This window comes from Grampus griseus (assembly GCF_964374135.1).
Source record: "Grampus griseus genome assembly, chromosome: 5".
In the NCBI taxonomy this organism is placed as follows: domain Eukaryota; kingdom Metazoa; phylum Chordata; class Mammalia; order Artiodactyla; family Delphinidae; genus Grampus; species Grampus griseus.
In genome coordinates, this window is record NC_138998.1 from 48,125,492 (window position 1) to 48,269,670 (window position 144,179).

General features: G+C 41.9%; 2 protein-coding genes across 2 annotated transcripts in view; one reads left to right on the forward strand and one right to left on the reverse strand.

The window, feature by feature from the left end:
- CLDN11 (claudin 11) overlaps window positions 1–4,283 on the forward strand; it is a gene marked incomplete at its 5' end in the record, with an annotated part of 13,603 nt that extends 9,320 nt beyond the window's left edge. Inside the window, one exon of the mRNA XM_082655541.1 lies at window positions 3,829–4,283. Within this exon, the coding sequence (XP_082511667.1) occupies window positions 3,829–4,061 (233 nt within the window). The 3' untranslated portion in view covers window positions 4,062–4,283. The remainder of the gene's footprint in view (window positions 1–3,828) is intronic.
- A 25,710-nt stretch (window positions 4,284–29,993) lies between these two features.
- On the reverse strand, window positions 29,994–97,196 carry SLC7A14 (solute carrier family 7 member 14; the record flags this gene model as incomplete). The annotated part of the gene is made up of 7 exons (XM_082654173.1): window positions 29,994–30,316; window positions 52,477–53,354; window positions 55,539–55,747; window positions 58,270–58,416; window positions 66,996–67,213; window positions 68,896–69,132; window positions 96,893–97,196. The coding sequence occupies 7 exons, from the start codon at window positions 97,194–97,196 to the stop codon at window positions 29,994–29,996; spliced, it is 2,316 nt and encodes a 771-aa protein (XP_082510299.1).
- Between the last annotated feature and the right edge of the window lie 46,983 nt (window positions 97,197–144,179).

Consider the following 144,179-nt stretch of genomic DNA (forward strand, 5'->3'; position numbering starts at 1 on the left):
TTTCACTTTCTAGTCCCCCACAAGTGGCAGAATTTTTTTCCTCTTGTGCAGTTAATTATTGCATCTTCTGAAGTTAGAAGAGGAGGAACAAATTGAAAAATCTAAGTGTTAAAATTCCCCGTCCTGGGCTTCCCTGGTGGTGCAGTGGTTGAGAGTCCTCCTGCCGATGCAGGGGACGCGGGCTCGTGCCTGGTCCGGGAGGATCCCACATGCCACGGAGCTGCTGGGCCCGTGAGCCATGGCCGCTGAGCCTGCGCGTCCGGCGCCTGTGCTCCGCAGCGGGAGAGGCCACGGCAGTGAGAGGCCCGCGTACCGCAAATTAAAAAAAAGAAAAAAAAAAAATTCCCCCTGTCCTATTTTTAGAGACTTAATTTAAAAATAAATTCTGATGACATAAAAAGAAATGAAAATTCCCTTTACCTTCCTTCAATGTTCTTTACCTTATGGGTAACTGTGACTTTTTAAGAAAAACATTTTCTTTATTTTCCCCAAATATGGAGAGAATCATTACAAACTCTTTGTATGTGTGTGTGTGTCTGCAAATAGCAATAATTCTAGCAGGCCTCCTATGTCTTTAAGAAAGCCAAAAATTACTGCCAGTTCTATTAATGTGTCACATCTTTCAGCTGAGTATGATATGACTTGCATTTTTAACTTTACTGATTAAAACTAGTAAATCAGTAAATCTCCTTTCCCTTCAAACCATGCTGAAATTGAGTAAACTCCTTTTTTAGTTTTTAAACATTCTTCGTTGTGAGTTCAGTTGAAGGTCACAGTGAACTTCTCATTCCCTTTATGTTGTGTGGCAGTCTGTCATCTTCTAGTGGTTTTTGATGTGGTCCATCTTTGAGAGCCACAGGAATTCCACCTAGGGTTCAATTATCTACTAGGAAATAAAGAGCCTGCTGGTGCTCATTTGCTTTGTTTTGCATGGACTGTAAAAGAAGGACATCTTTAATGAGGTGAATCATGAGCTTGTAGCTTTGAGTGTGTTAAAGTCACATTCAAGTTTTATAATTTTGGAAGTCAGTTTTGGTGTGGATGAGGTGGAGAATAGACTGGAAATGAATCTACCTCTCATCTCTCCATCTGTCTGTCCATCCATCCACTCATTCACTCACCCAGTCCTATAAGTTCATTATTTAAATGTTCAGACATTTTAATGATTTTTTCCTTTTTCTGGTGAATTATATAGGAATGAAATCTAACAAAATCTCTAAAACATTCAAAATCAAGAGTGATAATTACTTTTGAATAGCGAGCCTGATTCTTTCCCTACGTGAAGATAACCTTTGCCTAGGAAAAGGGAAAGAATTCAGTGAAATTAGAGGCAAACTTTAAATCTTATTCTATAAAATCTAAACCAACCTGCAAGTTAAGTGAGGTTTAAATGAAATGTGGAGAATGCTTTTGTTTGTGTGTGTGTGTGTGTGTGTGTGTGTGTGTGTGTGTGTGTGGTATATATAAATACAAAGTAATTGAAAAACATAAAACTTAATTTGAACCATAACCTGTTTTGAATCCAGTTAATAGTTTATAGGAAAGATCAATTGGATTGAACCAAATCAACTGGGAATCAAATCTTTTTTTTTCCCCTATGGAATTCGGCTTTTCCCTCCCCACCTTTCCCTCTAATCAAGCTTGGGTGTTTGGAAGCCCTTGCTAGGTTGCTGTTTTTGCCCGTATCAGAACGTATGCCCCTTTTGGGCATCTAGGGGTGTGTAGCTGGATTGTATCTTGATATGAAGAATCTAGAGCAATTCTTTCTGGCTCAAACACTCTAGAAAAAGGTTGTGCCCCTTTCATGATAGAGAAAAGGCTTTTCTCTGTGCCTCACTGAGAGTATAACTATGACAATAGCCAAGCAGTTCTCCAAGAGTGCCAGATTTGGAATCTGTGGCCAGAGGAAGAGAAAGAAAAAAATTGTATCTTAAGTATTCAAAGCCCTGCATTGGAAAGGGAAGGTTCCATCAACCAGATCAACTGGTGTTCTTGAGAATACTCTATTCACAGAAGGAAAATACATCTTCTTATGGTATCGCATATAAAACTATTACAGAAGCTGGCATGATGGTGCTTTACTCTTTAAGTGAAGCTATTAACATATGGACAGATTTTAGCTTCTTAGATAATCTATCAATATATAAACTGCTTAAATATATGAATAGTTCACAGTTAACGGAATGAATTTAGGCTGTTAGAAAGCCAGTTGGAGCAATTCAAAGCCCCCAAGTTCACTTTCTTACTTCTGACTTCCACTTGGGATCTATACTTTTTTAGGACAGGAATCACATCTATTTATATATATATATACACACCTTGTGGGGATGGGCTTACAGCGTTGTCAACAAAACCCTATGTTACAACCTACACAAGTGCAATGAGATAGTCTAAAAGGTCTTTCAAAATGCGTAAGACTTAAATCTTTTCTTCAGTTTAGAACTAATGTACAGGGCTGTTAGATTTGAGTGCTATGTTAAAGAAAAATTACATTGTTTTCTCTGTGGGCATAGAAGTAAGTTAGAAAATTACTCTGTATAAGCAGAAAAAAGCTTGCTGAGTTGAAAGTGACAAGGGTACCCCTTGTAGCAAACAGTGCAATGCCCTGCCGTGAACGTATCAAAGGCTTTATGACTAACAATTAGAAACATTATTATTATTGTTACTCTTTGGTCTGTCAACTTTCATGTGCCATCCCAACCTACATCTTTAACTAAAATTTCTGTCCTGCTGTAGTTGTGAGAGATCAGATGACACCAAAAGAAGAATGGAGTTACTTTGCCTAGAGCGTTGGGTAGTACATTAGCCACTAGCTACATGTGTTCATTTAAACTAATTAAAATTCAAAATTTGGTTTTCAGTCTCACTACCCTCATAAGAAATGTTCAATAGCCCATGTAGCTTGTAGCTACCCTATTTGACTTGCTAGTGTAGAGGTTTAAAATGTTTCTTCAAGTCTTTATAGGCTCCCGCCTGCCCTGTTTTGTTACTTTGCTTGGGAGGAGGGGAAGCACTAAATGATGTAGAGGCTATTTCTTATGGTGATGACATTTGTTGTGATGGGTCACAACCCTTGAATGGGTAACTTCTTTTACTCTGAGAACTGTTCATGTGTGTATGGAGATTTTGTGACTGTGAAACAGCACAATACAAACTCAGACTCTTAGCCGATACTCCACTGAGGTCTGGCAGTATTCACCACAGCAAGAGAATTTTCATAGCTTCTTCTGGTCTTTGTACTATGAATTGACCAAACTGAAAGAATAGAGTGGAAATTGGAGTGGGCACTGTCTTGTTTCTCATTTTTGAATAGCTCAGGTCATCCAGTCATTCACTGAGCACATACTCTGTGCTTTGTACTGAGCTAAACTCTGACTTTACAAACATAAGACATGGGCCCTGCCTTCAAGGAACTCAGAACTTGGAATGGGAAGTAGACATGTAAAGAGATAATTATAATGCAATTAGGTAAGTGTAAGAGTAGAATTATAATTATAGGTATATAAAGTCAAGATATATAAATAAATACAAATACATATTTTTTGGACTTAAATGATTTATTTCTAGGTTTTTACATCAGAGTTCTTTTGTCTCCACCACCTGTTGAAAAAATTAGGACCTAGCAGTTTGGTACAAGCTTTTGATCAGCTTATTCCATAGATTCAAACCTTTAAGTTCTGATTGCCCCTGCGGGAGCAGAGCTGAGTGTATTGAGTTTTTGGAGTTGGTTGGAAGCCAGGGGGGTGTGTATGTGGAGTGAAGGGGAGCCTGCCCGCTGCTGGTGTGTGATGGGGATGCCCAGTCACAGCCCTCTCCATGTCTCCCCAGCTCTCTGTGCCATGGTCGCCACCATCTGGTTTCCTGTGTGCGCCCACCGTGAGACCACCATCGTGAGCTTTGGCTACTCCCTGTACGCGGGCTGGATCGGTGCTGTGCTGTGCCTTGTGGGTGGCTGTGTCATCATCTGCTGCGCCGGAGATGCCCAGTCGTTTGGTGAAAACCGTTTCTACTACTCTTCGGGCTCCAGTTCCCCCACTCATGCCAAGAGCGCCCATGTATAAGAGAGCTACCAGCCTGCCCATGGAGGTGCTATAGATGCTGGGCCCATGGCCCTAGGTTTGCTTGCCACAGTGAGGGGGTGGGAAGCCCACTCCTCTGCCAGGCTCCAAAGCCAACGGTCTAGAAAAGCATCCTGTCTGGCATTTTGTAGTCTTAACACCTCCTCTCCTTTTGTTGCCTTAAGAGAAATCTTTAGCTCAGATGCCACACATTTTTTCCATGGTTTTGCCCACTATTAGCTCTTTTCTGGGCATTCCTTTGTCACATATATATATATATATATATATGTATATATATATATATATATATATATATATATATACACACACACACACACATATATATGGGAAAAAAATTTCCCCCTCTCTTTAACTTTTAAATATCTTGCAAACATTGCTGAGTTGGGTGTGGGGAGAGAAATAAAAGACACTTTCAAACTGTTACAGATGACAATGGGAGCCTCATAAACATGCCTCTCTGTTCCCTCCCTCCTCTCTCAGCTCCAAGGTCACTTAGTTATAACCAATAGAAAAAGATAGAATTGGGAACATGGGGTGGGGAAGGGAGGGGAATTGTGGCACTTTCCCTCCATGGGAAAGTTTCCCTTTTGTAAGTTGAGGGCAAGGGGTGGAGATATTTTTTAGTTTGTGATTTTACATTTATCTGTACATACTTTTTCAAGATTGCTCATTTTTATAACCATGGTTTTCCTGAAATTCTCAATTCATCAGTATGAAGGAAATGAACCAGGTAGACTTTAATGATACTATAAATAACAGTACAAGTGAGTATAACTCGAACTGACATTCCACAAAACGTTTTTGATTTCCAGGTTTGTATGATGTAGTTTTGAATCCTACACCTGCATGTGCTTCCATTTAACACATTTTAGAAGCTTTTCCCCATTTCTCTCTATTTTCATTCTGTTAGCTGCCTTGAAGCAATATTGTTTAACATAAATTGTACTGTTGAATTTGGCTTTATGGGTGCAAATACTGATGGTGTATCAGTATCTGGACCCCAAACTCTCCAAACATTGATGGTGCATTTTATTCTTTAAATGAAATCTGTGCAATAAAATAACGGACTGTCTGCAAAACTGGCCTTTAATATTCTGTTGTATCCAGAGGTATTCATCCATCAATTGAAAAATTTTTCATTAATCTCTGCTAGTAGTTTATAGGGAACCTGGTCAGGGATTCAAGAACCAGTCATTCTGCACTGCCATGAATAATTGAAAAGTTATATTTTATTCACTGTATCGTGGTGGTAATGTGTGGTAGTAAAAATGTAACCTAGATGATCTCTAGGTCTCTTAAGTGGGGATGTTATGGCTTCTTTAAGTCATATATAAATAGGCAGCCATCAGATATCAAGTGCCAAGTATCACACAGTTAAACTCCTTTATCTACGTTGAGTGCTTAGTAAAGGAATTGGCTAGGTATAAAGGGAACTATAAAACAATCCCATTTTATTGGATCTCTAGGTCATAATATCTAAATGTATTTCATTCAAACATATGAATGTATATATTTGGTAATTTTGAACAAAGACAAATACATTGAATTGATTTATGTGTGTTTTCTATACCAGAAACTCTGTCAAGTTACAAGTCTGCTCTAAAAAAACAGATTACAGTCTATTTTGGCCGTATTTTTCCAAAAGTATTAATTTCATTAGCTGATAGTATAATGATTGGCAAACATTTCCTCTTTGGAAATATCCACTTGGGCTATTCATTTTTGTAGAGATCTGTGTACATCAGATTATAACCTGGTGGAAACTATTTCTAAATTACCTATGGAGAAAAGATTATCTTCTTGTTGACCAAAATATTTGCTTAGTTATGACACAGTCTTTTTTGTTTTTGTGGTACGCGGGCCTCTCACTGTTGTGGCCTCTCCCGTTGCGGAGCACAGGCTCCGGATGAGCAGGCTCAGTGGCCATGGCTCACGGGCCCAGACGCTCTGCGGCATGTGGGATCTTCCCGGACCGGGGCACGAACCCGTGTCCCCTGCATCGGCAGACGGACTCTCAACCACTGCGCCACCAGGGAAGCCCTATGATACAGTCTCGTAAGGACACAAGTGGTGTGATTGTATTGGAGGATGCTCCCTACCTCATGAAAACTTGCCAGGGAGTAATGATTGGGAACATGGATAAAGCAGGATGCTCTCAGGGGGCGTGGACAAGGAAGGCCCTTGTCCCCCTCGTCACAACCACCGGCTTGAATCAGAAGTGTCCTCTTATGGATGCATGCGCTCACTGACCCACACCCCTCCCTGAGACTGCTGCTTGCTTTCTCTCGTGAGGGGGTATGCTTTAGGAGCCCCCCTTTTCCCTACAGCAGGAGAAGAGATACCCCAGTCTCTCCAAGGTGATCGTTGCCCGCCTAGTTAGGGAATCCCATATTGTAGGTCATAACTCCGGTGCTGGGTTTTATTATCAGTGTGAGGGAGGGAGGGGGGGGGGTATAGCTGTTCCTCCAGAACAACACTGTCCAGTAGAAATGTAATATGAGCCACGTGTGTAATTTAAAATTTTCTAGGGGCCACATTAAAAAGCTAAAAGTAAACAAGCAAAATTAATTTTAATATATTCTATTTTAATCCAATGCCTCAAAAATATTATCATTTCATTATGTAATCCATTATTATTATTATTATCTGTGGCTGTGCCACACGGCTGGTGGGATCTTAGTTCCCCGACAAGGGATTGAACCCGGGCCCTTGGCAGTGTGAGAGCCGGAGTCCTAACTACTGGACCACCAGGGGATTCCCTGTAACCAATTATTAATGGGATATCTCATGCTCTTCTTTTTGTATTAAGTCTTGGATTCCAGTGTGGCTTTTATACTTACAGCACCTCTCCATTTGTCCCGGCCATACTGCAAGTGCTAATTATGGCTAATGGCTATTGGATTGGACAGCACAGCTAGAGAACAGCAGTTCTCTCTTAGCAACAAAAGGGGATTCAGTCTTGATGATTTTAGCTGCCTTCATTAGAGCTCTGTTAAAACCTGGCACATATAGTAATTGTCACTCAGGGGAAGACAGTGACCCCTGTTCACAGGTAAAAAGGCAGAACCAAAGAGCTCTACCTGAATAACAGGGAAAAGGGAAGTCCTGCTCCTGAGACCTGTTTGTGCCAGGAACTTCACACACTCAATCCTTCCCTGTTGTATAGATGAGGAAAAGAACATGTAGAGAGTTTAGAACATGACCTTGACAAAAGAACATTTGTCAAGGTCAGATCGCCCCTGTAGAGCACTAAAATTGGATTCAAGTCTAGCTCTAAAGCACTTGTTCTCCAAGATAAGGATCACTACAGGAGGTCAGGTAAATTGCACTCACCTTGGACACTGACTCAATAGATATGGGTTGTTTCCCAAGAAGCTGCATTTTTATTGTACATCCCCAGTGATTCTGAAGAGGTGGTTCCCACGCCACACTTTGTTAAACAGTGAAGGGAAGGACCTGTTCCTCATGCCTTTTTGTAGTGCAGCTAATCCCATCCTTCATCCCTCTTAGATGGTCCTCGGAGGCAAGATTACTCTAACAGTTATATGCAGCTTCCCTCCAACTCTTTGGCCTGTTCTGAAGGGACCACATGCAGGGGACCTTTGGTTTGAAATGAACCAGTTCTGCTCAAGCTTTCCAAGAATTTGATAGAAACCACATTAGAGAAAGAATGTTTCAAGGAAATCTCTGAATCTACAGATGCTAGTTACAATGACAGAAAAAAAAAAGAAAAGAGAGAGAGAGAGAGAGAAGATTGTCTACTTTAAGAATACAAGTTACATATTTGTGCTGAACTGGTGGTTAGGGATAACAATAGAACAAGGTTTGGTTGTATCTTGCCCTGTAGTTTTGTTTTTGTTTAATTTCAAATCTGCGTTTCAGTGTTTCTCTATACAATGTACACAATGTGAACTACAACATCTTAAATGTTTGGCAGGACATTCATGCTCATGACATCACATGCTGGGAGGACAGGGAGGCCACTGTAGGGCTGGCTTTGGGCAAAGGCAGCATCAGTGCTGCCATTGAGATGTCCCCACAAAAGAGTGTGTGACAGCCAGATGTGCAGCTTAAAGGAGACTAAACCAGAATTGTGGGTGGAACATTGGCACATGCTGCTTATGGCTTGAATAGCAGCTCTTGAGGAATCTATATTTCTTTACCTCACGCAGAATCTCAGAGCTCAGGCTTTGTGGCCCTGGGGCTGGGGGAGGGTGTGGAGATGGAGGGACTTGTCACTGCTCCATGCCACATTGTTGAAATGAAAAACATGGAAACCGTAAGCCATTTCTAGAGGATTGTAGAAGGGAAGAATTGCTTCTGCTTTATAGCAAAATTACCTTCCAAATGGCAAAGAGCACCTAGTTGTCACAGTCTGGGGCTTTCTGTAATTAAAATGTTATGTCAAGTTACGTTCAACTTTGCTTTTCAAACTGTGGTGTTCACACCTATCACCTTGGGGTCTGGTTAAAATGCAGCTTCTGATTCATCAGGTCTGGGGTGGGGCCTGGGACTCTGCATCTCTAACCAGCTCTCAGGGGATGCTGATGCTTTTGGTCTAGACTCATACCTGGAGTCGTATACACTCATTAAAGAAAATTTGAACACTAGAAAAAGGCAAGTCACAAGCTCTTAGAACTTCAGTCATCCTAAAATGGATTTTAAGAGCATCTGTTAAAAGTATTTATTGATTCATTAATTGATTCATTTGTTAATTAATTAAGCAAACATTTGATGAGTACTTGTTATGTGCCAGCCATGCATTAGCCACCAGATATGAAAAAGAATCTCAAAGTCAATCCCAGCCCTCAGTTAACTCACAGCCTAGTGGTGTAGTCAGGAACGTCATGATGCCATTGGCTTCTTATCATTGCCATCTTTGATCTACTTTGGAAATTTACACCCTGACTGAGAGGAGAAAATAAAATACCAGCAGAAGCACATTAGTGCACAGATTAAAGATAAGAGTTTACAGAATATTTGATATATAAAGGCATATTGACTAGATCTTCTCCCAACTTTGCACCTTTTTTATGGGTGTTGAAAGTCAGCCAATCCCCAAACTCTGTTGATTTAATTACGCACAGAAGACTGAGGAATGGGCAGAGAAGGCCTTCTCCAGGTTTCTGCGCCGTGTCCTGCTGAGACCTTCCACAGAGGAGCATGCTGTTTTTTAGGGGTGGAATTTAGTTGAAGGTGTCAATCTTTTCTTGTTTGAATGATATAAGAACTTCCTCTCCAGGTGCCAGAGCTCAGCTTTTATTACGATAGGTGCAACAAGAACAGTGAAGTCAGCTGCCACTGACTTGTCGTAGAAGGCTCGGCCAGGTACAGTGAGCAAAGTGGAAACTTGAAGCAGTGACCCCATGCTGGGGATTGTAGATGATCCAAGGGTGCTGAACTGTTTCCAAGAAAAATATGAAGAATAATATTTCTTTTTTTAGCTGACTAAAAAACAAACAATAAAAATAAAAATCTAGGCATTCACTTAGTGACTAATACAGGCACACACTATTACCAAGTCATTTCATGAAATCCATTCTACACACGGTAAAAGTTGAGCAATTCACAGTCTTGGCGTATTAGATGGTTCTTCTTCACAAAGCCCTCAGGGACCCTGGCTCCTTCCAACTCACCGCTTTGCTAGCCCCAGGGGGTGACTCTTGAACTCATGGTGCAAGATGGCAGCATCTACACTGCAGCTGGAGAAAGGATCAAAGAAAAGGGCCAAAGGCTCATGCCCACCATCTCCTAAGATAGTTCCCTGAAGCTGCTGCAGGAATCTGCTTGCAGTAAGTCACATGGCCACATGTAGCTGCAAGAGAGGCTGGGAAGTATGGTCTTTATCAAGATTGGCTACATAATCTGCAGTGCCCAGGATAAAATGGAAATATGTAGCTCCTTTTACAAAAAGCAGGGAAAAAGTGTGGTTAAAAATACTTAAAACATAAAGCTTTTTCCTTTTTTTTGTGGTCTCTCTCTTGAGTTGTCATGGTGGATTTTTTTTTTTTTTTTTTTTTTTTTTTTTTGCTATTTAATGTTGTTCTAAGTAAAGAAAAATTAAAATTTTAAATTAAAAGCCTGAATTTTACCATTCTTATTTCTGTTGTGCAACGTCTGTTTTAAATGCAAATAAAAGAACAGTTCACTTTTACACGGAAACACTAAAATTCCACAATTTCTATTTGGTAGCATGTACACATATTAGTATTTCTTATTAGAACGGTGGAAACATTGCACAGAAGTAACTCATTTTTAATTTTACTTCTTGATATGCACACATTCTGCCAACATGCTCTACCTTCAGCTTTCTGATGAGTAAGGAAGGATTGAAATGAATACGACCCATAAGTTGCCCTATCTTTCCCTTTCCTTCTTTTATTTTTTTTTTCCCTTTCCTTTTATGTCATCATTTTCAGTGTAAAGTGGTTGGTGAATACAGGGAATTAATACAAAGATAATGTTCCTTGGTCATTCATGTTTCTTAGAATTTCATTGTCTTCTTTCTCTATTTGAAGAAAGTTGTTGTTTGAATGGTAAGTGTGGCCTCTGGGGACTGTCTGTGTACCTGTTTACCTAGTTTTAGTCTGTTCAGGCTGCTATAATAAAATACCACAGACCGGAAGCTTATAAACAACAGAAATTTATTTCTCACAGTTCTGGGAAGTCCAAGATCAAGACACCGGCATGGTCACCTAATGAGGACCCTCTTCCTGCTTCATAGCTAGCACCCTCTCCCTGTGTCCTCACATGGTAGAAGGGGTGAGGGTGCTCTGTGGGGCCTCCTTTATAAAATCACTAATCCCATTCATGAGTGCTCCACTCTCATGACCTAAGTACCTCCCAAAGGCCCCACCTCCTAATACCATCATTTGTGGGTGTTGGGATTTCAACATATGAATTTTGGGAGGATACAAACATTCAAACCATGGCACTCAGTCATAGGCATAACAAACACTTACCTCTGAACTTGCTTTGAGTCCTGCTGAGCTCCCATACATCATGGGTCCATCAGAAATCTGTGCTCGTGGGAATCACGAACACAGATAAGGTGGCAAGAAGTGATGCACACATGCATTGCACATATTTTCTCAGCTCACACGCATGCTCCATAGTCCCATTAGACTTCACTTACAAAACACAAGTTCAATGATAAAATTATTAAGAATCCGAGATGCCAACAGCAGAGAATTAAGCCAGGGTTTAATTGTCCTTCTGCTTGTGGGGCTTGTGAGACTATACAGGTGGCATGTCCGTGAAGCTGGACGTGGCCTTTGTTCTATCTGGCTGTGTGCCTGGCTAATTGTTTAAGTCTGTAAGAAGAAAAGAGTGGATTTTTAGGGAAACTTGTAGCCTATGTCATACCTTCTGACATTCTATGAAGAGGGCATCTGTTTTAGTCAGTTCAGACTGCTATAACAAAATACCATAGATTGGGTGGCTTAAACAGTCAACATTTATTTCTCATGGTTCTGGAGGCTGGGAAGTCCAAGATCAAGGTGTCGGCAGAGCTGGTGTCTGGGGAGGACTCTTCCTGGTTTGCAGATAGCTGCCTTCTTGTGTCCTCACTTGGTGGGGAGAGAAAGAGCGGGGGGGGAGCTCTAGTCTTTCTTCTTCCTCTTACAAGGAACCAAATTCCATCACAGGGGCTCCCACCCTCATGACCTCATCTAAACTTATTACTTCCTAAAGGGCCCACCTCCAAATATCATCACATTGAGGATTAGGGCTTCAGCATATGAATTTTGGGGAGCACACAAGCATTCAGTCCATTCAGCCATCAGTATCATCCCTTTTATCTATGTGAAGAAACTGGGGCTCAGGGAGGTGAAGTAATGAGTCTAGGCCACAAGCTAGTAAGTATCAGGTCAAGATTTGAACCCATGTCTTCCAATGCTAAGGCCAGTTCTCATACTGCTACAGCATATTTGCAATTTATGAAATGAAACTAAATTACGTTTAACAAAATACAGTAGAATAAAAATGTCAGAAGTATGCCTCTTTCTCATAGGCTATTAAAGATAAGCATAAATTTTACTTGAAATGTCGATAGTAGCATAGAGTGCACCATACATGTATTTGTTCATTTAATTCTTACAACAATTTCATGAGTTAATGGCTATCGAATACCCATCTTACAGATGAGAAAACAGAGACATGGAGAGGTTAAGTAGATTGCCTAAGGTTCCACAGCCTTGCAAGCCTGACTGTAAAGCCTGAAGTACTGACCACTGCTCTAGCCTTCAAGTGGAATTTATTCCCTAAGAAAGGGGAATGGGACTTCCCTGGCGGTGCAGTGGTTAAGAATCTGGCTGCCACTGCAGGGGACACGGGTTCGAGCCCCGGTCCAGGAAGATCCCACATGCCACAGAGCAACTAAGCCATGCGCCCCAACTACTGAAGCCTGTGTGCCTAAAGGCCATGCTCCGCAACAAGAGAAGCCACTGCAATGAGCCCATGCACTGCAATGAAGAGTAGCCCCCGCTTGCCGCAGCTAGATAAAGCCCGCGCTCAGCAACGAAAACCCAATGCAGCCAAAAACAAATAAAAATAAGTAAAAAAAAAAAGAAAGGGGAATGAATTACTACAGAAAGCCATTTAATGAAAGGACAGATTCAAAATTAGCTTAAGATTCTTTAACATAAATATTCTCCCAATTGAAAATGTTAGTTTAGGGGTAGGTTTAAATTCTGGACCTGTTAGTCTTCAAAACAAATGTTCTTAGAAATGGATCATTTATCTGTGGTCACCTGGAAAGTAGAGGAAGCTCAAACTTCTCTATAGTATAAGGGCTAGTGAATATTTTTATCTGTGAAAGAGGAAATGTAGACTTATATTCTCCACAAACAGATTTTCAGGAAATAAGGGGAATTAGCTATTGAAGGGAGTATAGTCTCTCATAGGCTTTGAAGTTCCAATGAAGGACAGAGATTATAATCTGTATGTAAAAAGCAAAGTCACAGGGGAGCACCTTTTGCTAGGCATGGGCCACTGTGATCACTACTTGTTAGCAACTCCAGTGTTGGGGGTTGATAAACAGAGTTCAGACTGTGGGTTTTGTTTGCAAACAAATGCCAAGATGAGTCAGTACATGCTGTTTTTAGCAAAGAGATCATTGGGCTGGAAAACCCTAAAAATATCAATCATTCAATAAGGCCTCCTTAGGAAAACAATGCTGTGATTTTTGCACAGAGCCTCTTTGAAGTTAACCAATTTTGGCTTAAAATTTGAAAATAAAATAAAAAAAAGAGCACTGTTGGTCAGGAGGTCTTTCTGAGCTACTTTCAATTCCAAAAGGCCCCTTGAAGGGAAGTAGGGCCTTGATTTTGCTTAAAAAGTGTATTTGGCTTCAGGATGGGAAAGAGAGAGCAACAGTTCTGATTTCTTAGTCACGTACTTTCCTCCCCAGCCCAAGGAGGGTGGGCAGTGCCAAGACCTGGGAGGCTATCAAAGACGCCCTCTGTGTAATAGGATCTGGAATTTATTTCTGATGTCATGGTAAGAACAAAAGAACTTTGCTCTGTGTCAGGCCGGAGTAGCCGCAGTGCTTTTGATGGACAGAGGAGCGGGATTCATGTTCTCCTGGAGGTCCATCTCCAGAGCATGGAGTTCTCCCCGAACAAACTTAATTTTCATTTAATAACCCTTTAGAGAGTTATTCGCTCAGAATGCATCTGAACCCTCCTTGAACCCATTTATGCTTGAGTTAGCACTGTCACTTGGAGTTAACAAGTTCCATATGTTTACCACCCATGGTGAAAGTAGTTATTCCTTTTATTTGTCCTCAAATTGTCTCCAGTAAGCTGGCTGCTTTTGTCTCAACAAGAGTTCATTTGGTTGCCACTAAGTTTGCTCACCTCCTTTCATAGATCAATAAGCTGATCTCAGCAACTGAGCAGCTTTTGAGATGCAACTTTGGGGAGGAAGTGGGGGTAAATATTCTGTAGCGATTGAAGATCTGGGCACAGCAATAAGTGAATTAGCTTCAAATGCAGGCATCTTCTAATCTGTTAAATGGAACCAAAACTCCACAGAGTTTAAGAAAAGAAAACAAAACATGCTTGAATCTCATTTTCAAAGCACTATATTGCTATATAATGATAAGTGATAAAAATGCCTCTTATTTCCCTCTGGGCATTTTCTGGAAACAGACTTTCATTATATTCATGAATTCAAATTAGTGTGCTCTGAGGAAAGATACTAGAATGTGTCTTTGTTTGGTCAAGTGAATTTATTTAATGATGAGATCTTGAGAGTTTGTCAGAAAATGCCACTAAACTTCAATATTTAATTCCTCTCTGATACATTTTCTTAGCTGAATATACGGTTTCACATTTTTGTACACAGTGCTGTAGTTTACATTCTAATCTTTTACTCAGTGCTATAGTTTAAATTCTAGGACACCCAAATTTTTAGAGAGGATTTCTCTCCTCTTGATTATTACAAAGTAAATAGACCATGGCCTACCTAAAAGTATTCCCCCCCCCATTTTATGTTTTTTTCACATTTTATGCACAGGCTCCATGGGCACTTTTTATGTCTCTGCTATTAAATCTTAGAAGATTTGCACTCTGCAAACTTTTATTAACTATCTCTTCTGTCTCTAGATATACCTATGTATGTTTATTTACTTATCTCTATAGATGAACAACTGTATTAATATATTATGTACAGTACAAAATGTACAAAAAGTTGAAAGAATGGGAAAAATGAAACATTTGATTTCACATTATTTATTAATTTATTAATGATACAAACTCTTTTTCTTTTTACTAGTAATAATATTTTAATGAGAGCCATGAGTTTGAACCTACTTCATTATTTAATACTGGGATAAAAATATTCAGAAGTCTGATTCTTAGTTCAGTTAATTATACTACTTGGTTTTAATAGCTGCTTTGGCTGAAAAAAGATACTTCATATGAATACATAGAACCATATAGAAGAAGTACATCATTGACTGTCTTCCTCAATCACTATACTCTCGTGTCAACCTCCTCCACAAAGTTTGCAAAGATTTGTATTAAAATTCAGCTGTTCTCCATCTTCCTTGATGCCTTTCAGTTGTTTTTTCAAACTAATCAGGTAGGTTGCATGTTTTTATTTCTAAAAAATTGTTTGAAAACCCATAGAGACTCTCCGTAAAATTTCTTAATCAGATTTTAAAATTAAAAATTTTCTGTACATACAGTAGACCTGTTTTTATATTTGTTACATATTATTTTCAGTAAGAAAATCACACACATGTCCAAACATCTTTTTTCAAAATGACTTCTCCATTGCACTCATTTCCTTCAAAAAGAAATTGCTTTCTCATGAATTGTATAAGATCATAGATTAACAATGTCTATTTTGTTTTAAATCCTTGTCAGATAGCAAACTTTTGTACTTTTTAGCTTCACTGTTTTTGCTGCAAAGGCTGTTTTATGGTTTCTTGGCAGGAGTCTTTTTAGATGACTAGCTCTTTTTGTGAGGTTAGTTTGGTAAAAACAGATAATGCAATCTATAAATCCACTTAAATAGGTATTTGTATTATACAAACTATAATAACTTGAATGAAATAGTGAGGCTGGTGCTGTCTACCCGCCCTCTTTTATTTATTTTTTTGCTGTACGCGGGCCTCTCACTGTTGTGGCCTCTCCCGTTGCGGAGCACAGGCTGAAGACGCGCAGGCTCAGCGGCCATGGCTCACGGGCCCAGCCGCTGCGTGGCATGTGGGATCTTCCCGGACTGGGGCACGAACCCACGTGCCCTGCATCGGCAGGCGGACTCTCAACCACTGCGCCACCAGGGAAGCCCTACCCTCCCTCACTGAAGAGTGTCCTCTGGCCTCAGGAGCTCTTGAAGACCCAGATGATCATTAGACCCTCAGAGGAATGGTCTGATGAATATGTGGCTCAATGGATCCATAATAAGCTCCGTAATACAATACAAATCAAATTATGCATTGTACTTAGCACTGAAAATATTATTATAACAATGTTAATATATTTTAATGAACATATTATATTAATACTTTAATATATACTATAATCAATACATTATACTATATATTAATATTATATAATATACTGAATATAAGGCTTAATTTTGTTCTTAATTTTTAGACTAAAAATATTTTAGAAAAATAGTTCTAATATTTTTTTTTCGTATTTTTTGGAGGCTTCTGATCTATAGCAGGAGAGAGACATCTAAACAAATAACTGTATTCAACACGTAAATGAAAAAATAAAAATGCTATGGGATCATGTGGTTGGGGCGGAGAGGGTAGGGCAGAGGTTAAATTCCAGAAACTCAGAGAGGAGATACATTTGAGAGGAACTTGAAGGATGAATGGGAGATTGCTGAGTGGACAAGGGGGTAAAGGACATTCAAGAAGATACACGAAGACAGGAGAGTGTGCCCAGGAAACCCCGAGGAGTCTGCTGTGGTCTGAATATCGGACGTGGGGGAGAGTTAGACATGCGACTGGAGAGATGGACGGGGTTCAGGCAGTGAAGGGTTTCACTCTGTTGGCGAGTGGGAGCCACTGGAGATTTGAAGTAGAGGAATGACCTCAGTGAAGGATGTGTTTCATTTATAAATCATGAACAATATGCACATTTTGAAAATAATTACACTTTTGGCAGATGTGGGTGAAATTCTGTTCAATCTAATTTAACAAATACTTATTGACCATATTCTGTGTGACAGGCAGTATCCCCAAGGCAACACAAAGGTATAATGGTCCATAGTTTACTTGGTAGAAGGATTAAACTGAATATTTACAACTAAATACACACGTATCTGCATTTATCCTTTAGCATGGTGATGTCTCTTTGATACCCTTGACCTTCGGAACAAATTAACACTGGTATTTAAAACTTAACAATACATATATGAGCCAAGTTTCCAAGCTTATGAGCTCCACTTGAGTATGGATTCCTTCTGCTGAAGAAATGTAAGCATCCTACATTTACACGTGCCAATGTAGAGAGAGAAATCTGTCTACGGTATGGCTTTGAGATTCTATTATTTGTGTCGTTGGTTGGGAAGACATGCCAAGGTGCCTTGTTGGTTTGCCATTTAGGATGTGGAAAATATTTAAAAGGCCCTTATGTCATAAGGAATAAACATTAATTACATTGTATCTTTGAAAATAAAAGTAAAATATATTGTGAAGAACATTTGCAAAAAACAGAAAATCATAAAGAAGAATATGCAAAGCCACCCCAAGTCAGACTTCTCAGAGGTAACAATGGTTAATACTTTATATAATCTCCTAAATATTTTTTCTATGCATATATAAAATATATACATTCTCAAAACGAAAGACATTGTATGTAATCTTTGCATCTTATTTTAAAAATTTAATGTAATTAGTGAATATTTTCATGGCATGAAACATTCTTTGAAGACATTTTTATATGACTGCGCAGTACTGAGTTCTAAAGTTACACTATAATTTATTTAAACAACTTGCAGTTTGAGACATGAGGTTGATTCCAATTTTTTGTTATTTTTTCTTGTAATTACAGAGGTATTCTTTGGCATAGATCTTTGACCGTATCTCTGATTATTTATTTTTGTGGGCTCAATTTCTGAAAAGATCTGAAATCTGTCAGAGAAGTGAACTGTCGAATATTTAAACAGGGTGATTGAAATTGTTCTCTACTTTGGCAAAATCATAGGGAGGGCCTCTGAATGATGAGAGAATACTTCTATTCATCCATTCCTTCAACAAGTATTCATTGAATGCCTCCTAATCCCAGGCTCTGCACTAGGTGCCAAGGTGCAGCAGGAAGCAAGAAAGATGTGTTCACTGTGCTCATGGCAGCGATCTGGAAAGTTAGAAATCGCGGGTCAACTTCTTGTTTTACAGATGAGGAAACAGGGGAAGCAGCTTGCCCAGTTTTACCTAGCCGGCTGTGGAGAGCCAGGATTGGAATATAGGTTTCTCTCTTGAAGTTCAAGCCTCTTTGCCCCACACCAGCCATCTCTCCCCTCAGTGTGATCTTGAGGGCATCAGATCAGGGTTGGTTTATGGTATCTTCTGTATTTAGATCTAACTCTTGGCAAGGTTGTCAAGTGAATGGGGCCATGTGTGCCTTTGGGGCCCTGGCCTCCCCCTTCTGTGCCATTTCCCTTCCAGGAGTCCCCTAGCCCTTTCTCAGGCATCCAGAGACCTCATAATCTTTTCTTATGACTTGTGAAAACCTGCTTTCTGGGAAGGAACGGATATCAGTCACTCATATGTCAATGTGGATGAATTAAGACACTGTGTTTTTTCTTGCAAGGGGCGTTAACTGTGAAGGCATCTGAAGATCTCTTTCTTCTTGAGGAATGCCAGACCTGGTTTCCAGTGGAGCATTTTGGGCAATCAGGGCGCACACAGGGTCCTCCGCTGGTCCTCAAAGCTCACAGCGCACCTTCCTGCACACCATTTCCTCCATAGCTGCTTAGCCCAATCTCCTCCTCCTTAAGTACAAGGTCAACGCGGCTGGGCAAGAAAGCTGAGGACATTGTATCCACACCTTGAATTTATTTCCAGCATATTAGAGGGGCTGCTTCGAACACAGAGCTTCAGAGAACAGGGAAACTCATTGCTAGGAAACCCCCTTCCCCCTCCCCACCTGCCCTGTGAGGAGTGTCTCCTCTAGGAAGGAAATTCAATTACAGTCTTCCAGTCACCAGAATTGAATTTGGATGGACTATTTCCTCTTTGGATTCTGTTCCAAATTGTATTCCTGTTGCTGGGTTTGAAGTTAATTAGTGTCACAAATCATCTGTATTTCCCTTCTCTGGAGGAAAGCCTGCCACAGTGCTTATCCTGTCCAGTTAATTGACTTCCAGAGGGCTCATCCCTTCCTGAAAGCACCCTAAATGGCTCTGATGGGTAAGCATCAGGCTTACACATATATGAAATAAAAGCTTGGAGAATTCAAATTTCTAGGTCATAGAAATGCGGATGTGCGTTTTTTTTTCTCTCTGAGCATCATAGCTTAGAGTTTTTCTCAATTTGATTGAGGCCAATATGAGAATGCAAGGAACTTTTATCCTCAGGTAGATGCATGTGGGCTAAGGGGAGGAAGATACTCTCATTGCCAGTCAGTGAACTGCTAATAGTTGGAAATAACATGTGGAAAATCTGTCAATTTAATGTTTGTCAACTTAATGTTTGGGATATAGGGATTTCTTAAATTTCTAATGGGGTATTTAATTTTTAAAATGGTTTTGAGTTACAGACTAAGGAGAAGATGCCTCTAGAATAACCTTTTAATTTTTTTTTCAATTTTTAGAATTATGGTAAAATATACATAACATAAAATTTACTGTATTAGCCATTTTTAGGAGTACAGTTCAGTGGTATTAAGTACGTTCATATTGTTGTGCAAATATCAACCCCATCCTCTCCCAAATTCAAACAGAAACTCTATATCCATTAAACAATAACTTTGCACTCTCCCCTCCCCCAGCCCCTGGCAACCTCCATTCTTCTTACTGTCTCTATGATTTTGGCTACTCTAGGTACCTCATATAAGTGGAGTCATATAGTATCTGTCTCTTTGTGACCGGTTCACTTCACTTAGCATAATGTCCTCCATGTTGCAGCATGTGTCAGAACTGTATTCCTTTTTAAGGCTGAATAATATTCTATAGTATGTAGAGACCACATTTTCTTTATTCATTCATTCATTGATGGACATTTGGGTTCCCTTCATGTTTTAGCCATGGTGAGTAATGCTGCTATGAACAAATACCTTCGAGAATCTACTTTCATTATTTTTGGATATATGCCTAGAAGTGGAATTGTTGGATCGTATGGTAGTTCTATCTCTAATACTTTGGGGAATTGCCAAGCTGTTTTCCACAGCAGCTGCATCATTTTACTTTCTCACTAACAGTACACAAGTGTTCCGTTTTCCCCACATAGTCGCCAGTAGTTGTTATTAAATAACATTTCAACTTTAAGACCCATGTAATGAGGTTGTATTTTGGTATATCAACTCAATTATTTTTTTTTTTTGCGGTACGCGGGCCTCTCGCTGTCGTGGCCTCTCCCGTTGCGGAGCACAGGTTCCGGACGCGTAGGCTCAGCGGCCATGGCTCACGGGCCCAGCCGCTCCGCAGCATGTGGGATCTTCCCGGACTGGGACACGAACCCGCGTCCCCTGCATCGGCAGGCGGACTCTCAACCACTGCGCCACCAGGGAAGCCCAACTCAATTATTTTTGATCCTGATAATCCCTAGTTCCGGGTTGCCCTGTGGCTCTTCTTGGATACTATTTGTAAACAGGCAAATGAACAACCCTCCCATGGGTAAGAGTAAATTACAAGGCTTATTCCCCCCAGGAAGGAGGATAATATGTAGGGGAATCCTTGTCAGATGGAAAAAAGAGTGGAAAGCCAGCCCCTGAGGGTCTTGCTGGATGGTGGAGAGAGGAGGAGAAATAGAGAGAAGACGGAGAGGGAAAAATACCTGTGCAGGCTTTCCCCGCTCTGTGTGCAGGGGTGTGATAGGAGTGAGAACACCTGAAAACATCAGAAGGGTTATGGTATACTTAGCTGGAAAGGATATAAGCCATGGTGTGCTTATAAATGTTTAACAGCTCTCTGGAAAAACAAAAACAAAAACAAAACCAACCCTGATTTTGCAGCATGTGCCAATTTGCACAGTGTAAGTACTTCCACCGTGGCTGATTTCAATCTATCAATGTGAACTCATTGAACATGGAGCTGGGAAGAAATGTGTAATAGCATATCATTATATAGTCTTTCCCCCATACACATGTAACAGTTGTAAATAACCTCAACAGCATAGATAACGGTTACATGTAATAAAATAATTAGTTTTGAGTATTTATCACATTTATTTTTAATATAACTAATTGTAAGTTTGTAGAAGTTAAGTGTTAATAATGGTTGTTTCAGAGAGGAAAACATAGGAAGAACACTTTTTGACATAAATCACAGCAAGATCTTTTTTGACCCACTTCCTAGAGTAATGGAAATAAAAACAAAAATAAACAAATGGGACATAATGAAACTTAAAAGCTTTTGCACAGCAAAGGAAACTACAAACAAGATGAAAAGACAACCCACAGAACGGGAGAAAATATTTGCAAACGAATCAACAGACAAAGGATTAATCTCCAAAATATATAAACAGCTCATGCAGCTCAATATTAAAAAAGCAAACAACCCAATCCAAAAATGGGCAGAAGACCTAAATAGACATTTCTCCAAAGAAGACATACAGATGGCCAAGAGGCACATGAAAAGCTGCTCAGCATCACTAATTATTAGAGAAATGCAAATCAAAACTACAGTGAGGTATCACCTCACACCGGTTAGAATGGGCATCATCAAAAAATCTGCAAACAATAAATGCTGGAGAGGGTGTGGAGAAAAGGGAACACTCTTGCACTGCTGGTGGGAATGTAAATTGATACAGCCACTATGGAGACCAGTATGGAGGTTTCTTAAAAAACTAAAAACAGAATTACCATACGACCCAGCAATCCCACTACTGGGCATATACCCAGAGAAAACCATAATTCAAGAAGACACATGCACCCCAATGTTCATTGCAGCACTATTTACAATAGCCAGGACATGGAAGCAACCTAAATGCCCATCAACAGGTGAATGGATAAAGAAGATGTGGCACATATATATACAATGAAATATTACATATATATACAATGGAATATTACTCAGCCATATAAAGGAATGAAATTGAGACATTTGTAGAGACGTGGATGGATCTAGAGACCGTCATACAGAGTGAAGTAAGTCAGAAAGAGAAAAACAAATATCGTATATTAATGCATATACGTGGAACCTAGAAAAATGGTACAGATGAACTGGTTTTCAGGGCAGAAATAGAGACATAGATGTAGAGAACAAACGTATGGACACCAAGGGGGAAAGCGCAGGCGGGGCTGGGGTGGTGGTGGTGGGATGAATTGGGAGATTGGGATTGACATATATACACTAATATGTATAAAATGGATAACTAATAAGAACCTGCTGTATAAAAAAATAAATAAAATAAAATTCAAAATAAAATAATAATGGTTGTTTCAGGAACTGACTCACAAAAGTCACGGAACGTTAATCATTCGTATGTGCAGGCTGCTGCTGTAAGCCTCCGTGAACACAGCCCAGAAATGATAGTGCGTCATTAGTGAAGGGAGTGGCTGCTACTTGAGCCCCAGGTCGTGCTCCTGGTTCCCCAGGCCCAGAGGGTATGTGGGGTGCGATGCAGCGGGTTCTAATGTGGAAATGCTGAGGCTTCAGTGGACCAGCAAAGGCCTGGAGTCCGTATGAAGAGGCATCAATGTGCAGGAACTTTTCTGGAGTTAAACGCCAGGCCTATGGACTTTGGAAATGAATGCCATCATGAACCCCCCCTGGCCAGTCGTTCTTCAGTGGTCATCTGTCCAGGGAGCCATCCTGGTAACCATTCTTCAGCAGCGTCCATTAAGGGTCCAGAACACCCTAGTTCTCATCTGTACCCCAACTCCCCCCCTCTTAGGAGATCTCATAAGCTCTGTTCCCAGATGCCATTTTGGAGAGAATCAAGGGGGAGGAAGGGAGGGAATCCAGAAGATGGAGAATTTATCCCAAAGAGACTAGGTCATCTAAAAAGAGGCCAAACTGGAAGGCAACTGTGATTCCATAAATTAATATATTTAAAGTTTGTTTTTCTCTCCCTTGCCACCCAGGGGGGTGAACCTTTGCAAGGGAGATTAAGGAGTTGTAGGATAAAGACATGGCAGGTTCTTCGCATCTCATGTGGTGTGGGCAATATGTGACCCTGATACGCCCCTCTACCTTTTCTCCAGGTGTCACTACCTGTACCAGCAAAAAGTAAAATAAATGAATGCTACTGTCATGAATTGGGTTTGAGACTATAGGCAGGTAATGTTCCTGCAATTTGTCCAAAAAATGAAGGAGGGCAATGACTCGAATGTTCCATGGTGCTGAGGGTGGAGTGGTGTGCGGCTGTGACTGGGAGTTGGAACTGGGAATGGGGTAACTCATGAGGCAGCGTAGTGAGCAGGGTCCCAGGGAGAGAGCCCTGTACCTTGTTGGAGGAAAACGGTGAGAGGGAGATGGAATCACGTCACGTTCTCCCAAGAGTCTGCTAAAGCGGAATTTTAGTTTCTTCACAGAAGTAAAGTGAACTTTATAAGGTAGGATGGCATTTTCTTCTAATTTAAGTTTTAATAGTCAATTAGCTGTAATTTTTAAAATATTTTTATTCTGAAAACGAATTTTCCACAATAATGCAATTAGTTCCAAAAAATGAGCTCATTTATCTGGCTTTTCTACAAAGGACAATTGAAACATTTAAGGCAAGATTCACTTATTCATCTCCATTTTAGGATGGAAAGAAAGTAGCAGACTTCAGATACTGGTCAAGGTAACAAACTATGGGAAAGCTCCTTTTTCTTTTCTTTTTTCTATTGGTCATCTCCTGTGTAAGAGCTTTACATTATTATGAATATTTTATAGTAAGACACTTGTTTCTGACTTTCTTTATAAACGCATTTTTAAATTTAAAGGCACACAATAAAGCTTTATGCATTTATTAAAATATACACATTTTGGTAAATTTAGAATTTTCCCTTAGTGTCTTGATAAATCAATATATTGTCAACATCACAGTCATTTAAAAATAAAACACACTTCATAACATAGCTGCATATTATTTCTTTCTTCATGACACTACACACCCCATTGTACAGTGCACCAATGGGAATTAGAAACCACAAGACAAACTTTAACAAATACAGCAAGTTCATACCAGAAAAAAAAAAAAAAAAAAAAAAAAAGCAGAGAACAACACCAGAAGTTACCATCTGCAAAAAAGCAAGTTGTAGCTCTCAAGGACCAAACAAAAATGAAACACGTTAGTAAAATTTACAAGCTGTATGTATAACTTTGGATATGAATTAAACAGTAACGTTTCTTTTCCACAGTGAGAAAAGCTAGAATGGGAGTCCTGGTTAGATGGTGTGCCTATATGGGATGAGGACTATAGCTGCTCTTTAAAAGACCTGCAGCCCCTTCTATCAGCCCAGATGGTTGAGGTATTTATGCGCCATCATAGCATTAACTGTGTTTTTGCTTTGGAAGGTGGGTGTTTGATTTCCAGGGTAGAGTCTAGCCTCTGGAAGCGTGAGTGAGTGAGACAAAGTACCTGCAACTGCCACGACCAATTAGTAGGAGACGTACAAGGAGCAGCCTTCTCAGAATGAATACAGTCCTTCATAGTCTGCACTTCCTGGGAAATTCACATGACACACAATTCCCGTTACTCAATGCCACCAATGTCAATGTCAGGAAAACGGGAAAAAAGAGCACAGAGGGAGTCCCTAATGAAAAAATCCAGGCTGCCCCTGTTTCCTAGTTCTAATATCAAGCCATTTTCTTTCCTTATTGTATCAAAATGCACTAAACGTTCTCACAGAATAAGAAATTACAGCTACCTGCCTTCAGAAGACTTCAAGCCCAAAGCTGTCTTTGTGAAGGTCCTATGTGAATTTTGTAACTCCATGCACGTAGCATACTGTTTAATGATTTCTAACACTATTTTAGTTGATGCTACAGAATATATGTTCACTTTTGATGGTCTTCAAAACTTCCACTAATCCTTTTTGGGCGTTAAGTCCTAAAAAACGAAAACATTTTCTCAGCAAAGTAGTTATGGCACAAGGCAAGTGCCTAGGTATTTCAGAACGACGAGTGAGTTACTCAAGCCGGGCAACAAAAGGAAAGCCTTTAAGAAAGAAAGTTGCTCCTGAGGGGGGAAAAATTACAAGAGCCTCTCCTCAAAAGTCTTAGAGACAATAAAAGTAGACACAGGACTAACAAATTTGTACACGAAAGGGGCTTTCTGCTAGCCATCACCACTCCAGTTGAGAAACGCAAACTCCTTTGCGGAAACAGCATCCAAGTTCCCGCTTGGGGCGGGACCTGCGGGTTGGGACGCTGTCCTGCGCTTGCGCGTTGTTTACTTACACATTATTGGCTGTCTCAAGGCGGCGCCATCACTGGTTACCAGTTGGCGCCTGTCTTTGCCAGTAGGCCAGGGGGTCCTCAGCGTGCGGGAGGTGCGTGCATATGGGAGAAACTGAGGCTCCGTGGAACTCTGAGATAGAAAAACCTTCCTGGACAAGTCTTGTTCTAAACACCATGGAGTGCGAATTCGACGTGGCGAATTTGGAGGGCGGCGAATTTGCTCCGCCCTTTCCTCCAGCGTAAGAAATTAAGCTGGCCTTCGGAGTGCGCACTAGCCCGAGGGCTTAAATCCCAGCGTGGACTGTTAACCGCCGCCAGGACTCGGTGAGTTGACCCCAACTGTGGCTTCAGACACATTCTGACATCTCCACCCAGCAAGACATTTTAATCTGAGACACAGAATTAGTAAACGTGCGGCTGACCCTCAGTGGGCTTCCACTGACAACTCGGCCCTCCTAAAATCTAGTGCGAAAGGGGACAGCAATTTCCTCCAGTCTTTTAGACAGATTCTCAAACTCCTGTAGCTTCTCTTTATAATGCGGAGAAGAGGTAGCCCCTTGTAAAGTAGATTCACAAGTGGGATGTAAAGGAGTTCAGGTTCATCAACTCTTTTCCGAATGGGGGAAAGACATTTCTTTGAAGGAGTTTGTGCTTTGTTTCCCCGATATTACTAGGTTTATGTCCTGACCAACCACAGGTTCTAGAGAAAGATGGATCATTAAATTCAACAACCTTTCCCCCCCTTTTTATTAAACAGGCACATCATGACCATTATGTTGACATTTGATTAGCTATTAGTTTGTTACTAAGAAGGAGAACTGGATTCTTGACCTAATTCTGTCATTCCTTTCCTTTCACAAAGTGGCTTTACACTCGAGTAAAATCTTGAGCTGCACTTTTACTGTTCAGGTTAGATAGATATAAAATGTTGTTAGGTTTGGTTGTTTAAATTTACTGTTGAAAATTTTAAAGTGGCTGGGAAATAACTTTGTGTTGTCTGTCCACATGTTAAATGACTATACGTCTCCTAAGTTGATGAAATTAGACAGGATTTCAAAGGAAGAATCATACGTTGTTTTAAGTATGGATATTTTCCCCCTTTAGGTATGTTAAATCAACTTGGAGTGTGTATGTAATTTCTCAGCCCCTTGCTAGGCAGATGAAGCCACTGCCCCAGCTTCTTGAAGTCCAGCCTTCCCTGATTCATACTTTCATCATTTCCTCATTGCCGCCCCACCCAAGGAGAGCCAGCCAGCTCAGTTCAACATTCACATCTATCTGTGCGTGAGCCCTGACTTGCCTTCTCAGCATTATTTTCTACAGTTCTAAATACAAATCATGTGCTCCTGTCAAACTAGCTTCTTGCTTTTCCTTGAAGGAGGCACGGTACAAATGATTAGTCAGGAGACAGCTGTTAGCCACAGTCTACACCTTACTCATGCTGATCCTCCAGCTGGCGAGCATCTCCTTCATTTCTACCTGGCAAAAGTCTCCCCACCCCACAAGCCTCAACACAAGGGCTGCATTCTCTATGATCTTTCCGATGGAGGGAGGTCTTTTCGATATTTGAACCCTTACAGCACATAATAAGCTCTCCACAAAAAATTGTTGAATAAATGATATTTCCTTTTCCCTTCATTCATCCACCCACCCATCCATCTGATCAGATATTTATTGAACATCCACTATATGCCAAGCACATGCAGTTGGTAAAATCTGGCTCTGAAGCTTATTATGGTATTGCAGTTCTCTGCCCTCGTGGGGAAGGATATATTCTTATCATCCAGGAACACTTCTTGTTGTCATTACCAACAATTCCATTATGTCTTAAGTTGCCTCCTCATTGGCAAATCTAGCAGTGCATGTCAAAGTTCTGCATTTGTGCACTAAATACACGTCTAGCCTTGTCTTATCCTTTCTATTTCTATTTTTATTTGCCTCAGTTCCTCACTTAATCTTTCTGTATTGTATGTATTTTTATAGCCACCTGAAGTCCTCTTGAAATGAAGCAGAGTGCTAATAAAGAGCATACAATTAAAAAAAATCAAGTACTTGCCTCCAAATCATAAATCCACATGATGAAATCTCACTGAAAGAGCTCTTGCTACAGAGGAGTCAGTAAAATAGAGGTCTTTCTTGGACTCTGTTCAAGGGGCTAAGTTTCTGAGGTAACTATAGGGTGATCTTACTTACAACGTGGTCCCACAAATATGGTCTTAAGAAAATTAATTAGGAATCGCTACTATAATCATTCTGGTGGCTTCTGGTATTTGAAAACTGCATTGTGAAATCTAGGACTGTTTCACAGAGGCTGGGAAACATGAGGGAAAAACATGTCTATTTATCTTGAAAAACTTTTTCTATCATATTGACTAACTTTTTTTAAAAGCCAAGGTCACTGGTGAAATGACTAATCAACTTTAGAGCAATAAGGAGAGCAAAGCTTAAAAAAATATAGATGCTACTGGTGAGAAATGACTCCTGAAATGAGAATGATTTAGAGAAGGCCTTCAAGAAATCAGTACCAACAGGGTTTACCAAAGCATGCCTTCTCTCTTCTCATGCTGCAGAAACTGCATACATCTGCCACCAGACAATGGTTACGCTAGTACCTACACCTTACTAGCAAAAGGAAGCTCTTTCACTCACGTTAGGATTTTGTTATTTTTGTATTCATATTTCTCTTTGAACGCTTTTAAGGAATACAGCCCCATCCCATCTGTCTGGATGTGTCTCAGGTTTAACAGGTTATATTTAAACTAGGCAGATTTGTTGAGTCCTAAGACCAGTTCGAAACTTTGTTTTCACAAAAATTACTGATAGCGAATTTAATCCCCAAGGATGTATTTCACACACCAGGCACTGTATCTTTATGGTTAATCTTAGGCGAGAGAAAAATGGCATTGCCAAGCCTTAAATTAAAATGAAAAAATGACCTCAGGAAACCAGAGCTCTAAACACTTAATATAGAGGAATGAAAAAGAAGATCTGGAAACAGTAATTATTTGAATTTAAATGGCATACATTGGCTATGGGTGGGATATGCAGTTTATTAAAAAAAAAAAACTAGTGTCAGTTGATCTTTTAAACAATATTATGTTAAAGCCCAGGGCATCAACCAAGAGGACTTGTCAGGTTCGGTTGTTTTATCTACATTTATCAGGCTCTGGTGCTGCTTGTTCCCTGGGCTGTGAGCCTCCAAGGACAGATGTTACATTTCTTTTTATTCGCATTGCTTAAGACTTGATACATTCTTGATCAGTGTTAGTTTTGCATGAAAATGTGCTTTTGCCTCCTGTTTATAATCCTGAAACATGCCAAGGTGGCACAAACCTCAACCTTTAAGAAAGAATAGACTTAAACATTAGTTGATGTTCTGGAAAACTTTTGGCATAACTCTAGATCCAGGAGACAGAGAGAGCAAAGAATTTGCTATTGCGCCTCCCTTTCGGGAAATTCTCACAAAGATTTTAGCTTGATCCAAATTGTGCCTTCACATACATGCGTGCACATCTCAAGGCAGTGTTGGAATCCCTGTAACCCAGGACTAGAATGCATAGACCATGTGTTTTTTTTCTTGTTGCAAATGTTCTCTTCCAGCTTGTTTCAGAGAAAATACCTTTAAGAGCCCCCTCTATGGCCCAGATTTAGACCTTACCAGATTTTTCTCTGGGCCTCAGTGAAACTACTTTGGGAAATAACAGGAAAAATACACATCTAAAAGTGAGCTACTCCAGAGGAATAAGGTTCAGAAGTGAAATGTGACCTCATGGAATGCAGTTACTAAGTAGCTGTGCTTCAATATTTTTGTTTTCAGAGCAGCACCCAACAATCAAGTGGTTGCATATCTCACAAAACTACAGAATTTATAATTTTAGAAATCTGAAGTAGAGTTTGCAATGTGATCTCAGTGGCTGGGTCACTTTGCCTTGGAAAGCTTTTTTATCTGATCGTAAGACAAACAGCCTACTTCTTCAAGGCATACTAGTGCCATGAAATCATGCTCCTACTTTGCCCGCTTTCATCATATCACCAGGAGCTTAGAGTCTGGTATAAGAGAAGGCATGACAGAGAGTTAATTTTTGCCAATGCCCTTCTGGCCTTCACTGCAAGAGATGGTTATTCAGTTTTTTTTTTTTTCCTGGGCATTTAAGTAGAGCTTTGATGGTGCTTCTCACCATATTATTGGGTCTGCATGACTGCTTTATGGTGCGTCTGAAATCTTTGGGGTCATGGTCTCAGAGTCCCTGACCTTTGCTGTGTCCTAAAGTTCTAGTTGGGAGATTGTGAGAACCTTGGCAAAGGACAAGAGGCATGCATCTCCATGAATTTGTTTTTGTGAGATTGCAGGACACAATGTGGCTTGCTGAGGAAGTGCCACGTGCCACCTGGCCTCAGGGAGCAGCTCTCAGCCCAGCACGCTGAAACAGAGCTTTGCCCTTGTGGTCTCAGGTGGCTGACATGCTGCCTTGTGCCCACCCCTGCCTGCTTTGGCACATCTCCAGGAGGAGCTGCAGCCTCAGTGTGGTCCAGGAAGTTTACTCCCTGCTTCTTGGGGCCTTAGAAGCGGAAAGATTCAACCAGCAAAGCGAAGGCCTGGGAAACGTTTGCTGCCATCAGCTCTGATGGTTGCACCTAAGGTAGAACTTCTTGTAGCTTCTTGTTTAGCTTTTTTGTTTTTGTTTCTTACAAGGGGACCAGCTATGGGACCTGGGTTAAGCCCTTCGACAGAACCATCCTGAAGAGCAGAAGTGGCAAATGACAGGCTATGACTGGGGACTGACTTTGGGGAAGGCTGGGTTTTTGCAATGAGAGCCAAAGACGTTTCCACCTTCTAGCCCACAGGTTAAGTTACTGAAAATAAATCACCATCATTTCTACACATTTCTTGCGTGTTTGCTCCTACTCTGGAGAGTAATCTAACTCATCATTGGCAATCAGGGCCTCTGAGTTCTGTTTGTGTTTGCTTTTGCTCTTCGCCTTGCTGCTCGTCTGGGTGTTTGCCTGTGCATCTGACATCTGCTGGTAATAGAAGCCTTTGTCTTCGGCAGGCCCGCCCCAGTTCTCCTGGCTCTCGCCCTCTGTGGCATAGGAGAAACCTTCTTCCACCGAGAAGGGGTCGTCCACGTCGTAACGCTGGTACGTGCTTTGGTGCAGGGCTTCTTCTCGGGCGCTGATTTCCAGGGTGCTGTTCCAGATGCCGTACCCAAAATAAATGAGCATACCTGTAGGTGGGAGGTGGGGGGAAGCACAAGTGGGATAAGCAGTTGCTTTGGGATCTGTGGGTCAAGCAGGGAGCTCACTCTCAATCGTGAAAGCAGAGCTGGTGCTGGTTGTGTTTTCTTTGGTCTATACAGTGTACTGAAAAGACTCGAATTAGATGCTGTTTAAAAATTGGGAGATCTTGCATTAAGCAACCCATATTTACAGCTTCCCCTAAAAAAGTCAGAAGGACTGACAACACTGTACCCACATTCCGATATGGAAACGTTTGGCTGAGGTGAGAACTGGCTGCCTCTTTAGTTAGGATATGGGCTCTTGAGGTCACCTCAGTCCCCCCTCCCCTGTTGACATCTAGCTCACTGTACTCATGTAGGTGCTCGCCAGGAAATGTGCATTTTCTACTCTGGATTAAATAGTTATGGATCACCAGCAGTGTATTCCCAGCCTTCTCATAGCATCTTATTATCCCATACCTGCACTTAGGGACTCCATCTTTTATTTCACCACGTAGCAACATGCATATATGATCCTACGATTTACTTTGCCATTTTTCACTCACCAAAGTCATAATACATTACTGCCACTCAGCTGTCCACTTTCATCTGTGGACTCTCACAGTGTCTAGTGCATGCCACTGTTTCGGCCCTTAGGGTATCTGTTGTGTGCTTATCTGTACAGGGTGGTTCTGTTTTATAGACTGTGCAGAAAACTGGCACTTAATGTTTGTTGAAGGAATGAATGAGAACTCCTGATACGCATGCAGTGTCCAGTGCAACCTTCTCATTCCAAGCGAAGGAAAGAAACCTGCCTTCCTAGTTAATACGTAGCATTAATATGGGCTAATGTTTCATTTCTATTAGAATTTTTAGGAAAAGATATATGAAAATAGTTTGAGAGACCCCATTTTCTACCTTGAAAGGCCCATGAAGGCTCAGGGCCTGGAGCGCTGAGAACTGTAGCCTTGGAGGCCATGGGGCATGATGGTTAAGAGTGCGAGGTCTGGGTTCAAATCATGCCTCTATCACTATTAGCTGTGTAACCCTGGACCAGTTACTGAGCCTCTTTGCGCCTCAGCTTTCTCTTCTAGGAAACCATGAGAGTACTACTGTACCTATACCTTGGGGTTGCTGTGAGGAGGAAACGAGATAAGCAGTGGTTCTCAACCCTGGCTGCACCTGGAGGGTCACCTGGGGAGTTTTTGCATAATCCTGATACCTGAGCCTCATCCTCTATAGAGATTCTGATTTAATTGGTCTGCAGTGTGACCCAAGCATAGGTGTTTTTAAAGCTTCACAGGTGATTCCAGTGGTCAGCCAAGGCTGAGAACCCCTGAGATCAGGAATATTAAAGCTCGTGATGTGGGAATTCCCTGGTGGTCCAGTGGTTAGGACTCGTCACTTTCACTGTCATGGGCCCGGGTTCGATCCCTGGTCAGGGAACTAAGATCCCACAAACTGCGTGGTGTGGCCAGAAAACGAACAAACAAAAAAACAACTCCTGATGCACATGCTTCACTGCCAACTTTGGCCATTTTGTGGCCTGGCCGCTGGGGGCCCCTCGGTTATGCACCCTCCTTCCAGGCCCCAACACCCTCTTCTCGGTGGCACTAGCCTCTTTGACTTTGCTAACCCTGTGGGCATCTGCTGGGCTGTTTGCTTAGAACCACAAGGTGAGGCCTGCTTTCCGCTCTGGTGCTTGAGGTATCCTGCTTCCTTTTGAATTTGCAGTGTGTCTTTTTAAGCTTGGATTTCCCCCCACCATCCCCCAGTGAAATCAACTTTCCAGGAGCCAAAGTAAGCAGAGATTTATAGTCCTAATTGGTAATAAATCCTGGAGTTAATCATTTGCAGACGTAGCTATTCTGAAATAGCGACTTCATTTGTTCTGAGCATGGCTCTTTACTCTTTCTTGTCTGGGGTGGTTGTGGCCATGGGGGATAGTTATTATCCTTGTGTAGAACAAGGCGCCAAACTGAGGCCTCTCTTAAAAGGGCCAGCATGCTGCTTCTTGGAGAATGCCTCTGTTGGAAGCATGTTTGTTTCAGGAGACTAGGTTTATCGTCAGGCACACACCTCCTTATATCCAGTTTTTTTTTCTTGCTATCTTTTCTCTTAGACATACAGGCAGGTGCCAAAGCTTGTCTTCTCCTTCAGCTTGGTATCTATTACATCAATTCTTTCCTCTTTGATCCCCTTCTCGGATTCTATTTATAAGCATGTTATTTCCCTACTAAACTTAATACCATTTTTTCTTTCCCCCTTTGCCCCTAGCTTCTCTCTTCTGTACTATACGGGTCATCATTTGAGCACTGGTTTGACATCTATTCTGACAAACTTTCCCCTGTCCCCACCAAGTATTGGGGTGTCAGGTAGATCGGTTTATGGGAATTCTCTGGGAGCCTTGGCGTGATTGCTCATAGGATCATAGATATTTAGAGCTGGAAAAGAGTCTATGTCATTTACCTATTTGAATACCTTCATTTTACAGACGAAGAAATGGAGGCTGGGAAAGACTGAGTCACAGCAGTAGCATTCCATGAGGATAGAGAGAAGGCTCTAGCTTACTCAGCCCTTCACACCCCCTCCACTGCTGCGTTATAGACTGTGCCTAGCGCAAAAATATTTGGTACAAGTTAGGTTCTATCTGGGGAGTGGCTGGGTCTGGAAGGAACATGAGTGTGTGTGTGTGTGTGTGTGTGTGTGTGTGTGTGTGTGTGTGTGTGTCTGTACGCAAATGTGTCGACTGTGATTACTTTGGGAAAGCAATCCATGGAAACCTACCACATAAATATTTATGGGCCTTCTAATGTTTGCTCTGAGCCCCCTACAGTTTCAAAGGTGTGTCACTCTGTCTTCAAAAATACATTTCAAATATGAGTGCTGTGAACCAAGAATCGACTGTGTGTATCGGCCTGACAGCATGAACAGCCGGCTTGGGCACATGCGTTCTCCTAGGGCTTGGCGTTCTGTCTGCCTTTATCCTTCTCCCTGGCCCTTGAATCAGTTCAGGAAAAGTGGTGTGAGGCAGAGAAGGACTGGAGAAAAGGAAGAATGGAGGAGGACAAAGGAACAGAGGGGAACAAATGAGCGGGGGCGGAGAGAAGAGAGAAACATGTATTACCATCTGTCACACATAAACAAGGGCTTTGTGTTGGAGGAGTAAACAGAGCTGCTAAAAGCCTCCTGTGTAGAAGCAGGGTGTTTTGTTTCTGCTCCTTTTTTCAGTTGGCCTAGAGAGGGAAGCATGAGGTCGTTTCTGAAAAATCTGTGGGGAGCTTCTGGGAATCCTGAATCATCTGAACAAAACTTCACACAACCCCTCTGGGTGCTGAGGTCCTACAGTGATGCATCCTTTATGTCACACCTTTCTCCCAAGGAACACAAAATGTTTTACAAATGTTGTCTTGTTTAGACTCCTCCTGGCCTGTTTCAGAATGGTGTGTGTGTGTGTGGGGGGTTAAGGTTATGTGCGTTTCACAGGCTGGAAACTGCGGCACAAGGCGAAATACAGGACTTTCCACAGCTACACAGTCAGTGTTTAGGTAGTGTTCAGACTGTGGATCCTTCCGGGTCCTCCATGTCATAATCCAGGCTGCTTTCAATTGTTATTTCTCCCACCTACCAGGGGTGGCTGGGAGGTATAGACTAATTGGAAGCAATTTTGCTGAACTTTACTTTTGAAGAATTTAAAACATACAGAAGTGGAGAGAATAGTATAAAAAAACCTATGTATTCATTGCTAGCCCTCCCTCCCCCCTACTACTTTGTCTTTAGATTATTTTGAAACAAATCCCTTTCATCCTGTTTCATCTGTAAATGTTTCAGTATGTATCTGTAAAATAGACTCCTTTAAAAACCTTAACTTAGTATCATTATCACATCTAAAAACTGATAATAATTCCTTAATATGGAGCTTCCCTGGTGGTGCAGTGGTTGAGAATCTGCCTACCAATTCAGGGGACACGGGGCCCTGGTCTGGGAAAATCCCACACGCTGTGGAGCAACTAAGCACGTACGCCACAGCTACTGAGCCTGCGCTCTAGAGCCCGCGAGCCACAGCTACTGAAGCCCTCGCGCCACAACTCCTGAAGCCCGTGTGCCTAGAGCCCATGCTCTGCAGCGAGAAGCCACCGCAGTGTGAAGCCCATGCACCACAGCAAAGAGTAGCCCCCGCTCGCCACAACTAAAAAGAAAGCCCGCGTGCAGCAACGAAGACCCAATGCAGCCAAAAATACATAAAGAAATAAATTTATTAAAAAAAAAGAAATTTATTTTAAAAATTCCTTAATATCATCTGATATCCAGCAGCATTAAAATTTCCCCAAATTATTATGTTTGGATAAACTCTTCACTTATTGAAACTATACACTTACTTCAATGATGCCATCATTGCTTGAAATAGTTTTTGGGTCCTGTCATTTAGGTTGTCACTGGGATTGGGTTTACTCTTTTGTAAACCCTTATAGATGGCAAAGTTTTATCTTTTGAAAGTAGGTTTGCTTTTAGCATAAGCCAGGAGTCATTTGGAACCAAGCCTCAAGAAGAAGATGGCTGATTGATAAATAATATTACTTATTCTATTTGGGTACTTAATTCTCCAGTTCCATAAAAACTTAGATCCACTGCTTTGTAGTTATACATCTGATACCTGAATGAATGAAAGGCAGGCGTGATGTTAAAAATCAGAAGGGAATCAGCTTTTGTGTTGCAGCAGGGTCTTGGAGGCCCCCCTGCTGGGCTGGAGTTATTTTTTTATTTGCTGGATCGTGGAGGGGAGGGACCACTCAAGGCAGTGACTAGTTAGCAGCAGGCACAGACGTGTTTCAGTATTTTAACAGCAGACACGGCTGTACTGGACACCCAGTAATGGCAATGAGTCCCGTGAGAGGCTGTTTGCGCTGAAGGGACATATTCAAAGGGAGGCTCTGGCTTCTTTTCTGGACAGAAGTTCCCGGGTGGAGAATACGCCTGCCATATTGTCTTCATCTTGTCTAGCCTGAGAGGTTCGGGCTAGATAAGATGAAGAATCATGCCTTCAGCAATTGAACGGGCTTTCTTTATGTAACAGTACCTTGTGATCAGAAGGCCCTTTATACAAACACACTTCCTCGTCCATCATCCCAGAGAAGTTAAGAAGTGTGCAATATGCAGGGATTGAAATGGCACCAGAACTCACATCTCTTGAGTCTAAATGGAGGGCCGCTCCCATCCTACCCAGGGGCCTCCAGAGAGCTTTTCGGGGCGTCAGGTTGCCTTCACGAGATCGGGGCACCTCAGTGTCAGCTGGCGAAACACCTACTTACTCCACTTGTCTCAGTCCATCCTGTGCAAATTAAGCAAATGACCTCAAACCTACAAGTGAGAGGGGTAGGGGTAGGGGGTCCTCTGAATCATATGGGAGAAATCCAGAACAAAAGCTCAATGCTGAAAAGAGCCCGGGTGACCTGGGTCTAGACAGATTTCCAATCCTGCAGGAACAAGCTCAGGTTATGAAGAAGGTCCCTGACCTCTGGGGTCCCCCAGGAGCTGCCTGTCCTCTGAACATGGCTCCACGCTCAGGCCAAAAGAGGCGGGCCACCTGACCTCAGGCTGGGTGGAACAGCCTCTTCCTGGGGCACGTTTTCCAGCAGGAAGCCCTGCCCGCTGAAGGTAACGAGGCGCTTTGTTATGCCAGGAGGCTTTTTTATTTTTACTACTCTGGGATCAACTTTCCAAAACAGACACTTGCCAATGCAGAAATGAAGATGGTAATGAGAAGGTGGCCTCCCATCCAGCACAGTCCCCGCCAGCTCCCACTTTGCTGGTTATTTTTTAAATACTCACAAGCCCTGTTGATTGTAATAACAGTAAAGTTTGTTTAACATGGTGTGGCCAGGAAGAGCAGGCTCAGGATGGAATGGGGACCGGGGGAGCTTCTCTTCTGGCCCTGCAGCTGATCTAACGTAAAGTCACATTCTTTATGCCTCAGTTTCCCACCTGCAAAATGGAGCTGGAGACCCTCATGTTATTTGTTGAGTATAATGGCTGTGAGACAGAATGCAATCTTGTCTAAAGACATATTAAGAAGCCCAGTAATCCAAGCCAACAGTTCCACCTCTAACTCAACAGAAGCCCAAGGGAAACGTGTCTGAGTGTCCACTGAAAACATGTACAAGAATGTTCGTAGCAGCTCTGCTCCTAATGGCCCTGACTGGAAACACGCTAAATATCCATGGACACCAGGATGGATAAATACATTGTGGTGTATCAACACAGTGGAATGCTAGACAGCAAGGAGCATGAACAAACTAAAACTAGAAGCACGAGTCGGATGCATCTCACAAATGGAATGCTGAGGGAAAGAAGCCCATCACCACTCTTCACAGCGCTGTCTGTTAAGGGTGCACGGCACACACCCGCTCCAGGGCCTTCCACTGCCATGGTCTCCTCTGCCTTCATTCTCAGCCAGGTGTCTCCCTGTGTATCCCAGCACCTCTGCCAGCAGGCAGCGTCAGCTGCTGAACGATTCACCTCCTCCCTCCCTCCCTCTTGGAATCGCCCTGGCCTTGTGGCCATCCTCACTCTGGCCTCCGTGATTTTTCTTGCTCTTCTGAGCATGATTTTGATGTTGAAGCTGCCAGTTGTTTTCTTGTTTCCTTCAAGGAGAATGTCAAACTTATTTATGGGACATATCATCAGGAATTTGTTTATCTTGGTGCCCTGTCAGGTCGAATTCATGGCCCCCTTCTCTCCCTCCTCTTCCCTTCATCACAGTGGCTGCTTTGGGTCAGTTTCCAATAGGATTTCAGATGAGAGCTCAGGCGAAGACCGTAAAGTATGCCTTCTCTTTGGGATAGTGATGGTTTAGTACAGGATTTATGAGGGCCATTGCGCAAATCACAAGTCCTATCTGTTCTCTAAAGCTATAGACGGTAATTTGTTTTCCTCAGAGGGACTGAAAAAATTCCAGATGAAAACTTGACAGACTCCAGAGTAAGGGCGCCCACAGCTGGTCTAACAGATGATTCATTTACAGTAAAGGCCCACAGGGACCAGTAGACCTGACACATGCCTGGAAAATACCATTGTATAGTGTTCTTACTGGTCCCTCCTAGTTTCATATTCCCTGAGCCCCTGCCCAACCCCTGAGGTATTCCTTTACAAAACTGCATCATCGAAGAGAAAAGATATATGAAGGCCGCTTTGTGGTCATTTTGTTGGGGATTATTAAACATTTGCTATTTGTGTTATTTCTCTTGTCAAAAGGAAAATAAACAAGTGCTGGGTGTCTAGTTAGGACCGTGCCTCGTTTCTCGCTGTGAGTTGTGCTCTCAAAAGCTTAGCAAAATGTTGTTACAAAAATGCTGTAATTAAGATTCATTTAGAGAAATTTGGGTAAAAAAAATGTGTTTAAGAAGATTATCAAGTTATGACTCAGCCTAACCATGTAAATCTTTTAAAAAAGTATCAGAAGTTTCATAAGAAGCTCCATTTAGAAACCTCTCTACTGTTCTCCCCAGGAAACTTATATTATGAATCGAGAGATTAAGAAGAATAATCTGACATTTTGGAGGCTCAGATGTTTAGAGATAGGATATTTATCCTACAAGATAGGATATTTATTCTACAAGATAGTTAAAAAATTTACAAGCCAATTTGGGGTTGTGGTATGGATATATTTTATATATCCCCAAATAGGGAGTTTTGTAATTAAATTATCTGCCCTTCTTGCTAATATCTTCTTATTCTTCTCTCTAGATCAGTGGCTCTCAAATTTGAGCATGCATCAGAATTACCTGGGGGACTTGTTAAAATCTAAATTGCCCTCAGAGATTCTGATTCTATCTGTAGGTCCGGGATGGGCTCTGAAATCGCATTTCTAACTAGTTTCCACATAATATTGATGCTGCTGGTCTGGGACCACACTTTGAGAACCACTGTTCTAGATCATTGTAAACCTGGCTGCACATTAAAATTACCTAAGAGAGTTTTAAAAATACCCAATAGTTGGCCATACCAGACCAATTGAATCAGAACATCTCTGTGAGGGGATCCTGGTCATAGAATGTTTCAGAAGCAACTCTCACGATTCTGTTGTGTAGTCAAGGTTGAGAATCATTGTTCTAGGCGAAACTTACTTATATTCCAGCCTTCAAAGATCATGATACCAAAGCAGTTAATAGCTAGCAGTTGGGTGCTTCTTAAACTGCAGGCTTCATTGCCCTCTGTCTGGCCAGCCCAAGCTGCAGGGTGGCATCCTCCCATGCCAAGGAGTATCAGTTCCTGGAGCTAGTTTGAAGTTTGTGCTATCAGCAAGATTACAGAAGGTTCTCTGGGAGTTTTCTTCTGCCTGATAACTGGGAAGGCAGCCTGAGTCAGAACAGGTTCATGTTGTACTTTGGCATGTGATAGCTAGTCTGGGAGACAATGAATCATTGTAGCTTTTTAAAAGAAAGACAGCAAAACAATATTTCTTACTGCTTTCTCTGATATTTTCTTATTTAAGCCCCAAACAGCAACTAGATCAAGGCTAAAAGAATTATCTGCATTTTTACAGATGAGAAAACTGAGGCCCAAAGGAGTTAAGTGAACTTCCCAAGGTCACAAGGAAGTGGCAGAGCTGTGAGTGAACTTGGGGCTGTCTGACTCCAAAGGCAATATACACAAATCAATAGATGTGATACACCATATTAACAAATTGAAGAATAAAAGCCATAAGATCATCTCAATAGATGCAGAACAAGCTTTTGATAAAATTCAACACCAATTTACGATAAAAACTCTCCAGAAAGTGGGCATAGAGGGAACCTACCTCAACATAATATAGGCCATGTATGACGAACCCACAGCAAACATTACTCTCAATGGTGAAAAACTGAAAGCATTTCCTCTAAAATCAGGAACAAGACAAGGATATCCACTCTCACCACTATTATTCAACATAGTTTTGGAAGTCCTAGCCATGGCAATCAGAGAAGAAAAAGAAATAAAAGGAATCCAAACTGGCAAAGAAGAAGTAAAACTGTCACTGTTTGCAGATGACATGATACTCTACATATATAACCCTAAAGATGCCACCAGAAAACTACTAGAGCTAATCAATGAACTTAGTAAACTCACAGGGTACAGAATTAACACACAAATCTCTTGCACTCCTATACATTAAAAATGAAAATTCAGAAGGAGAAATTAAGGAAACAATCCCATTTACCACTGCAACAAAAGAATAAAATACCTAGGAATAAACCTACCTAAGGAAGCAAAAGACCGGTATGCAGAAAACTATGATACTGATGAAAGAAATCAAAGTTGACACAAACAGATGGAGAGAGATACCATGTTCTAGGATTGGAAGAATCAACATTGTGAAAGTGACTGTAGTACCCAAAGCAATCTACGGATTCAATGCAATTGCTATCAAATTACCAACGGCATTTTTCACAGAACTAGAGCAAAAATTTTTACAATTTGAATGGAAACACAAAAGACCTCAAATAGCAAAAGCAATCTTGAGGAAAAAAAGAAAAAAAACAGAGCTGGAGGAATCAGGCTCCCTGATTTCAGACTCTACTACAGGGCTACAGTAATCAAGACAGTATAGTACTGGCACAAAAACAGAAATATAGATCAATGGAACAAGCTAGAAAGCCCAGAGATAAACCCACACACATATGGTTACCTTATCTTTGACAAAGGAGGCTAGAATATACAATGGAGCAAAGACAGCCTCTTCAATAAGTGGAGCTGGGAAAACTGGGCAGCTACATGTAAAAGAATGAAATTAGAACACTTCCTAACACCATTCACAAAAATAAACTCAAAATGGATTAAAGACCTAACCGTAAGGCCAGACACTAAAACTCTTCGAGGAAAACATAGGCAGAACACTCTTTGACATAAATCGCAGCAAGATCTTTTTTGACCCACCTCCTAGAGTAATGGGAATAAAATCAAAAATAAACAAATGGGACCTAATGAAATTTAAAAGCTTTTGCACAGCAAAGGAAACCCTAAACAAGATGAAAAGACAACCCTCAGAATGGGACAAAATATTTGCAAATGAAGCAATGGACAAAGGATTAATCTCCAAAATATATAAGCAGCTCATGCAGCTTAATATCAAAAAAATAAACAACCCAATCCAAAAATGGGCAGAAGACCTAAATAGACATTTCTCCAAAGAAGACATACAGATTGCCAACAAACACATGAAAAGATGCTCAACGTCACTAATTAGTAGAGAAATGCAAATCAAAACTACAATGAGGCATCACCTCACACCAGTCAGAAAGGCCATCATCACAAAATCTGCAAACAATAAATGATGGAGAGGGTGTGGAGAAAAGGGAACCCTCTTGCACCGCTGGTGGGAATGTAAATTGATACAGCCACTATGGAAAACAGTATGGAGTTTCCTTAAAAAACTAAAAATAGAAGTACCATATGACCCAGCAATCCCACTACTGGGCATATACCCTGAGGCAACTATAATTCAAAAAGATACATGTACCACAATGTTCACTGCAGCACTATTTACAATTTCCAGGACATGGAGGCAACCTAAATGTCCAAAGACAGATGAATGGATAAAGAAGATATTGCACATATATACAATGGAATATTACTCAGCCATAAAAAGGAACGAAATTGGGTCATTTATAGAGATGTGGGTGGACCTAGAGACTGTCATTCAGAGTGAAGTAAGAAGGAAAAACAAGTATGGTATATTAATGCATATGTGTGGAATCTGAAAAAATTGGCATAAATGATCTTATTTACAAAGCAGAAATAGAGACACAGATGTAGAGAGCAAACATGCATACCAAGGGGGAAAGGGGGAGGTGGGATGAATTGTAAGATTGGTATTGACATATATACACTATTGATACTATGTATAAAGTAGATAACTAATGAACCTACTGTATAGTACAGGGAACTCTACTCAATGCTCTGTGGTGACCTAAATGGGAAGGAAATCCAAAAAAGACGGGATATATGTATACATATAGCTGCTTCACTTTGCTGTACAGTAGAAACTAATACAACATTGTAAAGCAACTATGCTCTAATAAAAATTAAAACAAAAACAAAAACTGTAAACCAATTACATATATGAATTTAGATATGCTAACATTAAAAAACTTTTCAAGTAAAATCTAGCTTTGTATCAAAAAACAAAACCATAGGCAGGGGGTTCCTGTCACCTCATCACTTTTGCAAAATTCCTCTGGTTGTCCAGAAACAGATATTATGCAGGACTGGCTACATAATTTGTAGGTCCCAGTGCAAAATGAAACCATGGAGCCTCTTGTTAAAAAATGGTTAAGAATTCAAGAAGACAGCAGCAGAGCATTAAGCCAAGTGCAGAGCCCTGTGTGACTGCACAGATATCCACCCGTGGAGCCACCCCTGATGTTATGTGTTAATCTGCACAGACTACATATCAAACATTCTGAGCAAATAAGGTCTGTTCAGAGGCACCCTGGTGGGGAGGTAGGAGCCCCAGATCCGAGCATGGAGATTCTGGATTGTAGTAATAGCTCTATGAATAACTTCCTGTTATTCCTGTTGACCTCGAGCATGTTATTTAACCTCATGGAGGTTCAGTTTGCTTATCTGTAAGGTCGAGAGAGGGAGAAGTGGGGAAGTGGTGGACCGTGTCAGTGTTTCTCAAACTTTATTTATATGTTATTTATATTCATATACTACATTTTTAGTATAGTGGTTATGATCATGGACTCTGGACCCACACACCTGAGTTCTAATTTGGCTTTGCTGTATTCTAACTGTGTGACCTCAGTCAAGTGCCCCAGTTTCCTCATCTGTGAAATGCAGGTGGCTGTGCAGATTAAATAAGTTAACATAAGTAAAGTCCTTGGAATGATGGCTAATATGTACCAAGAGCTATATAAGTGTTAATTATTACTTTGAATCATATGGCACAGGTACTAGTACTAATTTTTTCTTCAATTTGACTCTTTAAAAAACTTTTATTGCAGTATAATTGCTTTACAAGGTTATGTTAGTTTCTGTTGTACAACAAGTGAATCAGCTATATGTATACATATATCCCCATATCCCCTCCCTCATGAGCCCCCTTCCCATCCTCCCTATCCCACCCCTCTAGGTGGTCACAAAGCATCGAGCTGATCACCCTGTGCTATGCTGCAGCTTCCTACTAGCCATCCATTTTACATTTGGTAGTGTATATATGTCACTGCTACTCTCTCACTTCGTCCCAGCTTCCCCTTCCCTGCCTGTGTCCTCAAGTCTGTTCTCTATGTCTGCGTCTTTATTCCTGCCCTGCCACTAGGTTCACCAGTACCGTTTTTTTTAGATTACATATATGTGCGTTAGTATGGTACTTGTTTTTCTCTTTCTGACTTACTTCACTCTGTATGATAGACTCTAGGTCCATCCACCTCATTATAAATAACTCAATTTTGTTCTTTTTTACGGCTGAGTAATATTCCATTGTATATATGTGCCACATCTTCTTTACCATTCATCTGTCGATGGACATTTAGGTTGCTTCCATGTCCTGGAAATTGTAAATAGTGCTGCAGTGAACATTGTGGTACATGTATCTTTTTGAATTATAGTTGCCTCAGGGTATATGCCCAGTAGTGGGATTGCTGGGTCATATGGTACTTCTATTTTTAGTTTTTTAAGGAACCTCCATACTGTTTTCCATAGTGGCTGTATCAATTTACATTCCCACCAGCGGTGCAAGAGGGTTCCCTTTTCTCCACACCCTCTCCATCATTTATTGTTTGCAGATTTTGTGATGATGGCCATTCTGACCAGTGTGAGGTGATACCTCACTGTGGTTTTGATTTGCATTTCTCTAATGATTAGTGACGTTGAGCATCTTTTCATGTGTTTGTTGGCAATCTGTATGTCTTCCTTGGAGAAATGTCTATTTAGGTCTTCTGCCCATTTTTGGATTGGGTTGTTTGTTTTTTTTGATATTGAGCTACATGAGCTGCTTGTATATTTTGGAGATTAATCCTTTGTCCGTTGCTTCATTTGCAAATATTTTGTCCCATTCTGAGGGTTGTCTTTTCATCTCATTTATGGTTTCCTTTGCTGTGCAAAAGCTTTTAAATTTCATTAGGTCCCATTTGTTTATTTTTGATTTTATTCCCATTACTCTAGGAGGTGGGTCAAAAAAGATCTTGCTGCGATTTATGTCAAAGAGTGTTCTGCCTATGTTTTCCTCTAAGAGTTTTATAGTGTCTGGCCTTACGTTTAGGTCTTTAATCCATTTTGAGTTTATTTTTGTGAATGGTGTTAGGAAGTGTTCTAATTTCATTCTTTTACATGTAGCTGCCCAGTTTTCCCAGCTCCACTTATTGAAGAGGCTGTCTTTGCTCCATTGTATATTCTAGCCTCCTTTGTCAAAGATAAGGTAACCATATGTGTGTGGGTTTATCTCTGGGCTTTCTAGCTTGTTCCATTGATCTATATTTCTGTTTTTGTGCCAGTACTATACTGTCTTGATTACTGTAGCTTTGTAGTATAGTCTGAAGTCACGGAGCCTGATTCCTCCAGCTCTGTTTTTCGTTCTCAAGATTGCTTTGGCTATTCGGGGTCTTCTGTGTTCCATACAAATTGTGAAATTTTTTGTTCTAGTTCTGTGAAAAATGCCATTGGTAGTTTGATAGGGATTGCATTGAATCTGTAGATTGCTTTGGGTAGTATAGTCACTTTCACAATGTTGATTCTTCCAATCCTAGAACATGGTATATCTTTCCATGTGTTTGTATCATCTTTGATTTCTTTTGTAAGTGTCTTATAGTTTTCTGCATACAGGTCTTTTGCCTCCTTAGGTAGGTTTATTCCTAGATATTTTATTCTTTTTGTTGCAGTGGTAAATGGGAGTGTTTCCTTGATTTCTCTTTCTGAGTTTTCATTGTTAGTGTATAGGAATGCAAGAGATTTCTGTGCACGAATTTTGTATCCTGCTACTTTACCAAATTCACTGATTAGCTCTAGTAGTTTTCTGGTGGCATCTTTAGGGTTATATATGTAGAGTATCATGTCATCTCCAAACAGTGACAGTTTTACTTCTTCTTTTCCAATTTGGATTCGTTTTATTTCTTTTTCTTCTCTGATTGCCATGGCTAAAACTTCCAAACTATGTTGAATAATAGTGCTGAGAGTGGGTACCCTTGTCTTGTTCCTGATCTTAGAGGAAATGCTTTCAGTTTTTTACCATTGAGAATGATGTTGGCTGTGGGTTTGTCATATATGGAGTTTATTATGTTGAGGTAGGTTTCCTCTGTGCCCTGTTTCTGGAGAGTTTTTATCATAAATGTGTGTTGAAGTTTATCAAAAGCTTGTTCTGCATCTATTGAGATTATCATATCGTTTTTATTCTTCAGTTTGTTAATATGGTGTGTCACATTGATTGATTTGCATATATTGAAGAATCCTTGCATTCCTGGGATAAATCCCACTTGATCATGGTGTATGATCCTTTTAATGTGCTGTTGGATTCTGTTTGCTAGTATTTGTTGAGGATTTTTTCATCTATGTTCATCAGTGATATTGGCCTGTAATTTTCTTTTTTTGGTGACATCCTCATCTGGTTTTGGTATCGGGGTGATGGTGGCCTTGTAGGATGAGTTTGGGAGTGTTTTTCCTTCTGCTATATTTTGGAAGAGTTTGAGAAGGAAAGATGTTAGCTCTTTTCTAAATGTTTGGTAGAATTCACCTGTGAAGCCATCCGGCCCTGGGCTTTTATTTGTTGGAAGATATTTATTCACAGTTTCAATTTCAGACTTGTGATTGGTCTGTTCATGTTTTCTATTTCCTCCTGGTTCAGTCTTGGAAGGTTGTAGTTTTCTAAGAATTTGTCCATTTCTTCCAGGTTGTCCATTTTATTGGCATAGAGTTGCTTGTAGTAATCTCTCATGACGCTTTGTATTTCTGCGGTGTCAGTTGTTACTTCTCCTTTTTCATTTCTAATTCTGTTGCTTTGAGTCTTCTCCCTTTTTCTCCTGATGAGTCTGGAAAAGTGTTTTATCAATTTTATCTTCCCAGAGAATCAGCTTTTAGTTTTATTGATCTTTGGTATTGTTTCTTTCATTTCTTTTTCATTTATTTCTGATCTGAGCTTTATGATTTCTTTCCTTCTGCTGACTTTGGGGTTTTTTGTTCTTTCTCTAATTGCTTTCGGTGTCAGGTTAGGTTGTTTATTTGAGTTATTTCTTGAGGTAGGATTGTATTGCTATAAACTTCCCTTTTAGAACTGCTTTTGCTGCATCCCATAGGTTTTGGGTCGTCGTGTTTTCATTGTCATTTGTTTCTAGGTATTTTTTGATTTCCTCTGTGATTTTCTCAGTGATCCCTTGGTTGTTTAGTAGCGTATTGTTTAGCCTCCATGTGTTGTAGTTTTTACAGTTTTTTTTTCCTGTAATTGATAGCTAGTCTCATAGTGTTGTGGTTGGAAAAGATGCTTGATACAATTTCAATTTTCTTAAATTTACGGAGGCTTGATTTGTGACCCAAGGTGTGATCTATCCTGGAGAATGTTCCGTGTGCACTTGAGAAGAAAGTGTATTCTGTTGTTTTTGGATGGAATGTCCTAGAAATATCAATTAAGTCCATCTGGTCTAATGTGTCATTTAAAGCTTGTGTTTTCTTATTTATTTTCTGTTTGGATGATCTGTCCATTGGTGTAAGTGGAGTGTTAAAGTCACCTACTATTATTGTGTTACTGTTCATTTCCCTGTTTATGGCTGTTAGCATTTGCCTTATGTATTGAGGTGCTCCTGTGTTGGGTGAATAGATATTTACGATTGTTATATCTTCTTGGATTGATCCCTTGATCATTATATAGTGTCCTTCCTTGTCACTTGTAATAGTCTTTATTTTATTTTTTTTATTTTATTTTTTTTGCGGTACGTGGGCCTCTCACTGTCGTGGCCTCTCCCGTTGCGGAGCACAGGCTCTGGACGCACAAGCTCAGTGGCCATGGCTCACGGGCCCAGCCACTCCACGGCATGTGGGATCCTCCCAGACCGGGGCATGAACCCGTGTCCCCTGCATCAGCAGGCGGACTCTCAACCACTGCGCCACCAGGGAAGCCCTAGTCTTTATTTTAAAGTGTATTTTATCTGATATGCATATTGCTACTCCAGCTTTCTTTTGATTTCCATTTGCATGGAATTTCTTTCTCCATCCCCTCACTTTCAGTCTGTATGTGTCCCTAGGTCTGAAGGTGGTCTCTTGTAGACAACATATATATGGTCTTGTTTTTGTATCCATTCAGCCAGTCTGTGTCTTTTGGCTGGGGCATTTAATCCATTTTCATTTGAGGAAATTATTGATATGTATGTTTCTGTTACTGTTTTCTTAACTGTTTTGGATTTGTTTTTGTAAGTCTTTTCCTTCTCTTGCGTTTCCTGCCTAGAGAAGTTCCTTTAGCATTTTTTGTAAAGCTGGTGTGGTGGTGCTGAATTCTCTTAACTTTTGCTTGTCTGTAAAACTTTCGATTTCTCCATCAAATCTGAATGAGATCCTTGCTGGGTAGAGTATTCTTGGTTGTAGGTTTTTCCCTTTCATCAGTTTAAATATATCTTGCCACTCCCTTCTGGCCTGTAGAGTTTCTGCTGAAAGATCAGCTGTTAACCTTATGGGAATTCCCTTGTATGTTATTTGTTGTTTTTCCCTTGCTGCTTTTAATATTTTTTCATTGTGTTTAATTTCTATTAGTTTGATTAATATGTGTCTCAGCATGTTTCTCCTTGGGTTTATCCTGTATGGGACTCTCTGCATGTCTTGGACTTGATTGACTATTTCCTTTCCCATGTTGGGGAAGTTTTCAACTATAATCTCTTCAAATATTTTCTCCGACCCTTTCTTTTTTCTTCTTCTTCTGGGATGCCTATAATTCATTGTTGGTACGCTTAATGTTGTTCCAGAGGTCTCTGAGACTGTCCTCAATTCTTTTCATTCTTTTTTCTGTATTCTTCTCTCTGGAAGTTATTTCCACCTTTCTATCTTCCAGCTCACTTATCCATTCTTCTGCCTCAGTTTTCCGCTATTTTTTATTTAATTAAAAAAATTAAAGTATTTTTAATTTCAGTTATTGTGTTGTTCATTACTGTTTGTTGGCTCTTTAGTCCTTCTAAGTCCTTGTTAAACGTTTCTTGTATTTTCTCTATTCTCTTTCCAAGATTTTTGATCATCTTTACTGTCATTACTCTGAATTCTTTTTCAGGTAGTTTGCCTATTTCCTCTTCATTTATTTGGCCTTGTGGGTTTTTATCTTGCTCCTTTGCCTATAAGATATTTCTCTGTCTTCTCATTTTGTCTAATTTACAGTATTTGAGGTCTTCTTTCCCTCGGCTGCAGGGTCATAGTTCCTCTTGCTTCTGTTCTCTGCCCCCGGTGGTGGGGTTGGTCCAGTGCCTTGTGTAGGCTTCCTGATGGGAGGGACTGGTGCCTGCGTTCTGGTGGGTGGAACTGAGTATTTTCCCTCTGATGAGCAGGGCCATGTCATGTGGTATGTTTTGGGGTGTCTGTGAGCTTACTATCACTTTAAGTAGTCTGTGTGCTGATGAATGGGTTTTTGTTCTTGTCTTGTTTGTTGTTTAGTGTGAGGCGTCCAGCGTTGTTAGCTGCTGGCAGTTGGGTGGAGCTGGATCTTGGATTCAGATAGAGGCCTCCAAGAGAGCCCTTGGTGATTAATCTTCCCTGGGGCCAGGAATTCTCTAGTGGTCCAGCATCCCGGGCTCAGTGCTCCCACTCCAGAGCCTCAGGCTCGACTTCTGGTTGAGGGACCATGACCCCGCGAGTCGCTCGTCCCAGACAAATGGTAAAAAGTAAAATCATACAAACAGAAACAAGGAAACACGCACACACACAAAGAAACAAAAACAGAACAAAATAAATCAAATAGCAAAACAACCAGACAAACAAAAGAACCCAAGAAGAAAATCAAACAATTAAGAAGAAAGCTGACAAAAACCCCGAACCAAAAAACAAAACCAAAGCAGAGTGCCAGCTGGAGAATGAAGCAAAGAAACAAAGCAAACCAACAAAAATGATGTTAAAAAAAAGAGAAAAAGAGAAAGGGGAAAGAAGACAGAAGAGCAGAAAAGCAACATAGAAACAAATATTTAAAAAAATAGAAAATATATTAAAGAAAAAAAAGACAAACAAAATCCCAGAGAAATGGTGAAAACAAAATCAAACAGAAACAGAAACGAGGAAACACACACACACATAAAAGAAACAAAAACAGAGCCAAATAAAACAAAAAGCCAGAGAACAACAAGACAAATAGAATTCAAAAATGAAATCAAACAATTAGGATTAAAAGTAACAAAAACACATAACCTAAAAACAAAAGCAAAGCAGTGTGCCAACTGAAGAAGAAAGCAAGGAGACAACAAAGTGATAAAAATGATTAGAAAGATAATAAAATAAAATAAAAAGGGAAAAAACACAGGACAACAGAAAAGCAAAGTATAAATAGAAATGTATAAAAAAATTTTAAAAAAGTTATACAACAGAGATCCCAAAAGACTAAATAAACAAAACAAGAAAACCCCCCAAAACAACAAGAAACAAAAAAAGAAAGAAAAGGAAACCAAAAAAAAAGCTAGAACCAACAACAGAATGAATCAAAGCATAATAAAGTCAATAGTAATAATTATGTTTCCATGGGGTGTCTGCTGTAAGTGTCCTTGCACACGCCGTGAGCCACAGCCCCCCTCTGCCTCCCCAGGAGGCTCTCCTCTGCCTCTGGGCTGGTCTCTGGACCTGCTGTGAGCACTGTGGGGACCACTCAGGCTCTGATCTGGCCCAGTTCCTGCATGTGCTGCCTCCAAAGTCCACAGCTGCCAGAGCTAGACTGTTGTTTTTTTTTTTTAAATAAATTTATTTATTTATTTTTGGCTGTGTTGGGTCTTCGTTTCTGTGCGAGGGCTTTCTCTAGTTGCGGCGAGCGGGGACCACTCTTCATCGCGGTGCGCGGGCCTCTCACTGTCGCGGCCTTCTCTTGTTGCGGAGCACAGGCTCCAGACGTGCAGGCTCAGTAGCTGTGGCGCACGGGCTTAGTTGCTCCACGGCATGTGGAATCTTCCCAGACCAGGGCTCGAACCCATGTCCCCTGCATTGGCAGGCAGATTCTCAACTACTGTGCCACCAGGGAAGCCCTAGACTGTTTTCATTTGTGGGAACGCTCAGTGTCTACTCAGATATTCTATAGACGCAGGGTCTATCTAACTGATTGTGGGGATTTAATCTGCAGCTTGTACCGCTGGTAGAAAGATTTTCCATCTTCTTCCTTAGTCACCCCATCCCTGGGGTTCAGCTTTGGTTTTATCCCCACCTCTACATGTGGTCCACCCACAGGAGTCTTGTCCTGAGTCTGCCTTGGAGCTCTTGGGTCTGCCCCCGTGAGGACCAGGCACAGAGGTGGTATGACTGCTTGGATCATGGGAGCCCCAGGGGCGCCAAATGTGCAGGGAAGCCGGCGGCCACGGGTGCAAGAGATATGGCCCTAGCGAGGGCCTTTTCTGCCTCCCGGCATAAGGCACATGAGGGCCAGCCCTGAGGGGGCTTTTTTTATTGTCACTGGCAGGTGCTGGCATGTAGGTAGAGAGAGGCTACAGTAATGGCTTCTCCCCCTGTGTGTGACTGATCAATAGCACCCTGCTTCCATGGCAGTCCAGTCTTCCTCCCTAGGCATTCCCTGCTGCAGATTTCCTCCCTCCCATCCCCTCAGTCCGTCTCCCCACAGCCAACAGCAGTTCTCGCTCTGAGCCTGTTCTCCAGTCCTCATGCACCAGCTCCCAGCCCCTTTGCACACCTGTGAATACATGTCCCAGTCCCGGGCACGTATGTCCACAGTATGGACCGTCTGTGTGTTTCTCACTCGGCCCTGTCTGCCACAGACTGGCCACTTCACCGTCTTCCGACAGCCTCTAATGCTTCCCCTCTGTCCCAGTCTATTTCCCCGTCAGAGAGGGGTTTTCCCCCAATTCAGGTCTCTCTCCTCTGTTTCAGCTTCCTCTCCTTGGGGTGCAGGTCCTGTCCTGCTTCCTCTCCTCCTCCTTCTCCCTTCTTTTTTTCCATCCTACCCAGTTATGCAGGGATCTTTATAGTCCTTTCCAGTGTCCAAGGTCTTCTGCTAGTTTTCAGCTGGTGTTCTGTGAGAATTGTTGCATCTACAGATGTATTCCTGATGCATCCGTGGAGAGAGATGAACTCCATGTCCACCTACTCTCCACCATCTTGAATCTCCTTGACTCACTTTTAGAATTTAAAAATAATCACCAGATTCATGGGAATGTATATATTTTTCTAGTATTTGTGAAAGTGAATCATAATCATATAATATTTTTTAAAGTTCATTCATATACTCTCTAAAATCGGTCCAAATATTAACAATGGAATAGTCACCACACTGTGGGTAACACTGTACTAGATGTTGGAGGCTTCTTCTAGCTTAAATAGTCCAGGAAAAGATGAATAAATTCATGTGTATTTGTGTTTGTGCCTTCATTCACTTGACAAATACATGACTCTAATACTTCTACCCACTGCATTCATTTCTACCCATAATAGCATCTTTCCATTGGTTAGCTTCTTGTTCCAGTGGAAAAATGTTTAAACAGAAAAGAGAGATTGTGAATGAATCATATAAATGCTTAGAATTTTCATGAGTCGGTGGGGTCCTCTCAAGAGATCCCTTAAAGTCTAACAAGGGATGAGGCTTAGGGTAGTGAAAAATTGGTACAAAATGCTTACAGGAAGGCATAGGATGGCCTTCGGATGTGAGGAGTCTTCTGGGAGACATATGTTCTTTCCTTTGAATCCTGTGTTTTCCCCCCACTTCCCTCTACCGAAATCCTATCTTATAGGCCCAGTTCAAATTCTACCTCCTAAGTCCTTTCCAGCTATTCTGACTGGAAGTTTCCTTTTTCTCATCTGAAGAGTGCTTTACAATCATAGGTATTTATTAAGCACGAACTATGTTCCGGCACAGAGGTCACTGGGTTGAACACCCATATCCCTGACCTCAAGGAGTGGATGGGCTACAACTCAATGACTCTCTATGCTGCCTTGCCCAGGCTGGTTGATTCACACATATTTGTCTTGCCTCCCTTAAGGCTGAGTTACTTATTCTTTACTTTCCTATTCCTCAGAGCACCTAAGGACTCTCCTTAGCTAAGTATTTGTTGCCAGAGACCTCAGGGTTACCAAGTTGTATAGGAAATATAAAAATAATAACTAAGGAACTTTAAAATTAGTCTTCACTTAAACATCCCTCTCAAGTTATCATGAGCACCAATCCCCAGCAATTTCGTAAACATCGGTGATGGTCATATAGGATAAACATGTAATGTGAATATAATATAAATTGATCCCAAAGGAAAACTAGAAATCTTAGGAATGATACAGGACTTCCTGAAGGCAGTGAAAGTGAGTTTAGAGAGAGCAATAGTAATTCACTCAAAGCTGTGGACGTTGATGACCCAGCAGAGTCCTATCAGTTATCAGTAGAAGGAGAGAAAGCAACAAGGATGATGGTATGATGGGTACTTCCCAAGAGAATGATCGGAATATCAAAGGATGAAGAAAGATCTTGGGGAAAAAATGAAAAACTTGAATATTTTGCAAAGTCAACAAAAAGTGAGGGCTGTTAAATGGTGCCATGATACAATTTTGTCAAAAAACTGTGCCTAAAACCCCATACTTAATTCATAGTTTGCTCATTTAAAAAACATGGCATGATTGATTGCCATTTTAATTTTGTTGAACATAAGGTAAATAAAATTTTTCATAATTTTTAGTTTCTAAGAATTCCAATCAGCCTTTCCCACCCTCATTTTTATATGTTATTTTTGTCCTTTTTAAAAATGTGGATTCATTTTAAGTGGACTTTCTATGATACTAATTATCCACCAGAAGAACATCCAGTAATAGGATTCAGTGAAGTGATGGATTGATCAGTATCTTTCTTCAAAACTCACAACCAAGATCATAACAGGCAGAAAGGGCACAGCTGGCTTTTTTGACTCTAAAGCAGGAAGTAGGGATCCACAGAACCAGCCAGATTTCTCTGGAATAGTGATGCCCAGCCCAGCTAGGAGGTAATTTTGAGATAAGCCTGATCAAGGTCTTAGAAGGGAACTCTCAAGGCTTCAAAGGAAGTTGCTTACCCACAAAGCACCAGACCGCAAACCGGATCCACGTGATGGTGGAGAGCTTTAGCATGAGATAGATGTTCACCAGCATGGCAAAGGCAGGCACAAAGGGGAGACAGGGAGCCATATAGGGCAGCTTCTTGGGGTTCTCTGGCTGCTGCAGGATCACAAACACCAGGATGCTGATCAGCAGCACCATCAGAATGACCAGAAGGATGGCCCACCAGCTCTGCTTTGAGATGTAGTCGGAACCAAAGATGATGAAGGAGCAGAAGATGAACATGAGGATGAAGAGCAGAAGCACGCAGATGGTCACCGTGTGCCCTGTAGCTGCTGTGGGCCGGTCCATTTTGCCTGGAAGGCCCAGCCGGATCCTCATGGTGTAGTAACGGGGCCCAATCAGCTTCTTTAACTTGATGAGATAAATGTTTTCAGTTTCATCAGCTTCTATGCCTGTGGTCATGTCCACGGTGCCGTAGTTTGGGTGGTTGACGTTGTAGGTCGACTTGTCTGATTTCCCTATGAGCATCTCGTTGTCTCCCAAGGATGGTAAGTTCTTAGCCCCACATGTGTTGGTGGCTGGGCCGGAAAACTCTTCCCCTTCACTCACAGGAGAGCCAACTTCCTTCTCACAGTCAGCCAGAATGCCCTCCTTCTTCTTTGTGTGCTCCTGAGACAAAAACTTGACAAACCCGTCAATGTCACTTTCTGGTTGGTATCGAAGGAGCAAGACGCAGACAGAGACCAAGGTGTAGGCGAGGAGGGTGCCGATGGACATCATCTCAATCAGATCTCTCAGGCTGACTAATAGGGAGAGGAGAGCCGCCAGGAACCCCGACACAATGCAGGCCACCACTGGGGTCTCTGTGTAGGAGCTCACGTGAGCCAGGAACCTGAAGGGAGGGGCAAGCAGAGGGTTCACGGTGAGCTACACGTGGGGATTGATTCAGCATGGTTTAACACCTCCTGGTCCTGTTTCTCCAGCTTACTTCTGGATTCACTGCTTTAAATACAGCTGCTATTCCCTACCCCAGGATTTGGTTCCCGGAGTAGAATTTAAACAGAATTTACTTTAATTCCTTGAGTTTGAGCCGAACTTCTCTATTAAAGTTCCTACTTCATTATGTGATGTGATGGGTTGATTGAATCTAGGGGATTCTCAGAAATCCAAATTGAAGCATAGGCTTTGCTATGAAGAAGGGATACTTGGCAAAGTCATACATCTGCTTGGGGGTCCTCTACACCTGTGTTACCCGAAGTGTGGTCCATGGATCAACAGCATCAGCATCACCTTGGAACTCGTTAGAAATATGTATTCTGAGGTTTTACCTGAGACCTACCATGTCAGACTCTCTGGGAGTGGGGCCCAACAAAGTCTACACTTTAAAAAACCTCCAGAGGATTCGGATTTATGCCAGAGCTTGAGAAGCACTTGCTGTACAACAGAAGTACAGGGATTTGGTTGGCAAAGTAGTACAGTCGTTGAGAACATGTGCTCCTGGATGAAACCTAAATCCGGCCACTTACTAACTGGAGAAGATAGAGAAGACCAACAAGGGTGACTGAGTGGCACCCTTCTTTAGCAGTTCCTGGAGGCTTAGGTAGGTTCCCGCCCTCCTCCTCTCTCATTCTGGCACTCCCTGCTCCCTCCTCTTCCATTCCTCCCTTATTTCCATGTTTCAGTCCATGAAACAGGAATATAAACTGTGCTCGGAGCCCCAGCATCTTTCCTCTCGGTTTTCTTTGACAGCTGAAAAACGTTTTGGGTGTGTGAAGTTGTCACACCTCCACTATGGTCAGCCTTTTCTTTTTTTTTAACATCTTTTTTTACATCTTTATTGGAGCATAATTGCTTTACAATGGTGTGTTAGTTTCTGCTTTAAAACAAAGTGAATCAGTTATACATATACATATATCCCCATATCAACTCCCTCTTGCGGCTCCCTCCCTCCCCCCTACCTATCCCACCGCTCTAGGTGGTCACAAAGCACGGAGCTGATCTCCCTGTGCTATGCGGCTGCGGGGAGGGGAAGGGTAAGCTGGGACGAAGTGAGAGAGTGGCATGGAAATAATGTACACTACCAAATATAAAATAGGTAGCTAGTCAGCATTTTCTTGATCTTTCCAGCTCCCCCAAGGTCACAGCTCGGTGGTGACCTCAGGGGGTATGCGGAGGAAAGGGTGCAGAATGTGACAGCCGATGGCAGAGATAAAGTCCCTGAGCTGGATCCCTCTGCACTCCTGAGAGCTCCTTGGAGGTTTACTCCTTGTTTTGTGCGCTTGAAGAATGCCTTCCCTGCAAGCTCTTCACACAGTAGACACTAGGAACCAAGAGATGGGGCCACATCCCCTTTGTACCATGGGCAGATAGGCTACTTCATAGCCAGCTTAGGGGGCTGGAAGTGTCAGTGTACTGGTGTGGTTAAAAGTCTGGTTGTCGGGATCAGACAGTCCTGGGTTCAAATCCTGACCCTGCCACCCAGCAGCTGGGGGATTTGGGGCAAGTTTTTTTTTTAACCTCTCTGAGTATATTCATCTAGTATACTCTTCTGTAAAACAGAGTTATTGTGCTGACTAAATGGGATACCATATACCTGGTATACACAAATGTTCAATAAATGGTAGCGATTGTTGCTACTGTTATTAGGCTCTGTTCAGAGGGTCTTATCCTCTCTTTGATTGTAACTGTGAACTTTTTCAGCTTCAGAGAGGGCAGTCATCAGGCCTCAATCTGAGGGCAAGCCTCAGATGCCCCTGGGATGGGTTCTTCCTTCTGGAGGCCACCCAGTGTAGCATTTTGGCACTCATCGTCTTTATACAATGTCAAATAAGAGGGGAGGGGGCCATTGGGGGGACATATTAGTTTGTTGCTAGATTGAGGGACCCAGAGTCAAACGGAGGGGCTGTTTTAGGACCTAAACTAATATCACTCAAACCCTTTGCCAAGATATATGACAAGTTCCATTGTCTATGTGACAGGCACTCACATCAGAATTACAGTCAGGCTGACAGTGGGTGACAGTCTCCCTGGGCAGGCCTGGAAGAATAGAATAAATGCCACCGAGCATAGCCCTTACCTGAAAAGGAGCCCATCGCCAGCCATGGCATAAATGATCCTCGGCATTGGGAAGAGGGAGCCCAGCAAGCTGACTGTCAGTCCTGCAACCGACCCGATGGCCACTATGAATTTTGCAGCATAGAACCCACGAGCCACAAACATCTCCATGAGCGGGGATTCCGTGTCAATCGCGTAATATGGCACCATCAGAGTTAAGATCATGCTCACCTGTTAAAACAAGAGGAAACATGGCTGGGGGTAGAGGGGTCTGTCTGAAGCATGGATGGAGGTCCCATAGGAGAGGAAAGAGGCCTGGTCCTGCATGGGAGCTGGGGTCTGCCACTTCGTGGCACGTGCCTTTACTGTAGACCAGTTATTTGGCCTTTGGAACGCTCGGTCTCAGTATTTTCTCCCCACATGTGAATTTAGTGGACTAGACCAAATCATTTGTAATATCTCTCTGTGACCCTTTTGTATCTGAGGGATAAGTCTGCAGGTATTTCAGCTCCATGAGAGCAGAGCTACACTGATAGTTCAATGAAGGGCAGATATTATCCGATGGAAGGAGCTGCAGCCTAAGGCACTAGAGCCAGGGCCTGGCAGTGACCATGAGCACCCTGCCCACATGGACAAGAGTCTCATTTCTTTTATACTTTCAGGGTCCTACAGGATCTTAACTGTACTAGATCTTACCCTAAAGACCAGAGATCAAAACTCTAAAGATAAATACGTAGGAGATCCACAACCGATTAACTGACGGGACTCATGTTTCCATTTCCTCTCTGTAGCTCAGTCCCAGGAACCAGGCAGGCCAAGAAGTAAATTATGGCATCAGGATGGAATCCAGTACTACTGTGGGCTATAAGACCACTAAGGCTATTTCTCCTCACATGTCATAGATCTGCTGTAACATCCCTCCCGTCATAATTGGCCCCAGGTGATGGAGCCGCCAGTCCTAAGACCAGGTGCCCCCTGGCCTGTGAAGGCCAATCCTGGCATCAGTGAGGGAGTCCAGAGCCTGAAAAGGAGAGAGTGGTTCATTTCTAGATCACCTCTTTGCCTGTTTCTCAGGAGCCAGGATCCTCCAGTGAAGCCATGCACCACTAGGGAGGACAGCAGGATGAATGACCACAGCCCAGCAATTTGACTTTTTCCTGGTGGTAGAATGGGTGCCTGCTGACCAACACAAGACCAAACAACCCCTGAGGCATGGTTAGGGCCCACGTATTCTAAAAGGGAATCTTTCCCAGCAACATCGGGGTAGACCTGAGGAGAGAGGGATAGATTCTTACAGCAACTCTCAGAGTGTGTCCTGCCCACATTAGATTAGGATAGGCAAAAGTTGGTAGATGCGTAGACATATTCTGTAGTCTGTAAAGCACTCTTCTAAGGAAGGAGCTGTGATTATTAACTTTACTGCGTGTGCTACAATGGTTGACTACTGGAAGAGGGGAGGTATGAGGGAGGGGGAATGCAGAGCAGAGTGTCTCTGCTGCTACCCCTGCCTGCTTCCCCCACCCCCAGCTGCTCCTGAACATTCTGTCTGCAGGGCTAATCAGAGTTGGATAAGATGAAGCCAGTTGCATGTGTGTGCATGGGGCGGGGGGGGGGGGGGGTGATAACTGACCTATCCATAAAGGTTTGGGTGGGCAAACCACATCCAGTGCTGCTCTCATGTTTTCCTTTGGCTTCCAGGACAGTCCTGTTTTGCAGCTTGCCTTAATGATCCCTTGGCCTGGTTTCTTCAGGTTGTTGCTAAAGGTGTCTTTCCGGTTTTTTTGGTAGGGGTTGTGAAGAGGTTCTTGTCGCATGCCGTGGCAGCAGGAGCAGCAGGGCTGACGCGTGCACCCCGGCTGCTGGCTCCTTCTATGATAATTGTGGTGGCTGAAGTGAGTTGGACCTCCAGGACTTGGGGGGATTTGTGTAACCACACATCTGTAGGCTTACCAGCTGGTCCTCTCCACTGCCAGGGGCTGAGGGGGATGTTGCATGTGGCTGAACTATTTCTGTGATAGAAATTCTGGGATGGGAGCTGAGAGGTGACACATCAGAAGTGTGAGGAGTGTCTGAGGGACGTGATCCTCAGGAGACAGCCTGAAGGCTTCATTCTAAGGACTTCCCTTGGCAGGGAAACCTGAAGAGGCAAACTTGAGCCAGTGTAAAAAGAGGGAGCAACTGGCAGAAAGAAATTACCTCTCCTCCCACTCTGCACCCCCCAACCCACCAGATTTAAGGGAGAAGCATTTCTAGAGGATGATGAGTTCTCTTTCCCCACCCTGGGAGAGCCTTGTCTCTTTGCTGCCGGGAAGCTCCCAGAAGACAGAAGGGCATTGAGGAGGGAGCGCAGAGGCCCACAGTGCCTCTGCTTGCACACCCACCCGTTACTGCCAGCCTGTGATCTGAGCTCCTTGGACGGCAGCCCACTCCCTGCACACTGTCCCGTGGGCAGCAGCGGACACCAAGAGCCTGTGCATAGGACGGAGCAGGGATGGGGGCCATGGCTGAAGTGAGGACCTGGGGCTTCTCGCGTCTCCAGTTTGGAGCCCTGATTTTCTCCTTGTCATTGGTGGGTGGGGTGAGCTTGAGCCAGTGTAAAAAGAGGGAGCAACATGAAACATATGTGTACAAACACCTAGAAGGCACAAGTAAAGGATTACTTCCTGACAGAAGGACACCCAGTCCCAGAGCCACATTTTAAGGTCAAATATGAAAAGGCCATGAGGAGGGTCACATAAGCATTTGGTACTTACGGATACATATGCTGTCAGGCAGATGACCAGGGAGGCAGTGATAGCGTAAGGGATGGATGTGTTGGGATTCTTGGCTTCCTCTCCAGTGGTGGCGATGATGTCAAAGCCAATGAACGCATAGAAACATGTGGCTGCTCCTTGCAGCACCTGTAGGGATGAAGACATTTATCAGACTCAAAGTGTCAGGGCAGCACCAGGGCCTGACGTGGTCCCCAGAATTGCCTGGTGCCCGGCAACCAGTACTGAGTGGTAGAAGGAGTAACGTGGTAGAACTTGTGCTCAACGCTTGAGTTCTGATCTCTACTTTCTAGCTGTGTGACACTGGGAAATTCCCCCATGTGTAAAATGAAGATAAGAAGGATTATATCCAAATAAAAACGAGGTCATTCAACACATTCAAATAATTTTTGGGAGTAAGTGGGGTTACAAATAAATCAGTAAGTTGGCTATCCCTGTGTCTTGGGGAACTCATTAACTTCTTTGTGCTCTGTTTTCGTTCAGTGGCTCTCAATCACAACCAGGGTCCGTATGACTGCCCTTGGGAGATGTTTGGAAATGTAGGGAGGTACTTGTGACCGACGCAGAGACATGGGGTGGGCGCTTCTGGCATTTAGTGTAGGGGCGCAGATGCTTTCGCACAAATTGTCCTGCGCAGATTACCATTAGTGACCCTGGCAGATCATTTCCAGGGCATCGTCCGGATGTGAAACGATATAAAAGATTTTCAGATCTTCAAATCGTGTAGTGTCTTTCATGGGAAGACAGGTAGAGACAGTTTGATTTTACTGTTCCTTTTGGGGGCTTGAGTGGCCTTGTTGGGCTACAAGCCAGGGGCAGGAGGAGGAGTGAGGCAGTGTGAAGCTGAGGAGGTGGTACCCAGTGACATCTGCTGGATGCCTGTCTGACAGGGGCCTGTGTGATCCCAAGGGTGGCTGTGACTTGATGAGTCAAGCAGTGAAAATCTTCCACTGAGGAGTGTGTGACTTTCTTCCAAAGAACCTATCGAAGTTTAAATTATGTTTTCCCACCTTAGCATTCTCATTATCAGCTGAAAGTAAGAAATGTGCCTCTTTGAATGCTTGGGGGTGTCCCATTTGGGGAAGATGAAAGAGATTTTTCTGGGCTTTTGTGTATGGGGTGAGGGCATTTGGCAACCTGCAAGCTCTAGCCAGGGGGCCAGGAGTGAGGCTCATTGTGGACTGACCATTTTTTCCTTTTCTCCATATTCGGTTTATAAATGATGAAATTCTAAACACGTGCCAAGCAGACACCTGTCCCTAAATTTTCACTCTTACCTTTCCTACTGACTTCTCAATAGGTAAAAGACAAAATACTGAGACCTGGAACCCACAAGAAACATCACAAAATAGAAGATTGTCTCAAACTTTCAAAAGCAACCTTTGCTCATCTGTAAAATGAGTTGGTCTCTTCTACAGTCTCTCCTGTCAGGACTTTAATGCTTCAGTTCTCTAACTGGAAGTTCTTATTCTGGGGTCCATGCAATTCGCATGGGGGAGGGTCTGAGAATTTTTCAGAGAAAAAAATACATCTTTCTTTTCACTACCCTTCAACTGAATGTTATCATTTCTTTCAATTATGAGTGTAGGTGACTAACAGTACCTGTCACTTTGTCACCAATAGCAATCAGCTATTTTCCCATCGTATTAGTTGTTGCAGAGATCTTGAAATACCACTTGTGCTCATTGTGACTTCCAATTTCTGTCAGTTATTAGACATAGATATTAATATTTAAAGCACTGATAACAAAGCACATCGTTATATCACAATTTAAAAATATTTTTATAACTATATTTCAATATACAATTGACCCTTGAACAACATGGGGGTTAGGGGTGCCAACCACAGCACAGCTGAAAATTTGAGTATAACTTATACTGGCCCTCTGTATCTGTGGTTCCCCCATGTACTCGGTTCCTTCATATCTGTGGTTCTGTATCTGCAGATTCAACCAACCACTGACCAGTGTAGTACTGTAGTATTTACTTCTGAAAAAAAATCCACCTAAGTGGAACCGCTTGGTTCAAACTCGTGTTGTTCATAGGTTAACTGTAATTGATTTCTTTCGAACTCCTATGTAATTAGGTTATTCATTTATAAACACAATTTATACATAGTATAAACATAATTCAAAAGGGGTCCATCGGCTTCACCAGACTGCCAAGGAGTCCACTGCACACAAAAAAATCCAAGAACTCCTGATCTATTCTAATAGAAAGAACTTCTCAAACAAGCAGTTGTCACCAGAGGGGTACTTTCTGGGAGAGGAGATAACTCCCAATTTCACACCAGCGAAGTCCTCCATTAGAGGACGTGGAAAGTGTCTTTGGCATCCAGACAAGAAGGTCAAACAGATCTCACCTCATCGTACGTGGAGGTTCACAGGTTTGGAAAAGTGCTTGTTTTCATTTGTCTAAAAAATGTCTCTGGTGTTCAGGGATGAATGATTACTGGGACTGTAGGCTCGCTAAGCTGCTCCAATCAAGGAAAGCCTTGCTTTAAGACAGCTTCCAGAAAACAATCCTGTCTTCTCTTCCTTTAACATCTTTCTTCCCGTACACACACACACAGACACACACACGCACACACACACACACACACACCCCTCTTGTAAATCATACAGTGACCTTCTCTGACAATCAGTCTAAAGATGCATTGCTCCCGATTAGGATGTCCCACGGCTACGGTGCCATGCCCACTTGGTGTGATCAGTGCTGGATGGAAAGGTCATAGATACTGCAAGAGCTCCCTGCTGAGGATAGGTGGGTAGGAAGGTCCTAAATAAGAACTATAGGGCCAGTCTACCCTGGAAAAAGGTGAGAGGTCTGTAAACCATGCCATATGAAGATTAACTGAGGACCAGGGGATATCTAACTGAAAAAGAAGACTCAGTGGAAGATACCTCCAGACAGAATTGGAGGGACACCTTCCAATTTTGAAGGCTTCAGAGGGAATCACAGAGCCATGCAAATGGGTGGCATAGGACTTGGTTAGGAGTGCAGATTCTGTAGACTGTCAGACCTAGGTTGGTTCTGCCAGGTACTAGCTTGGTGACCTAGAACAAGTTCCTAACCCCTTGGGGTCTCATTTTCTTTATCGCTTAAATGGAAATAAAAATTGTGTTTAGCTCGTTGGATTGTTGCAGAGATTAAATGAGATAATACAGTCAACCACAGTCATAGAATACAATAGGTACTTAATAAATATTCCTCTTATCAGTAGTATTTTTATTACTTTTATAAGTTTTTCTAGAACAGATGAAACCAAGGGCACAAATTCCTCCTCCTCTTCCTCGTCCTCCTTATTTTTTCTTTTAGAACTTGACACATTTTATTAACTGTTCCCAAGAACCAGGAACTGTGCTTGGTGATGTGGATGCAGTTATGTGCAAAAAGCACTCTGAGCTTGACTTCCTGGGGCTTGGAGTCTAGAGGACGCTGCACGACCCGAAATGCTACCTTGACTGTGGTAACAAACTGAACAAGATTAATAAATATCTATATTGTTTGTAAAACACGGATACTACTATTTCCCAGATGAATGAAAGAATGGATGGCAATTACTGATAATGATTAGATACCAGAAAATTAACTATGATCAAGTTGGGAAGAGAGAGAATAAGTTTGCAAAGAGAATATCTGTTAGCCTGAACTTGCATGTGTAGAACTAGAAAGAAATTATGGTTGAAGAAAGACTAAACAGATCAAAGGTAGGACATCTGGAGGTTCTACTGCGATAGGCAGGACACGGAATTTAACTCAGATGGTTCAAATGAATGATTTCAGTGAAGGCACTCTAGGGGTCAGGGCTGGGAAGAAGTGAGGAAGAAATACCCTGGCCTTGTTCTCTTCTCACCTTCTGATCTGATGATACCTCCCATTGGCTAAACCCAACAGGAAGCAACCAGCAGGGGGTCTTCTGGAGCACAGAACAGAGCATGAGGGGTAGAGAATGGATCTGGGGACTGTGGGCAAATAGGGAAAAATCAGCGCACCTGCCAAGATCAAACAGACTCTGGCCTAACAAGATATAGATTAAATAAACAGATTATGTAAGAAAAGATAACACAATTAGCAAATAGGGTCACCTTTTTACCTGAGTTAGTTTGAATAAGTTCTTCTTCCTTGTAAGCAAATAATTTCTGGTAAATACAAAAGAACCACGAAATGAAACTGTGTATGGGTGTGTCTCTACCCAAATACCCACTAAAAATGCTTTCCACTTCACTCTACCCAGATCTCAGATCCGGCCTCTGGTATTTACGATTAGGATACACTTCCATGCATGAAAGAATGTGTGTGGTACCTAGGGGTGAGCATCTGTGAATTAAATTGGTGGGTGAAGTGTGTGTGTGTGTGTTTCTGGGTTCATCTGTACTTTATCCTAACTTTCCTTTAATGTTTTATATAAATAAAAAAACCAATATTGATTTTTATTTGATGACATTAATGGAAATTGTCTTCCAAAGTCCACCGGGTGTAGCTGCTCAGCCAGGCGATCCAGATGGCTCCTTCCCTCTACAGAGGTTTGTGGGGAAACAGCACGTCCCTCAGTTGCTGGCGGGCCGCTGCTTAATTAGTTGACAAAAGAATGTCATTGCTGGCCTGCTACTCAGCGTCTGGGATCCCTAAACGCTGGCCCTCGTGCCTTGCTGATATTTGAGAGGCATTAGGATGCGGCAGCTCTCTGTATTCTGCCTTGGCGTGTCTGCCAGATGTGCCTAGGAGATAATTAGGCACATTTTTATAATTCACTCTCAAGGTCACAAGACAAAACTCCAACTTTAACAGCATTTCCTTCCACCCTCATGCTCCAGATCTATTAGCAGCCTGTCCACAGCGACAGTGGAATGTGCTAATACGTTCCAACAAGTGGATTCAGATGTGGAGACATGGGAAACAGGTTTTCCTTTGTTTGGAGGCTGTCAGCATTCCCCACAAATACTTGCTCTGAACCATTTTCCTGGGAGCTATTTGTGCTGGTAGAGTGTCTTATTTGGTTAAAGAGAAACCATAAGATAGCATCGAGAACAAATAACATATAGCGAATATGCATCCAACAATGTTCAAGAGCTGAGGAATTGCAGATGGAAGCAGGGGTTCAGCTGAGGGCCAGCAGTTACTTGATATAGGGAAAAAAAGTGTTTGTTGTTCTTAAGCTCTTCAAGACCAAAGAAGCATTTGACCCAGAACCTGTAAGTGAGTAAACCATTCCTTATGCTATTTTCTTTGGAAGGAAGTGGTTGGAGCAGGGAAAGAGTAGGCTTCTGAGGGGTCTATGGCCAGAGGATGGATTGCTCTTTAACTCTTTCAGAGTCCTTGAAAATTGTTTCAAGTCATGTAATGGTATCCTTATAAACCACTCTGCCCACAGTGGTTTCCTTCATCCCGTCCTACCTAAAAGGATTGAAGAAGAAAGTGGACTGGAACTCTGCACTAGTTCCTTTGTCGGGGTGGGTCAGAATTTCCTTAAGGAGTGAAGAAGTTCATGAAGCTGCCAAGTAGGCAACTCGATTTTGTTGACAATTGTCAGATGACAGTAGGGAGTGTGTTTATTCACTTGGTGGATGACATTCTCATGAGAAGGTGTCAGATCTTAAAAAATAGCCTCCATATTCAGACTGGCCTTGCTGGACTGGAAAAGCAACCTGAAACCAAAGTCAAGAAAGAACAGGTCTAGGCAGTCGGCTGTGGAGGAAATGTATAACGCAGAAATCCAAGGCCAGGCAGACAGCAGAGAGGATGAGTCAGCATCATCTTCACACTGGGCTGTCCTTTGTGCTCAGATGATGTTTTTAGGCACAGCCACTAGGACATACATTTGAATTTCTTGCAGGGAATATGGATTTGCAGTGAAAAATCCAAAATCCCAGCCAAGCTTTTTTGGTGACCAATGACAAGCCTACTCCAGGTAGACGTTTGGGTTGGAGTGAGGTCAGTGGCCAAAGGTGCCAAAAAGGACAGTTGGTTTGATGCGTGCAAACCTGGGCGTAATGGAGTAAATAAGGGCTTTGGCTCATCTAGGACTGGGATTGAATTTCAGCTCTATAACAGTCTAGATCTGTGATCTTAACTTTTCTAAACTTCAGTTATTTTGATGTAAACGTGGAGATCATTGTACTTATCTTGCAAGGCTGTGGTGAAGATTAAACGAAAAGTGTGTATGAAAGAGTATGTCATAAGGAAAAAATGGTTAGGGATGGCATCCTTCCTTTCTTTTTTATGCCTTGATTTCCGATTTTCTTTTCTTGCTGTAGAAGCTAGTGAGACCTGGGATTGGGTAAATGGGAAGCCCCTAAGCCTAGCTTGCTTAGCTCCTTCCGTGATGAGGCAGCTCCTGACTGAGGAAGGATGTGGAGCCCCTGAGCAGGGAGAGGAGATGCCCCCAAAGAGAATAAAGACCCCAGAACAAAGCACAAAAGGAAGAGCTAAAAGACTGGTTCATCTTCTTCAGCATGGGCAAAGGGTATTTACACAGAAGATATTGACTATTTCCAGTCTTCACATGGGGCCTAGACTACAGTGTGTGCCGTTTAGATAAGTTCTTAGGGAGATTTTGAAAATTAAACATGATCTGAGTAATTAAGAAGAGTTTTCAGATTGCTTTGATATGATGTAAAATGCACATTTGGCCTGGGCCGGCTTAACTATACCCCCATCTTAATGCTCCTTCTAGCTCCAAGACCCCAAGACTTTGTGAAGGCTTAAAGAAAATGAAAATGTGACATGTCAGATTAATTACATTCTTACTTTTTTTTAAAAGACGGCTCAGAAGGGAGGGGTCATCATACATAAGGCACTCAGTGTAGTGGAAGGGACTTTGGAGCCACACACCTGGGTGGGAATTTCAGTCCTGGCACCGACTAGCTAAATGACTTTAGGCAAGTTACCCAGCTTCTCTGAGCCTTGAATTCTCTATTTGTAAGTTGGGGATAGCAGCACCTGCTTTAAAGTTTTGTTTTAAGAGTGAGATAATATTCATAGAGCAGAATGCTGGGCACCCAGCAGGTAGTGGGTAAATTCTAACTCCATCCTCCTGTCATGATCGCTGTTGCTAACCACACAATGTGCACATAAAAACATCTAAGATTTTATTCTTTTTTTGCAAACATTTGGTTGTCATTAGTTTTACCACTTGATAGATGAGAAAACCTGAAAGCACAGAAGTTAACTGTTGGCCGAAGTCTTGTAGTAGGTCCATGACCCAGTAATTTCTTACATTGTTAAGAAAATGGTGAGAACATTTTCATGTGCTATGATGAAAATGCAGTTGAGTTCTGGGAAAACATTCTTTCTTTTTCATTATTACAATTTGTTGTTTTCTTATTTGATAGGAAGGGAACGATTTGTATCATAAGAAAATATAGGCTTGGGAATCCAGAATGGGGTTAACAGTGTTTCTTTGTCTCTTCTTCTGGTTTTAACCAGTTTTAGGATTTATTCACTTCAAGAGGGAGGGATGAACTCTGCAGAATTCTTACTGATAAGCAGAAGACTAGAAATCTTGGCTTAAATTGCTTCCTTGCTTGTTTCTCTGCATTGAACAGCGTGGCATGGTTTAGAATACACAGAAGTTATTTTGAGCTATTTCTGGTCCCTGGACCTCTTGGAGGAAAACCAGTGTAAGCAAAATCTACAAAAGCAAAACTGGTGGAATCCTGGACTTCCTTCTGTCACTGATTCTGGGTGGGTGTGCCTCTCCCAGCCTCAGTTTATTTACCTGTTAAGTGAGGGGATGGGACCAGGTGACCTCTGTGATCCCTTCTAACTCAAAATTCTCTGATTTATATTCTACTATTTGAAAAAAAGAAGAATGAGCTGGTGAATTTTACCAATAAATCCATAAAGTAAGCATTTTTAGTCGTGCTAGAGAAAGAATCCAGGTGCGACTTAGAACTAGTACTTCTCAGTATAAAGAATTTGCCACTCGGACCTTCCCATCTTTCTTTAGCATAAACCACACCATCAGGTCACAGGAATGAGATCTGAAAATGTGCTTTTGGTCCAGCGCACTCTCTTGTCAACCCACAGACCACACCAGGTGGGCTTCTCTGCTCTCAGACCCCAGCAGAACTCTCCACCTTGGGTCAAATGTTGGGATTAGATTTGAAAACTGTTCTTTTCTTTTTCCATACCCAGGCAACACTCATGCTTTCCTCACCTGCCCACTCTCCTGGCCTCCTTTACTGCCTTGTGTATTTACGGACTGTCTGAATAGACTGTAGAGAGATTCTGTAGGACTGAGCTGTTCATGTACAGGCTATGGAGTCAGACAGTCCTGGCTTTGGGTCCTGACTTGGGCACTTACACTGTGTGCGTAATAGCAAGTCATTTGACCTCTCTGAGTGTGAGTTTTTTTCATCTGTAAGACCAGAATGTAAATATCCTCCTTGCAAGGTTATTAGGAAGGTTAAATGAGATATTATATGCAGAGCATTTAGCGTAATATTAGGTATATTGCAAGTGACCAAAACTTCAAGTCTATTATTGTTTTCCACATAAAATAGGATCTCAAATGTTTGTGAAACAAATAAATAAAAAAGAACCTCTTCTTCAGAGCATTCCAATTAAATTCAGATAAAAGGTGATGAAAAGAGTGCCATGAAGGTTATGAGACAAGCAGCATTTTCTTGAAAGTATGTCTCAGACTGTCACAGGGTGGATGGCAGAGCGTGCAACAGGTACACTGGGATTTAGGAATGAACTCACCCCTGACCAGCCGTGGGGCAAGAACTGGCCCTCAGACCAGTATTTCCCATTGATGAAGAAGCAGCCTGCAATCATGATGAACACCCACACTGCCAGGTTCAGCACATTGAGTACGTTGTTGAAGCCCACAGAATTCTTCACCCCCAGTGCGACAATGATGGTGACGATGACTGCGATCACCAAAGCCAGAAGGTCCGGGTATGATTGTTTTCCTTTCCCTAGAGTGGAAAGACATGAGCTAATATTGTCCAGGGAGAAAAAATCCCAGGCCTACCCCGGTGCATCTGCACTCAGCTCAGAGAAAGGTGGTCAGTTTGTTACGGAGGGAGAAGGAACTCTGTGTGTGTGTGTGTGTGTGTGTGTGTGTGTGTGTGTGTGTGTGTGTGTGTGTGTGTGTGTGTGTGTGTGTGTGTGTGTGTGTGTGTGTGTGTGTGTGTTTGTGTGTGTGTGTTCACGTCCACTGTGGTCCACAGGTGTCTATTTGCAAATGGGAAGGTTTTGGTATATAGGTGAGGCGGCCTAATATCCTGGACCAAAAATTGGGACACATGATACGACAATTACAGCAGTGCCTATGGAACCATCGCATGAAACATCCAAAGTCAGGACTGTCCCAGGACATTCAGATGTATATATGGATCTGACATGTTATTTGAACTGTTTTATCTTCATTGTTGTTTAGTTTATAGTCCATAAATTTCTCTTTGTTAGCAAATTTAGAAATACGTGTCTTTGAAAATTATTGGAAGAAGGGTGTTCTTTCCATTTGAGTGAATGTGGTTGCGCAGAAGATGGCCGGGGAACATGCCCCGCCTTTTTTGGTCTTGTCTGTTGGCCAGTGGACTCCTGCCCTCTATAGAATGGAGACGGCACTGCCTCCGCAGTCACACTCCTGGATTTCAGCTGAACTCTTGCCTGTGACCAGCTGTGTGGCCTTGGGCAAGTGCCTCCTTTCTCCGGACCTCATCTGTAAAGTGAAAGGGCGGGCTACCTGATTTTGGAGGACACTTTCAGACCTAAGATTCTGTGAAATCATTATACCGAGAAAATGTGGTCTTCATATTTTTTATCTTCTCATGGTATCTAGGTGCTCAGCATTTTGGTCAGTTCTTCTGAGATAGGGGCACCAAAGTCAAATGACTTGCATGCAGCCCCTGAATTAGTCCCTGGAAGTTCTGGGGCAAGACCCCAAAGCCTCCTCAACTACTGTTTAGCTTCCCTTGAATGTAAAGGGATAGTCAGACATCAGGATGGAAAGTGGATGGTAAGTGAGGCTCAGAGCCTGAAGTGTCAAGGTGTTTGTTACATGAGCTTCTGATTATTTAGTATTCACTCATTTTGGTTACTCATCCATTCTGTTTCTTTTAGAAATATATTTTCTTATTTAAAAATTAATGCCTGCTTTTTTATGAAAAATTTTTAAAATGTTCTAAGGAAACCACTGGAGAAGTTCCTTATAGTTCTTTTTCCTGTATTAGTTTTATTTTTATATAGTTATTAACATGATGCACGTCCAGTTTGTATCCTTTGTCATACAGCATCGCATCAAAAACATACTCCATGCTATTACAGCAGTCTTCCTGGTCTTCCTTTTAATTGCTAGCTCTATAGTTTATAGATTACATAAACTAGCTGCCCTAGTTTATGTAATCACTGTAGAATGTTTAAGCTGTTTCTAATGTTTTGTTATTATAAATAAGGCTGTGATGAACATCTTTTCATATAAAGCTTTTATGGAAACTAGAATAATTTCCTTAGGATAGATTCAGAGGGGGAATTACTTGGCAAAAGATGTATTAAGGCCCTGGATACATTTTGCCAAATTGCATCCTGAAAGAGGAACCCATTTATTTGGCTCAGCAAGTTTGCATGTTGGGGTTAGAGTCTGTGGCAGTCTCACCCAGGCCGTTGAGGGTCCCCACGCTGTCCGCCATCCGGCGGCTGACCGTGTGGTTGGCCAGTGAGTCAAACATGCTGCTCAGAGCGCTGGCGCCGGCCGCGGTGCCAATCAGGTACTCCAGGATCAGGTTCCAGCCGATGAAAAACGCCACAAACTCCCCGACGGTGACATAGCTGTAGGTGTAGGCCGACCCGGTGGTCTTGGGGACGCGGACTCCAAACTCTGCATAGCAGACACCTGCATGGGACACACACATGGATGATGGATTTCAGAAGGTGAGCTAAACTTCTGGTGGTTAACCATCTTGGGTAGAGAATACTGGAAATCTCTGGGACCTTAGAACAAATAGGCGAAGTTTTATATAAATGAATCAATTCAAAGTTCTAATGTGTTCCAGCTTCACTTCTGGAAAACTTTTTAACCTGAATGAATGCCAGAACTAATTCTAAGGAACTATTAGAAGCTGATCCTTTTCATTAGGAAAACTCCCGGTTATTGTATGTGTCTCTGTCATTGTTCCTTAGGTGTCAGGATATCCCGAGTGAACATGGATCTAACTCATTATGACCCCACAATTGATGGCAGCAGGGTTAGGTTATGCTAGCCTTCTTCTCTTTCATTTTTACCTGTTACAAAAGGTGTTCCTCATTTGAGAGTGATGCCTCAAGCGACCCTCGAAAATCCTGTACTATACTGGCGGGTGGGTGGGTGATAACAATGCAAATATAAATAACTGACTAGTTATTAACTAGGAAATTTAGTGCATACAAAAGATAATTTTATGAACACTTTTAGAGTGCCTACTGTGTGCTTGGAAAGGTGCCAAGTGCTGGGACTAAAAAAAGACAAGTAAGGCAGGGCCCTGCCTTCAAGGGGAGCTATACCAGGAAATCAGCTCACGTCGTAGGCTGTATAAGCTCAATAATCCAGAGACGTACAGGAACAAGGGGAGCAGAGATACATGTGCCTCAGCTGTTCTTGAGGTATACGGAGGAATTAACTGCACTCAGAAGGTGGAACATGAGGCAAAGACATGGTGGGGAGAGACAGTACGAAGCTTTGGGTGGAGTGGGATGTGCCTGGGGGGACTGGGAGGGTCCGAGGCTGGAGAGGCAAGCAGAAGTCATGTGTTTTCCAAAGTGGGTCAGGGCCGCCTTCCACCAGAGTCATCTGTTGAATTGTAGTTTCGGGAGATGGAGACCAGGAATCTGCGTTTTAACAAGCTCCCCACTTACATTTGAGAAACACTGGTATATTGCCTCATTTTTTTGTTTTATAGAATTAGAGATCAAATTAGAAAGAGACAGGGAATACACCAAACTTCTGGAAGTTGGGAGAATATTCTACACTGTACTAGGAATTCTGGATTTGGGGCCAATGGGTGGGGTACCAAGTGGAAGGACAGACATAAGACAGCTTGGAGGAAACACACCAGGAATGGGATATAGGAGGAGGTAGAAGGGAACTCAAAGTAAACTTTACTTTCAGTCCCAAATTTGTTAAGAGCCAACCTTGAGGTTCTCTCATCACAAATCAGGGAAAAGTTGTTCACTCTTTTGTGACTAAAGAGAACAAGTTTCTTCTCCTTTTTTTTTTTTTTTTTGGCGGCACGCGGGCCTCTCACTGCTGTGGCCTCTCCCATTGCAGAGCACAGGCTCCGGACGCGCAGGCTCAGCGGCCATGGCTTACGGGCCCAGCCGCTGCGTGGCATGTGGGATCTTCCCGGACCGGGGCACAAACCCATGTCCCCTGCATCGGCAGGTGGACTCTCAACCACTGCGCCACCAGGGAAGCCCTCTTCTCCTTTTGAAGGGAGTAAAATCAATGCAAGGAAGCAAAAAGAGAGATGTCAAAAACATGGACACAATGAATGATTAAATGTGATGCACTGTCTCTTTTCCTTCCACTCAGTGGCATCAGTGTCAGGGCGTCCATGTGGAAGGAGCACTGGACCAGCTGGGCTGCCCTCTTGTCTTGACTCTACCTTGGACCTGTGTACCCCTGTACGTTGTTTCCTTCCTTGTAAAGTAAAGGAATTAGGCTGGGATGCTGTCTTAAGTGTCTTTCTACTCTGACAATCTAAGATTCTATTGTTATATGGAATTTTGCTACAAAATATATTGAACATAATTTTCTTTTACATTAGTTACTGTATTGTCCTGTATTATGGAGATGCTCTCAAGGCTAGCAAAGCTGTTTGTCCCTACCTTGAATGGCCTAGGCTGCTACTTATTTTGAGTTTCTATGTCATCCCCCTTCCCTCCACTTTGTAAAATTGTTTTCATCCACTTCCTGGAGGTCAGACTGTCAGTTGTTTCTTCTTGTTGCTGTCACAGGGCTTACATGGAGCAGTCTGACCTCCTCCTATTCTAAATTGCTGCCTCCAACACCTGATGTTTAAATTGTTAGGGTGAGTCTAAAATTAAGAGGAAGTGGTGTCAGAAGGAAGGCCTGGGGAACTCTATAAGGAAAGTATAGAGTGTGTAAGTGCTGAGTGTGAGACCTGGTGATATTTTCTTGGATGCTTGGTGGACTTGTGTAACTTAAGTGTTCTTTTCTCCTGAAGGGAGTTGAGTTTGCACATAGAGTAGGTTTCTTTTTAAGTGCAGTGTAAGGAAGGGCTTAGGAGGTAACTAAGTTATTCTCTGTAGTGCAGGATCCACATCTTTACCCAATAATTCTTTTTCTTATGTTTATTTATTTTTTTCTTATTAGTCATCCATTTTATACACATCAGTGTATACATGTCAATCCCAATCTCCCATTCAGCACACCCCCCCACCCCCCCACCCCCGCCACATTCCCCCCTTGGTGTCCATACGTTTGTTCTCTACATCTCTGTCTCTATTTCTGCCCTGCAAACCGGTTCATCTGTACCATTTTCTAGGTTCCACATATATGCGTTAATATACGATATTTATTTTTCTCTTTCTCACTTACATCACTCTGTATGACAGTCTCTAGATCCATCCACATCTCTACAAATGACCCAATTTTGTTCCTTTTTATGGCTGAGTAATATTCCATTGTATATATGTAGCACATCTTCTTTATCCATTCGTCTGTCAATGGGCATTTAGGTTGCTTCCACGACCTGGCTATTGTAAATAGTGCTGCAATGAACATTGGGGTGCATATGTCTTTTTGAATTATGGTTTTCTCTGGGTATATGCCCAGTAGTGGGATTGCTGGGTCATATGGTAATTCTATTTTTAGTTCTTTAAGGAACCTCCATGCTGTTCTCCATAGTGGCTGTATCAATTTACATTCCCACCAACAGTGCAAGAGGGTTCCCTTTTCTCCACACCCTCTCCAGCATTTGTTGTTTGTAGATTTTCCGATGATGCCCATTCTAACTGGTGTGAGGTGATACCTCATTGTAGTTTTGATTTGCATTCCTCTAATAATTAGTGATGTTTAGCAGCTTTTCATGTGCCTCTTGGCCATCTGTATGTCTTCTTTGGAGACATGTCTGTTTAGGTCTTCTGCCCATTTTTGGATTGGGTTGTTTGCTTTTTTAATATTGAGCTGCATGAGCTGTTTATATATTTTGGAGATTAATTCTTTGTCCATTGATTTGTTTGCAAATATTTTCTCCCATTCTGAGGGTTGTCTTTTCGTCTTGTTTGCAGTTTCCTTTGCTTTGCAAAAGCTTTTAAATTTCATTAGGTCCCATTTGTTTATTTTTGTTTTTATTTCCATTACTCTAGGAGGTGGATCAAAAAATATCTTGCTGTGATTTATGTCAAAGGGTGTTCTTCCTATGTCTTCCTCTAATAGTTTTATAGTGCCCAGTCTTACATTTAGGTCTCTAATCCATTTTGAGTTTATTTTTGTGTATGGTGTTAGGGAGTGTTCTAATTTCATTCTTTTACATGTAGCCCTCCAGTTTTCCCAGCACAACTTATTGAAGAGACTGTCTTTTCTCCATTGTATATCCTTGCCTCCTTTGTCATAGATTAGTTGACCATAGGTGCATGGGTTTATCTCTGGGCTTTCTATCCTGTTCCATTGATCTATATTTCTGTTTTTGTGCCAGTACCATATTGTCTTGATTACTGTAGCTCTGTAGTATAGTCTGAAGTCAGGGAGTCTGATTCCTCCCGCTCCGTTTTTTTTCCCTCAAGACTGCTTTGGCTATTCGGGGTCTTTTGTGTCTCCATACAAATTTTAAGATTTTTTGTTCTAGTTCCATAAAAAATGCCATTGGTAATTTGATAGGGATTGCATTGACTCTGTAGATTGCTTTGGGTAGTATAGTCAGTTCACAATATTGATTCTTCCAATCCAAAAACATGGTATATCTCTCCATTTGTTGGTATCATCTTTAATTTCTTTCACCAGTGTCCTATAGTTTTCTGCATACAGGTCTTTTGTCTCCCTAGGTAGGTTTATTCCTAGGTATTTTATTTTGGTTTCAGTGGTAAATGGGAGTGTTTCCTTGATTTCTCTTTCTGAGTTTTCATTGTTAGTGTATAGGAATGCAAGTGATTTCTGTGCATTAATTTTGTATCCTGAAACTTTACCATATTCATTGATTAACTCTAGTAGTTTTCTGGTGACATCTTTAGGATTCTCTATGTATAGTATCATGTGATCTGCAAACAGTGACAGTTTTACTTCTTCTTTTCCAATTTGTATTCCTTTTATTTCTTTTTCTTCTCTGATTGCTGTGGCTAGGACTTCCAAAACTATGTTGAATAACGGTGGTGAGAGTGAACAGCCTTGTCTTGTTCCTGATCTTAGAGGAAATGCTTTCAGTTTTCACCATTGAGAATGATGTTTGCTGTGGGTTTGTTGTATATGGCCTTTATTATGTTGAAGTAGGTTCCTTCTATGCCCACTTTCTGGAGAGTGTTTATCATAAATCGGTGTTGAATTTTGTCAAAAGCTTTTTCTGCATCTATTGAGATGATCATATGGTTTTTATTCTTCAATTTGTTAATATGGTGTATCACATTGTTTGATTTGCATATATTGAAGAATCCTTGCATCTCTGGGATAAATCCCACTTGATCATGGTGTATGATCCTTTTAATGTGTTGTTGGATTCTGTTTGATAGTAGTTTGTTGAGGATTTTTGCATCTATATTCATCAGTGATATTGGTCTGTAATTTTCTTTTTTTGTAGTATCTTTGTCTTGTTTTGGTATCAGGGTGATGGTGGCCTCATAGAATGAGTTTGGGAGTGTTCCTTCCACTGCAAGTTTTTGGAAGAGTTTGAGAAGGATGGGTGTTAGCTCTTCTCTAAATGTTTGATAGAATTCACCTGTGAAGCCATCTGGTCCTGGACTTTGGTTTGTTAGAAGATTTTCAATCACGGTTTCAATTTCATTACTTGTGATTGGTCTGTTCATATTTTCTGTTTCTTCCTGGTTCAGTCTTGGAAGGTTGTAGTTTTCTAAGAATTTGTCCATTTCTTCCAGGTTGTCCATTTTATTGGCATAGAGTTGCTTGTAGTAGTCTCTTAGGATGCTTTATATTTCTGTGGTGTCTGTTGTCACTTCTCCTTTTTCATTTCTAATTTTATTGATTTGAGTCCTCTCCCTCTTTTTCTTGACGAGTCTGGCTAATGGTTTATCAATTTTGTTTGTCTTCTCAAAGAACCAGCTTTTAGTTTTATTGTTCTTGCTATTGTTTTCTTTGTTTCTATTTCATTTATTTCTGCTGTGATCTTTATGATTTCTTTCCTTCTACTAACTTTGGGTTTTGTTTGTTCTTCTTTCTCTAGTTCCTTTAGGTGTAAGGTTAGATTGTTTATTTGAGATTTTTCTTGTTTCTTGAGGTAGACTTGTATAGCTATAAACTTCCCTCTTAGAACTGCTTTTGCTGCATGTCATAGGTTTTGGATCATCGTGTTTTCATTGTCATTTGTCTCTAGGTATTTTTTGATTTCTTCTCTGATTTCTTCAGTGATGTCTTGGTTATTTAGTAACATGTTGTTTAGCCTCCACGTGCTTGCGTTTTTTACAGTTTTTTCCCTGTAATTGATTTCTAATCTCATAGCGTTTTGGTCAGAAAAGATGATTGATATGATTTCAGTTTTCTTATATTTACTGTGGCTTGATTTGTGACCCAAGATGTGATCTGTTCTGGAGAATGTTCTGTGCGCACTTGAGAAGAAAGTGTAATCTGCTGTTTTGGATGAAATGTCCTATAAATAGCAATTAAACCTATCTGGTCTATTGTGTCATTTAAAGCTTGTGTTTCCTTATTAATTTTCTCTCTGGATGATTTCCATTGGTGTAAGTGAGGTGTTAAAGTCCCCCACTATTATTGTGTTACTGTCGATTTCCTCTTTTATAGCTGTTAGCAGTTGCCTTCTGTATTGAGGTGCTCCTATGTTGGATGCATATATATTTATAATTGTTATATCTTCTTCCTGGATTGATCCCTTGATCATTACGTAGTGTCCTTCCTTGTCTCTTGTAACATTCTTTATTTTAAAGTCTATTTTATTGGATAGGAGAATTGCTACTCCAGCTTTCTTTTGATTTCCATTTGCATGGAATATCTTTTTCCATCCCTTCACTTTCAGTCTGTATGTGTCCCTAGGTCTGAAATGGGTCTCTGTAGACAGCATATATATGGGTCTTGTTTTTGTATCCATCCAGCAAGCCTGTGTCTTTTGGTTGGAGCATTTAATCTCTTCACGTTTAAGGTAATTATCGATATGTATGTTCCTATTACCATTTTCTTAATTTGGGTTTTTTTTTTTTTTGTAGGTCCTTTTCTTCTCTTGTGTTACCCACTTAGAGAAGTTCCTTTAGCATTTGTTGTAGAGCTGGTTTGGTGGTGCTGAATTCTCTTAGCTTTTGCTTGTCTGTAAAGCTTTTGATTTCTCCATCAAATCTGAATGAGATCCTTGCTGGATAGAGTAATCTTGGTTGTAGGTTCTTCCCTTTCATCACTTTAAGCATATCATGTCAATCTCTTCTGGTTTGTAGAGCTTCTGCTGAGAAATCAGCTGTTAACCTTATGGGAGTTCCCTTGTATGTTATTTGTCGTTTTTCCCTTGCTGCTTTCAATAATTTTTCTTTGTCTTTAATTTTTGCCAGTTTGATTACTATGTGTCTCAATATGTTTCTCTTTGGGTTTATCCTGTATGGGACTCTCTGCACTTCCTGGACTTGGGTGGCTATTTCCTTTCCCATGTTAGGGAAGTTTTTGACTATAATGTTTTCAAATATTTTCTCGGGTCCTTTCTCTCTCTCTTCTCCTTCTGGGACCCCTATAATGTGAATGTTGTTGTGTTTAATGTTGTCCCAGAGGTCTCTTAGGCTGTCTTCATTTCTTTTCATTCTTTTTTCTTTATTCTGTTCTGCAGCAGTGAATTCCACCATTCTGGCTTCCAGGTCACTTATCTGTTCTTCTGCCTGAGTTATTCTGCAGTTGATTCCTTCTAGTGTATTTTTCTTTTCAGTTATTGTATTGTTCATCTCTGTTTGTTTCTTCTTTAATTCTTCTAGATCTTTGTTAAAGAATTCTTGCATCTTCTCAATCTTTGCCTCCATTCTTTTTCCGAGGTCCTGGATCATCTTCACTATCATTATTCTGAATTCTTTTTCTGGAACGTTGCCTACTTCCATTTCATTTAGTTCTTTTTCTGGGGTTTTATCTTGTCCCTTCATCTGGTACATAGCCCTCTGCCTTTTCATTTTGTCTATCTTTCTGTGAATGTGATTTTTGTTCCACAGGCTACAGGATTGTAGTTCTTCTTGCTTCTGCTGTCTGCCCTCTGGTGGATGAGGCTATCTAAGAAGCTTGTGCAAGTTTCCTTGGGAGGGACTTGTGGTGGGTAGAGCTGGCTGTTGCTCTGGTGGGCAGAGCTCAGTAAAACTTTAATCCGCTTGTCTGCTGATCGGTGGGGCTGGGTTCCCTCCCCGTTGTTTGTTTGGCCTGAGGCGACCCAACACTGGAGCCTACCCGGGCTCTCTGGTGGGGCTAATGGCAGACTGTGGGAGGGCTCATCGCAAGCAGTACTTCCCAGAACTTCTGCTGCCAGTGTCCTTGTCCCTTGGTGAGCCACAGCTGCCCCCTGCCTCTGCAGGAGACCCTCCAACACTAGCAGGTAGGTCTGGTTCAGTCTCCTTTGGGGTCACTGCTCCTTCCTCTGGGTCCCGATATGCACACTACTTTGTGTGTGCCCTCCAAGAGTAGAGTCTCTGTTTGCACCAGTCCTGCCGAAGTCCCACAGTCAAATCCCACTAGCCTTCAAAGTCTGATTCTCTAGGAATTCCTCCTCCCGTTGCCAGGCCCCCAGGTTGGGAAGCCTGACGTGTGGCTCAGAACCTTCACTCCAGTGGGTGGACTTCTGTGGTATAAGTGTTCTCCAGTTTGTGAGTCACCCACCCGGCGGTTATGGGATTTCATTTTATTGTGATAGGGGCCCTCCTACTGTCTCATTGCAGCTTCTCCTTTGTCTTTGCATGTAGGGTATCTTCTCTGGTGAGTTCCAGTGTCTTCCTGTCGATGATTGTTCAGCAGTTAGTTGTGATTCCGGTGTTCTCGATAGAGGGAGTGAGAGCATGGTCTTCTACTTTGCCATCTTGAACCGATCTCTGTATACCTAATAATTCTTATATTCTATGGGCTTCTTCTCTCCATCCTTCTTTACCACCTGATAATGTACAAGGCTTATAAGTAGAATTTGTGCAAGGAATGCTTTTGAAATGGGCATCAGTTTGATTGCAAATTAATTTGGAGAGCCAGTATTATGAAGTTTGGGTAGTCAAAGTTGTCTCCTTAATATTTGATCTGACAAATTAAATTAAAAAGCATCCAATTCACCATCAGAACCCACTGACCAAGGGTAATTAGCAAAGAGTCAAGTCTTCTTTAGGTCTTGTGAAGGGACCCTCCCCTTGATCTCCTGGATTGGAGGAAGAGGCCCTATGCTGTGCACAGTGCAGGAACATATAGAATCTTAGTCACTCATTTCCCCAAACCTGATTGGATCCTGATGACTAGAGTTTGGGGAGAACAGTGGGACAATCAATTAGCCACTAACCATGTAAGACAATTTCTGCTACCATAAATCATTCTTTGGGACACATTCTCATTTTGAACACATTGTGAGGGGTTTTATTTTTGAAACCTTCTGATTTATTTGTATGCAGGAATCCAAGCTTTTGGTGGACACTAGAAAGTTTACAGCTTGTCACTGAAGCTCAGTGGTGAGGAGTGAGTGATTTCAACCCCAAGTATCCTGGAAAAAAACTGGAAAATGTTGTCGGTCATTCAACATTTGTTTCAACTATCTCATGTGTAAGAGAGACACATTCAAGGGTATCTTTCTAATTTCTATGAGAAATAAAAACCACGGAAAGGGAAGCCTTGTTTTTCATCCTAGATTATGTGGTAACTGAGTGTCCAAAGGCAAGTTACTTACCTTACATGGGTAAAACGAGGGGGTCAACTAGATGAGCTTCAGGCTACCTTCTCATGCTATTGTTCTTTGGTTTTACGGCTAGAAGAAACTCTTAATCATTTGGGTCAATGGGGGAAACCCTGTAGGAAATACTGCAAGCCAGTAGTCTCGGGAAAGGTAGTACTGCCTCCTAGGGGAAATTTTGGAAATCTTTGAGGGTGTCTGTGGTTCACATGATTATTGTGGGCACTCATGGCATTAAATGGGTGGGAGCCTGGGCTGTTAGACATTCTGCAGTGTGTGGGACTGTCCCACCGAATGAGGCATTGTCCTGTGTCTTACATGATTCCGAAGGTCCCAGTGGACATTCATGTACGACAAAACCTGTTTATGATTTCTAAGCTTGAATCTATCTTCATTTTACATATTAACACAAAGCATTTTTTTGGTATGGTTTTATGTACATTGAATTTTCCTGGGATGCAACGACTGGGTAAATTGAGGGACAGTTGTAATTTGTTTTGTCTCAGAATTTACCAGGAGCTGCTCATCATTTGGGAAAACCACATCAGCAGCAGCTCAAGACTCATGGTCTTTGAGCACCAAACAGCACACCTATGTGAAGGTACATTTGTAGCAGCTGCATTCATAGTGGTTCTACAAATGACGGCAGGCAACCAACGACTCTGTTGTGTCCCCTAATGTACTTATGCCCCGGCATTCACATGCTGATATATTATTTTTATCAGAAATTACTCTTCTTTCATTTATCTTCTATACAGAGGGCATGGTGATTTTTTTTTTAAAAAAGTTAGTGTTTAGGAAGGTAACATTATCTCTAGTTTGCTTTGCAGAATAGTAGAAAAAGAATTGCAGTGTATTTATTATCTAAAGTTGATTTGGTGTACTAGGATGGAGAATCACTATTCTAAATGTGAGAGAAGTCTATAAACAATCTCTACTCAATTTAGTAAGGCATTTCAAAAATTTCTTGCCCCAGAGTTACCTTCCCAGTCATATTTGCCTTATGCTGTTATCGAAGTGACTTTGCGTTCCTTGGCTATTCATCAAGTGGTTGGAGAGGGAGAGGCATATTGATTCCCAAAGTATAACCGTGTAGGTGGAGAAAATCAATAGAGAGTACAATGTCGGGGTGCAAATGGCCATCAGCGAGCGACAGCGTGCTGCAGAGAACATGATGGAAGTTCTCCCATTAGGGTTGTTCAGAGATGGCAAGTCCTCGAGCAGTATGGAGGATTCATTTCTGCAGGACTAGAGAGAATAGGAATGGTTCCTCATAGCCTGCAACTCTGATATCCTTTTCGGTTATCTACCTTTTAAGTACATTGTAAACATACCCCTGTTCTCATTTTGTAATATCCCTAGTGTTCTGTTTTATTTCCATACCTAGAACTACTTTTGCTTAAATTGAGTAATTCCCAGCCTGAAGAGCAGTCAAACTTAGGATTTACACATTGAAAAGTGGGTTGGGACAAGATACCAGAAGATTCCATATTTGAAACATTCTCGATCAGTCCCTTTGTGAGTACCCCAAATGTGTGATTTGAGGTTCAGAAAAGTTTGGTTCCTTTCAGTGTGAATTTCTTTTTAACTGCAAGAGTCTATGGTCCTATCATATATAGGTATAATAGGCCAGACTTTAGTTAGATACTCCCAGGGAGCCTACGAACAATATTGAACTTTCTAAACTTGTACCTAAGACAGCGCTGCCCAAGTGTTAAGATGATCACTACATGTTCCTCCCTGTCTAATGTCATCCTGTCATTCACAGCCTGCCCACCCTGGTTCTTTAGTACCTTCTCAGGACCAGGAAGCAAAGATTCTCCACCCTAAGAGGGTGTAAAGGAGAGAGATCCCGCTGGCGGTAGGTGAAAGGTAGAGAAGGGTTTCTCCACTCGAGAAATACATTTCCCTCTTCCTTCCACCAAAGAAAGCCATCAGACAAATAAGTACTTTTTAAAAGTGTACTTGGGCCTGGGAAGATTAAATCTAGTGGTTATTTACACCTGAACACCAATTACTCTACTCAGATAAAGAGAGGTTTTCCCATTACCATGTAGTTTAACATATTGACTAATTCCCTAACCTACTTATCAGTGTATTTACTGATTTCCTGAATAACTTCGGACTTCCTAAATTTCCTTCCTTTAGTGCCTACTAAATCAGGCGCTGTGGTGAGTATCAGAGACTTAAATGGGAAGTAAGGCAGGTCTCCTGACGTTGAAGCGTCTATATTCTAATCGGGAAAGAGCTTAATAACCGAAGATTCCACGCGGCTGGTACGTAACGTTGTAGGGTATTTATGAGGTGCTCTGTGAGCCCCGTGGGGCGAGTGTGGTTCTGAGGGAGCATGGTTCTCTGGTTGCCGGGGAAGAGGGGAAATGAAGTGGGGAGGCTATTGAGTTGCATCTTGAAGGGTGAGCTGGGCTTTCCCAGGCAGAACAAAATGGGAAAGGGGGGTCTCAGGCAGATGAAAGGACACAGCTGGAATGACGTATAGGCTGCTTTGGGGATTGAAGATGATGAGTCTGCAGAGATGGACTGGGGTCAAGTGTTGGGAGCAGGACCTGGTTAATACGTTGGGGGAATCTAGCAGAAAAGGACCGTATGTTTCATCTACTATAGTCGTAAAGCTTTCTCTTGGTTGTAAAACCCACTCTGCCCACAAAGTCTTATTTGAGAGCTTAATACATAAATAAGTGAAAGGTGCTCTGTCTGAGGAGAGAGTAGGAGACCTGAGGCTGGTCTGCCCGGGATCTCCCGCATCCCACGCCTCCCCAGAGCTTTTGACTATCCTCTGAGGACCCACAGGCTGTTCTGAGCGCGGGGTGGGGGAGGGGTATCAGCTGCTCATCTGGGTGATTTTCTTACCTGATAGAGGATGCAGCCGAGCCCCAGACCTGAAGCTGCATATTCAGGTAATGACAGAGCAGGGGCTAGAATGGAAGTCTCCTGATAGCCAGTTCTAGGAGCTTTCCAATTCATTCATTCATTTATCTGAAACATTTATAAGGTGCCATCTTGATGCATCTACGTTAGATTTTAGGGACTTAAAGGTGAATAGGAAGAATACAGTTCCTTTTCTGTGGGTCTTATAGTCTAGTGGCGAGGACAGACCAGAAGAGCAACAATTACAAGAAAACAAGAAAGGAGATATTAGTTGTAGGGAGTGGGGGAAAGTGCATGGGCTGCTTTAAAGAACTGCGACCCTGAGTTCTGAAGTGAGGTGTTCAGAGAGCCAGAAGGACTGTGCATAGAGAAAAGGGCGTCAGGAGGTATGAGAAGGAGTGGAGAGGAGCGTCCAGGAAAACAATTAGCCAGCTCTGCAGTTTCATACAGGTCTCTGGGATCAGTCCCAGCCTGTGTGTTGCTCAGAGGAGCCTGCCTGGGGTGACTGGCCACAGGCCACAGATAACAGGCCTGATTGGTTGTTTTGAACGTGTTGTATCGGTCAGCGATGCCTTGTCCATGAAGTCAGTTCCTCCTGAGTGCCAATTATCCTCTGTCTCATAGACCCAGGAAGGAATCAGCTGTTGGATGACACCAGTGCAACTCACCACTTAGACCCAAACATGTCTTTAAGGAAGTCCTCACCAAAGACGGCATTTTGCTGAGATCATTGTTACCCATTTCCTTCTCATTTTCTTAGTCTTCTTAAAATATCTCTGTTCCATTAATCAGTTCACAGCAGGGCTATACGTGTTGTGTATACTGATATGGTTGCTAGTACTGCTAGTAGGTTGGGAGTGGGGTATAAGGAGAAATCACAGGACCCTAGAGAGAAGTAGAGTGTGAGTTCTCTTGGAAACATTTGTGTTCTCTGCAGCACTGAATTCCAGATGGTGGTAATGAAGTATCCCCATCATCACTGTCCCCCTTGAGAAGCACGTTGCTGGATTCTGAGAAACATCTATTCAGCCCCCTGCGACCCTGCACCAATGTCCTCTTCCCAATGCTCTTGATCAGCCAAGAAAATTGTGGGTTTCTTTTTCAGGGAGTAATCCATCAGGCTCTCTCTCCCTCCCACTTCGACCGTCTCTTCTACCTGAGTAACCTTGGTCACTCCATCACCTGTCAGTGAAGCCCAGGCAATGTTTACAAATGCATCTGGAAGAAAAGCAGTCTGTCTGGGGACGCCATAATTTTTCTGCCAAAGCGGGTCCCAGGTGGACAGTAAGAGCCTGTGTTTAGGGAATGGGTGGCATCTTCAATCAGGGTGTGTGTGACACTATTACTTACTGAACCTGACAGGCCTCCAATTAAAGTTGGGTAGGAAGCAGAGAACTGGAAAGTTCCCCAACCTGCTGCACCAATATATCAGCATATAAACAGGAAGGAAAGAAGCTGTCCTCATAGTCAGAGAAGTGACTCCCAAAATAGGTCAAGGAAGTTTATTAATTTACTTATGAAATAAGACCAGACTATGTGTTTACTCTCTTGTCTAGATCTCCTGTTTGAAAATATTTTAGAGGTTATTGGAAGGTACAGTTTTCATAACATGATGAATTCCAGTGTCATATTGTCTGGTCATGCTATTGTTAATATCATCATTAGTGTACATTAATTGTATTGCTTTATCAGTGATAATGAAGATGGTAATAATAATAATAAAGATCATATGGTTGCTTTCAACTGAAAAATTCACAGGGTTAGCTTTTCCTGAGTCCATCTTCTGGCCCAGATTGGTCCCTCTTCATTGCTGAGATGGCAGGTGGGCTAGAACTGCCCTTTTTTCTGCTCATAACATTTTTATGTAGGTGACCTTGGGTTAACATCAAAGAGAGCCTTGCAGGGGAAAAGATGTTACAAAAGGGAAAGACACATGTGTTGGAGCATCTACCTATGGTAGGCCCATTGTACATGGTTCCTCATCTGATGCCCAGGTAAGCTGCATGGGAATGTTGGGGCCTCCATCAGCAGCCCCTCTTTGCTTTAGGAGAAGCCGTGAGGTGTCATAGAAGAGACACAGCCTCTGGAGAGAGACCCAGAGAGTGCTTATAACAATTAAATGAGATAATGCACACAGATCATTTTGCCCAGTGCATCACACAAAGTGAGTGCTTGGTAAATGGCAACTAGAACTATTACTAACTGTGGCTTTGAGCAACTCACCCAATTCACTGACCCTTAGTTTCTCCATCTGGAAACTGGCGATGGTGATGCCTACTGTGCAGCTTGTCACGGGCAGGCACTCCTCCAGTGGGAGTTATGGCTGTTACTACAGTTGAGGAAAAGGATATCAGAGAGCTTTACTTAGCAGTAGCTTCTGGAGTGTCTGTGCAGGAGCCTTTGCCTCGTAGATGGGATAAAAGAGATTAGAAACAAGTATTGTTGGCTGATGGTTTTAGAGACTCAGCATTGGCAGAGAAGTCATCTAGAATCTGGACCAAGCCCTATGTGTGCTTGATTCACTTCTAAGTCAAGACCTGGAAAATTTTCTTTTTAGGTTCTTAATCTTTAATCTAGAAACATCTGTTCTTTTCCACAAATCCTGTTAGAAATTGTGAGGGTGAAGAGAAAGTTCCCAGTTTCTTGTTCAACCTTTCTTTATGAGACCTACTGCCCCTCGTCCAGATGACTCTGATGACTGAGCCATAAAGGCTTTGTGCGGAAAGGCAAGGAGGGCAGGCACTGAAGTGACAGCCAGTCAAAGATTTTCCAGCTCATCTCTCCAGGAGTAGGCAGTGCCCCCGCTGACAGAGATGACAGTCCTAAGAAGCTTCTGTGAGGGGACCAGGCCATCACCCCCTTGCCCTGAGAATTTAGTGGGCAGGGCTAAAAGAGAGTGCTAAGAGAACACACCTGAGCCCTTGCGTGGCCTCCTCAGCCCATCTGACAATCACGTGGGACCAGGTTCCCCCGGGACAGGCTGCGTTCTTGGCAGATGCCCAGGAGGGTGAGACCCAGAGAATCTCTCGTGGGCCTGGATCTGCTTTCAGTGGAGGACCTTCCCAGAGACATGAGAAACCCCTCCGAAGAGGGGTGCCATCTTGACTTTTTTCCAAAGTGGGCCACATGCAGACCAGAGACTCAGGACTCAGGAAGTTGTTAGAGAGAATCTTCTGGGTGTGGGCATTTGGTTACAGCTCCTAATTCTTTCTAGTATATTCTCCCTCCTGGGGTACAAACACATACCACTTTCACCTCCCTCCCTCTCCTTCACCCTTTCTACTCTCCAGCCCACAAACTCTAGAAGAATTTGGCCTTCTGTAGGGCATAAGTATGAAGTTTGTATTTTAAGGAGTGAGTGTTGCTGCCTGCTGGTCCATGAGGATGGAAGGATGGAGTGCATGGTAAACAGTACTGGGGCACAGCTGACCAGGATCTGGGGTAACTGTTTTTCCTAGATTCTCACCTAGATGGTCCTAATGGATTGCTTCCAACTGGACAGCCCCTACCAAATGCAATAGCAATGGTGGGATTTTAGCTGACTTTTCTACAAGACAACTCCAGTGAATGGAACAGTGAATCGCTTGGATATGTTGGTGGCTTCTTGACAGAGGCATGCCCTCCAAGGAAAACACTGAGTGCTTTTGACGTGATTTATTGTGTCGAGTGCTCTCATAATTAAAACATGCTTAGAGGTGTTTGCAAAGGAGCAGGCATTTATATCTATGTTTTATACGTAAGAGAAATTCATTGCATTGTTTATTTTCTTTAAAAAGCCTCAGAAATTATAAACTGGGGTATTTGTAAATAAAGTCTCAAAATAACCAAGGACTATTGAATTTATTACAGAATAGGAAATTCCTGAAGAGTTGATAGGATATAAAGATATATTTATGTGTGCATGCGTATACATACATATTTATGTAAATGTATACATATATTTATATGTTTTCAACTACTTTGCAAGGGACTTTGAGGACCAGGTCTATGTAAATGGCCAGTGGTGAAGTAGAGTATGAAATGTTTGTGATGTGTGCTAGCAAATCATTGCTTTTCACGCACATACAGCTACCCGTGGACACTCAATAAAGCACAGGCACAGACTGTGTCTAGGATGAATGCATTTCTTGGGTTGTTAAATCAAAGTTTCACTGTACTGCTTGCTGTTCTGTCTTCTCCATGCCAGCTCTACCCTTTGTATTACGGTGTTTGTCTATGCTGTACCCCAGAAATTGGCAGCTCTGATCCTCAGGCTGTCAACTGGAAAGGCCGTTTATCAGCGTCCCTGCAGCTTGGGCTGCCAGTGCTTACACCTTCTTCAGTTCCATGTGGAAGAATATATTCTTCCTTCAGTTTCACTCCTCCACCTCTGCCTACATTTTTCTTTCTCCATTATTGCTTTTGATCTCTCCATCTCCATCTGATTGTAGCCATTTAACAAAGTTCTGCCCTTTGTTCTTTTCTCTTCATACCCCCTTTGCTTGGGTGATCTCACCCCCTTGCCAGGGCTGGTGGAATTTGCCGGGGTCGGGGCAGTGACCTCCCTGATTCACTCGGCTGGCCATGGGCCCTTAGCACCAGCCTCTGTGACCCGGCAGTGTGAGGAGGGGCACCGAGTGGGGCAGGGTGTTCAGAGCTGATGGCTGGCACATGCGGAGCTCCTGAGCTGCTGTGCCCAGCCAGTTAGACTCTGCACGTAGTCTGCCTTTCCCCAGAGCCCTAAGGGCAGGAGCTGGTGCTAGGAGTAACTCCTCTATGAGTTTCCATGAGCGCTCCTGTCTCAGGTGCTTATCCTTGCTTGTTGTTCCTGACTCACCTCTAGCCCCTGTTTTAGTGCACAGAATGGAGGCTGCTTAAATATCACTTGTTCAGAGAGAGAGAGTACTTCGCACTGGTACCCTGTTTAGTTTCCATGGAGCCCTCATCACAATCTGTAATTCTCTTATGCACTTATTTACTTGTTTTCTGAGGCACAGCTTTTTTGTATGTTTTGCAGCACAGCTTGTTTGAAGGGGACTGTCCCTGTAGAGATGAGAGTTCCTCTTGGGCAAATACCTTCAGGAACAAAAGTATGCTTTTTGCCCAAGGTTTATCTGGAGAAAGGCTGAGTAGGAGGCGGGTCTGAGTCTTTTACCAGGTGTGCGCTGAGGGGCTTCAGAATCTGAACCAAGGCCTGCTCATTTGCACTAAGAACGAACCTAGCCTTGTTAGGTTGGAGATCTGGCCAGCAGTAGTGGTAGTAGGGATAAAAATAAGAGCAAACATTACTAAACATTTACTGTGTGCACCAGCTCTACTGAGCACTTTACATACTCGATCTTAATCTCACAAGATAGAAAGGATGCTGAGGCCATCATTATTCCATTTACAGAGAATGAGTCCAGGATCTAGACAGGTTCTCAGGACTTCCCAGTATTTTCCACTTGACAGAATACACCTAGAAAATGACGTTTGTACGGATGTGGGAAGGAGGTCATGTGTAACGGGACGAGGCTGTTCACAGGTAGCAGTGAGTAGCCTTGGGCCTCTCCCACCTCCTGCTGCCCTGAGGGCTGAGGGAGCAATACCTTGGCACACCTATAATTTTTGGCAACCTGCTTGGGAAGCTCTAGGTTAAGTACATTTTTCAAGTTGCACAAGTAGTAAATGGCTGAGCAGGGCTTGAAGTGAGCTAGATCAGCTCTGGGACTAATTGCTCTGATGCTTCCTGGTGCTCCTCTGCTACGTGGTGTTGGGATGTGTGTGTGGGGAGTTGAGGCATTGGACCTTTCTTGACAAATCTTTCCTCTCCCTAAGTTCTCTTTTTCACCCTAACTCACACAGGCAATCCAATCTGAACTCTTCATTGTGCATAGGAGGAAATTGAGGTCGAGAGACGTGAATGACTTGTTCCAGGGTCCTGAGCTGCTGAGGGACAGAGCTGGAACTAGATCCCAGGTGTCCTGACTCCTGACCCAGGCCCTTTGTCTCTTGCAGCTCTCATGACTATTTCACGTGTGCCTGTCTTGCTTCTTTGCATCGATTGATGTCAAGCCCTTTGTCTCGGAGTTCTTTCCTGTCTTCTGCGGCACCCTGCCACGCTGAGCCCAGAGCCGGCGGCCAGTCCCTCTCACAGCCGTGCTAGGGGCTCTCGGTATGCACTGTCTGCCCCAGCAAGTGCTGGAGAAGATGTCAAAGAAACCCAGTTTCTCCTGTGTGTGCTGGAGGAAACTCATTTTCACAATCAGCAATTTGAGAAACTTGCATATTTCTATTAAATTGTGCTCACCTTTTCTGAACTGGTAACTGACATCCTTCCTACAGGGCTGTCAATCCAGCCCCACATAGAAGAGCTACATGCACTTCACAACACCCTTCTCACGGCTGACAGGTGACAGAAAGCCGCTGAGCTTAGAAGTCATTTTCATGACCTGGGTTACAGAAGTTTTGAGCTAGAAAAGTGCTCTCCTAATCAATGGAATAGAATGAGCTACAGGCTCTTTTGAAACCCTAATAAGAATGAGGGTTTCCTTGATTCGCTCGATTCTCTCTGGCGAGTTTTTAAATTTTTTGAGGGGGTGTGTCTGCATGGAGCAACATGGTGGTAACAGTCTCTGGAGCAGGCAGAATCAAATTTAGACTTGCCTTTTGCCGCTGACTGCTTCGTTGCCCCGGACAAGTCACCCATCCCCCGCAAGCCTCAGTTTTGTCATCTGCAAAATGGATCTGACAGTGGTACTTATTTTGTAGGATTTGTTGAGAAGATTGTGCAACTGGTGTTCAGCTAGTGCCAGGCATGTTATCGGTGCTCCGTGGCTTAGCTATTATGATCGGGCATACTACAGGAAAGCTACTATCACCTACCAGGGAGGCTGAGAGGACTAAGTGAGGTAGTATATGCATGGTGCCCAGGGCACAGAATTTGCCTAATGATAATAAAAACAATAGTAATAATAATAGAAATGACTAACATTTACTGAGTGTTTACTAACTTCTGTCTTAGAGACTTTAAAACATCAGGGGCAGCTGCTATCATTATTAAGATTTCAAACTACAGCTGTGTATTTAGACAGTATTTTGGAGAGCTAGTCTTCAGTAAGCTTGGAGACTGCCCTGAATTTGTTCATCTTTGCATTTCCTCTCTACCCTCTCACCCACTTTGCATTTCTGCCTCTCCCAGCCCCCAGTGTGGTTAAGAGCAGTTCTCAGATATGTTTGGGGGAACAAATAAATGCAAGTTTGTGGAATGAATGAGTGATCTTAGGTCATTGAAAATAGGTTGCAGAAGGGCCAACCCTTCTGGTGGTCACCTCTCAGGTCTGGCTTCAATTTGGGGAGGGGAAAATGGTCTGTTCTGAAAAACAAAACAAAGAAACTCACTAGGCTATCTAAATAGATCCTAAATATTTAGCGATCTTCCTCGGCATGAAAATCCAACCCGAGATGAACACTGGAACGAGGAGACTCTGCTTAAACTTTGCGAAGGTCTGCAGAACGAGCCCAGGGAGGCGGTTGGAAGCCTCGTCTATGGGAAAGAGCTCTGTTCCCCTTACCGCCTCTCCAGGGATTCAGTTACCAGGGTTCACCTAATGTTGGTTGAGAAGATGCTAAAGAACAAGTGAGGGTGGCAGGAAATACAATGATCAACCCTAGTGCTGAACCATAAGCTTAGAGTGCCAAGAAACGTACTACTCGGTGTGACGGGCCTTTATTGCCTTTTAGACCGTTTCATCCATTGCAATTTATTAATCCCCATCTAATGCGAAAAGTGTTTTGCTTTAAAGATATCAGAGGCAGCTTGCTGAAATGGAGGACCGTGCGTTTTGGAGTCCTGCAATCTTAGATTTGAGTTCTGGCTCTGCCAGTAAATATCTGCCTGCTTCTCAGGAAGTTACTTTAACCTCTGACCCCCTGGCTTCTCATCTGAGGGCAGAACTAAAATCACCCCTCCCTGCACTGGCTTGGTGGGGATGGAGAGGAGGCGCTACACTAGAGCACCGTATGCAGTGTTCTGAACACAAAGATTAGTTTACTGAACCTCGTGGTGTTCTGTGGCGGGGCTGTTTACTAGAGTTTTCTGTTTCTGCCTTCACTTTCTTTCACCAGGATGGTATTGTAAATCCATTGTTCAAATGACATTATCTCAAAAACGTTCTCATTTGTTATGTGCCTTTTCTCAGCTAGAAAGAGCATTTATCCTTCTCCCTCACCCTCCCTCATCCAGCCATGCCCAAATCCTCTTCTCCATCCCAGGCTTCCTGTCAGCCTCCACTTCAGCGCCTAGAGCCCCGTGGTCTCTTGCCTGTTCTGTACAATATGCACACAGCCAGATTCCCACCTCTGTTCTCTCCCCACTGTGTTACTAAAATACAGATCTGGTCACGCCACTGAACTTCTCAATGACTACAGAATGATGTCTAACCTTCCTGCCCTGGCCCCCAAATCCCTCCTTCTAGAACTCACTTTGTTTAAATGAATGATCCTGGTGGACCATTTTGGTTAGGGGATGATAGTCTTTGGAGAATGGCCAGGATGAACTTGGAGGGCGATAGAAAGATATGTAGGCTGCTCTGGATAAGATATGAACAAGAGTTTTAGGGCTTGACAGTGAGCAGGTGAGGGAGTAGAAGGTCAGTTTAAAGGAGGAGAAGGTCAGTTTAAAGTAGAAGGTCCATCAATGGGGCTGGAGGCCGAAGTCAAGAAGAACAGAGGGTTTGTGGACATTCTCTAAAGCCAGGGAGAATTGGAGTAGCCTGTATTCCATCGTAAGCTTGCTGTCTGCTGGGACGGACTGCATTATATCTCCTATCTCTGGCCCAAACTTTCCATAAAGTTCACTGCACATACAGCTTTACCTTGCTGTTACTTGGAGGACAGGAGGGACTGGGGTATCATCTAGTTGGATGATGAAGTGAAGAAAAGGGAAGAAGCCAATGAAACATGGAGTGGAGACAGAGACTCTATGGAAGCAGAGATTCAGAGCTGGAGGAAGTAAGCTTCACAACTCTCTAGGTTTATTGAGGGAGACTCTAGATTTTCTGATTGTACATTACTGGGAATCAGAACAAATTTTACTTAAATGTTTCAGAACAACTTGACCTCAGCGAACTGGAGGGCTTAGGGGCTGTGCATCGATTATAGATGTGGCAGTGACAGCTAGTTTTCCTTTTCTTTACCACCAATAGAACCCCTGTAATACTTGGGTTGGCAATGTACCCAGTCAGAAGACTACATTTCTCAATCTCACTTGCTGTATCTTAAGTGTTCAGGTTTTAAGCAATATAAATGGAAGTTATAGGAAAGGATTTATGAGAAAGCTTCTTTAAAAAGGGACAGAGATGTGGGAAATGACCTGCCTTAACTTCCTGTTTCCTTCCTGCCTTCCAAAACTCAGACAAATTGACTGGAGCCACAGCAGCCATCGTGGGTCTTGCAGGCACCTTGAGGATGGAAGCCAAGTATCCAGATGGTAGACCAGAAAGATCAAGGGGCCTGATTACCCATGACTGCAGAGCCACAGTAGCAGCCTCCCTCCAGACTTCTGTTATACAAGAGAGAAGTGAAATTATCTTTCATTTTTAGTTTTCTGCTGTATCAACTGAACCTAATCCTAGTCTGCTAATACAGTAGCAGAATAACAGTGATTATGAGAGGGCTCTGGAGTCAGACTGCTTTCACTCTGTTCCTTGCTCTGTCACCTCTTAAACAAGAGCCTTAAAGCAATTACCAAAGGTTTCAGAAGCCTCCTTTTTCTCATCTGTAATATGAGGAAAATAACACCACGTACACATGGGGTTGTTGTGAAGATTGAGTAAAATAATGTGTAAAGCAATTAGAACTCTTTAGGTACACAGTAAGTGCTCAATAAATGGTAGCTGCTGCTATCATTATTATTATCATGACTATTATTGCCATAATTACTTATCAGGTTTAGCATTCATCTCCATTAATGGAGATGATGGGTACTTTAGGGTAGAGGCAATTACTTATTTATTTTTGGTATTGCTCCAGGACTGGCATATGGTAGGTACCCAATACAGCTTTCCCAAACCGTATCTTACTAGATTTTTGCTACTATTTCTCATGAGCAGATGATAAAAATTACTGGTATAGTGTACCGGGCAGGAGACTGATACTATGCATGCTTACTGTCATTTAATCCTTACCAGAACCACCTGAGAAATGGGCTGAAATGGTAGTTGTAGACAGTGCAAGAGCTTAGGAGTCATTCAGACCTACACTCTGTTTGAGGTTCAATTTCATTAATATTAAAAGAACTGGAAATAAGTTTTATTTCTCCACTCACGTTCCATGCATAGGAGCCTCTTGGGGCAGATTATTTTTAATGGCCAGGTGTCGCTGACACGGAGGCTTTACTTTGTGTTTCATCCCAAGCCAGTGAACTAGAGAACCTCTATAAACTACCCTCCTTCCATCCCTCATCTTGCAAAAAAGCTGTCAGTGGGAACCAGGAAGAAAAACTGTTTCCCCTATCTGGTTTATACAGTCTGGTATATACAAAAGGGTTTTCAGGTTTGGCATGGGCACAGGGTCTGGTTGTGGGCTGCTGAGCTATTCAAGAGTAGATAAGACCTTTTGGACAAGGGTAAAGGTTACAGCACAAGCTGCTTCCTCTGATAAATTTCCCTCTACCTGTGATAGGGCTGTGGGCAGTTATGGTGTTGGGGCAGGAACAGTAGGAGGAGCCTGGGAAGTTTTTTTTCTTTTTTTAATTTTATATATTTTTGGCTGCGTTGGGTCTTTGTTGCTGCACGCAGGCTTTTCTCTAGTTGTGGCGAGCGGGGGCTACTCTTCGCTGCAGTGCGCGGGCTTCTCATTGCGGTGGCTCCTCTTGTCGTGGAGCACAGGCTCTAGGCGCGTGGGCTTCAGTAGTTGTGGCGCACGGGCTCTAGAGCACAGAGCTCAGTTTTTGTGGTGCATGGGGCTTAGTTGCTTCGCGGCATGTGGGATCTTCCCGGACCAGGGATTGAACCCGTGTTCCCTGCACTGGTAGGCGGATTCTTAACCATTGCGCCACCAGGGAAGTCCCTGGGAAGTTTTTGTAACTTTGGGTCTTGTCAAGTTATAGAGAAAGTGGCTCTCTCTCTTAGATTTGCTTCATGTTATAAGCTGGTTTGCATCTCATGGGAGATGATGCCACAAGGGCAGAAGTCTCTTAAGAATCTGCTGGCCAAGTAGTTCCTATCTTAACATACATTTCCTCTTCTTGTAGGTCATGGCTATTCCAGAGGTAGCTCCTGGTTCCTATAGTGGAGTAGTCCTTAACCCTGGCTGCACATTAGAATTCCCTGGGGAATTTTTTTTAAATGCCAGTTCCTGGGCTCTACCCCAGTCCAACTGAATTAGAATCTCTAGGGCGTAGAGCCTGAGCATCGGTATTTTAAAAAAGGAATAAACAGAAGTTCAAAGAAAATTTTAAAATGAGTCACAAACTGAGAGAAAATATTTGCAAAACCATATATCTAATAAAGAACTTCTATCCAAAATATATAAAGAAGTCTTAAAAGTTAATAAGAAAATGAAGACTCCAATTAAATAATGAAAAAAATATGTGAACACTTTACCAAAGAATATATTTGCATGGCAAATAAATACATAAAAAGATGCTCAAAATATTCGTAATTAGGGAAATGCAAATTTCAACAGTACTGAAATCACTATACCCCGTCCAAAATGACAAACAAACAAAACAACCACAAAAAAACACACCTGACAATTCTTAGTGCTGGCAAAGAACAGAGCAGCTGGAACTCTCATGTATAGCTGGTGAGAATCAAAAATAAGATAGCTACTTTGGGAAAATGTCTGGCAGTTCATTATAAAGTTAAACATATACTTGCCACAAAACCCAGCAATTCCACTCCTAGGTATTTACTCAAGAGAAATGACAACTTGTGTTCACACAAAAACCTGTACACAGATATTTATAATGGCTTAATTCATAATGGTCCCAGACTGGATCAACCCAGTTGTCCTTCAGCTAGTAAATGAATAAACTGTGTGGGGCTTCCCTGGTGGCGCAGTGGTTAAGAATCCACCTGCCAATGCAGGGGACACGGGTTTGATCCCTGGTCTGGGAAGATCCCACATGCCGTGGAGCAACTAAGCCTGTGTGCCGCAACTACTGAGCCTGTGCTCTAGAGCCCGCCAGCCACAACTACTGAGCCCGCCTGCCACAACTACTGAAGCCCGCATGCCTAGAGCCCCTGCTCTGCAACAAGAGAAGCCACCGCAATGAGAAGCCCGCACACAGCAACAAAGAGTAGCCGTCGCTCACCGCAACTAGAAAAAGCTTGTGTGCAGCAACGAAGACCCAACAGAGCCAGAAAATAAAAATAAAAAATAAAATAAATTGAAAAGAAAAAAAACAAACTGTGGAATATCCATATGGTGGGATACTACTCAGAAATAAAGTGTAATGTTTCATTGATAACACACAACATGAATGAATCTTAGATGCATCATACTAAGTGAAAGAAACTAAACTCAAAAGGTTACATACTGAATGAGTCCATTTATATAACATTCTGGAAAAGACGAAAGTATAGAGACAGAAAACGTCTCTGGTTGCCTGGGGTTGGGGGTGGCAGGAGGGGAAAATCACAAAGAGGTAACATGAAGGAATTATTTGGGGGGTGATGGAACTCTTCTGTATCTTGATTGTAGTGGAGGTTACACAATTGTATGTATTGGTCAAAACTCATAGAATTGTATATTTAAAAGGGTCAACTTTACTGTATGTACTTATAACTCAGTAAAGCTGAGCCTTCCTCCCCCAATCCATTATTCAGAAGCAAATTCCCCAATTTAAATTCATAGTCAGGGTTGAGAGATATTGCTGGCATAATAAATTCAAATCTAGTTTCTGTTATTTAAACTTCAGTTTCCTCATATGTAAAACTGGAGATAATAAAACCTACTTTGAAGAGATATTATGAATCTTAAACGTGATGATGTGTGGCAAACTCCTAATATAGGGTTTGGCACAAAATAATAATAACCACTTAATAGGTGCTACGTGCCAGGTGTTGTATGGGCATTTTACAGATACCTCATTTAGTCTTTACAACAGCTCTATGAAGTAGGTATTATTGTCACCATTTTCAGGGTGGAGAAACTGAGGCTCAGAGAAGTTATGGAACTTGCTCAGAGTCTCACAGCTGGTCAGTGGCTGAGGCAGGTTCCAAGTCTAAAGTTATCGTTACTGATTACTTTACCACTCTGAAATCTTAATATAAAGCATCCTACTCTTCAACTTCACTTCTGTCTTCTAATTCACTTTCTCGGTGTTTTTACTTCAGTGATTTCCTGACCTCATTGAGAACACCAGTCTTCATCGATCCTACCACTTCTCGTAAATCACCACTGCCTTCATGTCCTCACTTCCCTTCTCATCCAATCTAAGTTGTGTGGTCCAGCAGTAGTTCCTCTTCCTTTTCTAGTATTCCTAGCCCCGTGGCTTTTTTCCCCCTCTCTCTCTGCCTAGGAAAAGCTAAATCTAGTCAATCCCAACTTTTTCTTTATTCTACTCTTGCAACCAAGCAGCAGTTATTGCTGAAGATATATGCAGATATGGAGAAGCAGTGGGAAGTTGGGTCCAGAGAGAAGCTATATGGAGATGATGGTGGGGGAGTGGAAAGAAGAGGGTGGAGGGAGACTTTCCTTGGTTTAATGGCAAAGGATCATAGAGTGAGAGGCCTGGTTGAAGAAACCTGATATAAAAATGCTAACTTTGGCACAGTTATTTTGGTCCTGTCCCTGGCTGGGGGCTCTAGGAGGATTCTGGCTGGCCTCAGCTGGGAGATGTCAGTTACAAAGTGTAGAGAAGTGTTATGGACGAGGCCATGTGCAGAGAGGGGCATCCCTACTGGGACAGAAGCAGGGCTTTCTTTTGGTGCCTGGTGCCATGGTGAAGGCACCAATAACTGGCCAGTACCGGAGCCTTCGGTGGGGCTGGTTCAGTGATGTGCTGGTAAATGTTTAACAACTCACTCTCTGAAAACAAACAGCAAACAAACAAACTCTGATTTGTAGCATTTGCAAATTTCTGTGGTGTAAATACTCCCTCCATAGCCCCAGTCTAGGTTACACAGCGCCCATGAGCACGCTGTCAGGGGGACAGGCTACCAGAATGTGACTGGGCCTTGTTCTAATTTCTAAATGTAATGAAGCACCTTGAAGGGTAGGAAGGAAGGATTCATTTGTGGGAATTGTCATGGTTTGGGGGACTGGGCCTTAATAGGATGGGATCTAGAGGAGACTGTGCAGTCTGCATTGACCAGGCAGGACTCTAAACCGTCTGCCCTACGTCCTCTGTAGGACTCCCTGGTTACATGCCTGCCTTTTGTCTTACCACTGCTCTTCTGTTCTATGTGCTAACATTTTTAGATTTATAAATTTATGGTGAGTAAGAATCTGGCACCTTCCCCCAAATAATTTCCTTGCCAAACAAGTTTGAAAATGATTGCAATCAGGTTAATATTAATAGAATTTCAAGCATCCACAGAATTTATTCATATATAAGGAAAAACTCCTCTATTCTGCAGGAATCTCAAATATTAGGATATTCATGCATATTAGAGAATGACTTCAGGAAAAGATAGTGGTAAGACCAACAAGGATATAAGCCATGACAGGAGATAAATCAAATCGGTCCTGGAAATATTTTCCTCATCACATTAAAACGATGTCAGATATAAACAGTGCACTTTCTGATGGCGTTTCCCTAGTCTGTGCATCCCACATGGATGGGGACTGTTTAGTCTGGATGTACGATACTAATGTAGAACTCTTCTTATGATGGTGTGCGTTAGTACACAGAACTCCCAGTGTAGGTTAGCATCTTTACTTCTCCAGAGACATTTGAAGAGGCCACAACATTCACTGCCAAGACATGAGCTGACCCACGTGACCTGCCAATCCCAAACCCAGCAAAGCCTCATGCTTTTGCAGTATAACCATCAAGAAGCAGTAAGTTTTCCTTTTCTTTCTTTTTCAAGGTGTCCATTGACCCATCCCCAGCATCTGGGAAGATACTGTGGATTCCAACTCAAGAGAAGAGGAGGAAAGAGAAAAAGGAAATAGAGCTATTTCACAAACTATGAACGTGTAAGTCCTGGTACTTCATTAAAAAAAGCAAACGCGTTTTATGATTCTTTCTCAAGGAGAGAGAAGGCGCTGGCTGAGCTACCTCTGCAGAACATCAGTCTGTTGCAGTGCTGTGGCAGATGGTGCTTTGTGATTCTCACGATGGCTTTATTTCCTAACTTGCTTTCCTCCTGCTTGGAGATCACAATGCCAGTTTGAGGCTCATAAAATCCCAATCATATCAGATTTACTGACTTGTCATTTTGCTACTCTGCCGATCCAGTATTTATTATTTATATCCTGGCTCTATCCACCCCCCACGAAAGAACTGACCTTTCTTCTCCTGAAAGGGAGACAGAATAAAAATAGAGCCATTAGGACATGACAGGGAATGAGCAGTTGGGCAATGGCTAGGCACCAGAATATTTATTTGGATCGAAAAACCAAAGAAAAAGGAAGCTACTACAATGAGCCCAAACCTAGCGCTGAACTCCCTGATAGTCAAGGCAAAAAGGGGGCATGATGACCACTTTGCTCATCTCACCACTAAATAGTCTAGGAGAGCGGGACGAACAGTAACAGGCCTGCAGGCACACTCTCCACAGGCCTGCGCCTGCACAAGATGCTTACCCGACAGTATGGATGCAACGGCTGCAATGATGAAGGACACGATGACGCCGGGTCCTGCCATTTCCTTGGCCACCAGGCCAGATACCACGTACATCCCAGTGCCCACGCAGCTGCCAACTCCGAGCGAGATGAGGTCCACGGTGGTGAGCACCTGGGCTAGCTTGGTGCCATGTGCTGTGGTGGCCCCAGTTCCCTCTAGCATGGACTCCACCGGTTTGGTGCGCAGGATCCTGGAGTGCATGGCGTACCAGGCAGCCCCCCACTGCACTCGCCGGGGGTCCAGGGAGGCGAGGAAGCCACTCATCCTGAGCGAGATGGGTTGTGGTGAAGGTCAACTGATGGCAGAGGGCTGCAGAAGCCTTAGTGGATGCTTCTGGAACTCATCTAGTGACCAGGGATCTCCCTTTTAGGAAAGGTCGAGAGGTCCCCAGGGCAGACTTCTCCTGGGAATGAATGTCTGCAGGAAAAACACAAGAAAAAGGAAGATGAGACCAAGTGGGAAACAAACTATGGCTTGAAGGCATTGATGGAGGTCAGTGTACTGAACTGGTAGAACTGATGTAACCTGTGTATTTATAATGCAGGAGGGTTGCATTTCCCCCTTTGTCTTGCCTCCAGGCCTAAATGACAGTCCGTAGTTTGCACTGTGTGGCATAGTGGTTATGAAGAGGGTGGTCTGAGTCAGGGCTCTGCTACTTACGGTTCTGGGAACTGAGACACGTTACTTCATGGCTCTGTGCTTCAGTTTCTACTGCATAGTGGGGATAATCAAGCCTCCTGCCTTGTGTCGATGTGAGAATTAAATTAGTGTTTGTCTAAAAAGAGCTTAAGACAATGCCTGGCCTGTGGAGAGTGCTCTTCTGTCAGACTCTAAGTGCTTCTTACCTGGCTCTGCCGAGACCTGGTCTGTGATTCTTGGGCATAATCTCTGGGGACACAAGTCCTCATTTTTTATATAAGGATGTAAAATTGGATCTGTGACTCTCAAGAGGGGCAGGGCCACCCCACGGGATTGTCTTCGAACTTTGTTCTCAAATGAAATGAAAATGGTTTGAGAAATTTTTTGCTCTCAGAGGTTGGGGTAGGGGGAGTGTTCATGGCATTTGGTTGGTGGGCCCCAGAGATGTTAAACGCGTGGGATGGTGTCATACCATTTTCAGATATCGGACTTTTTTTTTTTAATTAATTAATTTTATTTTTGGCTGCGTTGGGTCTTCGTTGCTGCGCACAGGCTTTTCTCTGCTTGTGGTGAGCGGGGGCTACTCTTCATTGCGGTGCATGGGCTTCTCATTGCAGTGGCTTCTCTTGTTGCGGAGCACGGGCTCTAGGCACGCAGGCTTCGGTAGTTGTGGCGCACGCGCTTAGTTGCTCCGCGGCATGTGGGATCTTCCCGGACCAGGGATCGAACCCGTGTCCCCTGCATTGGCAGGCAGATTCTTAACCACTGCGCCACCAGGGAAGCCCCGGACATTCTTGTAGGTGAAAATTCTGGTTATGATCATCTGAAGCTAAAACCTAACTCTGTTTTACATATAAGCACATGAGATTATTTTGGACGGTTTTAATAGACAAGTACCTTGACTTTTCCAGGAAGGCAATTATAGAATAAATTGAAGGAAGATTGTAAATTCTTTAGTTTTGAACTTAAGTGGAGTTCATCACTGTTTTAGAGAACCAAGACACCCTTTCAGTGCAACCCATGGTGTTGCATCACCCGTTCAGCACACCTGTACCAGCCTGCCATTTGAAACTGGCACGTTTACAGTACTTTTTCATATAGTGCAAGCATCTCATGATGACAGCTGTACTTGCCTGAGTGTTTAAATACTGAAATATGTTATATACAGGCAGGTTACCCATGAATTTTGCTTTAGGATATTAAAGAGGGGTGTATCAAGACATGTATTACAAAAAAGAGGTGCTGGGTCTGATAGACTTGAGAATTGTTGTACTAGATGATTTCTAAAGTTTTGTCAAGTTAGAAAATGCCAAGATTATATGAAGTTACTTTCTTTGGAAGCCAGAAGCTTCATAAAATTCTATAAAGAATTTTTAAAGTACATCTGGAACATTGATTCCAAGTACTGTGCCGATAAGCCTAGGACATTTACATTTACAGCAAGTTCCAGCCCGTGTAATCTACCCATATTATTAATTAATACGACTTAGCACTTAAGGTAACACTTGTCCACTTCTAAAAGCTTTGTGGATACAACCTAATTAGAAGAATCAGGTGAAATGTAGCAGTTTGGCTCACAGGGGTTGGGTGATGGACCTACTGGTTTAATTTCCTCCTAAATTTGGCAGCCTTGCTTCATGCTGTGTGTTAATTCTTGACATCTTAGATATCAGTACATTTAGATAGTGCCACTGTATATACCAGAGTCATTCAAAAGCCTAGAGTGCCAGCATTTTTTTTTTTAAGATTTCCAGATTTGTGAGAAAATGTATACCAGGAAGGCTGCAAGAACAACTGCTCTACTGGAGCTCTTGAGCTCTTGTGGGGAAATCAATGTACATATCTATTTAATTTCAACCCAGCCAGCATGTGCTGAGCATCCGTTATGTGCCAGGCATGATGTTAGGCTCAGGGATGCAAAGACATGGTCCCTGCTCTCGTGGAGTTTCCAGTCTAGAACTGGAGATGATGGTCACCCAAATCACAATGCAAGGGAGAAGGTTTTTTTTTTTTTTTTTTCCTGAAAACCTTGTCTTTACTTATTTTTCATATTACAAATGTATATAGCATGGCCATTGCAGAAAAATCAGACAGTATCAACAATAACATTCAGTGAAGATAGATAAGACAATTCAACACACAGATAGAAAAATAAAAACCAGATCATTCTAGAGAGGGATAAGGGGTATGTTGTAGTGTCCCCCCAAAATTTATATGTTGAAGCTCTAATCCTCAGTACCTCAGAACGTGACCTTATTTGGAAATAGAGTCGTTGCAGATGTACTGAATAATTAACTAAGTTGAAGTCACATTGCAGTAGGATGGGGCCCTAACCCAATACAACTGATGTCCTTATAAAAAGAGGAAATTTGGACACAGAGCCACACACACAGGGAGAACGAGCTGTGAAGATGAAGGCAGAGATCAGGGTGATGCATCTGCAAGCTAGGGAACACCAAGGATTGCCAGCAAACCACCAGAAGCTAGGAAAGAGCCCTGCAACAGATGCTTCCTCACAGCCCTCAGAAGGGACCAATCCTGCTGACACCTTGATCTCAGACTTCCAGAACTGTGAGACAATAAATTTCTGTTATTTAAGCCTTGCAGTTTGTGATACTTTGTTATAGCAGCCCTAGCAAATGAATACAGGCTATAAAGGAAGTCAGACAGGGTGATGAAGGGGCGAGAGGGTCTCTGTGGTCACAGCATTGGCTCCTGAGTGACGGGAAGCAGCCGGTCATGCCAGGTGTCAGGGGAGAGGGTCTTGCAGAGCTGGGCCAGAGGGGAGACGGGGTGGCCTGCTCTGGGAACTGAGTGACACTGGGACAGTGTGACGAGGAGGATTCAGGTACCACGTGAGAGCTTTACATGTGTCAACTAGTTAAATCTGCATTTACAGGTGAGGCAGAGAAGGCCGGGGAGGTCCAGTAACTTCTCCAAAGTCATGGAGCCCATAAGTGCAGAGCTGGGCCTTGGCTCCACTTGCCAAGCTGTTATTCCTGGCTTTCCTGCCTGAGGGGCCCAGGGTCAGACTGCTGAGCGTCTCTCAAGCCAAGACAAGGGATTTGTGTTTACTCTAAGAGCCATGAGAAGCCCTGGGAGGGTTTTATTCAGGTGGGCAACATGATATGATTTACATTTTTAAAGGCTCATTGTAGCTGCTGCGCAGTTAACTGAAGACTCGTGCCCGATGATGAGTCAGTGCCAGGACAGATGTATCAGTACAGAGGGGAGTGAGGTGTGGACCTGCAGCTGAGGGCAGCCATGGTTCTCCAGCTTGGCTGCACAGGGGAATTACCTGGGGATCTTTCAGGAACAATGGTGCCTGGCCTCAGCCCCAGAAATCCCAATTTAATTGGTCTGAGGTGTGGCCTAGATATAGGGATTCCTTAGATCCTTAGAGCTCCCCAGGTGATTCTAGCACAGCAGGGTTAGGGTCCACTGCCCTGTGAGTAATGACTAACGTGCTGGTGTAGAAAACCAGATACTGCCTGTGATGGTTAATTTTACTTGTCAACCTGGCTGGGCTAAGTGATGCTAAATAGCTGGTGAAACATTATTTCTGGGTGTGTCTGTGAGAGTGTCTCTGGAAGAGATTAGCATCTGAATCGGTGGACTGAGTAGAGAAGATCCCCTCATCGGCATGGGTGGGCATCATCTGATCTGTTGAGGGCCTGAATAGAACAAAAAGGCAGAGGAAGAGTGAATTCACTGATTCTGCTTGAGCTGAGATACCCATCTTCTCCTCTCCTCGGACACTGGTGCTTCTGGTTCTTGAGCTTTCAGACTCAAACCGGGACTCACACCACCTGCCCCTCCCGATTTTCAGGCCTTCCGACTCAGACTGAATGATACCACCAGCTTTCCTGGTTCTCCGGGTTGCAGACAGCTGATCATGGGACTTCTTAGCCTCCATAACATGTGAGCCAATTCCTCATGTAAGAAATCCCCTCATATGTATCTGTATAAATCCTATTGGTTCTCTTTCTCTGGACAACTTTGACTGAGCCATTGCCATTTTCCACGTGGGGTCCCAAGGCCGACAGGTACTTCCTGTTTCTCTTCCTGGGCAGGTAACTGGGCCTTTCAGCAGCAGTCTTCTGCAGGCGGTGACTGTGGATCTGGAGATACCCTTTGGGATATTTGTCCTGATCAGCCCTTCATCAGAAACTGTCACAGAGACACTGAGAAAAGAACCAGGCTGGTTAGGGACGTGACAGTTTCACTTTGGTAGATAATTAGAAATCATGGTGAAAACATAGAGAATCAACTAGAATAAAAGTTGAAGGTGGTAGAATTCCTTCCTGGCTCCATTTCCCCCATGTAATTCCTCTGAGTGCTTGCTTTATTGATGCAAACAGGGGCTTGGGGCATTTCCTTTCTTGGTTGGAAATTTACTGGAGAGAACAAAATGTACAAAAGAAAACATGCTTCTAAGTGACTATTGACAATATCCATATTCATTACCCCCAGATTATGTTAATCAAAGAGAGTTTTGGAAGCTTATTGCTGTTGTCTTTCCAAGATGAGCAATAAATGTGTGTTGTGCTTTCTCTAGCACTTTAATTCAAGTTTCTCAAAATACTTCACAGCTATAGCTAAGGAAGGCTTGCAGGGCCCCTGGAAGAAGGGAGTCATCATTGTGGTGTTTGCCGACATGCTTGAGGGTTCTGTGGGCTCCAAGTATAATGACAGAAAGAGCAGGTTTGTGTGAGGATGAGAATAATTATGGCTTGGAAGTTCACCGTCTAGGTAGGATTGTTGAATTAGGTTGGAGCCTGCGTTAGGAGGCGAAGACAGGAAGGAAACGAAGGCTAACAAAACACTAAACAGCCTCAAATCATTCCTGCCTGATTTTGCAAATACGCTAAGGGATTACAAAAATCCCTTCCTGACACTTCCCATGAGCTGGTGTCCAGCCTTTGCTGGAACATCTGGAGCAGCAGGAACACTGGCTGGTGGAAGCTGCCCCTTCACGTGGTTGAACAGTTAGGATTGCAACAAAATTCTTCTAATCGATGTCCCTAGGCAAAAGGAGGTTGCAGTTGAAAGTGCCAGGTTTGATGAGCCCTTCCAGGTGACTGCAGGATCTGAAGGAGCCTTCTGAGGCCCCGCCCCCAACTCCTGTACCTTGTGTCGTGTGCTAGCCCTCCTCCCCACCAGCCCCGCTGCTTCTCCTCTGGGCTGAGCTCCTGGCTCCTGGTTAAGAACCTAATTCAGGAGCCAGGTCCCCTGGGTTCAAAGTCTGGCTCTGCCCTTACTCGCTAAGAGCCTCTCCATGCTTCAGTTTTGCCATCTATAAAATGGGAAAATAAGGGCGCTAACTAGCTCACAGGGCTAGTTAGGAGTGAAGGAGTTAACGTGTGTGGAGCTTTTAGCACAGTGTCTGGCATACATGACTGCCAGGAAGTGGCAGCCTGCTAGCATCAGCCTCCTCTGGCCGATGACCAGGTCTTTTTGTCCCTGACTGCTGACACCCCCTCCCACCTCCCTAGGCAGCTCTAAGAGGGTCCTTGGCCTACTGCCCAGCCCTTAACCAGGGCTCTTCTCTGCTGAAGCTCCCCTGGATTCTGTGGCTGTAGACTGTACACCCTGGTATTTCACTCCTAGGTGTCCATGCTTGCCTTTTTCATGCTTTTAGGGAAGGGCTTTCTCCTTTCCCGTGTTTTGTTATCTAAAGGGGTATCCTCAGCCGATTTGCTTGGACCTTTGGATGTTATATCTGCTCTCATTCCTTTACACCCTTGACTTTTCTGCCCCAAATGCACACACACAAAGGTGGCTAGGGCACGGTGGATTCACCTGTAGTCACCACCCTACCCCTGAAAGCACGACCTCCTTTTGACTTTCTTGCTTGTGGCTTACGGTGGCTCACTTAGCCGGAGCCTTTGATGGCAGATTCTCTGCTGAGGTCCTGGCTTCTGTTGCTCTTCTGTTTCTTCCAAACTTGCCACTTACGGCTCTAAGTTCGTATCCCAACTGTGGAGTCACTTGCCTATCAGTCACTATGATTTTACACGAGGTGGCCAGACACAGGTCAGATATATGTGAATCCCAGGGTCTGCGGCGTCCGAACAGAACACCCTAGTAAATTGAATTGAGATCTATGTCCTGGTAAATTTCTCCTGTTGTCCCCAGTTTTGTTCTCTGTATCTGTACTGATTAACAGGGCTAATCTGTTTATAGGAAAGTCTTCAAGTTTTTGAAGGCAACTAACATGTCTCTTGGAGTCTTATCTTCCCCAGACTAAACATCTTCAATTTCTTCAGTGATCAGCAGTGTCTCACATGGTATGGCTTCTAGATCAATCACATTCTGATTTGTACTTCTTGGGCAGGCTGCCGTTTATCATGGTGACATTTTTGAACCATAAAAGAGTGGTAAGGGAGATGTTTTTGATCAGTCTGGCCGTGTGTGTGTGTGTGTGTGTGTGTGTGTGTGTGTGTGTGTGTGTGTGTGTGTGTGTGTGTGTGTGTGTGTGTGCGTGTGCGCGTACACACGCATGAACCTCCTAAATCATACAATGCTGGTGCCTGACAAATTCACTCAGATGTACAACTGGCTTTAAAACCAGGGTTCCTGATTTTCAGATTGCCAACCTTCCCAATTATGTCTTTGCTAAGTGTTTGATTGAGATCTCAGACACAGCTGGCTTTGTTTTGCTTGGAATGTTTTTTAAAGGAGAGTTTGAATCTATGACAACTGAATAGCTATGCAAAAGAGGTGGTACCATTTTGGCTTCCTTTACAAAGCTTGCTATTTCTTTTTCTGTTTCTAAAAAGTTATTGACTGTGTTAATCAGCTTTTGCTGCAGTAATAAGCAGTCTTAAATTTCAATATGTTAAAACAATGACATCTATCTTTTTTCTGATACATATTTTAAAATATACATTTATTCTTTTAAATTGATTTACAACGTTGTCTTAGTTTCAGGTGTACAGCAAAGTGATTCAGTTGTATATATATATATATGTCACTTTCTCCTCCAACACCCAGGCAGGGAGGATATCCCCACCTGACGTCACCTTCCCCTCCTTCCTCCCCCTGACGTCATGCCAGTGCTCTTCCTACTGCTCCATATTTAAGAAGGTGGACAGAGCTACCTCCATTTTCTTTGTATGATATCACAGTCATGCCAGGCTTGGGGTGATCCCCAAAGGAAAACAAGGCATTTACCTAGTTGTCTATGTGGTAATGTTCCTTTAAAGGAGCTGAGGGTGTTTAATGTTCCTCAAAACTTTTCCTATTGACTTGGCTTCAGTGGGAATTCCTTCATCCTAATTTGGAGAAGCAAGAGTCTTGTAGGAGTCTAATCAACACTTTTCATTATTAACCAGCTGGCTTCCTCAGTATCGCCCAGGAAAATCCTTAAGTAGATACATCCCTGCAGCTTCTCTCCCTGCATATGCTAAATAGAGTTGCCCACATGAGAAGCTCCCTCACAAATCCATAACTGCAATTTGGATACCTTTGTGCCTTTGGGGTTGGAGCCCATATTTGAAACTCCTTTTGTGTTCCCTATTCACTGTGTCTTAACCCATAGCCAGGCCTCTTTGTACTTTGATTCAGTTATTCTGTAGATTCTTGTCTCTGAGATTCCTTCCAGTGCCCCCAAAGGAAATTTCTACTATTCTAAAGAGTCTGCATTTTAAGTCAGATAATTTCAAGCAGATCCTTCAAATCTTGATAATGGCCGCTTGTATGTGATAGAACAATAAACAGACAAGTGGACAGATCTTAATTTTATCGATGTAGGTTATTATACACGCCTCATGAACTTTCGGTTCTCAGCAAAGCCTGACGCCACATACCCAACCCCTCTTTACTCTGGGTTTGTACTGTTTTCAATACACATCATCTGCTTTAATGGGTTCAGAGCACCTACTAAATGTCTGGCATCGTGTGTGCAAGATGCAGAGACAGAAAGAGGAGGAAGATGCCCCCCTTGTTCTCGGAGCTCCCAGGCTGGCCAGGAAGACAGGCCTGACGACGAAGTAAACACTGACTACCAAGATTTTACTTCTTAGCCTTTGCTTCTTGCTTCTTTCCCCATCTTTGCCTCCCCAAATCTATCCATATTTTCATGTTCTTTTGGCACTCAGCTCATATCTCATCTGTCATTAAATGTATGTTAACCACTTGGGGCTCCTCTTCTCTGATTTCCCCCAACTCAGCATATGTTAAGTTGTGTCTTGCCACAGATTGTTATACATCTGAAGGCCTGGATCTCTTTAAAGCCCCCCAGATGGTTTTGTCTTGGAAAGAAAATAAAATCCAAGTTCCTTACAATGGCCTATAGGGCCGTAAGCGGCCTGGTGTCTACTTCCTCTCAGAGTTCATTGCCTGCCACCCTCCCTTTTGGTCCACTGACCTCCTCTCCGTTCTTGAAACACACTAAATTCTCTGTTGCTTCAGGGCCTTTGCACTTATTTCCCCTACCTGGAATTTCCTATCTCAGGTCTTTGCATGGCTTTCTTTTTCTCCTGATTCCAGTCTTAGCTGAAATGTCACCTCTGCAGAGAGAAGCCCTCCAGGATCATCTGGGCTAAAAGTAGCCCTGGTCTTTCAGACTCTTTCTCTCAAGTTCTGTCGTCTATCTCTCTATCTGTCTTTCTGTCCTCTACTTATATATTTATCCATCCATTTATTTTTGAGTAATTTATCCCTACTTGACATTTATTTAGTTATGTTTTCATTGTCTGTATCCTTTCTCTAGACTGTAAACCTCTTGAAGGTATGGATTTGTCTGTGTCGGTCTTTCTCGAATCCCCAGGGACCATAGCAGGGACTGGCAAACAGTAGGTAATCAACAGTTGTTTGTAGAATGAAGATTTTTCCACAGCTAAAAAGAATATTTGGCATAAAATATTTCTTTATAAAAGATATAATTTACAATAGGAGTTTGTAATAATCCGTGTTCTCTTGAGACATCTATTACAGTGTAAGATGACTTCCTTTGTTGAGTACCCTTTGTGCATAACATCAAAGAACACAAAACCTCAGAAACCATTTAATTCAAGTCTCAGATTTTACAAATGATTAAACTCGTTGACTGCCTTCACAAATCCCTTTGGAAAACCAAATTATCTATATTACCTAGTTATAAATAAATTATATTTCTGTGTTTTTGATCCTTTAATATTAATTAAGTCAAGGGAAGACTGAATTAAAAATCCACAATATTAAAATATTTAACATGGGCTTCCCTGGTGGCGCAGTGGTTGAGAGTCCGCCTGCCAATGCAGGGGACACGGGTTCGTGCCCCGGTCCGGGAAGATCCCACATGCCGCGGAGAGGCTGGGCCCGTGAGCCATGGCCGCTGAGCCTGCGCATCCGGAGCCTGTGCTCCGCAACGGGAGAGGCCACAACAGTGAGAGGCCTGCGTACCGCAAAAAAAAAAAAAAAATTAACATTAAAACATTAACGTCTAATTAAGGTTACAGGTGTACTTTTTGGTATAGATGGTTCATGTACAATAGCTCCTTGGAGACTTCAAACAGCCTTTTACCCAATCAGAGCAGTGAATATCTCATACATTATAGAGTATGCACCATAGAAGAGAAGGTATAATTTTTAGTTTGCTTCATTGCTTTTTTTTTTTTTTCCTTCATCTGGGAGGAAAATAGTTGAGCACTTTGACAGCCTGGAATTTAATATGTTTTTGAAAAATGGAGATAACTTCGCCCTGTGGGTATACTGTTCATTTCTAGCTTCTGAGTCTACTTGGAAGATAGCACCCACTCAGGGTTCGTGGATCTGCAGGCCCTTGGGGTATACTCTGGATCCACAGCCCAGAGACCTCCTCTCTGGAGGCAGGTTTCTTTCCTGACTATCCGCATGTCTGTTCATTAGGAAATCTGAAAACTGGGAGAGCACATTTCAATGCCAACAGCACTTAACTCACAGAGGAGTGCCAGATTCCATTTGGGGACTTTTAAATGAATTTACAACCTACAAGCTATTTGACTTAAAAGTGCTTGCTTCCAAGCTGTTGAGTTAAAATTTTTGTAAACTGCAAGTTCTTGAATTCAAATGTATTGCTCATAGAGCACATTAAATAGCAACTGTTAATGCAAATACAAATATTCAATAATATGGATCAAAGAAATGGGTCAAAGAAATGATACTTCAGTACACTGACGGTGGGAGTGTGAACTGACATAAATGTTTTTGGAAAATAAATCTATCATGTGAAAATAATCAGGTGCAAAAAAGTTCTTTTTTTTTTTTTCAAGGGCCATTGCAGTATCATTTATAGTGGTAAAAATTGGAAACAATGTAAATGCCAAAAATAGGGACAGAGTTAAATGGATTATGAGGCATTCAGAGAATAAAATTTTAAGCATCCAATAAAATATTGTTCTAAAATAATATTTAATGACATAACAAATTACTCAGAATATATTAATTTAAAACAACTATAACAATAATAAAGGATATAAACTGTACAGTGTACGATTTAATTTCATTCTCTTCTGAAGGCAGAGTGTTAAAATGTTAAAAGGAGGGATCAGTAGGTGGTAGAATTAGGAATGATTTCTATTTTCATCTTTTCTGTGGTCAGCATGTATCTTTTTTTTAAATCAGGAAAAAATGTTTAATTGAAAATCAAAACAGCCTGCTCCTGTTCCTGGCAATGAAGATATATCCTTGGTTTTTGTAGTTATGTCTCCATGCATCTCCATTATGGGGAACTGTTTTAGGATCTGTTTCCCTCATGGAATTAGATTAGCCAATATTATCATTATCACTCTTTTCACTTTGGAGATAGAATTTTCAGAGAATTTCCAAGGAAAGCTCCGACTTGGTTACAGAATCATCCTTACACAGCAGATTGGAATTACCAGGAGCCTGGAGTCAGGGTTCTCCCAGTTGCCACACAAAGCTCAGGCCAATACAGGAAGATAGAATCTGCCCCCAAAGCAAATACCTCAGTCCTATGACCCTGGCTTCTCTTAGATTGGTTTTCTTTCTTTCCAGGTTGACTATCCCCCATCCCCCAAAGGCAGCTAATTCTGATATTTTCTTGGACTGTTCTAAGAATTCGAATTATTCTCGATAGTTTCATCTTACAAAAGAAACAAGTAAAAACACCCCTCCTCCCCCAAACTGCCGTGCCCTCTTTAGGTATTGCCACACTTCAGCTATTGTCCTCCAGGCTGTCTCCACTTCTTCATATCTTGTCAGTCGTTGGCCTTCTCTGTTCTGCCTTCTGTATGTTCCCTGCCACCAAAAGTGCATTGCTGAAATAATCAGTGGCTTCTGTGTTGCTAAATCCAATGGACATATTCTAGCCCTCATCTCCCTCCCTTGGCCTGTCAGAGGCATTCAACACTGTTGTTCACGTCCTTCTCAAACACTCTTATTTCATCTTATAGCAGTGAGAGCCATGGGTTGAGCGTAGTAGTGTGCAAGCTTGATGGTGACCTCCTATTAGGAATAAGCTATTGTGATTTTCTTCTTCTTTAGTGTAATGGGATTTTAAAAGGAAGAACGCATCCTCGAGAAGATCTTCACTGCTGGTACATTTTTAGTCCTTAATATGGGGTCTACTGTTAAATGGAATCATAGAATGATATTTACAAGTAACCATGTATTGGTCAGTGTGAGTCAACATCAAGAAACCATTATGCCACGATGCTGGAATGTCTTGGCTGAAAGAATGATTTAGAAGGGGAAAAGACACCCTTTCATTCAACATGACAAAGAAATGGGAGAATCTACTTAACAAATATGAACAAGAATAAAAATATTCCTTGAGGTAGAGGATTAGATGGTTTACAAACTTTCAGGTCCATCTGGGCTATTGGTCATCCATGCACCTTGACCTGTACTTGGAACTGATGTGTCTGAGACTGTTGCCCTCTCTGAGATCTGAAGCTTGGTAGAAAGTGTAAAGTCCCTTTTCCAAGCTAGGCTGGTGGACCTGCTGCCCTGGAGCCTTTGACCTCTCCCCTTTCCCCGGAAGACGCCAGCCCAGATGTGACCTACTCTCTTCTCTGTCTGCCCCAGAAGAGAAGGCCATGGTGTCTGGTGTTCAGACCCAGCCCCAGAAGACCCATTTCACTATATTCTGCATCAGTGAGATACATAAAGAAGTACAGTCTCTCTAGCACCAAGCCGGGTAGGGTGGGTCAAACTCTGTGTCATATTTTGACAACTGATGAGTATCCCAACAAATGAGCCTCTGTGTTCAGAGCCAGGTATTGAGAACACTTAATTGGTCTCACCTGTCATAGGCAAGGGCTGAGAGTGTAATTCCTTCCTGTCTGTGGTTTGCATCTGACTAGGACCCCATCCTATTTAGTTAGTGAAAATCTCCAAGTAAAAAGGGGTGAGCTCCCCTTGGGACACATAAAAGGATTAAAACAGCCCCCTTGTTATTTGGAACTCTGGATTTCATTCTGTTGCAAATGGATATAGGGTAAAATAGACAAAAAAGAGAGTCTTTTATTGTGAGGCTAAAAACGGGGAGGTCATATGGTTATATGTCTAAAATGCAAGTCATAGTGCTTAAAAAAGAGGGTCTTCCCTCTCTGCTTTTTCTGTTCATCACATGTCAGGTAGAAATATTTGCCCATCTCCTTCTATGTGCCAGATGCTGCCCATATCCTATCTTGGGTAACAATTCACTTATAGAATAGCACCACTTATATGATGCTTACTATGTACCAGGCACAATTGTAACTGATTTATATATATATATATGTAATTCTTACAACAGCCCTGTGAGGGAGATTTATTTTTAACCATCTCTAAATGAAAGATGAGGAAACTGAGGTACAGAACAGTTAAGGCATTTATTCAAAGTGGCACAGCTACTAAGTGGCAGTTATGGGATTTGAACCCAGGATTTGTATCTCCAGAGCAGTGGCCCATCTAGAGCAGCAATGTCCAGCAGAGTCCTGTGGTGGTGAAGTGTTCTTTGTGATGTCTGGTATGGTAGCTATAACCTCACGTGGCTGTTGGGCGTTTGAAATGTGGCTAGTACAGCTGAAGAACTGAATTTAAAGTTTTATTTCATTTTAATGATTTAAATTTAGATAGCCACATGTGGTTAGTGGCTATTATACTGGAAAACATAGCTGTAGAACCTGTGTTTAATAACTTCCAAAAAACATCAGAAAGGTGGTGGTATCCTTTCCAGAAAAGGACAGTGAGTGTCAGTAAAGCTGAGGATTTATCCGAGGTTCTGAAGCCGGAACGTGGAAGAGCCAGGCCGCCAGCCTCTAAAACCACGTGCTGCGGTCACCAGAGATACACCCCCGCCTCTGACCCCCATCCACTCTCCTGGCTCTTCATCTCTTTCCAGACCGGATCAGAAAGCCTATCTTTCTTCCTCCACCCTTATCAAAGAGTCTCTCTTTCCCTTCCTTCATTATTAATGCCGTAACAGTAGAACGGCACTTTGAGACAGAACATCATGCTACGTGTTTGGGGGGTGTGGCATGGCCCTGCAGAGTTTCACTGACTAAACTGGAGCAGCTTGGTAATAAGTAGTGTACTCCTTCTTAACATTCGTAAGGACTTACCTCAAATTATTATTTTGTTGTCTCTTTCTTCTTGGTTATTCCTCCTTTCAACCCACCCTAATTCTTTTACCATTGGTAACAAAATATATGCCCCTAAATCAAAACAGCCTTTGGTTAAAAGTACTAAAGTTATATTAACCTCCAGCTTTGCTCTTTAATTTGAACTCCTCACCCACCCACGAAGAAAAACACCCCAAAACAAAACAGAACAAAAACTTCTTTCGATTAGGTTCCCATTAGCTAATAGTATTATTAAAGAAAAGATAGACAATCATGTATGATTTGGGAGACAGTCATGTTTCTAAAGCATAGTTTTGAATAAACCAACTTTATGTTGACCCATGGTGAGCCAAGCACCGTGTCTTGTACCCAGTAACCTCTCAATAACTAATAACATTTCATTGATTTGCCTTCCTCTACGTTACCTTAGTGACTTAGGACTTATGTGAATAGGAAACCCCACTTTAACTATTGGGCATGAACAGAGAAAACAGAACTCTATTCAATAAAGAAAGCCCAAATTCAAATACTAGTGCACCCAGGTCTCAAGCACCCAGGCAATCCTTTCTGGCACCAGAAGAGAAGAAATGCTGTGACTTCTTCAGATAACAGTCTGCCCATCTGATCACAAAATGCGATCACTGTCTTATCTGGAGACAAGACTCATCCAACTCCCAGACAGGAGGCAGAATCTAATGTTTCCTGGTGGGGAGGGGCAAGCCAGTATTTCCAATGACCTGGAAAGTAGGAGTTCGTTGGAAAGCAGCTTGAGAAGAGACTGAGGAGGACTCTTTTAGGACATTGAGGTACGGGGAGGAAGGGCATCTGTGTTTGAGTCTCCTTGCTGCTTCCTGTTCCCCTGTGACATACCCTGGACTCGGTGGATCTCAAATGATGACTGAGTTATGCAACTACAGCCAACCTGATGGTACTTAAAAATTCAGAGCGATGACGTCAATTAGTGTCCTCATTTCCACTGACTTCTTTAGAGGGAACAAATTCACGTGGTAGTGCAAATAGAGAAGGAGAAAGGGATAAGGCATTTTATAACTTCTCAAGATATGAAATCTAGCCTTGTCCTTTGAAACAGAAGCTTTTTCTATTCCCAGTCAGACCTCCAAGCCACCTCCGGGAGCAATTCCACTGTCAAACCATGCTGTTTCCTGGTGTGTCCACCAATAAAGCAGTCAGAGGGGGGCCCCCTCACACTGATACTCAGCTGGCTCTAGAAGGTGATTTGGTTCAGGCTTTTACTTGTCAAATCATTTTTTTCTGCCTAAAGGCTGGACTTGAACTAGTATTGTTGGTGAGAGCTGTAGCACCATGAATAAAACCACATGCAGGTGGATGATACACAGATCTCCCTGGCCTTTCATGTTAGACCCCCAGACATTCTCAGCCTTAGAATCTTTTAGAACAATTTGAGTCACCTGGGGAGCTTCAAAAACTAACAATAGCCAGTTCCACTCCCAAGAGATTTCTATTTAATTGGTCGAGTTGGGAACCTGGCATCAGTGATATGGGGGGATCCCTGGTGATTCCAATGCACTAAGACCCTGGATGGAGCAACTAGCAACCTCAGGACATCAGAACCCTGTCCTGCTCCTTCTTCTATCTCCTGCGGTGACTCAACAAGCCAGATAGAGTCGGTTCCACTTTCTGAAGTGGAGGGTTTTGTTTTCTTTTATGAATGTGATAATATTTTCCATCTCCTGGAAACAAAACAATATATACCTATTATAATTTCAATTTAGAGAGATCTAAAAAAGAAAGTTAAAACTACTACTATTTCTTTTTAACCACACACACATGCATGCACACATATGTATATATTTTTACAAAATTGAGACACTATTTTATGATCTTCTTTCACTTAGTGTATCAGAGATATCGAGACGGTTAATGTAGATGTACATCATTTTAAAGAGCTGCAAAGATTTGCTCATTTTATGTGTACAGGCATTCCCCAACTTACAATGGTTTGACTTATGATGGTGTGAAAGCGATACACGTTCAGTAGAAATCATACTTCAACTTTTGAATTTTGATCTTTTCCTGGGTTAGCGGTATGTGGTACAACACTGTCTCTTGATGCTGGGCAGTGGCAGTCAGCCGCTGTGTAAACAACTGATACACTTACAACCATTCTGAACCCACATAACCATTCTATTTTTCACTTTTAGTACAGTACTCAATAAATTACATGAGATATTCAGCACTTTATAACAAACTAGGCTTTGTGTTAGATGATTTTGCCCAACTGTGGGCTAATATAAGGGTTCTGAGCACTTTTTTTTCTTGGCTGTGTTGGGTCTTCGTTGCTGCACATGGGCTTTCCCTAGTTGTGAGTGGGGGTTACTCTTCGTTGAGGTGCACGGGCTTCTCATTGTGGTGGCTCCTCTTGTTGCAGAGCATGGGCTCTAGGTGCGCGGGCTTCAGTAGTTGTGGCACACGGACTTCAGTAGTTGTGGCTCGCGGGCTCTAGAGCGCAGGCTCAGTAGTTGTGGCGCACAGGCTTAGTTGCTCTGCGGCATGTGGGATCTTCCCGGACCAGGGCACGAACCCGTGTTCCCTGCACTGGCAGGCGGATTCTTAACCACCGTGCCACCAGGGAAGTCTAGTGTTCTGAGCACATTTAAGCTACGCTAGGCTAAGCTGTGATTTTTGGTAGGTTAGGTGTATTACATGCATTTTTGACTATGATGGGTTTCTTGGGATGTAATTCCATCATAGAGGAACATCTATATTCAACAATTAGTTTAATCTTCTTTTAATAGAAATTGAAGCTCTTCTCATTATTTTCCTCTCATAAGCAATGCCACAGTGGACATATATTTTGCAGACATTTCCATATAATCCCTTACCCTAAGTTCCTAGAAGTGGAGTTGCCAAGTTAATTAGGTATGCATCTTTTACGTTCTGGTGCCTTTGCCAGATTGTCCTTTCAAAAGATTGTGGCACTTTACACACTCCTCAGTATCATATGCCTGTACCCATTTGCCGCCAGTATTAACAGCTTCTGAAATTGGCAGTTCCCATAAAATAAAAATTTGCATCAGTAAAACTTGATTCAGGCTGCATTTACAGAGTGTCTAATGTGTACTGGGTGCTAACAATACCAAGATATATAAGCCAGAGTTCTTGCCTTCTCCTACCCAGTGCTCCTGGGTACATACATGTATGTAAATATCACCTGGGCATCTTGTTAAAATGCAGTTTGTGCCTCGGTAGGTCTGAGATGGGGCCCGAGATTCTGCATTTCTTAGAAGCTTTCAGAAAATGCCTCTGCCTGTGCAGTTGGTCTGCATCTAGCAGCAAGACTCAATCCCACCTCTGGGCCTTTGCAGTAGCTGTTCTATTTACCTGCTTTGATCCTCCCCACTCTTTGCTGAGGTCAGTTGTTCCCACATCTGGCTGCACATGAGAAATCACCCAGGAAACTCAAAAAACCAAAAGCACAAACACAGCTCCTCAGGCTTTTCCACATCTCTGGGAGTGGGGTCTAAGAATCCGTATTTTAAACAAAATCACAGACCAGACTCTTGAAACTTCTGGTTAGGTTGCTCCTACTGACCCCCAGGCCTCACCTGAGCATCATTTCTGATCTATGAATGAGTTTGGTCCTATCCCTCACCTCTATAAGCTGTTATAGCACCCCACACTTCTCCTTTTGAACACTCCATGGAGTAAATGAATTAATTGTGTCATTATTCATTAGAGTTTGTCCCTTTTAGTCTCTGAGTTCCATGAAGGCAGAGCTGTGTCTGTCTTGGGCACTGTAGTGTCCCCAGCACCAAGCCAGGACTTCTGGCAACACAGGAATGGATACATGAGTTGACATTCCTTGCAAAACACTTTGTAAATATTTTCACATTCAATTGTCGTAAGTCCGTAAGGCAGGAAGTAAGGCATTAATATCCCTAAACTAAAAATGAAAAAAAGAGGTTTAGAGACATAAAGTGACTTGTTAATGATGACACAGCTTAGGTCCAGATTTGGACATTGGCTTTCTGTCCCTTCTCTGCCTCTCCAGGCTGTTGCTCTACAGGTTTTATACTCAGCCAGAGCTGAGGAAATTTGTTTAAATGTCCCCAATGTGACACTTATTTAGGATCTCAGAAATTAAGAATACTAACAGTTATCCCCACCTGACATCCTACAGAGGGGCACTTGGCTTGAACAGTGACATGAAGATTACATCCTTTGAGAATAAACAATGGTGCCTGTGGTCACTTCCACACTATACTTTAAAACATGAGCAGGGGAGAAAGCATATGTAGATCAATCAGGAAAAATCACCTTACCCCAAACCCACGGAGGCATGGGGAGTCTGAATGAGAGCAAAGATAGAAAAGCAATTTAAGCTTTTTGCAGGAAATCTTTTAATTGCAAGGGCAGAGGCCTAATGGGTGAAGGCTTCAATGAAGAAAAGAGGAAGATCTTGGGTTATAATTAAATGATGGTTGTGACTGGGTATGTGTGTAATGAGGGGTTGATTTGAAAATAGGTCAAGGTCCTCAATTCTGTTAGCCTCAGTGCCAGCTTTTTTATAGCACACATTACATTATTAATGTGATCGGGAATCATACCCATTCCTATACTGACATGAAATTCATAGGTAATATAATTAACCCACAAACATTATTTAAGAAAAATCAATATAATGCCCTCATAGTATGAAGAACTAGAAGGCAATTAATTTATAATAAAAATGCTCTTCAAACTGTAAATGCTCAAGCACAGTATAATGAAGCACACTTGCATCTGTGCCCAGGGTGATCTCAGCAGCCACAGGTAACAAAGTTGTGGGCTGTTGGTGATCCAGATACTACCGATGAGGGTTTGTGAGTGAAGCGATTTTCTGAAAACTTCCAAATTAAACCTAATACCACTTGCCCTTGATTTGTATGTTAGTTGCCTTTCTGAAAAATTCAGCACATATAAATTTTTAAAATTGAGGTATAACTCACCTGTCATACAATTCATTTTTAAAATGTATGATTCAGTGGTTTTAGTTGCATACCCATCACAGTTGTCTAATTTCAGAACATTTTATCACCCCCAAAAGAAACACATGCCCATGAGCAGTAACTCCTCATTGCCTCTTCCCCCAACTCCTGGAAACCACGAATCTACCTTCTGTCTCTATGGATTTGCCTTTTTCAAGTATTTCATATAAATGCAATAATATATGTGGCCTTTTGTGTCATAAATTTCACTTATAATGTTTTCAGAGTTCATCCATGTTGTATCATGTATCAGAACTTCATTTATTTTTGTGGTTGAATAATAGTCCATGGTATGGATATACCACATTTTGTTTATCCACTCATTGGTTGATGCCATTTTGGTTGCTTACACTTTTTGGCTATTATGAATAATGTTGCTGTGAACATTTGTGCACAAATTTTTGTCTGGACATATGCTTTCAAGTCTGTTGGGTATATACTAGGAGTGGAATTGCTGGGTCATATGGCAACTCTATGTTTAACATTTTGAGGAACTGCCAGACTGTGTTCCAAGGCAGCAGCAGCATTCTACTTTCCCACCAGCACATAGGAAGTTTCCAGTTTCTCCACATCTTCATCAGTACTTGTTATAGTCCATCTTTTTTTTTTTTTTTTTGTGGTACACGGGCCTCTCATTGTTGTGGCCTCTCCTGTTGCGGAGCACAGTCTCCGGACACGCAGGCTTAGCGGCCATGGCTCACGGGCCCAGGTGCTCCGCGGCATGTGGGACCTTCCCGGACCGGGGCACGAACCTATGTCCCCTGCATCAGCAGACGGACTCTCAACCACTGAGCCACCAGGGAAGAAGACCCTGTCCATCTTTTTTACTACCACCATCCTAGCGAGTATAAATTGATATTTCATTGTGGTTTTGATTTGCATTTCCTTAATAACTAATGCACATCTTTTCATGTGCTTATTATCTGTTTGCATATCTCCTTTAGAGAAATGTCTACTCAAATCCTTTGTCCATTTTAAAATTGAATATTTGTCTTTTTATTATTGAGACCTAAGAGTTCTTTATATATTCGGAATACTAGATCTTTATCAGATATATAATTTGCAAATATTTCCTCCTATCCTGTGGACTGTCCTTTTACTTTCTTGATGGTATCATTTACAATGCAAAAATTTTGGGTTTGATGTAGTCTAATTTATTTTTTCTTTTATTCCTTATGCTTTTGGTGTCATATCTAAGAAACTATTGCCTAATCCAACGTCATGAACATTTATACTTATGTTTTTGTCTAAGACTTTTATAGTCTTAACTCTTACATTTAGGTCTTTTTTTGATCCATTCTGAGTTAATTTTTGTATATGGTTTGAGATAAGATTCTTTTATGTACGGATATCCAGCTGCCCCGGCACCATTTGTTGAAAAGACTATACTTTCCTCATTGAGTTGTCTTGATACCCTTGTCAAAATCATTTGCCCATAAATGTAAGGGTTTAATTCTGGGCTCTCAATTCTGTTCCATTGATCTGTATGCCTGTCTTTATGGCATATATAAAATTTATGCATAGTATTTCCATGTAAAATGGTATTATGTTCTGGGCTCAGACAATTGTCAACAGGTTTTTCACCTGTATGTTTGTCCAGTGGGGCATTTGTAAGTCATGTGAGAGGCAGGGCAATTCTTCCTTCTGTGAGACTATGCTGCCCATTGCAGTACATCTAGCATTATTAGCCCCTGCCAACTACATGCCAGTGCACCCTCCAGTCATTTTGACAGTTAAAATGTCTCATAACTTTCTAGAGTATCCCTCAGGAAACAATATTCCCATTGAGAACCACTTCTCTAAAGGCACCTTCTGTACCTTCAGCCTTTTTCCTTCTCTGCCTCTCCAGCCCATCTCCCACATGGCTAAAATATGAGTCTTTCCAGGTTATTCCTTGCTCAAAAGCTTTTAATAGCTTCTTATGCTCTGTGAAATGAAGTTCAAGCCTTCCAGCATAGCTCATCAGCTCGATTACCCTCCAGATCCCTGTCCTGCATGCCACCTGGCCTACGGAACTGGCCTTGCCACTACTCGCTGCCCCTGCATTGCGCACACTGACAGCTCTTAGGAAATCACATTCATTTTCCAGAACCAGCTCTATCAGCTCCTCTGGAAGCCTTGTGGGTCCCCTCTCCAGCTGGCGGTGCCCTTCCTTGAGTTCCCAAGGAACATGCTTAGACTTTGGGCTTTGTTCATCTTGGCATCTCTGGTTCCATTTCAGTCCGAAGCACACTGCCTGGTACACTGTTGGGATCAGTGAATTTTGTTGCAAGAGTGAATCCTCAGTACTCCCGTAAGTTCTTTTTTTTTTTTTACATCTTTATTCGAGTATGATTGCTTTACAATGGTGTGTTAGTTTCTGCTTTATAACAAAGTGAATCAGTTATACATATACATATGTCCCCATATCTCCACCCTCTTGTATCTCCCTCCCACCCTCCCGCCCCCCAATCCCACCCTTCTAGGTGGTCACAGAGCACCGAGCTGATCTCCCTGTGCTATGCGGCTGCTTCCCACTAGCTATCTATTTTATATTTGGTAGTGTATATATGTCCATGCCACTCTCTCACTTCATCCCAGCTTACCCTTCCCCCTCCCTGTGTCCTCAAGGCCATTCTCTAGTAGGTCTGTGTCTTGTGCCTAGGTTCTTCATGACCTTTTTTTTTTTTTTTGAGTTACTTCACTCTGTATGACAGACTCTAGGTCCATCCACCTCACTACAAATAACTCAATTTCATTTCCTTTTATGGCTGAGTAATATTCCATTGTATATATATGCCACATCTTCTTTATCCATTCATCTGTTGATGGACACTTAGGTTGCTTCCATGTCCTGGCTATTGTAAATAGAGCTGCAATGAACATTTTGGTACATGACTCTTTTTGAATTATGGTTTTCTCAGGGTACTCCCCTAAGTTCTTATTCCTCAGGAAACTAACTGCTCTGTTTCTCCTGAGGCATTGATTAGCTTTGCAGCTCATAAAGATTTATTATCACTTATTTACACATATACCTTTATTTGAGAAGACAGACAGGGTCTGTATGTGTAATTCAAGAGAGTAAGGAAAGGAAGCTTCCAGGTAAAAATATCAACTTCATCATCATCATCATCATCATCACCAACAACAACAACAACAATAGAAAATCTTCCAAATGCTAGAAATTCTATGATGGGGCAAAGCCTTTTTGTTCCATTAGGAAAGAGGCGGTTTAATACCCAAATGCCCCATGTGATATATTCAAGGAAAGTGGAAATGTCTGATAGAAAATGATTAGAAGCTATGGAGAGATGAGGAAGCTCTGGGGAACTAAAAGCAGCCAGAGTGCAGGGAACAGTTGGAAGAATAAGTTTGTCTGAAGTGGCAGCTGCTGTGTTTAAATTACTTATTTGCAAACATTGGCACTAGAGTCAACCCTGGACACCAATTCTCCTGCTACTGCTCTGATGCCCAAGCCACTGATAAAAGTTTTTTTTTTTTTTTGCATGATTTGACATTTTTAAATGATTTTTTTCATTCCAAAATTAACACACACTAGTTGGAAAAATCATAAGAAATATGGTTAAATAAAAAGAAACAACATCCATCACCATGAATTCCACTGCCTACAGACGGCACTGTGAACATTCTGGTGCACATGCTTCCAGTAACTTTCCCTCCGGTGTTTTTAACCCCTCTGTGGTGTGACTTTGATAGTCAGTCATTGGGGAAAACTGCAGATTTCAGAGCTAAAAAAGAAAAAAAAAAAGAGGACAAGAGCAAGAAGAGGATAAACTCTTCTCCTCTGTCCAAGGATTGTGCTGGGCATGGCTAGGAGTGATTAGAGTATTGATTGTATTACATGTTGCACTACACAGCCGTGACGTCAGCAACACAATTCAGAATGACCAGAACGAAATTAACCATGAGTCAGTTGGCAGCTCCTGGCTTTTTAAGCTAAGGAGAAATGATTTTTGTCGGGGTTTATTGATTCGGTATTTTCTCTTCTATGCCTATGTTTCATTTGTTTAGTACGAAGTCCAAAGGACCACGTTGAAACCGCATTTTAACTGACATTCAGCATTTTCCTCTCCACAAACGGGCAGCACTAAGCCTGTGCAATGTCTCTGGCACAGCTCCCCTCCTTCCCACAATCCTCATGCACTTCAGCCTTCATGAGCCACGGCTGCCCTAACCACTTCTGACAGCCAACTGGCTTCTGCTTTCAATTCCTTCCTCTCTATCTTCTGCCCCACGGCGGATGCTGCTCCTAAAGCCCAGCCCTAGTTATTACATTTTTGCTCAGAAACCTTTAACAGGGTCCTGATGCAAAAGGAATGAAGTTCAGGCCCTTAGCAGGTTATTTGCCCAAGTCTGCCTTTCCAGCCTACTATTCTGTTACTCTCAGATGGCTCCAGTGGAAAGTAATCTTGGAAGAGGCTGCCAAGCACTTTGAAAAAATATTGCTTGTTTAGCTAATTATGAAAGTAATAACTGCTCATTGTAGACAATTTTGAAAATGTAAGGAATAAAGAGGAAAAGAATCATTGCCCATATCCCACTGCCTAGAATTAGCCACTGTTAACATTTTGGTGCAAAATGTTCCAAGTTATGCTCAAACTGTACATACAATATAGGATTCTGCTGTTTTCACCTCTTATTATGTTACGGACATTTGCTCTGATCATTAAATAGTCTTATAAAATATGATTTGAATGGTTATTCAGTGTTTCATGATATAGTTGTGCCATAATTAACATAATCATTCATCTGTTGTTGGTACTGTTAGACATTTAGGTTCCTGTCAAGTTTTTACTCTTATAAATAATGCAAAATGAACTTGCTTGCATATACATTATTGACCACATTTTTAATATTTGCTTAGAAGAGATTCCTAGAGGATGGCAACTTATAACCCTTCTGCCTATTATTTTAATAATTGGCATATTTGTTTTATCTCCTTTACTAACATGTGTCTACCCTGTGCGAGCTGGCACAAAGTTCTGCCTGAAGTGGGTGTACTATAACTGTTGGTTGAATTAAAAGACAGTTCACCTCCCTGGATCTCAGTTTCTTCATTTGTAAAATGGAAGCATTGAATTATATTATTTTAAGGCATGCCATTCGAAAGTTTTTGTACCTTCAGACTTTAGCTAATAGCATATATTTAAGATATGATATTCATAAATAGTTGGGATCACAGCCCATTTCTCATATAGATAACTAATGTCCCATGGGGCTCAGGACAGCCTGCAGCCTGTATAAGGACTGGGGTTAGATGCCGGGAGGCAGTATGGCAAGTTGGGAAGTCCGCAGGATTGCATTCCCTTAGTTCTGGCTTCCGTTGCTCATCTGGGTGCCCTTGGGCAAAGCACCTTTGCCTCTCTGGATTTCAGATCTTCTTTTGTAAACACTATTAATCATCCCTACTTGGATGTGAGGACCAAAAGGGATAATGTATGTAGGGCTCCTTGTAGGGGTGGGTTTTAATTGTCATGCTATTTTTGTAATACACATTTCAGTGAATCACTTAGTGCCCTGGATGATGCCACACAAGTTTGATATAACAGGGTTGCTCTTCAAGGAAGACATTAACCCTTTTTCAACATCAGCACAGTAAATGGTGAGTCACCACATGGGAAAAAATAGTCAAAATGGCTGGATTAACACACATTTTATATTTATAGTAGAAAAGTGCACACTTTGGAATGAAACATTTCTGTGTTAAAAGTTTGTCTCTACCCCATACTAGTGCATGGTCTTGGGCAAGTTACTCCAGCCTGCCAAGCTGTGCAAACTGGGGATAATCACAGCACCTACGTTACAGGGTTGTTGTGAGCAATTCTATAAAATGATGTACGTGAAGTACTTAGTACAGTCCAGGCACATTGGAAGTACTAAAGAAACAAACCCAGGGACTTCCCTGGTGGCGCAGTGGTTAAGAATGCACGGGACACAGGTTCGAGCCCTCCTCTGGGAAGATCCCACATGCCGCGGAGCAACTCACCACAACTAGAGAAAGCCCGCACGCAGCAACGAAAACCCAATGCAGCCAAAAATAAATAAATTAATTAATTAAAAAAGAAAAAAAAAAGAAACAAACCCACAAACCAAACCTTTTATGATTTATCATATCATGGCTTCAGGCCAGGAAGTTTTCAATCAGCCTTAATTTGTCACTGTTCCTGAGTTATGTAATTCCATATTGATTTTAAGAACAGTGCCTCTGGAGTTGCCTAATTTTGTTACCTAGAATAGTTCAATCCTATTTATCAAACTCTAACCAAGTGCCGATTCTGTGTCAGACTCCGTGCTGGGTGCTGAGGCCAGAAATGAAGCGGTGGGACCCTTTGACCCGTGTAGTGGAAGTGGCCTTGGGTTGGGAGACATAGGTGGGAAGGAAGTAGTAAGACCTAGTGGATAAGAGTGGAGACCTGGCATCTGACCACCTCCATTCAAATCCCAGCTCTGTCGCTGATCAGCTGTGTGACCTTGTAACTTGAGCTCTCCACATCTCGGTTTGAGTTTTTCCTTTTGTAATATGGGGGTAATAATAGCATCTTCCCTAAAAGTGCTATTGTAGGGATTAGATGAGATGCTCCATGGAACTTGCTTAGAAAATGCAGGACTTAGAGTAAGCATCAGTAAATGTTGTTTAATTACTATCTGTTGAGAGACAAGAGTGAATTCTGAATTCTTGTCCTCTCTTTCCCACTGAATAGTTTTATAATCTTGGGTAATATTCATGTCTCTGAATCAAAAGGTAAGGAAGGGGGTTACTGTGTTGGCTGGGCTGATTGGTCCTGACAGCCAAGGGGAAATTGGGTTGTACTACACAATGGGGGCAAGAAGGATAAGTCTGGAATACAGGGAGGAGCTCCCCTAGGGCATCTCATATTACCTTGTCCTGTGCTCAAGTCACTGGGAAACTGCACCAACCCAATTCAGGCAGAACTGCTGGGAACCTTGGTATTCTCAATTTAGAAAATAAAAAGGCAGGGTGGGAGGGATTAACTGCTTACATTCCCTTTCAGGTTTACAATTCTCAAGTTCTAAATCCCCATTCTACTTCTAACTTGCTGTGTTTTGTACACTGAGGTATCTGGGCAAATAGCCAGTTTTATTTTCAGATCACCATGGTAGATGTGAGTAGCTCAGTAATAAGACTGTGTGGCTGAAATTCATATAGGGAACACACCCACTTGGTATGGAAAATGTCAAATGACAGAGTTAAACATGATGTTTTTCTTATAATGTCATTCTCAATGGAGAATTACAAAGTTGGATTTCAATGACTGGGCTTGTTCACTGGCTATAAATATAAGGTTATAGTATAAGAATGGCTTGTTTAATCTTCTTACACCTAAGCAGAAGGAGTGGCAATTCCTTCCTGTTATAATAGTGCTTAGTCCTGATATAAATAGTTCTCCCTGTGTGTGGCCCTGTTCAGCTAAAGGATGTGAGCTGTTGATTTTCTTTTTTATTGGGGTATAGCTGTTTTACAGTGCTGTGTTAGTTTCTACTGTACAGCGAAGTGAACTAGAGTTCCCTGTGCTATACAGCAGGTTCTCATTAGTTATCTATTTTATACATATTAGTATATATATGTCAATCCCAATCTCCCAATTCATCCCACTCCCCCTTTCCCCCCTTGGTGTCCATATGTTTGTTCTCTACGTCTGTATCTCTATTTCTGCCTTGCAAACAGGTTCATCTGTACCATTTTTCTAGATTCCACATATATGCATTAATATGTGATATTTGTTTTTCTCTTTCTGACTGACTTCATTCTGTATGACAGTCTCTAGGTCCATCCACATCTCTACAAATGACCCAATTTTGTTCCTTTTTATGGCTGAGTAATATTCCATTGTATATATGTACCACATCTGCTTTATCCATTCATCTGTCAGTGGGCGTTTGGGTTGCTTCCATGACCTGGCTATTGTAAATAGTGCTGCAGTGAACATTGGGGTGCATGTGTTTTTTTGAATTATGTTTTTCTCTGGGGAACTGTTGATTTTCATGCTAGTAACTGCCTGGCTAAATGACGGCCCTCGGAGGTTTATATAGGAGTCTAGTTGCATGAAAGTCTGTTTCATAAAAACCACAAGTGACATATAGTGCTTTCTAAACTTGTACCTCACAAAATTACTAATTAATGTGTTCCTACCAATTGCTAGTATTAATGCTGATAAAGGGCCTGTTGAAACAGAACATTAGTGATTTCACAGGGTTGTTTCAATTTTTAAATTTGTTCAGGGGGAGAAGATAGAATGCAATTCTTTTCTCTTTTAGAAAGGTGGAATGTCATTAATTCAAATTGATTTCTTAAGTGATTGTAAGATTCTCTTCCGGGTACCAGAAAAGATCTATTTCTCTCAATCAGTAGAAATACAGTAGAACTGTATTTCTGATTTCAGAAATACAATGTTACTCTTTTTTTCTTAAAAACTTTACTATAAAATTGATAACTATCATTGTGAAGAATTTAGAAAGTAGGAAGAAGATTATAGTCTTCCACCTTAACATGCCTACCATTAGACCAGTTTAAAAATTGTTTTCATGTAAGGGATGTAGCATTCACAGAGTAATTTTTTGTTCCTTCCTTTTCTCTAGCAAAAAATTTTTCACCCCTGAACACTCATTACGTTGCTTGACTCAAGAATGGGATATTGATTAATCCGTGTTCTAGCTGAATGCCACAGATTTTTTTTTTTAAATTACTAATTCTAATACCTGGGCTATAAAACAAGCAAATAGTTTCAACTGACACCTGCGGAGTTTCTCCCCCCATCCCCCCTCCCCTCTTGAATTTGGGAGGCCAGACTATGGTTGGCTTTATTAGGTGAGATTCCAGTCTCACACAGTGTGTAATTAACAACCAAATCGAACTGAACCCTTTCAGTCCACTGGCATTTCAGAGGTGAGAAGGACCAGCTCAGTCTCTGCCAACTTTCTGGCCAAGCTGAGTCATTCACTGGGACCAGGAGCTTCCTTCCATGACACAGCACCTGTGGCTGTAGCTGCTGGGATCTCCAGTCTCTGAAGAAACAAACACGGATCGGACTGGGCTAGTCAAGGTGTGCGAGAGCCCTGCCTAGGGTACCTGATGGTCTCATCCCTCATCTCTCTCTGTAGGACTGTGACCTCCAAAATTCCACTCTCTCTTTTTTTAAAAACTATTTTCTCTTGGGACTTGAGAATTCTTTTCTTTGACAATGGCCGCATTGCGGAGCATGCAGGATCTTATTTCCCCGACCAGGGATCGAACCTGTACCCCCTGAATTGGAAGTGCAGAGTCCTAACCACTGGACCTCCAGGGAATTCCCCCTCCACTCTCTCATGAATTGTTAGGAAGACTTTTCTCAAAGCCCCCAACCTCAGTGAGGCCATCTTGCTGCTCTGATATGGGACTAGGCACAGTGCCTCAAATTTTAAAACAAAACATAAAAATTTTAAATTATGAAATATTTCAGACATATGTAAAAGTATAGAAAGCAATATGATAGCCACTCCTATTTAACCAATTTTGCTATAGGTCTCTCTTTCTGAAAATAAATCAAAGGTACCAGTTAATAGCCAAGACTCTCCTATTTCATCTCTTCCCTCTTTTTCCATAGAGGTAACTACTATCCTGGAGATAGTACACATCATTCCCATGGATGTTTTAAACATTTTTTTTTTTAACCACGTAAGTTGTATTCTTATAGATTATTGTGTTGTCTGTGTTCGAAATGTTTAAAAATCGTATCAACTGGCTTTTGCACTTAAATTTTTAATTTTGAAGTTGATCTGTCTCTATGTCTAGGTAATCTATTTTCACTCAGGTGTAATAATCTTACTGTACAAATCTACTAATTTATTTACTCATTCTCCTAATGCTGGCAGTTTAGTTGCTCCTCTTTTTTCACGAATGCAAACCATGCTGCAGGGAACATCCTTTCAGTGTGTGTCTCCTTCCACGTGTGTGGTTGGGTTGCTGGGTATAAAGTGGGGGGACCTTTAACTTTACTAGATACTAGCGAGCCACCAAACTGCTCTCTGAAATGGTTGCAGACATTGGTACTTCCATCAGAAACGTGCAAGACTTCTTGTTTCTGCACATCCTCACCAACACCTAGTGTTATCAGGCTTTAAAATTGTTGCTTGTATGATAGGTTTGAGAAGCCTTCAGTGGGTTTAATGTGTTCAGCATTTCTCTGATTATTCAATTTGTTAAGTAGGTCTTTTCATGGTTTTTGTTTGTTTGTTTGTTTTACCGCATGGGTTTCCTTTTCTGTGAATTGCTTGTTCCTGATCATTGCCCATTTTCTACTGTGCTGTTGTTTCTTTTCTTATACATCTGTAGGAATTTTAAAACACATGTGATTTATACTAATTCTTTGATAGTTAAATGCATTGACTGTATCTTCTGTAGGTCTGTGGCTTTCCTTTCTTTTCTTTTTTGTTAAAAGTTCATTTTATCCTGGTGTCAAGGAGACTTACAGCTCTTGCATTTCTTTTGCTGACAGAATCCTCAAATTAAAGAGATTTTTCTTTCCAGTGAAGCATGGTTTTCAGAATCTAAAATGGAAGGTGCTAAAATATCATGGCAAATGTAGACCTCCTGTGATGTTTCTCTCCACCTCTGATAGCTAACGTAAAATTTGCTTCAAAAGAGAATTTAGTTGGAATAATGCTTTAAGTCTCCTAATTCTTGTGAAAATACTGAGGAGAGAAATTTTACCCAAAAAAAAGGAGCAATGGGGATTGGGTTTTCTTTATCCAGTACTGCTGTGCTCTTCAAGAATTTTTTGGTTAAAACAACTTCTATGTTAGAAAACCAAAAGAAGTCAACTAACTGGGAGATGAGCCTCTTCCCTGAGAAACAAAACAAGCATTGCCTCTCCACAGAGCCCCTCATAATCTGCACATGATGGACCAAAGTTTTGGTTTATGGAAAACCATACCAAGAGCAGGGAGTGGCCTAGCATTTGCAGCTCTTCTCCGTAACAGAAGGAAATCCTGAGCATAGCTGGATGGTGTTTTTAATTTCCAGTGAAATATTATATTCAGTTAATCTGTTTGACTTATTTTATTTAGCCTGTACATTGATATTGCCTGAGTCACATACATAACCACTTTCACCATGTGTCTAGAACAATACATAACAGAAAAGACACACACATACCCATACACATTTAACTGTGTAGTATTGACCTGTAAAAAACAGTACCAGCCAGTTCCCTAAGACTTAACATCTTTTCTATCTTAACATTCACTCTGCATTCTAATATGTCATATGTAGCTCATAATGCTATAATGACTCTGTGACTTGTCTTTTTTTAAATAGTGTCTTTTGTATAGAAGTCTTTAATGTTAATGTAGTCAGTTTATCAGTATTTTCCCTTATGATCTGCTCTGTGTGTGTGTGATTTATGTAAGAAATCTTTCCTTACTCTGACACAATAAAGATTTTATTTTATATGTTTATCTAAACATTATTTTTCAAAACAAATAATTTTTTATGGAAGTACTGTTGATTTACTATGTTACATCTAAAAATTTTTAATAGCTTTTCCCATTTGGGAATTTTATGTATTTGATAACTTTTGCTTTATATATTTTGAAGTTATATTGTTAGGGGTATACAGGTTCAGAATTATTATATATTCCTGATAAGTTTTTCCTTTTATCATTACGTTACTATCATTTTTGTTTATATTTTATACTAAAATTATTTTGTATGATACTAACAGAGCTATAATATCCTCTTTTGGTTAGTATTTGAAAAATATTGATTATATTTTTCTATCCCTAAATGTTAGACCTTTCTATGTCTTTAGTTTTTCAAGTATATCCCTTAAATAAAATATTAAAAATCTACCCTAGAACCTTAAAGTTACTCATTTAATATGTTGATATTTTTGGATTACTGGAATATTTAGATTTATTTCCCCTATATTATTTTGTCTTATGTATTTACCATGTCTTTTTTTTTTTGCTCTCCACTTTACCCCTTTTTTAATCAAATGAATAAAAAATACATTTTCCTTTTTATTCATTTGATTATATACCATCTATTATTTTTGCTAGTTACCCTTAATTTATTGACCTAAAATATGAAGCTAGTCAATATCTTTCCCTACTTTCTACATGAAACAAGTGCCTTTAACTCCTTTTGCTCTTATTAATTTCCTTCACTCTTCAGTGTTATTGTTGGCTACTATTATATTCCTACCTTGTTTTTAAGTCCGCACTGCCTTGGCCATTATCCTTTATTTTTGTTTATTTATTTATTTATTTATTTATTTATTTTGCGGTATGTGAGCCTCTCAGTGGTGTGGAGGTGTTTCTTTAGGTTTACCCAAGTTTCCAATTTCTTTCTTTGCTCATTATTCCTCTGGTCTCAATATTCTTCCTCTAGAAGAATATTCTTTTTTTAATTAATTAATTAATTAATTTTATTTTTGGCTGCGTTGGGTCTTCGTTGCTGCACACAGGCTTTCTCTAGTTGCGGTGAGCGGGGGCTACTCTTGGTTGTGGTGAGCAGGCTTCTCATTGCGATGGCTTCTCTTGTTGAAGAGTATGGGCTCTAGGCACGCAGGCTTCATTAGTTGTGGCTCACGGGCTCTAGAGCACAGGCGCAGTAATTGTGGCACATGGGCTTAGTTGCTCCACGGCATGTAGGGTCTTCCCAGACCAGGGCTCAAACCCGAGTCCCCTGCATTGGCAGGCGGATTCTTAACCACTGCACCACCAGGGAAGCCCTAGAAGAATATTCTTTAGTTGTTCTTTTATTGAAGGTCTCTGAGTGACTAAGTATCCTAATATTTGTTGGAAAATGTCTTTATTTCAGCCTTACTCTAAAAGGGTATAGAATACTAATTGACAGTTATTTTCCCTCAGCATTTTGAACATATTATTCTGCTGTCTTTTGGTCTCTATTGTTGCTATTGAAAAGTATGCTTAGATTCCACTGTTTTCTTTTCTATGTAATCTTTTTATGCTTGCTGTGTACATTTAGGATTTTTTTGTCTTGTCTTTGGCATTCTGAAGTTTATTACATGTATCTAGGTATGGGTTTATTTTTATTTGCCCTGCTCAGAACTGGTGGCTATCCTTATACCTGAGAATTCATATCTTTATGAAATTCTGGAAAATTCCCAGGCATTATATTTTGAAACATTGTTGCCTACACATTTTTTTTTTCTGATTTCTCTTTCTGAAATGCCTACTTGATAAATGCTTGGCCTTCTCATTTCATTCTTCTTATCTCTAATGGTGTTTTCGTATATCCAGCTCTTTTATCTTTCTCTACTGCATCCTGTGCAGTTGCCTAAAATCTTTCAATTCACCGATTCTCTCTCCAGCTATGTGTTATCTCTTCGTTAGGCTTTAAATTTCAGTGACCATATTTTCACTTCTAAAAATTCAATTGGTTCTTTTTCAAATTCATTTATTTTTTTTCTCATGACACCTTGTTCTTTCTTTGTGGTCCCCTCCCCACTTTCTTTTGGTTTTAAAATTATTTTAAACACATTTATTTCAGTCTCCTTCAGATTTTCTATTATCTTAGGTTCTTGGGATAACCTCCAGTTCTCTGTGTTTACTCATTCTGACTCATGGGGGAGTATTTATCTGTTTTCAAATTTTTGATTGTGAGCAAACTTCAGTGGAGCTTGTTTTATCTAGGATATCCTGTCTGGCCTGGGTTGTGGGAGTATCCTTCCAGAGTTGTTTTGCATTTTTCTTCTGCCAGGTGCCTCATGGGTATTTGTGGCCCAATTTTTATGTTAAATTCCCAGCCTTGGGATTCTCATACTGAGTGAGCAGTGAGAATCTGGCCTCCACCCTTGTGTGGAAAGGCTGAGGTTTTGATTTCTCAGGCAAGACTTTTTTTGTTCTCTATTCAGAGCTCTGGGCAGAGACAAGCTCCCTTGATGATCATTGATGAAAGGGTAGGATTTTTCTTGTCTCTCCTTTCACTGAGAATGAGGTACTTTGAAGGTCCTAGATCTGTGTAGGGGTCTCAGTTTCAAGTCCCCTCTTCCAGAGGGCCTAAATCTACAGTCCTTCCTGCGTGTGACTTCAAAGCCAAGTCCTTAAGCGTTAGTGCCCTGTCTTGGGTCTTATAACCCTTCTTCCCCTCACTCTCTTTTTTTCTTCTGACTCACCTGTTCATTCTCTGAGCCTTAATTGATGCTAATATTACTTCTGATAATACATCTTGTGGCTTCAAATCCCTTCACAGTCTAGGCGCCACAGCTGTCAGCTCACTGAGGACATGACCTATGTTTTAGTCTTTTTCAGGGTTAATATACAACCTAGCAAACTTCTTGCCACAAATATTTGTTAATTGATTCACAAACTTCCCAGTGTGAGAAGTTGCTATGTCTGCACCTTCACACAAAATATATAAGCTGTTTTCCACTTAAACTGATATAGTTGAGGGTGCCCCAAGCCTCGGATCTTATTGGGGCATTGTGGAGAGAGCCCTGGACTGAGTCAGAAGTCTAGGGTATTAGACTAATCTGTTGCAGAAAACTTGTGTGTCTTTAGACAAGTCATTCTACCTTTCTGAACCTCAGTGTCTTTGTCTACAAAATGAAGATAGTATATTCACTCTGTGTACCCTGCAGGGTTGTGAAGAGGACTAAATAAGAAATGCCATGTGGAAAAGTGATATAAACTTTAAAAGGCTGTCCACGGTGTGTTGTTGATAATGTATTGTTGTTTGTAGGTCAGGACATGGTAAACCACAGAGGCAGTAATAAGATTTCCTGATTCCTCCTGGGAAATATTGTTTATTTTGGCATTGTCTGGTTGCTGTCCTTGCTACAAGAAATATTGTTTTTGCTTGTCAGACTCTCTTTAATGGTTAACATGTTGACCAAAGGAGCCCTATTAATATTCTAGATGGCTTAGATGAAGCTTCACTTTTGGTTGTTTAACTCAAAGAATTGCACCATATATCATCCTCTCTTCTAGCAACATCCTTCCAGTTTTTTAAAAGTCAGTGCAATATTTACTGCCATGATGCCTTTCTAAGCAGAAAAATGGGGCTCTGTCACATCTTACCTCCACTTTCCATTCTCCTTTCCTCACCCCGCTGCATAGATTCATACCTGTGGGGCTCCTGCCATACAAAATGTACTCTCACATCAGTTCAGCAAATACTGGTTCCTAATGGCTGTGTGTAAAGCAAAGTTTTGCAAACAGGATATCTTATTTTCACATTAAATAACACACGTTCCCACTTTGGTTTTGATCTGCATTCAGTCAGCATTGGATTTAGTATCTATCACTCCATCAGGTTCAGTCTCTGACAGACTGTAAACATACACTATTTAGGAATCCTGGTGATTCCTTTTATTAAATGAAGACTCCTTGCTAGTAAATAACCCCAGCTCTACCTACCATTAACGCGTTCTCGTAATGGGTTTTCACATAAGAGGTACGTGTGGGTTGTAATATGGATCTTTTACCCTGTTTCATTTTTGAGTCACTATCCCCTTTAACACATGGGTGACAAAAAACGGAGCACAGATCCTCTCTCCAATGTCATCAGAATGCCGTGGAGTGGAATGCTGGTGGAATAAACAGCGCTGAGTGTTACCTAGGCTGGCCCTGACCAGTGGGTAATCACAGTCATATAAATTATAGGTTCTCTTTGGAGAACGGAATGATTTTCTGAGTCATTTCCAGAGCCTCTGAAGTGGCACTTCCTGTTGTTAGAGATCTATTGTGCTGAGATGATTTTAGCTGCTGGCTCCTGTGAAAGAGACACGCAGGGACTAGAAAGCACACTCCCAGGTGCTGGAGCTGGAAGAAATAATTGGATCCGAAACTCATTTCATAGACAAGGAAAGTGTAACCTAAAAGATGTGCCCAGGGTCACACTGCTGGTTACAGGCAGTAGTCCCAGGACCCAGGAGGTCTGTCTCCAATTCACTGGCTTTGGTTTTATTTCATCAAGTTTAAGTTTTAGCAGTTTATCCTTTTGCAAAAGTAATAGGCTATAGTCTTTGAAGTCAGACAGATTTGTGTTAGAGTCTCTGCCTCACCTGTTAAAGTTTATAGTCTTTCTGAGCCTTGGTTTCTTTTTCTCTTCTTTCTTTCTTTCTTCTTTTTTTTTTTTTTTTTTTTTTTGCTGCACTGTTTGGCATGAGGGATCTTAGTTCCCTGACCAGGGATGGGGCCCGTGCCCCCTGCATTGGGAGTGCGGAGTCTTAACCACTGGACCGCCAGGGAAGTCCCTGAGCCTTGGTTTCTTTATCTAAAAAATGCATATAGAAATGCCTACCTTATAGGATTATTGTGCTAATTCATGTTAATGTAGTCAATATATGAAGTGCCTGGTACGTACTGGATTAAAATACAGATATTATTGTTATTACTCTAGGAGACAGGGCTGGACCAACTGCCTCCTCTAATTCTAATAGTAACTTATACTTCCCATAGAACTTTTTTGGCAACTAAATCTTTCCTTATCTCTCCAGCTTTGGGCCCTATGTAGATCCACATAGGCCTTTCTTGGGTATCAAGTTTTTATTTTTAAAATATTTCTAGCCACCCAATAATCTGGTTCTCCTTGCAGACTCCTGGGTTGTTAGGAGGAAATCTCTAGTCTCCTTAGCCTGTGAGGAGCAGAACCATCCTGGTTCTCTTTCTTTTGAGATAACGAAGTTGCCCTTGGAATATCAACCAGACTGGTATAGGAAGTGAGACACCGAAGTAGTGGGTCGGAAGCCCTGGGCTGGGGGTGGGAGTGAGGTAGAGGAGCAAAACAGGGAGACCCTAGCTGAGCTCAGCTTCAGCTGAGCTGAGCAAGACAAGGAGCTGATGCCTCTCAAATGCAATAGCAGCTCAAGCGACTAAAAGAAAAGTGACTAATTTAGTGTCCGGTCCTTTGGAAGTGAGGCCTCCATGGCCCTGCTGACTGGCTGGATTTGAGGAAGCCAAGCTTAAACAGAGGCAGTTGCAGATAGGAGGCTGGACGGTGTGTGTACACGTGCGTGTGCATAAGACTTGTAAAAAACGCCTCTCTATTACTTTTCCTAGGGTAAAGGGGCTGACAACCATCACCTTGCTTGGCTTGCAGGCAGTGAGGGAGAGAGTTGCCTAGAACATCTGGAAGCCTGCAGCTTGGCGGAGAAAGCAGTGATAAAAAATAAGTCAGAAGGGAGGGTGAGTTCAACTTCCCCTCTTGCTGGTGCTGGGCTGAGGGTCACCAGCAGAATGATGTGGAAAAGAGCTGGCTGGTTAGGCCCTGGCTTCTCCTTGTCTTGTCAGTACACAGATGATCTCAGTTTCTTGTCTCATTGAAACAGCCCCTTCCCTGCTGCCACCAGAAAATGAAGAAACAAATGGAACAGGGGAAAAATACTCTATCAGAAAAATAATGGAAAAATACAAGAAACAGAGGGAGAAAAAATAAACAGAGGAAATCAAGCCCTTTGGAGCTTTGGCATTTTGTACAGTGGTCCTCGCTGGAATTGAATTGAATTGAATGTGGTCCGTGAAATGCATCTTTAATAATATGCTGCTGGTGTTATAAATTTTCAAGCTGGAAAGAACCATGATAATCATCCATGGTAGCCTTTCTGTCTTACAGATGAGGCATCTCAGGCCCAGAAAAGCAAAGAGACCTGTGCAAGGTGATGCACAGGCAGCTGGAGAGAGGCAGACTTGAAACCACCGACCCTGCTTCACTTCCTCATGGTGCCTCCTTGGCGCCATTTTGGTTCCAGGCAGGCAAAGCTTATCTGGTGTTCCCCCTCTTTGTGCTTCTGCCCATTCCCACCAACCCTTTCACCACAAGTGTAGAGGGGCTCCTGTCAGCTGAGAGAAAGGGGGGCCCCAAGTCAGGCGTGACGCCTAGGAGAGAGGGTGCTCCCTCTCCCCAGTCCTGGGAGCTGTGCTCATCTCAAGGTCCAGGTGACATGGTTCCACCCAGCCAAGCAGTAGCAACAACGGCCACTGATTCTACAGCTATGAAGTGCGCTTTTTCTTGTACGTTTTTCACAGTTTAATCTCCTGACTTGACTTTTCTATTTCCACCCTCTCTCTGTCTCACTCATCTGTCCCACTCACTGTTGCCAGAACCTTCTGTCACTCCTCTGGTCACAACTTCACTGTACGAAAACCTTGGGGGGCTCCCACTGCTTGTGACTTAAAGCCTAATCTTAGCTCAGCATTCAAGGTCCGGGACGGATGAGTTTTACTAATCTTATAGCCATCGAGCTTGTAATGAAACACTTCTCCAAAAAACTCCAAGCAGCTGAGCAACAAACAAATTCTGGTGAGGACCACCATATAGTTCACTAAAAAAAAAAAACAGCAAAAAGCTAACCCTGAAGCCTTTGCTTTAACATTTAAAGCAAAGTTAAAATGGATCAACCCTTAGTGTTGTGATGCAGTCAAGCCATAAGTTACATTTTAACATTCCACTCACAAACTGGTATTACCCTACTTTTTGACTAGAAACTGGCCCTGTAGACACGCTAAGCTGTGAGATTAGGCTGGCAAATTTATTTTCTTTTTTTTTCTTAAATTAATTAATTAACTAATATTTATTTTTTGGCTGCATTGGGTCTTCGTTGCTGCGTGCGGGCTTTCTCTAGTTGCGGAGAGCGGGGACTACTCTTCGTTGCGGTGCGCAGGCTTCTCATTGCGGTGGCTTCTCTTGTGGCGAAGCATGGGCTCTAGGCGTGTGGGCTTCAGTAGTTGTGGCACGCGGGCTCAGTAGTTGTGGCACACAGGCATAGTTGCTCTGCAGCATGTGGGATCATCCGGGACCAGGGCTTGAATGTGTGTCCCCTGCATTGGCACGTGGATTCTTAACCACTGCGCCACTAGGGGAGTCCAAATTTACTTCATTTTCTAATGACTGTGATTCTCCCTTGATTTTTGAGTTTGTGTTTGTTTTGTTTTGGTTATGTGCTGGGAAAGGCTTGATGTCCCTTGTCTTAAGAGGAGAAAATTACCTTAAAAGTCCAAATAGTTTCCTGTATATAAATTAGGCTTCTAAACTTAGTGAATTGGGGATCATTAGTAAATGGCTTCATGACGATGCCTTTTGCAAGTGACTTCTGAAAACTGGGGGCAAATTGAGTGACTCAGAACTGAGAAAGACCCATCTGCTTACTTGTGTGAGATATACCTCTTACTCTCAAGCCTGGGACACTGGTAAAGACTTTGATTGGGGGAAGGGAAATGCATCTCACTTCTTACTGCCCAGCAAATGCCCCCGTGCCTCCGACCCCAATTTTTCCTTTGAAGGGAAAGTACTTTAGGAAGAATGTGATTTCTTTCCCTTCCATTTTTTGGGTTGACTTAAGTTTCTTTTTTACTCTCTCATTTAACATTTTCTTAATATCCTCTAGTCCATCAGCAAGATTAAACTTTAGAATTTTCTTAAACTGAACAACAAAATGGCCTTTCAAATTACTTCCCTTTCTTTCAAATCCCCCATCCTGTTTTGCTTAATAAATATCCCTTTTGCCGTCAGTTCTCCCATTACAGCTTATTAGTCTTCCTGTTTTGGGGTAATCACATAATCTCAGCCTTCACTGAAAGAAATGAGTTCCTGTAGGCAAATGAAAATGCACTTTGAAGTTCTACAGTATTAATTTCTTTTAAGTCTAGAGATGTATTGTGCATCACTGACCGTTTAGGACAAATTGGTCTTCAGAAACCATTCACAGGAACCTTGAGAATGCAGGCTATTGTTTTTGTGAGTAGAAACTTGCATTACATTGGTCAGTTGGGCCTGTAATTTTGTTTAGTTGACAGTTACATGAGAAGAATTCAAATCACTTTGCTGATTAAGAAACAAACCCCAAACAATCAATCCTGAATGCAATCCTCTACATACCCTAGGTACTTGGGACTTAGTATTGTTTTAATTTTAGCAACAGTAGTCTGAACAGGGGTTCCTATTTTTTTTTTGCGGTACGCGGGCCTCTCACTGTTGTGGCCTCTCCCGTTGCGGAGCCCAGGCTCCGGACACGCAGGCTCAGCAGCCATGGCTCACGGGCCCAGCCGCTCCGCGGCATGTGGGATCTTCCCAGACCGGGGCACGAACCCGTGTCCCCTGCATCCGCAGGCGGACTCTCAACCACTGCGCCACCAGGGAAGCCCAGGGGTTCCTATTTTTATTAACAGCTCCTAGTCTGTGTTTTTCTCCTTTGTAGCTTCAGTTTTTAGTATATTTTGTTGAATGAGTGAATAACTAAATGAATAGAGCCATTATTTTTCTCTTTCTTAGATGGAGTGACTGAGTCCTAGAAAAGGTATGAGTTGCCCAAGGTTCCACACTAAGTCTTTGGACCTCTGGGTCTAATCCTCTGATAAGGCCATGAAGTTACAGCTGCAAAGTCATTCTTATCATCCATGCACTCATGTAAGATATATTAGGATTAGTCTGTTTCAGAGAGAATTTTAAAATTGTGGATGAGTAATGCGAATGGGGAAGATCTTGGTGTCAGAGGGCACAGTGTTTGAATCTGGCTGTGAGACCTTGGGCAAGTGATTTAAATTCAATAATTCTCAGAAATGGGATAGAAATGGGATAGAAATTCTCAGAAATGGGATAGAAATTCTTAGAATTGGGATAATAATGCTTATATCATAGGATTAAATGAGTAAATGTGAGCAGCTATTACTATTATCAGCAGTATTATGATGTAGCCATGTAATTATCCTTGACTTTAAGAAGAACACTCAGTAACTTGCCATATTGGAATCACATGTATAAAGAGATAACATCACAAAGCTCAACTGACAGGTTCTCCCCAGATTCCTAATGTACTGTGTTGGCACCATAGTATTTATTTACAACTGTAGTTTGGAATAGTCTTGGGGGCAGAAAAGAAGAACACAGGCTAGTCACGAAGACATTATTGAGATAGAGAAGTCTTGTTTCTATTTTGACATTAAGTTCTATGGTGGCATGTTTTAGTCGTCTATATTAGGAATTTATTTTGGCACGACAGTCTATACTCATTCAGATATTGTCTTCCTCTGTGTTCTGATGCTGGAATAGAAAGTGTGTCAAAAGTCTATGTGACTAGGAAAGAACTTAAGATGAATCCCAAACAGTCTGCTGTAGTTTGTGCCTGCTTGGAACCAGGATAACTAGTCTGCTCAAGGGGAGAATAAAAATAGTTAAAATGGTTGTTGGACCTCTGTCAGAGGTAGCCATGGTGTCTGATTTTTAAAAAAACATTTTGAGAGTTGATTCCTTTGGCATTTTGTGGATGAGTCATAGTCACCCCATGAATGTTTTCTGTGTTGAGAGTGACTAATGAGTACAGTTTCAAATGTCAGGGTCCACACATGAAGATTACTGACAAGGATAAACCAGATCTGGTGCTCTCAGAGCAAGGTCAGATCATGGCACCCTCTGGAGAGGAATAAACAGAATCAGCACAAAGTACAAGGGTTTTGCCCGTTACAGAAATAACCCAACCACTAGTATGGCTTATTCATGACTGGTGGTTAAACTGGGGCACCTACCAGAACTCCCTAAGGAAGACTAGCCTGTAACAAATATAAGATAGACTGTGAGTTAGGAAGTTATAACGTGTATGAAATAATATCCTAACAGAAGATGGGGGATGCATGGAGACTAGATAAAGTCTCTACCTTCTGCTGAAATAATTTCCCCAAGTTTCTCTAACACTAGGGAAAGGGGAAACAAGACCCTTTATTTGAAGGGCCCAACATTCCAGTAACCTGAAAGGTGTTCTTGGGTGGAATTTGGAAGAATTCTCTAGTCCTTGTTGCAGCCTGGATGGCAAATTTCATGAGACTGCCTGTCCAACTCCATTGATCCTGATGTGCTCACAAGTCAGCTCATTCGGGTGTTTTGCTATCCTAATAGCAGGATGGGAATGACCTGGGTAACACTCACAAGCATCCTGCATTGCAAGTGACTTATATTGGCATCTAGTTAACACATCAGCCTCTTGGGATTTGGGGATTATGGCTTGATTCTTCAGAGCTAGAAGACTTTTGATAGACCTGATAAAATCAAGTTTCTATACGTAATAAGGCTGGTCAGACTGTGAGACAATCATGACCCTATGAAACCCTACCTGAGAAGCCAGTTCTTAGATTTCTTCCCTCATTCTCTTTTCAACACAATTTTTACTGAAACACCACCTGTTTTTGTCTTTAAATGATTTCTCAGAATGAATTTATATAGAAAATATGAGTTTCATTGATTTTCTAAAAAAGAAAAACCCTATCATTGTAAGCCTTGTGTACATTAAATTAAATGTACCATGCTGATCCATTTGGGCAAAACACCTTGCCCCTGAAGCAGAAATGGTTTGGGAGTTCTCTTTTTTTACTTTCTTACTCTTTTTTAACCAATCTTCCTTAAATCTATCCATTTACCCAATTACCTGGTCCCTGGGATTATGAATCTAATAACCTGCCATTTACAATGAATTTGGGATGAACTTTGCTCCATTATCAAATGATGGGAGCCATGGACCCTGCCCTCTTTTTTCTTGGGCACACTGTTTTCTGTGGTGATCTCTACCTTAATGGCATTAATCGTGTATAGCCTCTAGACTAGAAAGTGTCCTGCCTCCATAACCAGCTTCTTAATATGATAGATGGATCAATACAATGTGGGCGATAATAAGTTGTGGGTATTCTAAACAAGGTCTTGGAATGAGCATCTGAGCACAGTGCAATCAGTCATTTCCATCCATCCTTATGGGATTGGTCAACGAATGGGGGGTGTGGAGAGTGGGAAGATGCTCTGTTACCTACTGTTGGAAAGCAGCGGCTTGGTGTGGAGGGAAAAGCCTGGGACTGGGAGCCAGAGAATCTAGTCTGTTCACAGTGCTGCTTTTAGCTTTGCAACCTTGAGCAAGTGGCTTCACCTCTCTGGCTCTCAGAGAGAGTTTCATCTCTTGTAAATTGAGTGGATTGGTTTAGATGATCTCTACTGGATGTATATTGGATGACAGGTGGCCAGAGAAAGGAACGTGGGAAATAAGCAATCTCAGAACCTAAATATGCACAGACTAACTTGACTATGCGGTGAAATGTAAGACCATAAGCCTGGATAAATTATTAGGAGTGTGCAGATGGGTGAAGAATTTAACCCTGCTACAGAGAGGGATGGTGCTCTGGAGCCTGCAATCCTCTCTCTGACATGCTCTGTGTGCAGGCAACTTCATCTTTCTGAAGGCTCCCTCATCTAGAAAATAGAGAGGCTGTGATCATTTATATGCAAGCATGAGCAGCATATTATTTACAGAATCACCAGAGATTAAGATGCCTTCTGTTCAGGCTGTGCCTCTATAATCTCTGGCAGTTTGAAATGAAGAGGCGGGGAGCGTGTGTGAGGCGGGGGAAGAATGCCATGCCCATGTGTTGGCTATGCTGCTTGTCTGCATTTCTGAAGAGAATATTCTCATGTAGAAGCAGCCCAGGATCTGATCTCTCACCTGGTTGTTATAAAGGAACCATATCTTAATAGTGAGCTATGGAAAACTTGGAGCTTCGTAAACACTTAATAATCACATTGTGTGTTACATTGGATTATGCACCAATGATGAATAAAATTCCTGAAGGCAGTACAGAGCAGGGCAAAATGTTATGAACTCAGAGGATAGACTAGGCTCTAGTCTTTATCCTGTCTCCTATCACTAATTTGCTGGCTGACCTTGAGCAAGTCATTTAATGTCTCTGGGTTTTAATTACTTCAACTGTAAAACATAGGGAAGGGAGAAGGCTGGCTGGGATGATTTCTGAGGTTCCTTCCAGCTGTGAGATTAGATTTCATGATTCTGATATCTGCCATGAACCAGTCCTGAATTCAGTGATATTTGCAAAATATTCATAAAAACCCTGTTCAAAGGATAAACTCCAGGCTGGATAAATACATCCACTCAGCTGTATTAAAGTATCTTCAGAGTCTTTCTAGTATGACCTTTCACCATTCTTAGCCAGGTCTCTACTTAACCACATCAGTCTGCACATATATCATTTTCATTCATACTTCTAGAATTTGCTTATGCTATTCCCATTTCTACAATAGCCTTTCCTCTCATTTATCCACATGAGAAAATATTATATATCATTCAAAGTATGGTTCAATTGTAATTTCTCTATGGAAGTGAATCATTCCCTTGTCTCTTTTTGGAGGCTCCTTCATAACATGTTATAGCATATGTCACATTGCATAGATAATTAGTGGAGTTTACATGTCTGACTGCTGGAGTGTTGGTGACTTGAGGGCAGGGATTGTGCCAGTGCTTAGCTAGATCCATGCTTCTCATAAAGTAAGAGCATAACCCTGTGTTTCTTCAGTGAACCGCAAAGGTGGTGTTTTTCAGAATTGTATTCACTAATTTTGGGTCCTCAAATGCCAACCTTTAGTCTGGGCCTTGCAATATGGGCATATTACCCTACTGGGACTTCTTGCACCTGCAGAAGTTGGAAGGGGCTTCTTATATAAACTTCTGAGGGCCAGTTTGAAAACCACTGATCTCTGACCTTATATTTTACTTCTCGATAAAATTACTGGAATCCCAGTAATGCTTCTGAGCTGTTGTAGACTTCACATGAGTATGGCTGGATTTCACCTGGGGAAGGATACCAAAAGTAAATTCTCTCTATATCAATTGGGGAACTAGGAAGCACGAACAGCATCTCCCCTTGAGCACTATTTCTCAGTGGAAGACAAGTGCTGTGGGCATTAAAGGTAGGATTCTTTCTTACTGTGCGGGGTTGTCCTGTCTAGTGCAGGATATTCAACATTCCTGATCCCAGTCCACCAAAGGCAGTAGTAACACCCACCCCCAGTGTATGTAACAATAAACAAAATACCCTTTAGTGAGATAGCACCTGAGGTTGAGAACCCTTGATTTTAGAAGTAAACCAGGAGGCCTCCCATATTGTAAATGCCATTTTCTAGACATGCAGCTTAGATCTAAGATCTTCTTAACCCTAAAGACTTTGATTTAGCCGTCAACTCTAGTTCAGGACCGTATATCAGCAACTTGAGAGTTATTTTTGACTGAGAAGAACTGAAAGGACGAAAACTCTGTTCCTTTCTTTTGTAAAGACTTTATGGTTTATAAGGAGTTTTAAAAAGTGCTGTCTCATTGGCCCTTCTTGTAATATGAGGAGCAGATTTAGTGCACATTAAAATCCACAGTGAGATAGGTAGATACTGTGATATATTCTGTTTGACTAATTTGGTAAGGTAGGGTTAATGAGAAGAAAATGAATTTCACACATGATTTTGACAATGTTAGTCTTACTTTTGACCGAAGCCCACCACCAGGAAATGGCACTCGGGAAACTCTCCGTCTCTGTCTTAAAAGCTGTCTAGATTGTCACTCTGAGTAAAAAACCTAGAGGCAAATCCAGAAAACTCTACCGAACAGTGAAGATGTGGCAGCCTGACATTTGTAGCCATAGAAGGTGCTGAATCCTACACCAACATTCATTCATTTCTGGCAATGCAGGCAATTCATACATTCTGGGGAAAGCATCATGCAAAGCCCAACATTCAGTCCTGAACCACTGAAACAATGGATTAACTTGAAAAAGGACAAGAGCCGTCTTGCAGAAAGACAGCGCAGATCCCTATATAGTTTCATCAGAACCAGAGACCTGAAGTTCTATTTACCCTCTTGATTGCTTCTAGCCAGAAAATGTAGGTAAAGTAAAAATTCCCCAGAGAAGGGGCTTGTGTGTTAAGTGGCCTAAAAATGATGCACATCAGTTATCTGAGAGACCGGTTATCTGGTTTTCAAAGACGCAGTGTCGCATGGTGCTTAAAAGCACAAACTTGTTAGCTGGATGAATTTGGGCAGGTTATTTAACTACTTGGGGATCCAGTTTTCTCATCTGTAAAAAGGGGATAATAACATTACCAACATTTAGGGTCAGAGTAAGTGTAAATGAGTATTAGCTATCATGATCATCATCATTGTTATTATTGTTGTTACTTTGTGAAGTACTAGCATGAAATGTCAGAGCTTCCAATAAATAATGATGTAAAAATAAGAATCTTCATTTATTTTTGATTATTTGGGCTGAATGAGGTAGTATATTCAAGTCTTTGGCCTCATTTCTTAGAACCATAGAATGTTATAGCTGGAAGGACCTGAAACACTATTTAATTCAAAATTCTTGGTTTAGAGATGGAGACGATGAAGGTAAGAGAAGTTAAATCCTTGCTCAAATTCTTGCAACAAATATTCTGAGGTTTTGAATGCTTTTCTTCTCATTCATAGTTCTACCCATGAAATTTCTACCTGTTGATTATCCTTGACTAGTAGTTCACCTGGGGGTGCAAGGAAAATAATCTGAAATCCAAATACCTTCACTTTCCTACTCTTCGCAGCTCTGGTAAAAGTTTGGTGGCTAAACTCATTGATAAAAAAAAAAATTTCATGACTAATGAAAAGATGCATGATGTTAAAAGATGCAAAGAGCAGTGGATTGAGAGAGAAGGCTCAAGTCTTGCTTCTGCCTCTGCTATTAACTTGGATGACCATTCTCAGCCTCGATTTCTCTGTTTGCAAAATAAGAAAGTTGGGCTGTGTGATTGTTATAAAATATTGGCACAATAATATATTGTATAAATATTTTCTCTAATGAACATTCAAGTCTTTACAATTATGAGAAACATTTTGTCATCAGAATGTTCAAACACCTGGATGCAATTTTTTTTTAATTTGCTAATTATTTGAAAAACAAACAAAGGGAAAAAAACAATTTAAAAAATGAACAGGCCATGGAAACCAGCTTGCTCATTTGTAGGACAGTTTATTGGGCTGGAATATTTTGCCTTTGGCAAATGAGAATCAGTTAATTCCAGGCATTTGCTTATTGGCTTGCTAGAATAGAATGATCTATTTTTATTTCATTTTTGTCAGTAATCACCAGTTAAAACTTTTAAAGGGAGGCCCAGTTATTCCTGGAAAAGGGTAATATTCTGTGACCTGCCAGACTGTGATGTCATCAGCTCTCCTCTGATCAATATATGTGTTTTCATTTTAAGCTAAGCTCCCTATGAATTTAGTAATAAGAGTAATTGCCTGCAACGATCATGAAGGCCAGTCAAATACTTTCTCAAGGAAATAAATATCTCTTTAAGGTAAAAGTGAAAAATAACATATACGATTCCATTGAAGCATTAAGTTTCTGAAATTGTCTCATCATAGTGAAATGCAAGGCCTTTGGGCTGATGTGTCCCTTGTTCCCCGGAAGAGGACAGCAAGGTACAATTCTCAGTAGCAGTCTGTCTTGGCCATCACTACCTGTGCCCCTAGAGGGGCTAGGAGGGTGGTCGTCAGGGTAAGATTTGATGTTCTGTGTTTGTCTCCTGTTTTATTTGCTGAAGGAAAATGCTGCAGGGAATACTCATTTCTTGGCTAGATGAGTGTATGGCACGAACAGACCTGGAACAATGGTCTGAATTTAACAAATATTTACTGAGCACCCATGTGCCAGGCTATAGGAGTTGCAACACCTTTGACACAGCATTTCTGTGCTAATATAGGACACTCCTCAATTACTTTATTGATTAAGTGAATGATTGTATACTACCAGCATGAGTTTCAAAGCTACATTGTCAGTTCCATTTACTTCTTGGGTTGTAAAATCAGTTAAATCCCTCAAGCTAAAAACAGTGAAAATTAAACTCTTTTCAGCTCCGAGGTAAAATATTTTCTCCCTTGCAAAATCCAAGCCCTTTCAAGAGATACACAGTCCCCATGAAATGAATAAGCCATGGTTCCTCCCAAAATGGTATTTATAATTAAAGCCAGCATGATCTGCTAGAGACCAGAGTTGACAATCTCCCTAAGTTTCCCTTTAGTGATAAAATTACATACGCAACAACTGGCTGTGAGTGGCATGCTTGACCAGCTTCAGGCTAAGAGTATATCTCAGCTACTTCTCTGGCAGAGTATCTTACAAGTTACCATTCCTTTGTTAAGACTTTGTTGAGATCTATTTATCTATCTTAAGACAAATATATACATATATATAAGATACATATATATATATAAAGTTTATATAAATTTGAATTTTGAATAAGAACCACTAGGTTATTTCTA